This window comes from Diceros bicornis, chromosome 11, assembly GCF_020826845.1.
Source record: "Diceros bicornis minor isolate mBicDic1 chromosome 11, mDicBic1.mat.cur, whole genome shotgun sequence".
In the NCBI taxonomy this organism is placed as follows: domain Eukaryota; kingdom Metazoa; phylum Chordata; class Mammalia; order Perissodactyla; family Rhinocerotidae; genus Diceros; species Diceros bicornis.
Genome location: NC_080750.1, coordinates 66111727 through 66255905, shown reverse-complemented (window position 1 = coordinate 66255905; position 144179 = coordinate 66111727). Strand labels below are relative to the sequence as shown.

The window sequence follows — 144179 nt, the reverse complement described above, 5'->3', positions numbered from 1 at the left end:
GCACAGATGTTAGCTCAGGGCCAATCTTCCTCGCCAAAAAATAAAAATAAATAAATTAATTAATTAAAAAAAGATAATTGTAGAAAGATAAGTATTATAAAAAAATACCTGAGGCAATTCAAGAACATAAAAGCAAAGACAGAAGAAAAACTCATGGGTCCTGGACAATTGCCACCAACACATCCCTGGCTGTGTGGTTTGGGGGGATCAGCCTGATTCGCAGGCACAGGGTGGAGCACAGACCTTGAGCCCCCTCATGCAGTCATCCCCCACCCTAAGGTCCAGGCCCCCAGTTTCTCTGGCCACAGGGGTCCTCTCAAGCTCTAGCAAGGAAATAAGGGAGGGACACTCATGATAAGAACACAGCAGGTTAGGGCCGGCCCGGTGGTGTAGTGGTTAAGTTCACACACTCTGCTCTGGTGGCCCGGGGTTCGCAGGTTCGGATCCCAGATGCGGACCTATGCACCACTCATCAAACCATGCTGTGGCAGGCATCCCATATACAAAATAGAGGAAGATGGGCAGAGATGTTAGCTCAGGGCTAATCTTCCTCAACAAAAAGGGGAGGATTGGCCATAGATGTTAGCTCAGGGCTAATCTCCCTCACCAAAAAAAAAAAAAAAAAAGAACATAGCAGGTTAGATCAGAGTACAGAGACTGAAGAACAGCTGGGCCACAGGTTACTAGACCACTGACGCATCTCCCATCTCTCTGTCTCTCAGTGGCCACTGATCTCTCTTCTCTGGTCCTTTGTCTCCTTTCTCTTGACCAGCATCTTCTGTTTGCACAAGGCCCAGCATAAGAGAGCTACTGCTCACCACCAAAGGACTCAGTCCTTCCATTTCTAATGGCCAGTTCCTAGGAGAGCAATCTGATTGCTAACCCCTTGGGCCTGGGGTCTACCCCTGTGGGACAGAGGAAGAGGCGGAGGGAGAGGGGTCATGTGGTAAAATTGGAGGCACAAGAGCAAGAGTGACCAAGAGCAAAGCTGGCCATGAAATCCGTGGTTGGCAATATAGGAATAGGAGAATAACATCAACAATAATAATAATAGCAAACACCAATGGAGGAGTTATTGTGCAACAGAATACCGTCCTAAGCACTTTCCATATATTCACTTATTTATCCCCACTACAATTTATAATGTAGCTATTCTATCTATATGTCTATATCAATATATCTATATACATATATTATATCTCTATATTATATCTATATGTACTATTCTTATTCTCACTTTATGGATGAGGAAACTGAGGTTTGGAGGGATTAATTTCCCAAAGTCACCTAGATAATGAGTTTTTAGATGTGTCTCTATTGAAACTCAGCCTTGGGCAAGTTAACCTCTCTATGCTTCTGTTTCCCCCCTGTAAAATGGGGATGGTAACTGTATCTAACCCATGAGGTTGCTGAGGAGATTAAGTGAGATGATGCTCTTGGCCACTTCCCCAGTATCAGTCAACTCAGGCTACCATAACAAAATACCAGAGGCAGGGTGGCTCAAACAACAGAAGTTTATTTTCTCAGAGTTCTGGAGGCTAGAAGTCCGAGATCAGAATGCCAGTATGGTCGGGTTCTCGTGAGGACCCTCCTCCTGGCTTGTAGATGGTGCCTTCTTGCTGTGTCCTCACATTGTTGGGAGAGAGAAAGGTGTGGGGGAGGGAGAGAGGGAGAGCTCTCTTCTTATGAGGCCACAGTCCTATCAGATTAGAGCCCCGTCCTTATGACCTCATTTAACTTTAATTACCTCCTAAGACCCTATCTCCAGACACAAGTCACACTGGAGGTTAGGGCTTCAACCTACGGATTTTGTGGGGACACAGTTCAGTCCCTAGTACCTGGCAATGGCTACCATTCTATAAACACCAGCATTATCATGATGGTCCTCATACAGATCCAGAGCTTCTTGAATCGCAGTAGCACTCGCCATTGTCCTCTGCAGATGACTGGCCAGAATTCAAGCCCCTGCACACTCCCACCCCCACATTCCCTGCACTATTAGAACCAGGAACAAGCTGGAGAGTCATCAGGCTCAACTTTACTTTTTGAGTGAGAAACCAAAGGCTTAGAAAGGGTAGGGGTTTGTTGCCCATCTGGGACTAGAACTCAGGTCTCTCGGTTCCTGGGCAAAGCAATTCCTCCTGACTCTGGTTGTGCCGCCACTCCAGTTCTCAGGCAGCTTTGCTGTTGGTTAGCACCACTGGGCCGCTCTTGCTGCTCATTCCCCAGAAAGTGTCCCCTGATGTCCCTGTCTCGTGTCATCAAATAGCCCCTATACTAAAACATCCTTTCAGAGTGTCTGGACCATTTTGGGTACTGATGAAAATCCTAAGAGCTGACCATGGGGCTGGTGGGGTGGGCAGTGGGAACTATAAAGCCTGTAGCAAACACTATGAATCAATATGTTGGTCTGTGCATAAACTTTGTGAAATAGATCCAACCCACATCAGAGTAGGGTGACTGATGGGCTCCATGATGGAGTTCCTCCGTGGACATGGAACCAGGGCAGGTCGTGCTGCTGCCCTGTTGGGCCTTTCTTTCCTTGTGGGACCCTAGGCCCAGCACTGTCAGGCTCTGACCTTCAGTTTTCTCATCAGGAGACAAAGGAAGTGACCCAGACTTGACTTCATCTGGGAGTCATCCAGAATGTGCCAGATGCCTCTGTCCTGCAGTTCTAACCAAGTGCTCTTCCTCCTGCCCTGCTTGCTTGCTTTCCTGGAACTTGCCAGGGCCAAGGCAGTAAAGTCTGAACCCAGGCTGAGAGGTGATAGCCGGCAGGATTTCAGCCACTGGATTAGAATGATGGCCCTCACTGTTGGGTGGTTTAATCACCAGCAGATTTGCAAAGCCTTGAAGAAGCTCCTGGGCCTCCTTCTAAGGAGAGCAAGGGGGATCCTGGAGGGTGTAGGCCTGGGGCACATCCTTGAGCACCTCTAAAAACCCCAGGCCTGTTCACCATTCCTCCCAGCAGCCTCACTGCCCCTCCAGCTGGGGCAGGACAGGGGTGCTGGGCAGAACCTCCAGGCCGTCCTCCAGTTCCTCTTCCCAGGCCAGGGCTTAGCTGGCAACGTCTGCACCGCCAGCCCTGGACACACTTGTCAAAACAGAGCCATGGGAGAGGAGAGTGGGGAGCTGACAAACATGGTCTGACCACGCTGTACTTTCCAGCAGGGCTGGGCAGGGCTGGGCTGGCAAGTCACTGTCTGGACACACAGGCGGCCAGCATGACAGGCAGCCTCCCCGGGGATTGCCTGACCTGCAGAAGCACAGGTCACTGTCTTCCTTACCTTCACCTGTCCAGTCCTTTTGTTTTCTTGTGAACACTTCAAAGTGCAAGGCTCTGTGTGTGATGTGGTATGAGATGTGCAAAGGTGGATACAGTGCCCTCAGCAGGGACAGCCACCCAGGAGCCCATAAAAATGCAGACTGCAGGCCTCCAGCCCAGACCCATTGCTTCAGAATTGCAGAGATGGGATGAGACAGGAAGAGTGAGGAGAGAATTCCCTGGGGAATTCTGATGCGCCATATAAACACTGAGAACCACAGATGTAGGAGATAAAAATAATAAGTTGACTTTTTTTTTTTTTGCTGGGAAAGGGTCACCCTGAGCTGACATCTGTTGCCAATCTTCCTCTCTCTCTCTATTTTTTTTTCCCTCTCAAAGCTCCAGGACATAGTTGTATATTCTAGTTGTAAGTCCTTCTAGCTCTCCTATGTGAGCTGCCACCACAGCATGGCTACTAACAGACAGGTGGCGTGGTTCTGTGCCCAGGAACCAAACCCGGGCTGCTGAAGCAAAGCATGCTGAACTTGAACCACTTAGGCCATCAGGCCTGGCTTGAAAATAATTTTTTTTTGTTGTTTATGTATAGTATCTTATCTAATCCTCACAAACTAATGTAGTTTCATTTTAGGTCAGAAAACAAGGTTCAGAAAAGTAAACTAATTCACTCAAGGCCACATAGACGTTACATGAATTTGAACCCAAGATTTATGGAGGCCAGCTATACTGAGCTACTTCTTACAGAATGGTGGGATAGGGAATTCAACGGGGCCTGTGTTTTGCACCTGAGAAAGCTGAGATCCACAGAAATGGACTTGCTCAAGGTCCCAGGACAAACTAGTGACGAAGCTGTAATGAGGCCCCAAATCTCAGGGCTGCCAGGCTTCCCCCACCCTGGCTGCCTTGTCGCCAATCATGACCCGGGACCAGCGAGAGCCGCGCAGGAGACAAAGACAGGAGCACGCTTCCTACTGCGAAAGCTGCAGGCTGCGAGAAGGAAGCCAGATGCAGACTCTCAGCCAGGCTAACCTCCCCGTGGCCTTTTCCCCAAACCCAAGGTCTCCAAAATGGGTGCCCAACTAAACCCTCCAGGGTGAGGAACAAACTATTAAATATTAAAATGTCTTCTTGTGTTTCATCCATTCAAGGCCGCACTTTGTTTTCACATAATCAGATCTGACATGAGGTCAGCCAAAAAGTTTGGAATGACCATGAATACAACTTGAAAATGAATTTATATTTATTATCCTTGACAATAAACATTACCCTAAGTGCAATTATGCCTTGAGACATTAGCCAACAATAGAAATATAAAAAATAATTTATAAATAAATAAATTTACATATATTAGGAGATAAAAAAATGATCAAAATTTTTTTTACTAATGGGGGGGTGTGATCAAAATATTTGAACACCACTGCCTTAAGCCAACTCCGTTGCTTCTGACATTCTCCCTTGTGATAAAGCAGAACTCTCCCATATGGAAAGAGAGAAGGAATCTCCACATGATGATCTTACTCAGATTTGTAATCTGATGGTTCCTTCTTCTTCTGAATGCCCAGAAGCTCTAAATGCCCCAGCCAAGCCTGACTCCCAAGTTTACAATTTGGAACTTGCTTGCTCCCCATCATCCATCATTGTCCCTATTTCGGCTTCACAGAGCTCCCTTCTTCCAGACATAGAAACATTTAAAAACTTAATAGGCGGTGTGGGCATCCCACTGAGTTTGTTCACTCATTCAAGAAAGAGTTGTTGAGCTGTAACGAGCTGCCACACAGTGCACTCGGGACAGGAGAGGCGAGCTGCAGACTCACTTCAGCTTGCTGCCCAGGAACACTTTCCAAACCACCTCACAGAGAAGTGGGGCCCAAACAGACAGCAGTGGTCTCACTGGGTAGAAAGAATAGAGTTTGGGGCTAACAAGGCAGCTGGAATTGGGCGCCAGACAGGGTGCTGGGCAGGAGGGAGCTGCCCAGAGAAAAGGAGCTCCAGAATCTGCAGATTTCCCCAGAACGGCTGGCTCGAATGTGCAGGGCAAGAGTCTGTGGGGGTCTCTGAGCTGACTGTGAGCTGATTCTAGACCCACAGCAATAAAGCTTAAAAACAACATCCCTCTCTCAATAATTGATAGAATAAGTAAACAGAAAAGCAGTAAGGATACAGAAGATTTGAACAACACTATCAACCAATTTGACCTAATTATGTGAGAAGAACACAGCACCCAACGGCAGGTAAATATTCATTCTTTTCAAGGGCAGATAAAACATTTACCAAGACAGAGCATATTGTGGGCCATGAAATAAGTATCAATAAATTCAAAAGAATTCAAACCATACAGAGTATATTTTCTGACCACATGAAATTAAATTAGAAATGAACACAGAAAGATATCTGCTAAGTCTCTAAATAAATGGAAACTAAACAATACACTTCTAATTGCCCATGAGTCAAAGACGAAAATCACAAGAGAAATTAGAAAATATTTTGAACTTCATGAAAATAAAAACAAAACATGTCAAAATTTGTGTGATATAGCTAAAGGAGTGCTTGGAGGGAAATTTACAACATTAAACACTTATATTAGAAAAGAAGAAAGCTCTCAAATCAATGACCTAAACTTGACCTTAAGAAACTAGAAAGAAAAGGGCAAATTAAATGCAAAGTAAACAAAAGAAAAGATATAATAAAGATAAGAAATAAAAGAAAAAGAAAAATATAGAGAACAATTCATAAAACAAAAAACTGTTTCTTCGAGAAGATCAATAAATGAATAAGGTTCTAGACTAACTAATCAGAAATAAGAGAGAGAAGACACAAATTACCGATATCAAGAACAAGAGTGGGGCCACCCCTAAAGATCCTACAGACATGAAAAGAATAATAAGAGCATATTATGAACAACTTCAAGTCAATAAAGTCAACAACTTAGATGAAATGGACAAATCTCTTGAAAAACACAAGTTACCACAATTCACTCAAGAAGAAATAGATAATAATAAATGTGAATAGTTCCGTAACTATTAAAGAAATGACATTTTTGTGGAAAAAACTTTCCCACAAAGAAAACGCCACACCCAAATGAGCTCACTGATGAATTCTGCTACACATTTAAAGAAAAAAATAGGGCCGGCCTCGTGGCTTAGCAGTTAAGTGCGCGCGCTCTGCTACTGGCGGCCCGGGTTCAGATCCCGGGCGTGCACTGACACACCGCTTCTCCAGCCATGCTGAGGCCACATCCCACATACAGCAACTAGAAGGATTTGCAGCTATGACATACAACTATCTACTGGGGCTTTGGGGGGAAAAATTAAAATAAAAAAATAAAGAAAAAAATAATACAAATTCTACACAAACTCTTTTAGAAAACAGAAGAAGCAGGAACACTTGCCAGCTCATTCTACAAGTCCAGTATTACCTTGATAACAAAACCTGATACATATTATATGAAAAGAAAACAATCATAAGAAAAGAAAACTACGGATCAATATCCTTAAAACACAGAAGCAAAATTTCGTAACAAAATTTTAGTAAAGTGAATCCAACAATATATAAGAAGGATAATATAGCATTAATGAGTTTTATCTCAGGAATGCAAAGTTGTTTTAACATTCAAAATCAATATAACTCACCACATTAACAGAAAATAAAACAATATGATCATTTCTCTAGATGGAGAAAAAGCATTTGAAAAAATCCAAAATTCGTTTATAAAAAAATCTCACAGCACACTAGGAATAGAATAAACTTTTCTCAATCTGAAGAAGGACATGTTAAAAAAAAATTCTACGGTCAACATCAAACTTAATGGTGAAAGACTTAATGTTTCCCCTTGAAGATCAGAAAAGAGGCAAGGATGTATGCTTTTACAACTTTGAGTTAACCATGTATTGGTGATCCTAGCCAATGAAATAAAGCAAGAACAGAAAAAAGAAGTTATCCAGATTGAAAAGGAAGACATAAAATTGTCTTTATTTGAGGACAGCTTGATTGTCTATGTAAAAAATCCCAAGGATTTACAAAAAAACTACCAGTAGTAATGAGTGAGTAAACAAAGTTGTAGAACACAAAGTAAGTATACAAATATCAATTGTATTTCTACATACTAGCAAGGCACAATTAGAAATTAAAATAAGAATGAATAACACAGTAGTATCAAGAATGTGAAATAATTAATAATAAATTTGACAAAATATGTGTAAGACCTGAAATTTAGAAAACTGAAAATTACAAAGTATTGCTGTGATAAATTAAGGAAGACCTAAATAAATGTAGATATATACAATGTTCATGGATCACAAGACTCAGCATTGTTACAATATGAATTTTCTCCATATTGATATACAGATTCAATGTAATTCTAATAAAAATCCCATCAGAAATCTTTTTTATAAGTTGATAAGCTGATTCTAAAATTTGTTTGAAATGCAAAGGACCTAGAAGAGCAAAAATCATTTTTAAAAAGAACAAATTTAGAAGACTCACACAACTTGATTTCAAGACTTATAAAGCTATAATAATCAAGATAATGTGGTATTAGTATATAGATAGACTTATAGATCAATGGGTCAGAATAGAAAGTTCAGAAATAGATCTACATATGTATTGTCTATTGATTTTCAACAAGGGTGCCAAAGCAATTCAAGGGACAAAGGATAATCTTTACAACAAATTGTGCTGGAACAACAGAAGAGTGATATACAAAACAGGAACCTTGACCCTTATCTCACAACATACATAAGAATTAACTCAAAATGTACTAAAGACCTAAATGTAAAAGCTAAAACTATAAAACTTCTAGGAAAAAAAACAGAAAAAATCCTAGTGACAGTGAGTTAAGCAAAGATTTCTTAAGTATGATATTAAAAGCACACACATGGACTATAAAAGATATTTCATAGGAACAAAACTGAGCAAATTCATCACCAGTAGACCTACACACAAAAGAAGTGTTAAGGGAAGATCTTCAGGCTGAAAGAAATTATATCAGCTGGAAAATTGAGTTCCACACAACCCCTTTCCCCATGAAGGATGCCATAAATGCTAAGCTTATGGAATAAAATACTTTTTCTTTTATTTTCTTAATTTCTTTAAAAGAAAATTAATTGTTAAAGGGAAAATCATCACAATGCATTGTGAAGTTATTACATACAAAAAAGTAAAATGAGCAATAATAGTAGCACAATGGAAAGGAGGTAGATAAGTGGAATGATTCTTACATCATATGTGAGTGAAGAAAATATAAATTCAAAGTAGGCTATGATAAATTAAGATTGTATATTGTAATTCTTACAGCAACCACTGAAAAACAAAGGCAAGAGGTACAGCTGAAAAACAAATAGAGGGGATAAAATGAAATACTAAAAATACTCAATTGATCTAAAAAGAGATGGGAAAGGGGACTAAATGAACAAAAAAATAGGACAAATAAAAAACCAAAAAGAACAACATAGGCTTAAACCAATTATATAAAAATTACATTAAATGTAAGTGAATTAAACACTCCAATTAAAAGGCAAAGAATGTCAGACTAGATAAAAAAGTAAGACTTGATACACAGTTTGAAAGAAAACATGCTTTAAATATAAAAAAAGATAAGTAAATTTTTTAAAAAGTGGAATCAATATACCCAACAAATTCTAATCATAAGAAAGGTTGAATGGCTATATAAAATATCTTGGAGCAGACTCCAAGACAAAGACAATTACCAAAGATAAAGAGACACATTTTTTCATGTTTCATGAATTCCTCAAGAAGATATAAAAATACTAAATGCATAAACACCTAGTAACAGAGTTTCAAAAAATCTGAAGCAATAACTGACAGAATTAAAGGGAGAAACAGACAAATATTCAACTGTAAGTGGAGGTTTAACATTACTTTCTCAGTAAATGATAGAACAAGTAGACAAAAAGTCAATAAGGTTAGAAAAGATCTTAATTAGGTCAATCTACTTGACATAACTGACATTTACAGAATGCTAGAGTCAACAACTTCAGAACATACATTATTTTCAAGAGAAAACATGGAAGATTCACCAAAATAGACCATACACTGGGCTATAAATTTCAAAAGATTGAAATTATACAGACAACATTCTCCCTCCACAATGTAATTAAATTACAAGTCAATAACAGGGGGCCAGCCCGATGGTGCAAGCGGTTAAGTGCGCATGCTCCGCTGCAGCAGCCCAGGGTTCGCCGGTTTGGATCCCGGGCGCAAACGGATGCACTGCTTGGCAAGCCGTGCTGTGGAGGCATCCCATATAAAAGTGGAGGAAGATGGGCATGGATGTTAGCCCAGGGCCAGTCTTCCTTAGCAAAAAGAGGAGGATTGGCAGATGTTAGCACAGGGCAGATGTTAGACACAACATTGGCAGATGTTAGACACAAAAAAAGTCAATAACAGAAAGATACATATAAAATCCACAAGTTCTTAGAAATAAAAAAACCCCACACTTCTAAATAACCATGGGTCAGAGAAAAAAATCACAAGGGAAATTAGAAAATATTTTGAACTGACATTGTAAATACAATATACCAAAATTTGTTGGATACAGACAAAGCAGTGCTTAGAAGGAAATTCAGAGCTTTAAATGACAATGTAAGAAAAGAAGAAAATTTTTTATTTTTTTATTATTTATTTATTTATTTATTTTGTGTGTGTGTGTGAGGAAGATCAGCCCTGAGCTAACATCCATGCCAATCCTCCTCTTTTTGCTGAGGAACACTGGCCCTGGGCTAACATCCATGCCCATCTTCCTCCACTTTTTATATGAGACGCCACCACAACATGGCCTGATAAGCGGTGCGTTAGTGCACACCTGGGATCCGAACCTGGGCCGCCAGCAGCGGAGTGCACGCACTTAACCACTACGCCATGGGGCCGGCCCCAAGAAGAAAAATTTTTAAACCATTGATTTATATTTCTACCTTAAGAAACTAGAAAAAGAAAAGAAATTTAAAAACAGAATAAGTTGAAGGAAGAAAACCATAAAGATTAAAACCAAAATAATCTACAAAATATGAAACAAACAATAAGGAAAATCAACATGGCTAAAAGTTAGTTCTTTGAAAATATAAATAGAATTGACAAACCCCTAGGTAAATTGATGAAGGAAAACAAAGGGAGAAGCAATAAATTAACAACATTAGGAATGAAAGATGGGGTATCACTATGGATCCTACAGACAGTGAAGGATAAGAAAAGAATATTGTGAACAACGTACACCACCAAATTCAACAACCTAAATGAAATGAAAAAATTCCTTGAAAGACAAAAATTACAGAAACTAATACAAAATAATTGAAAATCTCCACAGCCCAAATATATTTTAAAAATTAGATTCATAATTAAAAACTTTTCCCTAAAGAAAACTCCAGGCCCAGAAGGTTTCCTTAGTGATTTATTTCAAGCATTGTCAGAATAAATATCAATCTTACAGAAACTCATCCAAAAGAGAAGGAGGACTAAAGTACAAGAAGATAAAATCATAGACCAATAATCTTCATGAATATAAATGCAAAAATTCTTAACAAATTGAATTAGCAGTATTAGCAAATCAAATCTAGCCATACATAAAGAAGATTAATTCATCATGACTAAGTGGGGGTTTATCACAGTAATGCTAAGTTAGTTTAACATTTTGAAAGTCAATTAATATAGTTCATCATAAATACAGAATAAAGGAGAAAAACATTTGATGATCTCAACAGATGCAAAAAAACAATTGTCAATATTCAACAACATTTTATAACTAAAACCTTCAGCATACTAGGAATCAAAAAAAATTTTAAACTTTGATAAAGCTGTCTTACGGAAACCCTTCAATTAACATCACACTTAAAGGTGAAAGACCAAATGCTTTCTCTCTAAAATCAGGAATAAATGACTCATCACTTGCCTTCAACATTGTACTAGAGGTCCTTGCCAGTGGAATAAGGCAAGCAAAGGAAATAGAAAGATTGGAAAAGAAGTAAAATTGTCTCTATTTACAAACAAAACAATTATATACATAGAAATTCCTAAGGAATCTACAAAAAAAACTTTACTTTTGCTAAAAAACAAACTTATCAAGGTCACAGGATATAAGATCAATATATAAAAATCAGCTGTATCTCTATACACTAGCTACAAAAAATTGAAAAATGAAATTCAAGAAATATCACGTAAAATAGCATCAAAGAACATAAAATACTTGGGAATAACTTTAACAAAATTTGTGCAAAATCTCTACTTATAAAAATATAAAACGTTATATATGGTGACTAATAAATTATAATGTACACCTGAAATTTCACAATGTTATAAACTATTGTGACCTCAATAAAATAATATATAAAATGTTGCTGAGAGAAATTTTTAAAAACCACAATAAATGGAGAGATACACATATTCACATATTGGAAGACTCAATGTTGTACAATCTCCCCAAATTGATCTACAGTCAATGCAATCCCAAACAAAGTTCCTGCACAGTTTTTTTGTAGAAATTGAGAAGGTGATGCTAAAATGTATATGGAAATATAAATGACATAGAATAGCAAAAAAGAAAAGAAAAAAATTCTTGGAAAATAAGAACCAATTTGGAGGACTTACATTGCCTGATTTCAGTGGTTACTGTAAAGATATAGTAATCAAGATAGTATGGTATTGGCACAAAGATAGACAGATAGACAAATGGAACAGAAAAGAGTCAGAAATGAGCTCAATATTAAATGGTCAATTGATTCTTTACAAAGCCATCAAAAGAAATCAATGAGAAAAAGAAAGATTCTTCAAAATTGGTGCTGGAACAATTGGGTATCCATATGGGAAAAATTTATCTTGACCCTTACTTCATACTATACATTGAAAGTAATCTGAGATGGATCAAGACCTACATATAAAAGCTAAAATTATAGAGCTTCTAGAATAAAACACAGGAAAATACCTTCATGATCTTGGGGTGGCAAAGATTTCTCAGCTAAAACAAGAAAATCATTAACTATAAAAGAAAAAATTATAAACTAAATTTCACAAAATTAAAATCTTCACATTAAGAGATTCAGCTAAGTAAATGATAAGGCATGTTACACATTGGGAGAAAATATTTGACAAATAATTTATAAATAGAATATGTAAATATCTCTTGTAACTCAGTAGTAAGACGATAAACAACCCATAAAAGTGGGTGGTGAAATGCTTGAACAGACACTTCACAAAAGACATCAGTACATGAAAAGACGGTCAACATCATTAGTGATCAGGGAAATACAAATGAAAACCACAACGAGATACACTACACGCCTATTAGAATAGCTAAAATTAAAAAGACTGACCGTGCTGAGTGTTGGCTGAGTGATCTCGAGTGAGGATCTGAAGCAACTGAAACTCTCATACACTGCTGGTAGGAATGTAAAATGATACAACCACTTGAGAAAACAGTTTGGTAGTTTCTTAAAAAGTTAAACACATCTATCATATGGTTCACCCATCCCACTCCTAGGAATTTATCCAAGAGAAATAAAAACATATATCCAAAAAACACTTGTACAAGGAATATTCATAGAATATTTATTCACAATAGTCAAAAGTAAAAGCAAACCAAATGTCCATCATCAGGACAATGAATAAACAAGTTGTGGTACATCCACACAATGAAATACCACTCAGCAATAACAAGGAAAATGTTAATGTTAGACACAAAAATACGGATGAATCTTAAAATAATTATGCTGAGTGAAAAAAGTCATGAAAAAAAGAGTACATAGTGTGTGATTCCATTTATGCAAAATTCTAGACCAGGCAAAACAAATCAGAAGTGGTAGAAATAAGACTAGTGGTTACCTGGGGCAGAAGTGGGGTGTAACTGACTGTAAGGGGGCATGAGGGAATTTTCTGAGGTGATGGAAATGTTCTATATCTTGATTAGGGATTGTGGTAATACAGGTGTATACATTTGTCAAAACTCACCAAATTATATACTTAAAATGTGTACATTTTATTGTACGTAAATTATACATCAATGAAATTGATTTATAAAAACAACTAGGATACCACATTTTAGTCACAAGAATAACTAAAGTTTAAAGACTTAAAATGTCCAGTGTTAGTGAGGATGCTCCTGTGGGAGTGTAAAACGGTAGAACCTCTTTGGAAAACTGTTAGGCAGTTTCTTATAAAGGTAAACACGCATCTACCCTATGACTCAGCACTTCCATTCCTAGGTATTTACCCAAGAGAAATAAAAACATATTCCACAAAAAGACGTACAAAACATTCATAGCAGCTTTCATCCTAATTGCCAAAAACTGAAAACAGCCCAAATATCCATCAACAGGGGAATGGATAAATAAATTGTGGTATGTTCATGTAATGCAATATGAACCGCTCAAAAGAAGAATGAGTTGGGGGGAGGGACGAAGAAGAAGAGGAAGAGAGAGAACAACAACAAAAAATATAACCAACATCATAGAAAACACTAAAAAACACCATATTGAAGAAAAGCTAGCCACAAAAGAGCACATACAGTATGATTCCCTTTATATCAAATTTTAGAAGAGGCGAAGCTACACTAGGACGCTGAAGACAGAACAGTCGCTACCTCAGGCTGTGCAGGGGCAGAGCAGGGACTGACGGAAAGAGCATAAGGCAAGTTTCTGTTGTCGTGCAAACGGTCTATATATTGCTCGATGTGTGATTTATACAGAGGCATGCATTTGGTAAAACTCATCAAACTATACACATGACTTGTGCATTTCACTCAATGTAAATTACCACTCAATTTTTTAAAAATCATTAAAAAATAGAAATTCACTTCTAAAAACTCGTGAGTCAAAAAAGAAACTATAATAAAAACTAGTTTGAAATAGATATAAAAAATATTTTTAAGGTATTTTATAATGAAAAGATTATAAATCTCAGAGTTGAGGAATGTAGCCAAGGCAGTACTTGGAGAGAAAATTAATAGCCTTAAATATTTATATTAGATAAAGAAGAAAAGCTAAAATTAACGAGCTAAGTGTCCAACTTAAAAAGTTTGAAGTGCACCAGAACTCAGATATAGAGAGGATCAACAAAGCCAAAAGTTGGTTCTTCTAAAAGACTAATAAAATTGATAAAACCTAGGAAATACTGATCAAGAAAAATGAAAGAAGGTATAAATAAAGAGTATTAGGAATGAAAAAGATGACATTAAGAGGAAATACTATGAATATCTGATGTCAATAAATTTGGAAACTTAGATGGAACAAATAAATTCATAGGAAAATGCAACTCACCAAAACTGACTCAGGAAGTAGAAAACTTGACTATTCTGAAACCATTAAGGAAACTGAATTGGTTGTTTAAAATATTCCCACCAAGAAAACGCCAGGTCCCTGCGAAAGACTTACAGGCAAATTCTGCCAAAGCATTCAAAGAAGACACAATTCCAATCCAACACAAATTCTGCCAGAGAATAGAGAAAACAGAGAGCATTCCCAACTTATTTTATGAGGATAGAAAATCTGTTACCAAAACCAGAAAAGAAAATAGATAAATACATGCAGAGAAAGCATTTAGTAAATTAAGCATCCATTCATGACTTTAAAGAAATCTTATCAAACTAGGAATAAAAGGGAACTTTTAAACCTAAAATATAATAACTACCAAAAAAGTCCACAGCAAATATCTTCCATAAAAGTGAAAAATTGAAATTATTCCCTTTAAGAGAACCAGACATTACATACCTCATGATATGATGCAACAGAAAGTACACAGCACCACCTAGTAAGTAGACTTGCCAAAAAAAAGAAAGAGAAGAAAAGAAAATTGACTCTAGTTGTAACCAAGCCTCTAGATCTATCTTCTAGTTTACACACAGCAGCTCCAAAGAGAGAAAGAAGTTCACATCATCTTCATGATCGTGAATTGTTGGCCAAACTCAGAATGACTCAGTTTCTTCAACAAATGAACGGCATGGGAAAAGTAAAGAGAAGAGGGAATGTTATGGATTAAAAGAGAGTTAAAATTAATCTTCAAGTAAATGTTTACTGAAGAGAGAGACTTAAGAGACATATCAACCAAGTGTGATTGTGAACTTTGGATTTTAATTCAAACAAACCAACTTATAAAGACATTTTTGAGAAAATCCTAGAAATTTTAACACAGATTTGTTATTAGACCATATTAAGAAATTATTGTGTGATAATGTATTGTGATTATGTTTTTTTAAGACACGTACCTAAAACATTTAGGGGTTAAATGATTTGATGTCTGGATTTTCCTTTAAAATACTCCACGGGATCAGATAAATAGAACAAGATTGGCAAAACATTGATAATCATAAAACTGGGTGATGGGTATGTGAGGGTTTGTTATCTAGTCTCTTTATCTTTGTATATGTTGGAAATCTTCTATAATAAAAACTTAAAAGACAAATAATAATGTTGATGATGATAATAACAACGAATATTTAAAAATGAGCAAACAAAGAGGGCAAGAGGCCCTTCTCCTTCACCAGCATGGGGTCTCCCAGGGAGACTTGGCTGCTAGTCACACTGTCTCCAGCCCACCTCTTTGGCTTATGCTTGGCCCATTTCTTTCTCCCAGAATTCTCTTCCTGCTTGTCTCTGCAGCTGAAGTCCTGCCTATCCTGAAACCCAGCTCACACGCTCCCTCCAGCAGATAGCTGTCGTGTTAGTTTACTGAGCATCCACTCCCTCTTCTTCAGGTAGCAACACCCCTATTTTCCTTCGGATAAACACCTTTAATCACATCATGTGGTTCAGATGGGGTTGACTTCACCATCCACATCCCCCAAGAGTGGACCAATGACTCAGGTCTGACCAGTGAGAACACCACATTGCCTGGCCACACTGATTACAGGAATGGGCATGTTACACAGGTGGGACCATTAGGCAAAGAGCATCAGCCCCCAGACTTTTCCTGCAAATATTAGAAAAGAGACACTTTCTCGTTATGGTGTAGCTAGGTCAGAAGACTGAAAGCCTGGAGTGGCTGTGGCCATTTGCCTAAAAATGAGAGAATACGCTGCCTAAGAAAGAAGCCACCATAAGAAAGCAGAGACTCAGAGCCTGCTGACAATATTACAGTCCCTGAATATCGCCACACTTCCTCCCCTCCAACCAGTCTCCTCTCTCAATCTCCCGGGACATTAATTAATAAAATACCCTTGAGAGAGAGAGAGAATATGCATTCTCTTTAGGATCAAGAACAAGACAAGGGTGTTTGCTGTTATCATCAGTTATATTCAACATTGAACTGGAGATCCTATGAATTTCAATAAAGTAAGAAAAACAAACAAATGGTAAAAGGCATAAGGGGCTGACATATGGTAATAAATGGTGTCTGAGATATTTTTTGCTTCTTATTTCCTACAATGATGTGCTAATTTAGTCAACGTCCTTCATTTTGCCATTCACCTTTTACCATGAACTTAACAACCTGGCTTCTGCATGATTACATGCCCACCAATCAGAGGATTCTTACCCTCCTCCCATGGCCCACCTCCTCCACAATAACTCTGAGCAGACTTTCTTTGGCACCTTCTCTTCCCTACTGAACAGGAAGCAGAAGAACAAGGCTGCAGCCTGGCGGGGTCATGGAAAAAGCACGTGCCTAAGCGTCTGGATTTGAATCTCAGCTCCAACAAGCTGTGCGACTTTACGAGCCTCACTTTCCTCACCTATAAAGTAAGGATAATAATAGCCCTCCACAGGGTTGTTGAGAGATTTAAATGAGATACTACATGTGAAGGGCCACAGCACACTTCCTGGCACACTCTGGTCTTTCTGTTTCCATTCTTCTTGTTGTTCTCCTTAGAGCAACCAGAGTTTTTCATTTTGTTTCAGCATAAATCAGATCTCATCTATTCCATGCTTAAAACCCTTCCAATAGTTTCCCATCATACTTAGAAAAAATCCAAACTCTTTTAACAAGGCTCATGAGGCTCTGCCTGCTCTGCACCCTGCTGATTTCTCTAGCCTGTCCCTCTGCCCCTCACTCACTCGCCAGACATAGTGACCTTAATCTTCCTCAAACAGGCCAGGCAGGATCCAGTCTCAGAATATGAACACTTGTGGATTTCACTGCCTGGAACTCTCTTCCCCATGACCTTCATACAGCTGACTCCTTCTCATCCTTCAGAACTCTACTCAAAAGTCATCTCCTCAGGGGGCCTTCCCTGATCATCCCTTTGAAAGTAAGGGAAGAAATTAGTAGTACGGGGCTGGGTGAGTTACAGATAGGGAGCATTTCACACTCACTGTTCTCACTATAATAATAAGTATACATATGTGCTCTCCCACTAGAATGTAAGTCGTTCACGGCAGGCACTGTGTTTCATATGTTCCTCTCTGCTCCTCCAGAATTGAGTGCTCAATCCATGTGAGCTGAAGTGGACTAAATACAGCCCTAGGCTAGTGGTTCTCAGGGGAGCCAGTCCTGGGTTTCCTGTCTGACTGGATTAGTTATTAAGCTACTGTCTCTTAGTCCCAAACTCTGCACTCTGCTCTATACTTGCTTTATGATGCCAGGACTCCACCAGCCTCATTTCTCTTACCCACCTGGCTCTCTATTACACTCTGCCCAGAGCGGGCACCAGATGGAGGTTGTAAGGCTGGAGGAGAAGAGGGAACCACTCCTTCCTGTCTGCTTCTTATGGGCTTTTGGTTCTTGTGAGCATCACCCCAACCTCTCTTCTTCATCTGTTAACAGCAACTGAATCCAGTTCAAAGTTTGTCCAACAAAGAAGCAGCCTTATTGCTTCACTCCCTCCCCTATTAAAGACGCCAGCACCAGTTGGCTGGTGCCCCCTTCTCAGAGGGCTGGATCGCCTTCTCCGAGTTCAGAGACACCAGCAGCAGCTGAGCTGAGCCCCCTCCTCAGATGTCTGAGTTTCAGCTTCATGGGCCCTTCCTCCAAGTTTCTGAATCTTAATAATTCAATCTCGTCCCTTTGTTCCACCAGCCCTGGGGGTGGTCACTGTTTCCCGTAGTTGCTACCTCCATGATAACTCAGCGTTCCCTCCTTGCCTTTTCTCTAATGGACAACTTCATACCAGTCAACACCTTCTCTATGTTTGAATAACTGGTGTGGATTCTACTTCCTGAGTGGACCCAGGAAGCAAAGAGTGAGAAATCAGACCATTCTGCCAAGTCTGGGGTCAAGAGGACCGGTGGATACTCAACTTAGACAGCAAAGAGAAGCCAGGAACAACGAGGAATCTGGTGGGCTTCTTGAGGAACAAGGTAGAACAAAACTCTGAGCCAGGACAGGGCTGGACAATAGTAACTGGTCCAAGAAATTTTCATTCATTCAAAAATATTTATTGGATGCCTCCTGTGCTTTAGGTATTCTAACTAAAATTGATGGACAGAACTGGACTCTGGGAGCAGTTATTACTGTGTTTGTAATTGGTACCATGTATGGTTCGTACTCTGAAATTATTTCCATCTACAGGAGGGAATGTTTTGTTGTACTCATGACTGACTATCAGTGACGACTTATGATGGGGAAAAAGGGAAGGAGGGATAGAATGGACACAAGATAAAGGGAAAGAACCGCCAAAGTCCTTCATAGTGGCCAAAAAACAACAACAACAACAAACAAACCCAAAAAGACTTTCAAAAAAAAGAAAAGGCAAAGGGAAGATTTACCATAAAAAACTACTTCTCCCTGACCTATACATTTTATTTGTTAAGTTTTTCACCCATTAATGCTTCTTCCTAACCCAGCTGGGTGGTGGGGTGGGAGGCAGGGGTTGGGAGAGAGCAAAGTTTCAGAGCTTCATAGACCTGGGGAGAAGAGAGCAACAGGTATGAGCAGATGCTGTGAAAATGGCTAGGGGGCATTCAGGAAGGACATTAACTCAGTGTTTTTCAGGCTTGCTTAGGAGGAGAAATCTTGCCTGAATTTCAACATCTAAAATAGATTAGAGAGGGCCACAAAGGGGGCTTCTAGAGTGCTGGCAATATTCTATTTCTTGAACTGGTGTAGGTGACATGGGTATTGGCTTTATGATTGTGTGTGTGTGTGTGAGGAAGATTATCCCTGAGCTAACATCTGTTACCAATCCTCCTCCTTTTGCTGAGTAAGATTGGCTCTGGGCTAACATCTGTGCCCATCTTCCTCCACTTTATATGGGATGCCGCCACAGCATGGCTTGACAAGTGGTGCTTTGGTCTGCGCCGGGATCTGAAACTATGAACCCCAGGCCCACGAAGCAGAGCACGTGAACTTAACCACTACACTACCAGTCTGGCCCTGCATTATGATTATTTTTAAACTGTACCTATATGTTTTTGTACTTTTCTGAATGTAGGATATCGTTTACAATTTTTTCAAGGAGGGGAGGGTGGGGAACTCTGTGGTTAAAGAGGATCTCTTCCCTTAGCTGCCCCCAAAGCACCTCCTCAGAACCTGGAATTTCATAGGAAACACTCCGAAAACATTAGTGACCGAACCAGTCAATCAGAAAAGGCCTGAAAATCAGAAGCAGGGCCTAAAAGGACTGTGTCCAGGCAGCCCAAAAGGGTCCTGAGGGAGAAATTTGATAAGCCAGTTCTGGAAGTGTCCAGAGGAGTCACTCTCTGGGTTCAGGGGTCTACAGAACCCCCAGTTCCAACCAAGGGGTTGACTTGGGGGGACAGTGGGAACAGCTTTTGTTTCCTCAGAATCTGGAAAGCTAAGAGTTTGAAAGGGCTTTAAGCCAGGCTGAGGATGCAACGGATGGAACGAGGAACAAGGAAGTGAAACAGCAGCCGCTGATCAAAAGTGTGATTATTCTGTGGCGGTTCCAAACCAAACCAAGGGACCCAGTGTGATGCTAATAAAGAGCACACATAATGGTATCTCTGATCGGTTTCCTCCCATCAGTCAGAGAGTTTACAGGCCAGCTCCACCAATTCACAAATGAGCAGCCAGCATGCATTTAAAGAAGGAAGACCCGCACTCTCCATATCTTAAAATGCACATCTCCTTTGACTCTGCAACTCCACTTCTGTGTTCTCTCTTTCTGTCTCCTTCTCTGTCTCACACACACACACAAAATGATATATGTTCAAGGAGGTTTAGTGCCCAGTACGTAACAGCAAAAGATAGGAAATTAACCTGAATTCCTATTAATAGGCTAGTTAAATTATGATACATCTGTAAGAGGGAAAATTATATGGCTGTTAAGTAATAAGGCAGTTTTCTATGTATTGATAAGGAATAATTCTAAAATATGTTTAAAAGGTTGAAATTTACAAAAAGCAAAGTGCAAAAGAGCATTACAGTATGCTATCATTTGTGTGAAAAATATAAACATATACATAGCTGTTTTTATTTTTTATTTGTTTTTTTGGTGAGGAAGATTAGCCCTGTGCTAACATCTGTTGTCAATCCTTCTCTTTCTGCTGAGGAAGACTGGCCCTGGGCTAACATCTGTGCCCATCTTCCTCTACTTTATACGGGACGCCGCCACAGCATGGCTTGACAAGTAGTACGTCAGTCCTCGCCCAGGATCCAAACCCGCGAACCCCGGGCCGCCAAAGCAGAGCACACGAACTTAACTGCTACGCCACCGGGCCAGCCCTACACAGCTGTTTTTAAATGCTGCAAATATCTTTGGAAGGATCCGTGACAGCCTGATAATAGGAGTTGCCTCTGGAAAGGAGAACTGGGGAAGTGGTGACAGTGGAGGGAGAACTACGTTTCCCTGTACGTTCTATTGTACCTTTTGAATTTTGTGAATGCGTTAAGCAATTGCTTTTATTTTAAAATATAAAAAAGTAAAGAAGTCAGGCAGCTTCTCCAAAGCAAGGAGTGTTTACATTTAATCCAGACTGGGGATAGATTAGCACATCATCAGTACTCTTCAGAGAGTACAGCTTTCTGGGGACCACGGTTTTGAATTCCCCAGCTCAGTCTCTCTCCCTTGACCAGAGAGAGAATCTCTGAGAGAGTCTTACTTCTCTTTACTTTTTTCTTTTTCAAACTCTCTGACTCCTTCCTTTCTTCTTGCACTTGTTATGACAGCATGCTTCATTTCACTATACTTTCATAACATGCTAACATTTCCAACTAGACCACTGGTTTCAACCTTATTATAAATGATGTTGTCACCTCCCTGCTGAGACTAGGGAAGGCTGATTGCACTCACCCAGTTCCTGTCTCTCCTCATGTGACTAGCTTCTGGGAAGCCTGTTGGTCGCTTCATTAATCCTGCACCCTGTGGATTCCTGTAAGTTTCAGTGCCGAATGACCCTTTGTCACTTGAGGTTTCTATTCCTCCTCCTGTCCTCATCCTCAATCCCTTCTCCTCCTAAATCTTGGGCCCATTTCCTTATGAGTCCTGGGATTCCCTTTCTGAGATTTCAATTACTTAAATCTCTGATCCCCTTGGCGTTCTCCCACCCTTCTCATTCTTCTGTGCCTGATTACAAACCCTCCCAGATCACTCAGATTCCAGGTGGGAGAGGACCCCTAAGTTTGACAATTTCTATCAAGGCAATGCTGGATCATGGGTCTACTTCCCCAGATATCTTTTTCCCTTCATTCCAACCTCACGAGTCAAGGAACTACATGACTTCTGATTACATTTCTTAACAGATGTCTTTCTCAGAAGAGAATATTGTGTGTAGTGGAAAGAGTCCAGAATTGAGCCAGAGAGATGGTGGTTTGAGTCCTTGCTCTGTTGTTAACCAGCTGTGTCTTGGGCAAGTTGCTTTACCTCATTGATCCCTAGATTCCCTTCTGAAAAATAAGTGTAAGAATCCTTACTTCACAGAGTAGTAATGAGGATTAAATGATATTTGTATGTAAAGGGTGTATTTTTGTGCCTTGACTCAGACATAATGCTTAGTAAATATAGTTCTCTCTCACTGGATGGTCTCCAACCTCACTTTGCCAACTTTGTTCCACAGAAACTATGCTACACACACTCTCACTAACATATGCAGGAACATTCCGCATCAGGTGTGTGTATATATATATGTAAATCATATATATGTAAATCAACTTATATGTGTATATATACATATAAATCGATTTACTGAAAGATATATACATATTCATATGACCCAAAAGACAAGAACTTTTTAAAAAATAGGAAAAAAAATAGAGAGAGGAGGCCTTGCAGCCGGAGCCAAGGTGAGCAGAGATGGTGGCGCGGAACCTCGAATAGGAGTTGCTGCCGAGGCCGGGGCCTGTCTTTGACGATAGACGGGGGCAAACAGGCATTTCATCATGGGTAGCTTTTTCTCAAGTACTTTTTCCAGGCTGTTTGGAACCCAGGAAATGAGGATTTTAATTTTGGGATTAGATGGAGCAGGGAAAACAATTTTGTACAGATTACAGGTTGGAGAAGTCGTTACTACTATTCCTACCATTGGATTTAATGTTGAGATAGTAACATATAAGAAATTTAAATTCAAAGTCTGGGATTTAGGAGGACAGACAAGACTGGAGATGTTATTATTCAAACACAGATGCAGTCATTTATGTAGTAGACAGGTGTGACCAAGACCGAACTGACATTTCCAAATCAGAGTTAGTTGCCGTGTTGGAGGAAGAGGAGCTGAGAAAAGCCATTTTAGTGGTGTTTTCAAATAAGCAGGACATGGAATAGGCCATGACTCCTTCAGAGATGGCAAATTCACTTGGGTTACCTGCCTTGAAGGACCGAAAATGGCAGACATTCAAAACTTCAGCAACCAAAGGCACTGGCCTTGATGAGGCAATGGAATGGTTAGTTGAAACATTAAAGAGAAGACAGTAATTCAATCACCTCTGCTCCTCTGAAACAAAGACCACATCACATATCCCTTTGGAAACAGTGAAGTGTGCTTCACACTACTAAATGTTAAAACTGTATGATTGTTGGCATGTACTGAACTGACTGCAACATTTATAATAAATATAAAAAATAAGTATTTGCTTGGAAGGGTAACCCATCATGATTGAACCAACTGAATGTCCTGTGTAACATAAAAAATTCCTTTCTTGCTTTCTTGTGTTAAGGTACATATTCTCTTTGTATGGAATTCTTATTCACATATAGTCCTATTAAAGAATGTACTCTCATTAAGGAAAAAAACCCTCCTAAAAAAATAGAGAGAAGAAAAGCATGTATAGAAGATGAAAGGAATGAGCAGGTAGTTGAGGAAACGAACAGCTCAGGAGAAGGTGAGGGAATGTGTGGGAATAAAAAGTAAATGGAGCTCTGATCAATAATGAGCTTACCTCCATGATAGTTTGGTAAGTATAGATTACTCACGATCTAATTTGTGAACTTGACCGATCCAGGATAATAGAAGACATGAAGGAAGAATGGAAGCTAGCCATAAAAGAGCGAGATTTGTACCTATCTAGGAACTGCAAGGAGGGAACTCTGAGCCAAAGGAGTTAAACACATCTGTTTGTCATCCCCAGTCCCAGCAGGATCAAATCACCAGAGGGCAGGACTATAACTGGAAAAAAGGATACAGAAAAAGGAAGGAATGTAAAAGGAGTGGAAAATGTGGTAGAGTTGGGTAAAATAACCCATCCTCCTCAGAGTAGGTCAAGGGTCTTCTAAGTGGTCTCCCTCGATACCTTACCATAGGATACAGACTGAAGGGATTTTGAGACTTCCCTATTCCAGATCCACTGGGTGACTTCCACTTCTGGATATAACAGAGTAACTGGTCCCAGATCAGCCCTCCCACCATAGACAACCATAAAACTGGACAAAATAAATGACACAACTGTTTTCAGACAGTGGATAATAGTCAATGCAAGACTACAATCCCCGAGAGAAAGAAAACCCACAAGGTGAACACCATGATCATCCCGGGGACAATTCTGTAACTGAGGCCAGAGGATTAAAGTCTAATCTAAGAATAACAGTCTTGCTGAGCTGAAGAGTCAGGGTTCAGAGTTTGGAGCAGCTGGAACAACTGGAATCTGCAGAACAGTGCAATGAATAAGAGAGACGTGCATATAAGGGGCCCAAAAATTGTCTTTGGGTCACCCATGAGGGCTTGGATGAGGGCTGTATATGCACAGGTCAAGACTACACAAGATTATCCCTGAGACTGATATAGGCCTGAGAATGGAACAGAGATATAAGAGGTCAAGAAGTCCTGAAGATATTGGAAATCCATACCAGCCAGAGTGGAGAGGGTCATTAACGCCTTGTTAACATCTTAGGCATCAGGCTGAGACATCAGAAAAGCTGTGCTTTAGGAGCAAGGACTACATCCTAGAGTAAGGCCTATCATAGACCCATCTGAAAAAACTAAAGTCAAGCTCTGAAAAAATGTCTAAGAGACAGAGTTTGAAGGTTGAGTCCCATGAAGTCAGAGCACTTGGAAAATAACTTGGGCTTTTTATAGATTTGCCATAACACAGCATAAAATTAAGTCAAGACAAATTCAAGAGGATCAACCAGTGATTGAACTGTTTGCTAGAACAAAAATCAACTCTCTCAACACTCTTCTGAGGAAAACAAGAGATTCCATAGTCTCTAAAATGTGTCACTGACAATGTCCAATAAAGAATAAAAAATTACTAAATGTGCCTCCCCCCGAAAAACAGAACAAAACCAGAAAAATGTGACCATTGCCAAGAAAAAAATAGGCAATAGAAACTGACACAGAGGTTACCCAAATGTTAGCAGACAAACACTAAAAATACGATAACTATGTTCAAAGAACTAAAGGAAAATATGTTCATAATGAGTGACAAAATAGGCAATCTCAACAGAGAAGTAGAAGCTATTTAAAAAAATGAAAATTTTAGGGCCGACCCGGTGGCTTAGCGGTTAAGTGCATGCACTCCGCTACTGGTGGCCCGGGTTCGGATCCCAGGTGTGCACCGACGCACCGCTTCTCCGGACATGCTGAGGCCGAGTCCCACATACAGCAACCAGAAGGATGTGCAACTATGACATACAGCTATCTACTGGGGCTTTGGGGAAGAAAAAAAGGAGGAGGATTGGCAATAGATGTTAGCTCAGAGCCAGTCTTCCTCAGAAAAAAGAGGAGGATTAGCACAGATGTTAGCTCAGGGCTGCTCTCCCTGACAAAAAAAAAAAGAAAAAGAAAAAAAAATGAAAATTTTAAAACTAAAAATTACAATAACTGAAATAAAATATTCATTGAGAGGAACTGAAAGCACACTGACAATGGAAAAAGAAAAAGTCAGTAAACTGGAAAACAAATCAATAGAAATTATCCAAACTGAAGAATAAAGAGAAGAAAAATACTGCAGAACAATGGACAGAACCTTAGGGGCATATGGGAAAATATCAAATAGTTCAACATACATGAAATTGGAAAGCCATAAGAAAAATTGAGGATAAATACAAAGCAAACTACACCTATGCACTTACTAGTCAAACTGCTAAAAACCAAAGGTAAACAGAAAATCTTGAAAAGAGCCAGAGAATAAAAGACACATTACATACAGAGGAACAATAATATGAAATATCACTGACTTCTAATCAGAAGCAATAGAGACAAGAAACAATGGAATGAAATCTTTAAAGTTCTAAAAGAAAATATTGTCAACATAGAATTTTATATCCATTGAAAATATACTTCAAAAACTAGAGAAAAACAAAGATATTTTCAGAAAAATGAAAGCTCACAGAATCACAGTCAACATATCTGCATTATAAGAATTGCTAAAGGATATATTTTATGCTAAGAGGAAATATAAGATAGAAACCTAGATCTATAGGAAGGAATGAAGAGCAGCAGAAATGGTAAATGAATGGCCAAAAATATTAAAATTTATAGGACTTTTATCTTTTCTGAATTTTCTTAAAAGACAACTGACTAGAGAAAATAATAAGATTGTAAGGCATTTATAATGTATTAAGAAAATATAACAATAGCAGGTTGGACAAAGGGAAGTGTGTAAACGAAATTGTGTTGTTGCAAGGTCATTACATTAGTGAAGTAGGATATGTGAAGTGGGAGTGTCAGGTGTGAAGAGCGAAATAGGAAATGTGAAGTGGAAACTGTGAATTATAAAGTGTTAAGGGGTACGATATTGACTCTAAATAGACTTTTGTAAGTTAAAGTGCATATTATTAACCCTAGAGCAAGCACTAAAATATAAGATAAATAGCTAAGCAGCCAATAGAAAAAAATAAAATGGAACGTTAAAAATTATTTATTTAACCATGAGAAGGTGGGTAAGTAATAAGAGAAGAACAGAAAACAGAAGGAACAAATGGAAAACAAATATGAGGTAGATTTATACCCTACCATGTCAATACTTACATTAAATGTTGAAGGACTAAACACTCTAATTAAAATGTAGAGATTGTCAGGCTAGGTTTTTTTGGGTTTTTTTGCAGGGTAAGATTCACTCTGAGCTAACATCTGTTGCCAATCTTCCTCTTTTTTTTCCCCTTTCCAAAGATCCAGTACATGGATCTTTGGAAACAACTTACAACTAGTAAGTTGTTCTAGTTCTTCTATGTGAGCCATCACCACAGCATGGCAACTGACAGACGGGTGGTGTGGTTCTGCAACCAGGAAGCGAACCGGGCCACTAAAGTAGTGAGCACTGAACTTTAATCACTAGGCCATCAGGGCTAGCTCCAGGCTAGATTTTTTAAAAAGACCCAACTAGATGCTGTCTACATAAGATATACTTTAAATATAAAGATCGATTGAAAGTAATAGGATGGCAAAAGCTGTACCATGCCAACAGTATGCATGAGAAAGCTGGCACGGCTATATTAATAACAGACAAAGCAGACTTCAAGACATTATAAGAGATAAAGAGGGATGTGTCAGAATGATAAAAGAGATAATTCACCAGGAAGACATAACAATGTTACATATGTATAAACTTAATAACAGAGCTTCAAAATTCATGAAGCAAAAATAACAGAACCAAAGAAAGAAATAGGGAAACTCACAATCATAGTTGAGTATTTTGACACATTCCTCTTTCAGTAATTGATAAAATAAGTAGACCAAAAAAATAAATCAGTAAGTACACAACTTGAACTTGAAACAACTTGAACTAATTGGTAACTATAGAACACTATGCCAAATAACAGCATAGTAAACCTTCCTTTCAAGGAAATATCGGCCAACAAAATAGAACATATCTTGGGTCATAAATTAAGCTTCATTAAATTTTTCTTTTTTTTAGTGAGAAAGATTGGCCCTGAGCTAACATCTATTGCTAATTTTCCTCTTTTGCTTGAGGAAGATTGTCCCTGAGCTAACATTTGTGTCAATCTTCCTCTATTGTTTTTGTATGTGGGATGCCACCACAGTATGGCTTGATGAGCAGTGTGGAGGTCCATGTCCAGGATCTGAACCCGCAAACCCTGAGCTTCTGAAGCAGAGTGCGTGAACCTAACCTTTATGCCACTGAGCCAGCCCTTCATTAGATTTTAATAGATGGAAATCTTATGTAATATGTTCTCTGAATACAATGAAATTAAATTAGAAATCAATGAAAATAAGATATCTAGAAAATTCCCAAATATTTATAAATTAAATTTCATGCTACTAAATAACACCTGGGTCAAAAGGACATCATAAGGGATAATAGGAAATATTTAGAATAAATGATAATAAAAATGCAACATATATAAATGTGTAGGATTCAGCTAAAGCAGTATTTAGAGGGAGATTTATAGCCTTAAATGTCTATTTTAGGTAAGAAAAAAGGTTAAACTCATCCTTAAGAAACTAGACATAGAAGAGCAAATTAAACCCAAAGTAAGTAGAAGAAAAAAAAAATAATAAAAGTAAGAACAGAAATCAAGGAAACAGAAGCCATATAAACAATAGAGAAAGTTAACAAAGCCAAAAATTGATTATTTTGAAAAATTAATAAAATTGATAAGCCCCTAGAAAGATTAAAAATAAACACAAAAAAATATAAATTCCAATATCATGAATGAAAAAGGGCTATCACCATAGATCATACAGACATTAAAAGCATAATAAGGGAATATTATGAACAATTTTATGCCAATGCAATTTGATTACTTAGATGAAATGCATATACTCCTTGACTAGCACAACTTACAATAACTAACTCAAGAAGAAATTTTAAAAAATCTGTATATTCCTATATGTGTTACAGAAATTGAATTTTTAAAGAAAAGTGAAGTTCACAAAGTCAACACTAGTCTCTGATGGTTGCATAGGTAAATTCTATGAAATATTTAAGGAAGATATCATTCTTATGCAAACTTTTTCAGAAAATAGAGGAGGAAGGGAATCTTCTCAACTCATTTTATGGGGCCAGTGTTATGAGCTGAATAATTCTGTCTCCCCAAAATTTATATGTTGAAATCCTAAACTCCAAGGTAATGGTATTAGGAGGCGGGGCTATTGGGAAGTGACTAGGTCATGAGAGAAGAGCCCTCACGAATGGGATTAGTGACCTTACAAAAGAGACCCCAGAGAGATCCCTTGCCCCTTCCACTGAGTGAGGACACAGTGAAAAGAAGACTGTCTATGAAACAGAAAGCAGGCCTCACCAGACACTGAATCTGCTGGTGCCTTGGTCTTGGACTCCCTAGACTCCAGAACTGGGAGAAATAAGTTTCTGTTGTTTCTAAGTTTCTGTTGTTTCTAAACCACTCAGTCTCTAGTATCTTGTTACAGCAACCCAAATGGACTAAGACAGCCAGAGTAAATCTAGATAGCAAACCAGACAAGGGCATTACAATAAAGAAAATTACAGACAAATAACTCTCAAGAAATTCTTAACAAGTACAATTAATAATATTAATAAATTATTAACAAGTACAATGAACAATATTAACAAATTAAATCCAACAACAGATAAAAAAAGATGATGCACCATGACCAAGTGGAGTTTATCCCAGGAATAAAATTGTTTTAACATTTAAAAACCAATCAATGTAATTTATCACATTAACAGAACAAAGGAGGAAAATTATATAACCATTTCAATAGATGCAGAGAAATAATTTGACAAAATTCAACACCCTTTCATGATTTTAAAAAGTAACTCCCAGCAAATTATAAACGGAAAGGAACTTCCTCAACTTGGTAAAGGGTATCTATTAAAGAAACCTACAGCTAATAGTATATTTAGTGGTGAAAGACTAAACGCTTTCTCTGAAATTAGGAACTAGGCAAGGACCTCATCTGTCACTCTTCTATTCAATATTTTACAGGAGGTCCTCCCCAGTGAAATAGGCAAATAAAGAAATAAATATTGGGGAAAAAAATGTAAAGCTGTCTTTATTTGTAGACAGCATGGGTGTTTATGTAGAATATCCTTAGGAACCTACAAGAAAACAATTATTATTAATAAGTGAGTTTATCAATGTCAATATAGAAGGCCAATATACTAAAACCCACTGCATTTCTATATACTAGGAGCAAAATAATTGGACAATTAATTTAAAAAATCATCTAGCAATAACATAAAAACATAAAATACCTAGAAACAAATTTATGAACGATGTACATGACCTCTATATTGAAAACTACAAAACACTGCTAAGAGAAATTTTTAAATAGCTTTACAAATGGAAATATATATCATGTTCATTTATAAGAAGACTCGCTATTAAGATGTCCATTCTCCCTGTATTCATCTATAGAGTCTACACATTCCCAACACAATCCCAGATTTTTTTTTTTGAAAATTGACAAACTGATCCTAAAAATGTATATGAAAATGCAAAGGACCTAGAAAAAGCCAACAGAATTTTGAAGAAGAGTTAAGTTGGAAGGCTTATAATACTTGATTTCAAGACTGACTCCAAAGTAACAGTAATCAAGACAATGTGATAATGGTGTAAAGATAAACACATAGATCAATTGAGCCAAACAGAGAATGCAGAAATAGACCCATACATGTACTACCAATTGATTTTCCTCAAAGGCACCAAAGAATTTCAATAAGGAAAGAAATGTCTTTTCAACAAAAAAACAAAATTTGTTTTTTTGTTTCAAAAAAACCAAATTTGTTTTCCATATGGAAAAAAAATTAACCTGACATTACTTCACACCATACACAAAAGTTTATCTGATATGGACCACAGACCTAAATGTAAGAACTAAATATATATAACTTCTAGAAGGAAACATAAGAGATCATTTCCATGACCTTATCATAGGTAAAGATTTCTTAGTATACAAAAGTCACAAGCTATAAAAGAAAAGTCTTGATAAATTGAACTTTATCAAAATTAAAACCTTCTGGGGGCTGGCCCCGTGGCTTAGCAGTTAAGTGCGCGTGCTCTGCTGCTGGCGGCCCAGGTTCAGATCCCGGGAACGCACCCATGCACCACTTCTCCGGCCATGCTGAGGCCGCGTCCCACATACAGTAACTAGAAGGATGTGCAACTATGACATACAACTATCTACTGGGGCTTTGGGGGAAAAAAAATAAATAAAATTAAAAAAATTAAAACCTTCTGTTCTTCAAAATACACCTTTAAGAAAATAAAAAGGCAAACCACAGACTGGGAGAAAATATTTGCAATACATATATTAGACAAAGAACTTGCATTCAGGACATATAAAGAACTCTTACAATTCAATTAAAAAAAGACATACAGCCCAATTTAAAAATGGGTAAAGGACTTCAACAGACATTTTGCAAAAGAAGATATATGAATGACACGTAAGTACATGAAAAGTGTTCAACTTCATTAATCACCAGGGAAATGCAAATTAAACTACAATGAGATATCACTAGAATGGTTAAAATTTTAAAAACTGACAATTACCAAGTGTTGGTGAGGATGTGGAGCAACTGGAACTCTCATACACTGATAGCGTGATTGTAAAATGGTATAACTACTTTGGAAAAGTTAAGCAATTTCCTATAAATTTGAACATACACTTAACAAATGATCCAACAATTTCACTTCTAGGTATTTACCCAAGAGGCACAAAGACTTGTATTAATATTCATAACAGCATTATTCATAATAGCAAAAAAAAAAAAAAACTGGAAACAACTCAAATGTTCATCAACAGATAAACGGATAAACAAATTGTGGTATAGCCATACTCTGGAGAAAAAAAAAGGAACAAACTACTGATACACACAACATCTTTGGTGAATCTCAAAAACATTAGGCTGAGCAAAGGAAGTCAGACATTAAAGAACACAGACTGTATGATTCCATTTATATGAAGTTCTAGAACAGGTGAAACTAATCTATAGCTACAGAAATCAGGTAAGTGGTTACCTGGGATGGGATGGTTTGGATGGGATTGACCACAGAGGAGCACTAGGGAAGTTTCTGGGGTGATGTAAATTCTGATTGGTGTCACAGTCACATGGATATATATGCTTGTGAAAATTCATCAAAGTGCACACTGAAGTGTGTACATTGTATTGTATATAAATTATACCTCAATACAGTTGATTTAAAAAAAAAATCCACCCATAGGTCCCCACAGGTGTCACCATGGTGAAACTTCCCAGCTCCCCTACCAAGAGCTAGTCTCTGCCTCCACTGAGTCCCATGTCTTTGTACACCCTCTATTAGACCACTCATCACATGCTACTACATGTCTGTCATTGTTTCCAGATCATGAGCTGCATGAGGTCTGGGGCTGGCGTGACCAACCGTCCAGGTTTTCAGTATTAGGGAGAGTCCCTAGTAAACTGGGGCTACGGGTCACTTATCTGGGACCTTGGTTTAGCATGATATCAGGCGCATGGTGTGTGCTCAGTAAGTGTTTGCTGAAGGCCTAGAATATACGGGTTAGGAAGGATCTCAAGGTTCTTATACTTTGGTGCCCTCATACAAACTGAGGCCCAGAGAGAGGTAAAGCCAGCAGCAGTGGCAGATCCAGGCTCAGATGCCAAGTTTACTGTGTCCTGTCCATGACTCTGGCCTCTCTACCACGCTGTTGGGTGTTCTGGAAGGCAGATAAACAAGCCCTATTTAAGTTTTATGGAGCCGTGAACCTCTTCCAGAGCCCCATCTCCAGGAAGTTCCCCTCCCCACTGCCGGCCTGCCATTTCCCCACTCCAGTGAAGTCATCTGACCCCGAGTGGCCCCCGGTTTCCTTTCTCCCCACTCCTCCCAAACGGGCTCTGCAGTCCCAGCGCTGCCTGCCTTTCAGAGAGCAGCTTGCTCAGAAAGTGCCCTTTTGTAAACAAAAACAGGCTTCAGGCTTTCCAGAGGCTAGCTTGTTTTCCTCTTGAGGTCCTGGGTAGAAAAATAACCAGCGGGAGGGAGGAGAGAGTGACAGAGGGAGTGGCCCTGCCTCCCCAGACCTTGGGCCTCTGTCCTCTCAGGCCCATCCCTCAGGGCCTCTTTGTCAGAACTCGGTTCTCAGTGGGGAGAGGCTATGGGGGAGGCTGGGGATTTAAACAATGCCACTGTGTCTGGCAGTGAGGGAGCGGGAGCCGGATGCCTGACCTGATTAGGCTCAGTGAGCCTGGGGAGAGGCAGGGAGCAAAGGCAGGCTGGAGAAACTCTGTTTTTCATCCCCACCCAACAGGCTTTTCTTCCTTGGGTCTCTGCCAAGGCCTCTTCTTGGGTGGAAAAGGCTGTACTGTCTCATTTCCATAGGGCCATGATGGTCCCTCTTCTCAGCCTGGACAAACAATTTGACCTGCCCGTCCTCCCTCCCTCTTGTCTTTCCTTCTCCCCAACCAGCTCCCAAACAGACAGTGTTTTTCACCCTTGCAGCTCTCCCTCCTCAGGCCCTGCCAGGGCCGGAGCGGGGCCCAGGAGTCCAGCTGGCACCCACATGAAAGCCCTTCCTGTTGAGAACCCACACGGAACCAAAAGCTGCCCACACCCACAGCCCTGGCCCAGAGTCCCTCAACGCAGGGCCACAAAAACTTGGCCATGATGCTCCAGGGGAAAAAACAGCCCTGAGCCACACAGGAGAGGAGCCTCCAGTGCGCACCGCCAGGCCTGGTACCTCGGTGGAGAAAGGAGCCAGGCCCAGGAACCCTCCACACGCTGTCGTCAGCACCTGTGCCTGGCAGAGGACGTTGAGGATGTGGGAAATAGTGCTGGGGGCAGCACTCTGTGTTTGTTAGTGCAGGTGGAGGGAAAACAGGAGCACGTTGCAGTTTCCAGTGCGTTGGCAGAAAAAGTGAAAGCTGAGCAGTCAGGGAGAGGCCCAAGGGGATCTGAGAGGGTGTGTGGCTGGGCAGAGAATCCAGGTCTGATTCTCGAAATGGTGGCAAAAGGCAACAGGCTGGGGCTTCCTTGAGAGAAAAATCTGGTCTCTCACCCTGGGGGTGGTTACCACGGTCACGGCCAGGCCTGTTCCTGCCATGCAGGTGCAGCCTGGGGAAACTGAACTCCAGACAGGACGGGGAGGGGCTGCGATTTGCTCAAGGTGGAGCCTCAACTACCAATCCAGGACGCCTGACTGCTAAAGAATCTCCTAGTAGATTCTGAAGGGTTTATTCTTACAAAGAAATCTGGGAGAGGGCCGGCCCTGTGGCTTAGCGGTTAAGTGCGTGCGCTCCGCTACTGGGGCCCGGGTTCGGATCCTGGGCGCACACCAACGCACCGCTTCTCCAGCCATGCTGAGGCCGCGTCCCACATACAGCAACTAAAAGGATGTGCAACTATGACATACAACTATCTACTGGGGCTTTGGGGAAAAAAAAAGGAGGAGGATTGGCAATGGATGTTAGCTCAGAGCCAGTCTTCCTCAGCAAAAAAGAGGAGGCTTAGCATGGATGTTACCTCAGGGCTGATCTTCCTCACAAAAAAAAAAAAAAGAGAAATCTGGGAGAACATACACCAAAATGTCAACCATGTGATTATTTAATTTGTTGTTGTTGTGGTTTTTTGTTTGGTTTTTGCTCACCTGGACTTTCTAATGTTTTTTTTACAATGAGCAAGGATTACTTGTGTAAAGCATTTAAAGGAAAAAAAGAAATTTTATTAAATGAGACATTACACATAAGGTGTTTAGCAAAATGAGAGGCTGGCATCTAATAATGGACAAATAAAAGTCAGATACTATTAGCTTAAGGTGTGAAGGAGAGGAGAAGCAGAAGGAAAAAGGAGAAAGAGGAACAGCTGAAACGAGGAAGGAATCGAAGCAAGAAGAAAAGGAGCGAAGGAGGGAACGGAGAAAGAGCAGCGTGGACACGGAGGTAACGGCAGTGTTCTCCTCACAGAGTCCTGGGGCCCCGGGTCGGCCTCGCAGTGTACGGTGTTAGGGACAGCAGAAGAAATGCCAGTCAGCACCCCCTCCGCTTTCCTTAGGGTCAATGTTAAAGACCCTGGACGGGGCTGGACTAGAGGGAAACTTCCCGGACTAGCTGTGGTTTCAGCTGCAGAGACAGTTAATAAGAGCATTTACAGAGCCCCCCCATGGGGTTTGTTTCATATCTCAGGTTTCTGGGACTCGCTTTTCTCTCTCCCTCTTCACACACACACACACACACACACACACACACACACACACACACCCAGAAGACACTGAGACAACTCCCTTCAGAAGCATCATTCCTGCTTTTAAATGAGGGCTCTTCTTTCTCTCCTGAGGGAGGATGAGCTGGGGATGGGAGAGGGGTGTCTTTGCTGCCAGCAGCCCACAGGGTAATCAAACTATCCTTGGTGACGTCACATTTTCTGAGTGGATGTTTGCTTCAAAAGCTGCAAAATAATCTGCACTTTCAGCCCCAACTTCTCCCCAGAGGACAGCATCCTCTGAATTTGGCCAAAACAGAACTCACACCTCATTAAGGGAGCCATTAGTGAGGGCACCAACAAGCTGCCTTCCTCACACTTCCCACCCTGCATCCCCCATAAAATTCCTCACAGTCTGAGTTTCTCTTGGTGCCAGGGGCAGGGAAAATGAGTGCTGAGGAGGGTGAGGAGGGGAGGGGGAGAAGAGGGGCAGGCTCACGGAGCCTGGTATGGAACGGGGGATGACCCCCATTGCCTCCCTCTGGGGCCAGTGTCATTTATTACAGACACTTGGCTGGCACGACCCTGCTGCAGGACCTTGGCAGACCCAGGCAGGAGCAGCTGGAGATCAATGCTGACGGTAAAGCCACCCCAGAGGGCCCTAAAAATTCAGTCACCGCTGGGCCAAGGTCAACATCTATAAGCCAGAAGCCAAGGCCTAGGAAAGCAAGTATAGCTCGAAAGATGAAGCACGCATCATCAAACAGCGGCTTCTATCTAGACTTTGGAGCCACAGGGACCTTGGTACAGATCCCATCTGGGTGACCTTGAAAAATTTGCTAGGCCTCTCCAAACCTCACTTTCTGCATCTGAACATGGAAATCCAATCATTTATTCAACAAGTATTTATTGAGTGTCTACTATGTGCTAGGCACTCGGATGCAATAGTAATCAAACTATTGTTCCTGCTCTAGAGGGGCTTGTAGCTTAGTGAGGACAAGCAGTGCTACCCTAGGGATGTATATGGAGCATATTCTATTCTTGGGGCCAGTAAAATCTTTCCCGACGAGATGACATCTAAGCTGAGGCTCACAGGACAGGTAGGAGTGCTTCACAAGAAAAAGGAAAGCAAAAAGCAACATGTGCATAGGCTTGGTGGTAAGAGAGAGCATGGCTGGAGATGAAGCATGTGTGGTGGGAAGGAGATCAGGGAGAGGAGAGGCTGAAGAGGGCAGTGGAGGCTGACCATCCATGCTCAAGTTTAGATTTTATCCTAAGTCTACACTTTAATGGAGGGTTTCAGCAGGGAAAGAGATGATCAGATTTGTATTCGCTACAGGGTGCAGAATTGACCCAGGAAGAGAAATACACAAGAGGGTGAAGAGACTGTTAGAAGGAAGTTGGAGTGAACCAGGCAAGAGACAACAGGGGTCTGACTGTGAAGTGAAGTGAAGGCAGAGAAGGGGAAAGCAGGTAAATGTGAGACATGATTGAAAGGAAGAATCAATGGACTTGGAGACTGAATGGATGTTGCAGGAGAAGGGGAGGCTTCGGTGATGGGAGTAGTAGTAACTATTTTAGCACTGAGGAGGAGAAATGTGCTAGTTAACAATGGTATCTATGAGAAAAGAGCCAATCCATGCCATAGACCCCTGGAGAGGCTCAGAACATGAAGACACCAGGTAGGGAGATAGGTGGGGTGGGGCATGGGAGGAAAATGAGGACAGAGGTTGGAAACCTATCTACCTTCAGAATGCTAGCAGCCAGCTACTTACTCCTGAGGCAGGAAACAGGGTTTATTCTTAGGAGAAAGAGAACAGAAATGGTTATGGACTTGGGGGCTCCAGGCAGCAAATAGTGAGGGTGAGATTCAGGGTTGAAAAAGAGGTATCAATTGAAAGTCTGACTACAGAGCAGGCAGGCCTCTAACCCCTTCCTCTTGTTCTACCTGCTGATGGGCATCTTTTCCCCAGGTAGGAAAACAGGATTCTTAAGAAAAACTGAATAGTTCCCAAGGAAAAAACTTCCAGATACTAATATTCAGGGGGAGGAGAGTCTTCCAAAGAAATGGCAAAGTCTCATTCCAGTCACTCTAAAGTGAAAAGCAACACAGAGCTTCCAACCAACTTTTGTAGTTTCTCATTCTTAAACATGAACAGTCAATCAACCTCCTATGTTCATAGAAATATGAGGCCATGAAACAAGAACAAGGTGCGATGAAAAAGGAAGAATCATTTAACAAGAAAGTGTTCTTGGAAATTAATAAATAAAATAAAACATTCAATAGAAGGCTTAGAAGATAAGATTGAAGACATTTATCAGAAACTAGAACAGAGAAATAAGAAGAGAGAGAGAAAAGATAAGAAAATTAGGGGATCAATCCAAGAGGTTCAACAACTGACTAACAGAAATTACAGAGAGAGAGAGAGAGAAAACGGTAAAGAAAAATTTATCAAATAAATAATATAGGAAATCTCCTCAGAACTAAAGAGTACACGTCGCTGGATTAAAAGAACCTGCCAAAGGCCCAGAATTTTAAAAGAATTTTTAAAAACCTAAACCTAATTAGAGTTTGATCCTAAAATTCCAGGACGCCAAGCCTAAAGCAAAGAACTTAAAAGCTTCCAGAGACAGAACAAAGACAAAACTTACACACAAAGGAATAAGAATGGTATTAGACTTCTCCTGAGCAAATTTATCTTAAAATTATGACAGAAAATTATTTTCAGTCTACATTTCTGTACCCAGTTAATCTATCAGCAACATATGAGAGCAAAAGAGAAATATTTTCCAAACATGCAAAGATTCAACAAATTTAGTTCCCATCAACGCTGTCTTAGGAAACTGTGGGAGAATGGGTTCCAGCAAAACTAAAAAGTAAACTCAGAAAAAGTCATAGATTCCAGGAAATAGGGTTGCAACTTAGTGGAATGGTGAAGAGAATTCTCAGAGGACACTCTAGCATAGACCTAGGGAGTGACCTGTCCAGACTGGAGAAAAATGGAGGGCTCTGAAAAAGAGCTCTCCAGAAAAAACATAGACTTGATAACATAAATGATATGGTAGATTATATGATGGAGCTTCTGAAAAGAAGTATGGGAAATTATGCAAGTAAAAAGAAGAGCAATTAATAACTTCAGGTAAAACAAAAAACTATACAGGAAAGAGTGCAATCATACGGTGCTGCTTGACTCTGCCACAAACAATATTTATAAAGTCTTAATGACGCATACCCTGATTACTAATAGAAAATAAAAGATAGTGATTCAACTATATTGAGAGGATGGGAAGACAACAGGTGGGAGAGGTAATAAGAGAGCTAATACCTCATATACTATCATACCAGACAAGTCAATAAATATACAATGTCTAAAAATGACATATCAAAAAAAAGGCAGTATAAGCATATTATTTTTATATTATAGAGATAACTACCAAAAGAAGTGGGTGAAAGTGGTTGTCTGGGTGATGACTGCGGGGACAGTTTTGGAATATGGAGAGAAGTAAAACAGATGATTGCTATTTTTCATTACAGACTTTAAAAAACACATGTGGAGATTCCTTTTATACAATTTTTTAGTTTAAAAGATTAAATGTAAATAAAATAGCAAAAAAGAAACATGAGTTCCCATTCCCGTTTTCCCCCCTTAGAGCGTGAGGAGATCCCCAGCAGGGTAGCACTTGCATTTCAGAGTCAGGAAAAGGGAAAAAGGCAAGTTGCTGAAAGTACATCCAGTCTATGACTGTCCTCTGGGCAGGGGGCAAAGAGATGAAGCTAGTCAAGTACACAGCACAGAATGTCTCCTGAAGAACTGTCGGTTTTCCTTCCTTCCCTCCTTGAATGAGTACTTCCCATGTATTTGTTTATTTAAGTGAACACAATTCAGAGAAAGGCAAAGGATTAGGCAGGAACAGACTCCAAAAACCAGTCAGAAGATTTAGTGATCATCTGGTTGAATGCATGGTTTCTAACCTGTGTGATCATTAGAATCACCTGAGGAGATTTTACAAGAAAAGGTTTCTGGGCGGTACTCAAGACCTGGGGTAACTCGGACCCAGGGAGGAGGAGTAAGTGACCAGGCTAGGAAGAGGCAGGACTGGATAAGGCCCCAGCCTCCTGCCCACAGTGCTGTGGCTTCTGCACCTCCCTGGGCTTCCATGCTACCCTGGTTTTCTCTTTGATGTACCCTACTGGGTCCAGGAAGCCTCCACCATGCATCTCTTTGGCTAGTGTTGAGATTCAGTGCTGGGGCCGGGGGATGGGTTTGGGGGGTGCTTCAGGTCCCATGGAAGCCAGCTCAGACTCACCTGCCCACCCTTGGACTCCCCCAGACCCAGATGAGCAGTGGAGCTCCTTTGCCAGGCGGCCAGCTGCTTGGCTTCCCAAAATGCCCTCCTGTGCCCAAAGGCGTGGGATGGTGGCCCAGGCCTGGAGCCAGAAAATCTAGCTATGTCATTTGCATTGGCCAACCTAGCGCTGATGTCTGGTTCCTGCCAACTCTGATTCATATACTTCATTACTTGGCAAGATCCCATCCCCTGTCCCTCCTTCTTTCCCTCCCTCCAGATCTCCCTCCCTGCAGGTGGCTGATGGGCTGGCCCACGCAGCTCTGCCCTGGGACATAGATGTCAGGATCTCCTGGTTAGCAAATTAAGTGGCATGTGATTGCAGAAAATCAAAGAGAGACTTCTCTTAGGCTTGAATATTTCCCCTATACTCCTTTTTCCTATATTCTTACAGCTTGGGGCCAAGAAAAATCCTCTTCAGGAGAAGGAAGTGAAAATAAAAACAATCTCGCCTTACATTTGCATATCATTTTCTATATACAGGCTCTTTCATGTATATTATCTCAGATATTTGAGCCTCACAAGCACGTCTGTTATTAGAGGCTCTAACTCCAAAACCCTACACTACCTGCCCCATCCACCTCTTCTCTTACTCCTGATCCTTTATCATTGGGTGGAGGGAGAAGGGTTTTCTGTGGAAGGCAACACTATTAACATGACAGAGGATCTCCCGCTCCCCTTGGAAGTGGTGAGAGGCAGGTTAAGGGAGGAACCAGAATCAGAACCACCTAGGCAGAAATCAATAGGCACATCGCATTTAGTGACACTTAGTAGTATTAATTATGGAAAATTTAAAGCATAACAAAAGTAGAGGGTAATGAACTCCCATGTACTGATTACCCAAATTAAAAAAAAAAAAAATCAACTAAGGGCCACACTTCTTTCACTTGTTATCATTGCCCATTCCACTCCCCATCTCCACAAATGGATTGTTTTGAGGCAAATCCATACTATCATCAAATATTCAGTCAGTGTTCAAATTTCCCCCAAATGTTCATATAGCATTTGGTTGATACATCTCTTAAGTCTCTTTAAATCTATAGGATCCCGCTCCCTCTTTTTCCTTTTTCCTTGTAAACTTCATTTGTTGAAGAAACAGGTCATTTTTCCTATAGAGTTTCCCATATTCTGGATTATGCTGGTCACATTTTAAAAATATGTTTCTCTGTCCCAGATATTTCCTGTAAATTGATAGTTAGATGTATAGATGTGAGGTGTGATTTTGAGCAAGAATACTTCACAGGTGATGTTGTACCATTAGGAGGTACATAATGTCTAGTGGTCTCTCTCGTTTTTTTTTGCTGAGGAAGATTCGCCCTGAGCTAACATCTGTTGCCAATCTTCCTTTTTTTGCTTGAGGATTTGCCCTAAGCTAACATCTGTGCCCATCTTTGTATGAGCTTTGTATCTACTTTATATGTGGGTCACCACCACAGCATGGCCGCCGACGAGTGGTGTAGGTTCGCGCCCTGGAACTGAACCCGGGCTGCAGAAGCAGAGAGCACTGAACTTAACCACTAGGTCACAGGGAGGCCCCCCGGTCTCTCTTTTTGTGATGTTAATAGACATGGATGATCATTATCTAGGTCTATTAGCTCATAAGGACTTGGCAGAATGGTGATTCTAGTACTGCATCTTCACTTACCAGCTGGAATTTTTACAGAAACATTTTCTCCTCAAATAATGATTACCTTGAAGTACAGTTCCTATAGGAAAGGCAGACTGAATTCTTGATTCCCTTCCTTTTTTGCTTCCCAGTGTTCAGAATAAGCTGGCTCCTCCACTATATCATCTAAAGATGACCTATGAGTTCTTTTTATTATTTTTTTATTATTATGAACTCATGGGTTTTAACAATTTTGATGTGTTTCAACCTATTGTATTTATTATTCTTATTTGCGCTCAAAGTAGTCCCATCTTTGGCCTCCTCAAGTTAGTCTTGAATTATTCTGACCCAACCTCGGTAGTCTTGGATAGTTTCCTTGCTGTCAGGAACGATAAAATGTTCTTAGCTTATCTTGTATATGCCCTGTCTTAGCCCTATAATCCAACACTCTTTAAGGAACTCTCCTTTTGGCGGAAAATGGTATTTAGAGTTCACAATCTGGACAGCAGGCATTCGTTGCTACTGGCTGATCACTGTTTCTGAGTCTCTTTAATGGATAGAGCTAGGAAATTTTTGATGCTATCTTTTTTTCAGTTTTGAAAAAAAATTTCCAACTTATGAAAAAGTTGCAAGTAAAGTATAAACAACTTTCCCCCCAAACCATTTGAGAGTAAATTGCTGGCAGGAATGTCCCATAAGCCCCGAATACTTTAGTTGTGTTTCCAATAAACAAAACCATTTTCCTCCATAAGCACAGTACAACCATCAAAATCAGGTTGTTTTGTCCTGGTCTCAATGTCCTTTATAACAAAAGATCCAGTTCATAATGACGTATTGCATTTAGCTGTCACGTTTCTTTAGTCCTTCAGTCTGGAACTGTTCTCTCTCTTTTGTAGAAATTCATGCCCTTGATATTTTTGAAGGGTATAGGGCAGGCCATTTTGTGGAGTGTCCAAGAGTTTGTGTTTGTCTGATGTTTCTTCAGGATTAGATTCAGGTTGTGCATCTAGGGCAAAATATCACACAAGTGATATCATTGCATCTTATTAGGTAACACATGATTCAATTTGATGGATTACAAATGATGTTCATTTTGATCACTTGATTAAGGTGGTGTCTGCCAGTCTTCTTCACTATAAAGTAATTCTTTTCCCCTTTGTAATTAATAAGTATTTTGTGGAGAGGTACTCTAAATATTCTATTCTTTGTCAAACTTTCAGTTTATTCATTTATATATTTATATCAGTATGGACTCAAGGTTTCCTGTTTTATTCAATGGATTATAATCCATTGCAATTATTATTTACTTTGATGCTCAAATTGTGGCAGATATGGCCAGTAGATGCCCCTTCAGACTAATTTTGTGTCTCTCTGACTTGTGCCCATTATGTTCTAGGCTCCTCTTGTACTCTGCCCATCACAGCTGTGGAATAAGCCATGTCTCCAAAGAACTCCAGTTCCTTTTAGTGTAAAATGGTATTTAGAAACCAAGATCAGGACACTACATGGGCTTATTGCTTTATGGGGTATCTGCATTCTCAGGACTTCTCTCAATGGACACAGCTAGGAGAGATAATATGTATACACACACACACACACACACACACACACACACAATCTATATTTGTTCCTATTTCCATATCTATTTACAGGAGACCATGAGTTCAATTCCAATCCCACGCCAGAGCCTCCATTCTGCTTTCTCCCTTTCTGTATTTGTGGTACCTTTTTCCAACAGTTAGCCAATCACTCCCATTATCCATAATATATTTACTCCTTTGGCCAATCCCACCACAATCTCCCACAGCTGCTGCCACTTCCATTCCTGTGAGGATCTCTTTGCCCACGCTACTGGGGCACTGATACCTACTCCAGGCTGCTGCCACTGACTGTTCACACGGACACCCTCCTTACCCCACCCATGCCCCAACACCCAGCGTCAGGCTGCTCCTACAGAGGCACTCCCCTGGTGCCACTTGGCTCTGACCCCCACACTGGCAGCCCACCCTTCCGCGGGGACACCCTCTGCACCCACTGGGCTCCCCTGTCCAAACCCCCAGCACGGACATCTACTTTACCCCTCAGCTGCACCTAGTGGCTTTAGCACTGACTTGTTCAAGAAAAGAAAGGAAAGTGGAAGAGGATGAGGAAGAGGAAGCATAGCTACATTTTTTTTTAACAAAGAGAAAATACTTTTGAGTATCTATAATATTTCCAATTCAAATTTAGGAGGAGTACACAATTTTACTTAATTTCTTTCATTTCATATTTTTATCTTTTTCCTCTTAAGCTAAAAATCTTGATTCCTAACAACATCAAGAGTATTCTTTATTTACTTTACCTTACTATATATTTAATAGTTTCAGAATAACAAAACCAATACTATTGTAAACAATATAATTGGTGAAAAAAGTTTAAGATCTTTTAGAGTTCTTTTTATCCTTAAGGTATTTCCTGCTAACAGTGCACAGTCAAATTACTGTGTTTTTAGGTAATTTAAAATAATTACTCTCAGTGTGGTTAAGCCTCCAACTCAAAACGCAGTTATGTTTGTTAGTTTCATTTTGCTTTTATATTTTAGGGATAATTAGAAAGGGAAAAGAGATTTGAGTGTGGTAAGAAATTATGGCAAAAAGACCACTCTGAAGGAGACTAGTTCAGGATGCATGGAGGATAGAGTGAAGAGGTCCAAAAAGTTAGGAGAGGGTCATAGAAAAGGAATGAAAAGCCACAAAAACCATATAACCTCTTTGAAGAGGAACTTGGCAATATCTACCAACATATATTTGATACTTGACTACCATGTAATAGTCTATTACTTACTATGGACTTACCATTAATTCTATATGTAAGTCTATTTACATTTAGACGTACCCTTTGACCTGGCAACCCCACTTCTAGGAATCTATCCCAAAGACACAAGGCATAAGTATTGAAAGACATATATCAAGGCTATTCAATGCAGCACTACTTGTAACAGTAAAAGATTAGGATAACATAAATGTCCATCAAGATGTTGAGAGAATCATGAGGACACAGGGCCATGAGGGGTCATGATAAACCAAAGTTTGAGGAAGCAGCCATTATGGAGAAACAGCATTTATGAGGGAGAAACACAGAGAGAAGAGAGAATTGCTGAGACCGGAAGCTCCTTGAGGCCAGGCAGGAATCTTCCTCAGTCTTAGTCACTAAAGAATCTCAGACACATAAAATGGTGCTTGGCATACAGTGGGTGCTCAACAAATATTTATTGATAAATGAATAAGTTAGCAAGGTAGGAGAGAAAAAATGGAGCTGACAGAGAGACACAGTGACCAAAAACCCTGCAGGCCACAAAAAGGAGACAGAGAGAGAGCAGGTTCCTGTCTTCGTTCACCACGTTCCTAGGATCCTTGATTCCAAGTCTCCTGGGATCCAGAGATCTAACTCAAAGGCCAAGACAAGATCTGCCTTTTTGTAAATTCTACCCCCTGTCTTCTGGAATTATCAGAATCAAAATACGTGGTCAAATTTCTAGCTTTTTTCTGTCAGATAGATGAGAAATGATACCTCTGTGTAGTTTAAATTTGCATTTCTTTTATTATAAGTAAAGTTGATCCTCTTTTTATATGTTTAGTGGCTATTTGCATTTTTCTTTTTTTGTATTTTTCTTTTTCCCCTTAATGTCCTTCTTGACTTCCTGATTTGGGGGAGCTCTACATTGCCTTTGGGAACAAGATAAGCCTGTCTTATTTACTTTATGACATAATCTGGTTTTTAATGGTACAAAAGTTCATAGTGGCCAGATCCGATAAGGTGAATGGTAAGTAAAACAGCTTTCCAATAAATTCCATTCTAGGGTTCTGCTCCACTCCCAACACCTACTCCCCAAATCAGCCCAAACTTCTGGAAACGATAGGAAACCTTATTACATTCTTAGCAACACCATCTGGCCAGAAACCTCATTTACTCTCATCTCTTCCCTTGGCCCATCATCTATCCCAACACGTGACCAAGTTGGTGGCAAATATACTCTTCTCTCTATCCCCAGTGGAGCAATTGTAACAACATCCTAACTGGTTTCTCTGCCTCCCAGTCTGGCCCTGCTCTGATCCATTCTCCAGTCTCTTCCAATGAGGAAAGCTTTCTAATGATGACTCAAAATCCAGAAGCCATAAAAGAAAAAAATTAATAAATTATATAAAAGTGAAAATTTTCTGCATGGAAAATATACTTTATGCAAAGTCCAAAGGCAAATAGAAAACTGGGAGAAAATATTTGCAACTTACATCACAGACAAAAAGCTAATCTCCCTGGTACCAGAAGTCCTACCACCCTAGAAGTCAAGAAGGATGTGAACAAAGAGACAGAAAATGAAATACAAATGGCCTATAAAATGACGATCAACTTAACTCTTAATAAAAGAAATGTTCTCAAAAGGGGCAATTTGGCTGGGGCCGGCCCTGTGGCTTGGTGGTTAAGTGCGCGCGCTGCGATGCTGGTGGCCCGGGTTCGGATCCCGGGTGCGCATCGAGGCACCACTTCTCCGTTCATCCTGAGGCCGAGTCCCACATACAGCAACTGGAAGGATGTGCAGCTGTGACATACAACTGTCCACTGGGGCTTTGGGGGGAAAAAATAAAAAATAAATAAAATCTTTAAAAAAAAAAAAAAAAAGGGGCAATTTGGCAAATTTATCCAAATTACAATGCACTTCCCTCTTTAAGCCAGCAATCCCTCTCCTGAGAATTTATCTTACAGATTTATCTGCACATGTACAGAATAACTCTAAACAGGTTCTTCATTTCAACATTCCAACAGACTGCAATCAATCCAAGTGCTTCTCTAAATGGGACTGATTAAATAAACTGTGGTGCCTCTACAAAATAGAATACTTTGCAGATGTTTTTTAAAAAAGGAAGGAGGAAGCTTTTTATGTACTAATAAGAAAGGTCTTCAGGAGATATTAGTGAAAAAAATCAAAGTGCAGACTCGTGTATACATATGTGTCAGTCACTGGCTAGTCGTTTTCCAAATGGTGTCCTGTTTTCTGCCTGAGTTTCCAGCTTTCTGACTCAAAATTGCAACGTCAACTCTTGCCTGGATTTCTCGTCTGCTAACTTGCCAGCCAACCCTCACAATTGCATGAGTCAATTCCTTAAAAAATACATGTGTGTGTGGGTGTGTGTGTACTGGCTGAGATGGCCAGTAATGGTGAGCCACAGAAAAGGGCATTAGAGCAGGTGGCAGGGGAGCCCAGTGGTTGACGACATGCATGAGATTGAGCAAGTAAGTAAATAAATTGAAGATAATGGGAGTCAGGTCTCTCACTGACAGAGAAAGTAGGTGTAAATATGAAAAGGGGGAAAGCAAGAATGGATCCTGTAGTATGAACTGGAATTGGAAGTATCAGTGTGAATTCATGGTTTAACAGATAGAGAGACAGAAGGTAGGTAGGTAGGTATGTAGGTAGGTACGTAGGTAGGTAGGTAGGTATAAAAATAAACAGAGATGCAAAGGGATACATGGGTGTATCTCCACTGAGAGGCCTGATAGCAGCACATCCCAGTAGAAATGAGCACACCTGGCCCTGCCATCTTGGCATTTAAATACCACTCTTTACTAACAGGAACCTGGAGTTGATGGAGAAATGACTGATTCCAGGGCTGCAGCAGGGAAAGTACAAGATGAGCCTACAACTTTTTTTTTTTGGTACCAGAAAGTAAGGAAATGCTCAAGAATGATGGGGAGATGTCAAAAGGACATAGACGCTAGCTTGAAGGGACTCCTGCTTGTCAAATCTGAAATACTTTAAGCATCAAAATAAATGATATTAATAGATTTTAATCCATTAGATAAAATAGGAAATCCACACTGATATAAGTAAACAAACAGATAAATACAAGGAAGAAAAGAAAGCTCTTCCTTATAATAAAATCCAACTAATAAATATAGAAGGAATGATGAAATTAGAAAAACCACTTTACGGCCACCATTGTAATAATTAGTTCAGGTAAAAAAAATCAATGGATGCTAAAACTAGTAGGTGAAAGTGGGATACAAAATAGAAAAAATTACATAGTTTCAAGGATCACCATGCCAAGTACTTTTATGGTACAAAGTGGGAAGTGTGTAAATTTACAGTGGAGAAACCTGGCAGACACCATCTTAATTAAGTGATTAAAACTAACACCAGCAGGAATGGAACAAATCAACATCATGTGAAACCTAACAAGGTGCAATAAGAAGAACACAGCACCACTTCTATGACATTCCTGCCAAAAATATGCATAATCTGGGTCTAATCACAAGGAAATACTGCACGAATCCAAATTGCAGGAACTTCTACAAAGACTGGCCTATAATCCTTAAAAAAAAGTATCCAGGGCCTGAAATTCACGGAAACCCTGAGGACCTGTTCCAGATTGAAGAAGACCAGAGAGATGTGATGGCAGGTGTGACATGTAACCCTGGACTGGATTGCATCCTTTGCTAGAATCATTAGGGGAACAGGTGAAACGTAAATGGGGGCTCTGGGTGAAGTTCTTTGTAGTATTCTTGCAACTTTTCTGTAAGGTTGAAATTGCTCCAAAATAAAACTACACAGCTACATAGGGATGTTGATGTAGATACAGATACAGGTATAGATATAGATATAGATAAACATTAGAATGACACCAAAAAAAAAAACAACTAATAAAAATGGTAACCTAGGGCAGCAGGGTGTGGGAGAATAAATGGATGAAGTCAGGCATGAGGACAAGACTTTTCAATGTATATCTCTTAATATAATTTTTATTTCAAACCATGTAATAGTATTAACTACTCAGGAAATAAACCAATTTTAAGAAGTATAGAACATAACTATGACCATGCCCCTCCTCTGCCTAAACCTTATCATGGCATTTAGTTCTGTCTGTCTGTCTCAAGCCTTCCTTGCTATTCTCATCTCCAGTCACATCCCCTCAATCCTGCCTTCTCAGACCCTCCTTTAGGTTCTTTTACTAACCACAAGAATTTACGGGCACTCACTGAGTACTCAAGGTTGTGCCAAGCACTCGACATGTGCATTATTTAACTGCATGTCCTTCCACCCCTATGGCCTTGGTTCTATGGCAGACCCTTGCCAGAATGCTCCTCCACAACCTGGTAAGTTCTGACTGATCCTTTGAAACCCAGATTATATGTTGCCTTCTCTGTGGAAACTTCCCTGGTCCAAGCCAGTTAACTGCCCCCTCTTCTGGGCTCTCAGGGCACTTTGTCATGTGGTCACTCGTCAGCTGCGGATGTGTCTACCTCCAGCAACTTCAGGAGTGTCTTCGGGAAAAGTTATCTGCTTCCCCAAATCCTTAGGCAAAGTCTGAAAGGGCTAGATGTCTAGTGAACATTTGCCTAATCCATTTGGATTGAGAATAATGTTCCCCAAAATGTTAGACCTGCCGTGAAAACATTTCCTGGGCAAAGAATGGATTTCAAATGAATTTGGGAGTCTGTGACTCATAACTTAACAGACCCTAGAGCTCAGAAGTTTGAAGATCTCTCACTCTAGCTCAATTGTTTTCAAAATTTAAGCTGTACCAATATCATTAACTCTAGGCCCCTTGGGGAATGGGGGTATATTTCTTGGGAAAAGTAGACACAACAGTGGAATAATTCACTTAGGCCACAGAAGATGCAATACAGATATCTAAGCGTAGCTTTTCACCAGCTGAAGATAGAAGGACTCACGGCGGGTGGGAGTGAATGCTCCAGCTCTCCCCACCCTCCATCAGGTCAAGATTTCAAAAAGCCCGATGACCGTATAAAAGCAAAAATGTTATACCTCTATCTTCTCTCCCCTTCCTTGAAGGAAGATGTCTGGAGTCCTATAACTAACTTCAGAAACACAGAAAATAATTCCCATGTTCTTCTTTTGAAAGTGAAAGAATAATCACTTTTCCTCCCTCTAAATCAGTAACCTCAGACACCCAACAGTCTCAAGACACAAAGGATCCTCATGTCTGGAATGTCATATCTTATAAAGTATTTTAATGCGGAGAACTTCACCTGCAAGAAATGCAGGTTGTTCCACTCTGGGAGATTTTGAGGATGTAGAGGTTTTGATGACAAAGTTTTGCTGACAAAGAAACAAGCAAGCTCGATCCTATCCTCATAGGGAGGGAGAAAGGGAGGGATAATGATGATCATTTCTCAGAATGGAGATAAGGCCTACGCTGTGTGACGCTGAACAAGCCACTTCACTTCTCAGGGTCTTGGTTTTCTCATCTGTTTAATGTACATAACAGCAAAGGAGTCTTAAGAAGTAAACAACACTATATCTGGGACATAGGAGGTGCTTAGTAAATTCCTGCTGTTTATCTCCCTGTGCTTTTTATGTTTGTGCAGTTGGAAAAGGAAATGTAGTCATTGGCAAACTAATCGTCTCCATTCCCAACTGCCTTTAAATAGCCAACCGTCCTCACTTACTTAGGACCTCTGCCACCAAAATGTCATGGGAGTTAAGAGATAAACGACACAAGTTCTCCAAGTTTGGGGCCTGGTGGCTCTGGGAGGCAGATCAGCCATGTAGGGATGTGTGTATGGTGTCGGAGTAGAGGGTGAGGGTACGCCATTCTGTCTGTGCCCAAGACTGCGTGGATCCCAATTGTGGGGAGCCTGAAGCTGATACAATTTGGCAGGAGGCCCTCTTTAAGAAGAGGAACATAACCTAACAGATGCAAAATTAGATATAGATCTTGGAAGGGGTCTGTGCAAGTGAAGTGACTCTACAACTTATGCATCATTGGTTTCATGGTAAGCCTGTCTCTGCTAAGATGCTCACCACCCACATCTTCCACCCACTGTGTGTGGGGGTGCTGCAGAAAGAGTAGTGGCCTAGGAGTCAGGACCTTGGTTTCTGGTCCCACCTCTGCCACTCCCTGGATGATCAAATCAGGGCACATCTCTCTTCTGGCTGATCTCTAAGGTCCTTTGTAGCTTCATTCATTCATTTATTCATTATTTCATGAGCAAGGCCATTTAAAAATCATCCAAGGGGCTGGCCCCACGGCATAGTGGTTAAGTTTGGCGTGCTCCGCTTCAGCAGTCCGAATTTGGTTCCCGGGAGCGGACCTATACCATTCATCAGCGGCCATGCTGTGGCAGTGACCCACATACAAAACAGAGGAAGACTGGCACAGATGTTAGCTCAGGGCAAATCTTCCTCAAGCAAAAAGAGGAAAATTGGGGGGCCGGCCCAGTGGCATAGCAGTTAAGTTTGCACGCTCCGCTTCAGCAACCTGGGGTTCACGAGTTTGGATCCCAGGCATGGACTGATGCACCACTTGTCAAGCCAAGCTGTGGCGGTGTCCCATATAAAGTAGAGGAAGATGGGCACAGATGTTAGCCCAGGGCCAATCTTCCTCAACAGAAAGAGAAGGATTGGCAACAGATGTTAGCTCAAGGCGACTCTTCCTCAGCAAAAAAAAAAAAAAAAAAAAAACCCAAACTCATTACATTTTTTGGAAGCCCCATCCCACTCCAGATTAAATGCAATAAAATGCATTCATATCACCCACTCAATATATATTTGTATTTGCTATAAAATTTTGAAGTTTTTCTAAATTTTGCTTTTGAAAATTTCATTCATTCAACAAATATTTATTGAGTGTCTACTATGAGCCAGGCACTGTTCTAGGTATTAGGGTATAGAGTTAACAAAATCTCTGTTCTTATGGAACCTATGTGGGATTGAGTTCAACAAATAGAGACAAAAAGTACATAGATGGGCAGATGGTGATAAATGCTATGGAGAAAAATAAAGCAAGAAATAAATTTAAAAAATAAAGAAAGCAAAAAATAAATTAAAAATAAAGCAAGAATAGGGACAGGGTCGGTTTGTTGCCCATAAAGGCCTCGGGGTTTTAGCAGTTAGTCCTGGCCTTTGGCAATGATTGATAAAGGACAACTGAGATTAGCCCCAGTCGCCTCCGGTGAGATTAAGTCAGTGAGACTGGGAGTCTTGCCAGGAACACTCAGGACTCTGGGCTCAACCTTAATTCAGGGATGATTCATATGTTGTTTGGCTTTGATGAACTCAACAGTTTACAGATGATTACAATTTCGCAGCAGTCAATGCACATTGCTAATTTACGTGTTTAAAATGGAATGAAATATTTATGAATGCTAAATCTAAAAATAAGGATGGCATACTAGTATTATATTTGTAGACATTAGTTAAATATGTATTAGGTCGTGCTGGTTTCTATTTGAATTTGAAAGTCACTACATGTTTTTAAAGGTCTCACACTTTTTTGCATGCCCTGGAAAAGTGTGCAGATATTGTGCTGGATGAACTGTCCTCTTCAGGAACTCCTTCTGAGGGGCAGCTCCTTCTGTGGACATGAAGATGAGTAAGGACCCAGGCAGGCCTTGCTTGCAGAGTGCTCACTGTTTATGTTCATATAGACTCTAGGCTTCTGCATATATAAAAGGGAGATCATACTCATTTCATAGGGCAGTTTGAGGCTTCAACAAGACCACTCCTGGCCTTCACACAGACCTCTCAACTCTTTGTGCCCTCATTCATATTACCCACAGATCTCTCCTTGAAAAGCCATCCACCAGCTCCCCTGCCACGTCCTGCCACTCTCCAATCGGCCTCAGCCCCATTCCTGAAAGCCTGACTCCATTTCACTGTCACAAGCCCCAGTGTTCCAGCTTTATCATTGCGAATTTCCATTCGCTCTCAACCCCTTTCTCTCCCTTGCCCTTCTCCTTAGTCAAAGTGGCTTTCCCTGTCCTATGGGGACATCTCCCACCGCCACCACATTCTATGACCATGCAGGAAACTCTGCCTGATTCCCTGCTGCAGCCTCCAAACCACGAACCTATCGCTGTCCTCCTGCTCTGCCTTTGAAGTGCACACCCTCCGGTTCTGGTACTTTCTCCTTCAACTCTAGTGACTCTGGCACCTAACGTGTGGGCCTGGTGCTCTGACCAGCACTGGAGCTCACCCGTGTGGGGATGCCCCACCTGAGCCTGCTCCCGCCCTCCTGACGTCACTCTCTGCTCTGTCTTCAGCAGCATGCAGCACCACTTCCCCAGGCAGCACTGTCACCGTACTCCGTGCGTCCATTCACCAAGGCTCATACTTGGTACCTTCCCTTTCCTACCATAACCACTCACCTCTCATCAGACCGCCAGTCACATACCCTATCCCATTTTTCCCGGTCCATACCTCCTTTTGTTCCATCTGATTTCCTTTCCCTGGGGCCTGGAGCCCCTCAGCCCCTTTGACGCTGCCCTCACAAATGGCCTAAACTCATCTAAATTTACCACTGAGCTGGTACGCTCTCAGTCCTGGACTACCCCGTCTTCTATCTTCTTTCCTGTTCCTTGGCTGGGAGTGAGTCGGCTGGTGGAGAAAGTTATCGTTCCATCTAAATGGATCACCTACAAAATCATCCTTACTCCACCATTTCCTTTTGGCAATCTGATTCACCTCTCGTAATAGCATGCTTTTCATTACTCCAGTGACTATTTCAACCTCGCCCCCTCACCCTCAAATTCTTAATCCCACTCCTACTGCCAATTTCTTAAAATTACTTCATCCACCACTTTCTGGAAGCCAATCATTACGAGCTTTGTCCTCTTCTCTTCTTTTCACTGAAAATGCCTTCCTTGTCTCAGGGGATTAGCCACCTCTTGTCCTCTCCAAGTCAAACTTCCTGGCCCAGATGAAAAATTGGGTTTTGAAAACTTGTAAAGAGAGGTCACTGAGGCGTTACTTGTGAACTTTGAGAAATCGTGGAAAGCAATAGTCAGAAAGTGTACTTCTGATATTTCAGATGTGGAAGTCAATTTCCCACAACTATAGGCTTGGTGAGCTTGCCGCCAATCTCAGATAAAATCAGAGAAACCAAAGGGCTGCTTTATATTATTTAGAAAATGCTACAGCAATTACTAGGAGCCAGTGCATGTTCTCTAAGGCTCATTTTGACAAGGTTGCTGGACTGGTAGATCAGGACAATGCCATCAATATATTTTATCCAGATTTCAAGCAAGTTTTTTGATAACCATGTGAGCAAGTAGGAAAATATAGGCTGGATCAAAGTAAAATTAGGAGGATTTATTTACTAGGTGAGTGTGCCCAAAGAGTGCTGAATAATTGATTAATCTCAGTCCGAAAGAAAATCTCAGCTTCTAGAAGTTTGCTGAAGGTACTACCCTGAGACCTACCTCATTCAATGTTTCTCCAAATTTTCTGGATGACAATATAGAAGGAAGGTTTAAAAATATGTAGATAATGTTTGTAAAGGGGATTGTGTTTGAGGAAATCATTAAAGCCAGAATTAACTCAATAGACTCTAACAAGATATCTTTAATAGGGGAAATTCATTAAACACATAATATTGAGTGAAAGAAGCAAGTCATAGAAAAAAATTACAGTAAGATTCCATTTATATAAAGTTCAAAACAGGCAGAACCAAACAGTGTATCGTTCTGGGAAATGCATGTAGGGGATAGAAGCCATGAAGAAAAGCAAGGGAATGATCACCATCAAGTCAGGACAGTTGGGAGGGAAGGAAGGGATGGGATTAGGAATAAGCACAAAGGGGGCTTGGAGAGGGGAGCTGTTCTATTTCTTAGCTTGGGCAATAGAACACAGGTATTTATATTATTATTATCTTTGAAAATAATATATCTTTCCATGCACTCTTTTGGGTGTTTGTTACATTTTACAGTAAAAAAAAAAAAAAAAAAAAAAAAAATTAAAAGAAATAAATCTAAAATGCTCTGGTCCAAAAAATCCCCCAAAATCCCAATGGTCTAATCAACATGATGTGTGGAAACGATTTAGGGGAAGTCTTGTCAACTTACTTAGTTAACAGTGTAGGTCAAAGAGTCAGTTGATCTAGGCGACATGTGAAGAAGAATGGTCTCTACTGTGCTCTGTGCAAGCTGCTGGCATCACGGCCAGGGTCCGGCACACACAGCCGGGGGGCTGCCCTTTTCCTGGGAGTTAGGGGGACTTGACCCACGTGATGTGAGGAGCCACCTTCTGTCCTCAGAGGCCTGCTTTTCCTGCTAATGGCGTGTTGAGGAGCAGTCACAGGTGGCAATTGATGGCTATCTTCAAACCTTTCAAGGCTGTTACTTTGCCCCGAGTGGCTCCAGAAGACAAAATGATGGGTAGAAATCACTGTGAGGCTGACTTTGGCTCAATAAAATAACTTTCTAATAGCCAAATGGCTTTAGAAAGTAATGAGCTTCCCGTCTCTGGATGCATTCACGCTGAGGCTGGAGGAGTTCTGTTTCGGGATATTGTAAAACGTCCAGAGAGAACAATCAGTTGAGATTGTTGATCTCAGCTATGATCCTATGAAAGAATTATGTGCATTATGCCTGCGAAGGAAAGCTAGAAGTTGATTCTGAAACAAAAGAGGTTTGTTTTTTAATATAAGCATTGTGTTTTGACAGCCATTTTCTTTTTAAATCAATACACGGTGTTGGTTTAGAAGGTTCAGGCACCTTCTACCGCACATTTCTAAGATTTCAATGGCAAAGAGCTCTGAGACCCCTGCAGAAGCACAGCTTTTCCAGATGTGCTTTAAGATTCTTGGTGCCAGAAGGGTACATGAGGTCCTGTGTCAATCTCCCCTCCAACTGCAAGAACACGATATGGACTCACAAGGACAGCTGGAACCACACCTGGACAGAAGCTGAGACCCACGCTATTCTCTCCTGCCACCTGCTGGCCCTTCCCTTCATCTGGACACTGGTTGTGTCCACTCAGGACAATACATTTCCAGGAGGCCTCTGCTACACAAAACTCCTAGCAGGGAGGGACCCTGCCTACACGGGGAAAAGCTTGGATGACTTCCAGTGGTTCTTACTAAATCTAGAAAAATCGTGAATTCCCAGACAGTGAGGACTGGAAGAGACCTTAGAACTCATTCTAACCTAGAGCCCTCAAACTGACAGCCAGCCCATGGGCGGTGACAGCCCACAGACAGACTTGGTTTGGCCCAGCAGTTTTTAGTTAACATATACAAATTTAGAAATTTGACTTAAAAAGCAGATTCGTAATGTAATTTGCTATTGGATATTCATGAAGTCTTAAAGCTGAGAGCAGTAAGTAGTTGAGTACCAACAACCAGATTACAATAGTGCCAGTCACAAAAGAGTCCTACCCCTGGGCCCTGTTGAGGAGGAATAAGCAATATCCCTCCTTAAATCTACCTTTCTAGCCTATGCCCCACTTCTAGAGGAGCCAGCTGCAGGGGAAGAGGGGAGCATCGGGGAGAGCTGGAAGGGGCGGAGTGAAGAATCAGACCTGAACTAGAAGGTGGGCTGAAGTTTTGAAGTGTATTTGTGATTCAAGTTTTGATTTAAACGAGGCAGGAATTTTTATTATCTAAAAGGAAGTTGTAATTTTAAAATGAAACTGTTCCTGTTCCATTGGGAAATGATCAGAAAATCACAGAATCGGACCTATTCAACCAAGATGTCAGGAAAGGGTGGGGAAGAGAAAGGGTGTTGAAGAAAGCCACTGCAAGAAAAAAACCATTTCTCTTTTTCTGTCCTATCAAGTTCAGTCCCTTCAACGAGTCAGTTATTCACTGGCTCCTCTTATAAAACTTTATTTCCCCACGGCAATTCTTCTGGGAGCTGCCCCTTTAGCAGAGCTAGGAGTTCACAAGTGGTGCATGTATACAGTGCCCACCTCGCCTCACCAGCCTCCATTTCCATTACCTTCCTGACCCCTTGTCTCGACACAAGGACAGCCATGTTTGGCCGCTCCATTGACCTACAGCCACTAGCACACAAAGAAATATAAAGCTGCTTCCCGTGTGGTGGGAACTGGCCTTTCTCCCACGGAGATAGCTGCAATTTGTAAAAATTTCAAGGTCCTTTGGGCATCGCAGCCTGGGGCAGACTGGCCATCTGTGCCGGGCTGGGACGATAACCAGGGAAAACAATGCACGTACACAACTACCGGGCTGGGACGATAGCCAGGAGGCTCAGTGCACGTACGCCACTGACAACCATTTGTGCATGGAAACACTGAATGCTTGCTCTGTAAACTCTGTAACTGTTTACTCTGGAAAGTACTGATGCTATAAAAACTGCTGGAGATTAAGGCCTGGTGAGAGTCTCACCTGTGGAGGGGACACCCGGCCCAGGACCTCTGATGATTGGATTCCTGCCCAGCCGTGTCAATTGAAGGGACTCTCCCTGGCAGTGGGGCGTGGATGTTGTGAGTAACCAATCTGATATGTTATCTTTTTGGTCAACCTGGTGTTTCTCTTTCTGGTTGATTTGTGTCATCTCCCTTCAGTCGATGTGGATGTTTTCCTTTTCCAGTCGAGCTGATGCTTTTCCCTCTTAATATTTGACCTACTCGGATCTGTTTGCGAACTATCACCTTTACTATCCTCTATATGATAAAATATACCTTCAGTCCATTTGTTTGGAGTGAAAAGTTTCTTTTAGGTCTCCGATCGAATCCCCCAAACCTCTCATAACACCCCGATAGCACTGGATTTATAATCCTTGCTCTAGTCCTAGTCTCTTTTTCCAGTGGGCAAAAGGAGGCTTAGAGGGGACAAGTGGGGGCCAGCTCAGTGGGGCAAGCGGTTAAGTGTGCGCGCTCTGCTGCGGCGGCCCAGAGTGTGCCGGTTCGGATTCCAGGCGCGCACCAATGCACCGCTTGTTAAGCCATGCTGTGGCGGCATCCCATATAAAGCAAAGGAAGATGGGCACGGATGTTAGCCCAGGGCCAGTCTTCCTCAGCAAAAAAGAGGAGGATTGGCATCGGATGTTAGCTCAGGGCTGGTCTTCCTCACAAAAAAAAAAAAAAGAGAGGACAAGTGACTTGTAAGTCACATAGAAAAGCAGCAGTTATATTCTAAAATCCATACTCCTAACGTGGGGGGAACTCTAGGGTTAGAAATGGTACATGGCTCCCTTTCCTTCATTATACTGTGCATACCCTCACCAAACTGTATCTTTTCTCCCATCCTTTCCGCCGCGGTATGAAGAGGCACCAGGACCCTGGGTAACTAAGGTAGCAGGTTGGCAGTGGGAGAGAGAATCAAAGGGGAGGTGGGGCGCTGCCATCTCTAGTTGCCTGAGGCCAGTCCTGTTCCCACCACCTCCCTTCCCAAATTGAGCACAAACTGAGATGAAAGTAAGCGGCTTTCCTCCTTTTCTTGGTTCATTCTCCACTGAGCTCAGGTTTTCACTGGAACATAGGTGCTTCCTGAGAGACAAACTGTACTGTAACTCGTGTCTAAGCAGAGGTGGTTTCGTGGGTGGGGACACCAAGGCACTCCTAATCCATTGTTCCTCTCCAGTTCTGAACTCCTGACCTTCCCCTACAGGCTCAGCCACCAGGTGTGACGTCTGGGAAGCAGCTGGGCATTTCCTCTTGGATTAAAGGCCCCAGGAGGCAAAGGCATAGCCAAGTCAAGCCGCTCACCTCGCCCTCCTTAGCTGAGCCAGGTACACCCCGGCCAAGAAGCAAGCAGAACCCCCAAGCCCAGCTGAGTCCAGATCTAGAATTTCTGCCTTTAATAAAAGCTGGTAATACTAGTTGCCTCCAAGAAGGGTGTCAACACAGAAAAAAGAGGCAACAGGGGAACAAAAGGAGAGCATTTATTTGGGGTCTTAGAAATGCAATTCAGGGAACACAGGTTCCCACAGCAGCCAGAAAAGTGCCCCACTGAGGAATGAAAGTCAGGAGTTTTTATTAGCAACAAGGAGAGCCCAGAACAATTACCTCAGTTGTTTGTCAAGATTTACGATTGGAGGGTAAATTTATGTTACAGTTCATTGGCTTACTCAAGGACACCTTGTTGCTACCAGAAAAAGTATATTTTTGCACAGTCTTTCAGAAAGTCCCTTCTCAGTAAATACCTCTTTTTGGCAAGTCAGCAAGGTCAGCACAATTTCATTTTTAACAAGATGGAGTCCAGGATACAAAATGGAGTCACTGCTGTCAACTCATTTCACAAGGGGAACTGGGAACACATATCGCCCTATACCCTTTTTTTCTTTTAAGTAGACTATTTTTTAAAGCAGTTTTAGGTTCCAAGCAAAATCAAGCAGAAGGTACAGAGATTTCCCATTTACTCCCTACCCTCACACATACACACGGCCTCCCCCACTATCAACATCCGCACCAGAGTGGTGTTATTAGTTACAATTGGTGAATGTACACTGACACACCATAATCACCCAGAGTCCACAGTTTACATTAGGGTTCACTCTTGGTGTTGCACATTCTATGGGTTTGGACAAATGCATAATGACATGTATTCAGAGTGATGTATCATACAGAATAGTTTCACGGCCCTAAAAATCTGTGCCCTATGCCCTTTTACATCTTTTGAATTTTGAACCACGTGTACCTATTTTTATAAATGAAAACATTTTAAACATTCTTCCCAACTTGGATTCCCAGAAGATCCTGGGGAGGCCACTCCTCCAGTGGAGTTCACAGCCACTTGGAAGGAGGAGTTGGCATGCTCAAGTGAGGGAAGGTTTGTGTGTTTCCTTTACCCTCTTTAATCCCTGATACATGAGCAGTTGTCTGGATAGAGTGAGAGAGAAAAAAGTCCAGGTAATCAACGTACTGCTCTGTTCACTAAGGTTTTACTATATTACAAAGCCCTGATCAACAACTGGTTTCAAAGATGGCAGCATTAGCCTTTCCACCATGGCAGAAGAAGAACCAGGCAGGGAGGGGCTTCACTTTGTGGGTTGGGGGCAGGAACAAGGCCTTCTCCCTTCTTGTTGAAAAAGGAAATGTTTTCTAACCATAGGTACCAGTAAAGCTTTTTGTGTGACCAAATTTAAGCTCTATTTCAGATCTTCTAGCCCTTTCCAAAGACTCTTAAAGCAATTCTAGTTTTAAAATACATTATGTAAGCCTCATTGATGCTGAGTACATTAACCATAAAATAAAGATTTCAGAGTTTTGAAGAGATGTAATTTAATGAAGCTAAGGGCTTCACAACTGAAGATAATTCTGGCAAGGCTGAGCTGGATAAAATGGCATTGCCTCTAATATTTTTCTCTTTACCTTTTTCAATCTGTAATTTTGACCTGTTAACCTTGGATTTGACCAAAGAGCTAAAAAGGTTCAAGACCAACAGACCAGCCTTTAACACCTGAAAATCCTGTTCCCATAAGCATACCCCAGAAATCACAAGCAAATGTTAGCCTCCTCTTTGTAAGGCAAACTGCTGAGGCAGAAACCAAAATACCACAAGAGTGCGGGCAGCTAAGGCCTCATCGAGGCAGGATGTGAAATGTCAGGCCATTAGTCTTATATTTTACTGCAGCAGTTACAAGATGGGGTTGATGTGGGAATGAAAACCAATACTGACTTTGGAGAATTCCTTTTTTTTTTTCAGCCTTAAATATTGACACCCACTCACCAGGTTTGGGAACTAGCAAAAGCTGCATGGGATTTCTAGGGTGAGCATTCATTTCCCCTGGCCTCCATTCCTTGGCTGTTGACAAAGGCAGAAAATGACAAGGCAGTGCCAACTGGCACATGCCAGTGGCAGAGACCTGTTTCTTATTTCATCTGACTACGGTGCAAAACTATAATCACAACCACCGAGGTGGAAAGCTCTGAGTTCCTCCGATAAGCAATACAACCACGAAATCAGGAAGACAGAAAAACGTAGGTACGTATATTCTAATGTGAGACAGAAAACAGAGGTACGTACATATGTTCTAATGATAAACATGGTTAAAATATAGCATTAGATAGATATTTGTATTTTCAGTGTACTTCTGAGTCCAAGCATACAAATGGGTCTCTACATTTTTCTATATGAAAATTCTGGTTTCAACCCATATTCTTCATATAGGTTAATTTACTCAAAAACTTACACCCCTGAATTCTACTAGCTAAGGCAGTTAAAGTCAAAAGGATGAAGGTATTGCCCTAATAAGAAATTTAACCCAAATATCCTCTAATAAACATTTAAGAACTCAAATATGCTTTTACAGCTGCGAGAGACACTTGAAAGTTTCTGTGGCTCCCTCTATCCCAATTCCTCCCCACAAACAAACTGAGTAACATTAGAATAAGCACTACCACAGAAGGGGTGGATCTATAAACAGAACGCTGGCCCAGAGCCACTACATTCATCAATGATACCATTCCAGCAAGTCTTCACATTTGCAGCCTCATTCTAGTCAAAACCTCAGGCAGACTCCTAGGAACTGTGGGAGGCAGGGAATCAAGTTGCAAACTTCAAATACAATTGCTCCAAGATCACGACCCTTGAGCTCCAGGTTCTGTTCTCTTCCTGGAATTCTTGGGCAATCTTCCTTTTACTCTAATTTACTCTTTTCCTCCTGCTAAGGAGCAAAACTGACTGTTGGAAGGGCATCATCTCAGGTAGCCGAGAACCTCCTCCTTCTTACTTGCCTAACATAAGTATGCACATCCCACCAGTGAGACTGAGTCTTGGAGGAGAAAAGTGAAATCACATACACACTTGGTTATACTCAAACTATAAGTTTTTATTATATTTTACATATCATTCATCCAGGACATAATGAATCTCATTTGTGAAATAATAAATGCACATAAAGGTCCCCTGCCCCATGCTGGGCCCACGTGCATCTGGCAGAGAGGAGCTCTAAGTGAACCTGACGTGAGCCTGCTCAGGCCCAGCAGTGCCGTCCTCATTGCTGAGCTGCCACACACTGGCTGGAGGCAGATGGGTCGAGACTGACATTTAGCTTGGAATTTAAGATTCTAATTTTATACTTCTGATTATAGTTTGATTGTTTTACAATCTACTTTAAAATCAAAAGGTGGCCTACTCACTCTACTATGATCATTTTGAGTGTGGGATTTGTTATTCACAATGCTGTACTTCAAATCAAACAGAAAAAAGCAGGCTTCAAAATCACAGCTCAGGAAAAACTGGAAAAGTGCTCCATTTCTCCATCCTGCTCAGTGTTCCCCATAACTGGTTCCAGCCCAGAAAACAAGAGCTTCCCCTCTCAGACAGGTGCAAAGGCAGAAGAAAGAGCTTTGGTCTTAAACTGGAGGCTAGGGCTGAACTCTCCCTCTTTGATCTTGCTGTATGTGTGGCTCACACCTTCCTTCCTGAGTGGGGGACACCACTGGCACTGAACAGTTAAAAGGCTCACCAAAATCTATGCTTCAAGAAAGAGTTAAAAACAATACAACAAAACAAACAAAAGATATTGAAGGGATTCAACTAAAGCCTACTGCCTACTCTGCTAATGTCAAAACCTTCCATACTTTGGTAAACTTCCCAACATCTGTTCCAGCACAAACACTGTGACAAACCTCCCTTGCCCAGAAATCATGACCCTAGATTAACAAAGGTGGATAAGAAACAAATTCTAAAGCTACAGGAATATAACAGAGTTTGTGAAGCAAATTAAATGATAATGTGAACCTCACCTGCATGCAGATCAAACAGAGTGGGGAAAACTGGAGGCAGAGTTGGAAAGAGAAATCCTCAGGACGCATGAATTTGATCAAGGGCACAGCTCATAAAAATATCAACAATTTGGAATTCTCCTACAGGAAGTTTGGGAAACATGCCAACAGCAAGAAATGAGATGACTTCATGACTCACGACAATGAGTTTGACCTGTTGGCACTGAACCAATGTCCTCAAAAGAAAAGGTCCTTGCTTTCTCTGGGACCACGGGAGCTGGGGGAAGATATTACCCAACACACAGGCAGAGGTAAGGTGGAAATCAGCACAGAGCAGCTGAAAAGATTCAAGAGCTAGGAATTCAGCTCAGAGAATTCAGAAGAGGGGTCTTGACATTTTAAACCAGCCTAAGCTGAGTTATGAAAGGTTTAAAATTTGGACCCCAGGATCTCTCACACTACAGCAAAACCAGATGTATTCTTCAAAAGCTCTATCCACACATATGCTGTAATGTGGGGTACAGAGGAGTCCTTCAGAAGCAGCAGAGAGCAGAGAGGTGACGCAGGTGATGCCAGAGGCAAATTTTAGATGTTTGCAGCAGAGTGTTAAGTGCCTATGGTAACCAGCCAGGAGGGTCACCTTACTGAAGATACACAGCTATTGACTTAGACTCAACCAAGGGTGTGTCTGGAAAAGGTCGTTCACTTTTACCCAGTGGGCATCTCGGGGAGAGACGCATTTATCTGTGAGCGAGGAAGATGATAACCCTGTAGAACCTGCCAGATTGAGCCTATGATACACAAGGTTTTCTACAGCCAGATCACCCTCAAAACGAACTTGGGGAAGCGGATAACGAGCAAATTCTAAGAATTCATATATCGATGTTCTTCCAAATAAAAAATGATTATTATTCTATTTTTAAATCACAAAACTCCAGGCTGAATATCATTAGACATACACACACACAAAATTACTAATTTCTGGAGTCGTCTCTCATACTCTGTCTCAAAACTTGGCCAAGTTCTGCCTCAGGGAATTTTCCAGTTCAACCCCATGCACCAACTTGGGATAAATAGAAACACTGAAGTCTTGGTTTTATCCACAGTCCCAAAGTGCTATTATAGATAGAATCTTTGAGGAGATAATTTTTGCTGGGTTAGAATAGATTTAAGAATAAGAATGCTGCATGTACGGCTCTGGGTGTGGTTAAAATGTGAATCTGTATGCCTCCTGCCCTGCAGGCTTTGTTCTCTTTCCCTTTCATTGTTTTGTTTTGTCTCTTTCTACAGGGATTGCCTTACACACTGCAATAAAAATATATCTTCTATTCAGAATCACACTGGAGAGCAGGTGGTTTGAATGAGCAGTACTGTTACATATTAAGTTTCTGAGTCTACAATTGATAAATCCGAACTCTGGGTTCACAATTCAAAATAAATATTATTTCAAAGTAAACAAACAAATTACTTGGCTGGCTAGTAAAATGCTTCTTTCTCTCTAAAGTCATACTTACAACACGGACTTTTGCTTTCTGCTGTATTCCAAGACAAAAATTGGGTAAGCTACATCTTCAAAATGATTCACAGAGCATCCTTTCCTATTTGTCCCCTCAGTGCTGAGAAAGGACTCCAGAGCCTGGCAGTTGTAATTTATGTGGCCTGGGTTACTTGGTGCTCAGTTAAAAACTGCCACAAGGCCCAACCCTGATTAACACCAACTATTTCTTCAAGCTTGATGGTACCTAGGTGGAGGCCCTCACTCAGAGAAAGGATGAATGTAGACGCTAGGAAAAGCTGTGAGTTGAGGGCAACTCCACTAACAGACTCAGATGACACAATGGAACGTGAATACTGAAGCCAGCAATCTTCTGAAAATATCACTATATCTTCAAAACCCATATATATTTTTTTCTAATCAGGAAATCGGGAGTGTGGGGAACATTCACATATATTGCTCACCAATACAGTCTTCTTAACAGAAGTGAGGCTATTTTAAGAATATGAAAAGCTTTTCAAGGCATCTATTTTCAGGGACAGACCACAGCAACAGAAATACTTTTCAGAGGTGGCTTGTTCTAAAGTCTATCCCAAGAACAAGGGCAGCCAACTTTCATGAGGTACAAAGACATGTTCAGGCAAAAATATTTTCACTTTCCTAAAGTCATATGCTGTCTTCAAGTCCAACTATATTATATATAACTGATCCTTTTCTGTCAGCAAACAGAAGAACAATTTTCTTTAAAACTCCAAAGTTGGTAATTGTGTAGAACTGAATGTAGAATTTTGGTTGGTTGTTTTTTATAACTCAGAACATAGATGAAACCAAAACATCTGCTACTGTCCCTAAATTCATATCCTTAAAAGGTCCTTTTCTCCATTCACATGAATTCATCTGAATCATTGCCGTCCTGTGGGAAACAAAAAAGTGAAACCATAAAACCCTTCAAAACAATTAACTCAATTTTAAAAATTTACAATTAGTCTTAAGTAACAAGCCTCCTTATGCTTGTAGAGTTCAGAAAGTAAAAAGTAAAATAATTAAATTCACTCATCACTTCTCTATCTTAAACTGTAAGTTGTTTAGAATAGCTGGATTAGTAGTCATAATCTCCAAGGTGTCATGACATGGCCTGGATTACACAGCTATGAGTGACCAGTGCTTTCCAAATTATGAAATAAGGCCCAATTGACCTAGTATAGAATGTAACAAGTGTAACTACAAGAAAATGTGCTTGCTCCTTCAACAAATATATCATAATATAAAACCAAACAAATATACTGCCTCAGTATCCTTATGCCAACAATGCTACCAATATACAAAAATATTTTTGGCCTAAATTCTATTATTTTGAGCCTCAAGGTTGTTACATAGTTGTGACATCACAAGATGGCTCTGATTTTTTTTTTCTAACTAGGAAAAGTCCTTAGGAAGCCATAGGCTAGTTACCGAGTTAGCTGGCTTGCCAAATTTTTGATTAAAAAACCTTACATAATGGTATACAGTATAAAGGGACTGATTTTATGGTGTGGCTTATAAACAAGTCCTGAAGACCAAGTACCAAAGTAGAGTCCCAGGCTCCTTTTTGAGCTACTGCACACCCTAAGAAAACTGCTCTGACTACCAACATTCACTAATAGCGTAAGTTCTGGTACATTTGCTTGAAAATGTCACAACTTGAACATGTTACTTGTTTCAGCTTCTATCTCTTTCCCATTGCTTGATACCCAAGTGGTTAGAGAATGGGAGAGGACTTGGGCTGAGAGGTATATATGCTTTTCTCCTTCTTAATAGCTCTTTATGGGTAGGGAAATATGAGATAAGGTAGAAAACAATGGTTTCTGCGAAGTTTGGTTTTATCTCCTTTCATTCAGTAGTTTTCTCTGTGCTTCTCTTCAGTTAGCACAATGAACTGAGGCCACAGTAAAATTGCCTTAGATAATTGTACAAAGAGCAAACCAATGTTTGTATTCTATGCGAGCACCAGAACTGTCACTGCCTTAGAGTCCTAAACTGAAATACTAGCATTAGAGATGTTGAAGGAGTCACCATATATCCTTGAAGGTCAGCTTTAGGTTCCAGACACTGAGGATGAAACACTCACTAAGATAATTTGGGCTGATGACAATGAAAGTGCATTACTCCCTATAAAAGCTGTGAGGTAGATCTGCAAAGAATTCTGTGTGTCTGGGGATCTGTATTTTGGGATTACAGGAACTTTTAAATATATATCTGAGATTCAAGATTTTATTTGGACAATTTTTATATTTTACATACCCTTTAAGAGTCAACATGTTTTTCAACATAGCAAAATAGGTTTCTTGTCACCCACTTAAAAAGTGATAAGCAAATAAAATGTTAAAAGTAATTGTTTATAATTCCTGATACCAAATTTAGTAAGATTAGAAATTATAGATTGAAGAGAATTATTCCAAATAGGGGGGCAAAAACTCAAAATTAAACCAACTTCAGAGTGGAAGATTAATATTTTTCCTGATGAACCTGCATAAGCTAAATTAAAAATCAAGTCCTATCTTATATAAACACCAGCCTTTAACTGAAAATCAACTGATCACGCTGTCTAGTTGGATCATAAAAGGTCTGTATCCCCTTAAGAGAAGATGGTTATAAGAATTAAAGCCTATTCCTTTGAAGTACAGGGAAAAGCTGTTAAGAGTCCTTCCACTGCAAGAGAGAAGAAAAACACCCAGCGCAAAACTTCCTTGGAAACCTGAACCTGATTCAAACCTGGAGCTCAGGAATAGGGGTAGCAAGCAATAGATGGAGAGGAAAAGCAGAGGGTTAGTAATCCTTTGGTCTACAAATCTGATTTCTTAACCCTGGAACTTCTAACATCTGTCACTAATCAGCTGGTGTTTGTATATTCATTATATGTGTGTAAGTATGCACTTATTTCTTAATTCCAGAACATCCAAACTTTAAAAATCCACAGTGATGGGAATGAAAATGCCTAAGGTCATAACATAATATAGGTGCCAGATTTCTGCCGGTAAGTAGCCTCTAAATAACAGAAAACTTCAATAAGCAACAACAAAGACGTTAGATTTGGGGTACGTTAAACCCTTCTGTTTAACTGTTCAACTGTTTTAAGAGTTTCAAGAAATCTAAGAATAATTTCCAGAAGGTATTAAATACATCTCCTCTTTTAATACTGATCCTTTGTGGGAAAATAGCAACTAAGGATTATATGGATAAGAAATAATAATGACCATTTATATTCATAGAGTGACTAAGTCGAGGAAGAACTTTTACATATATGATCTTGTTTAAATTTTAGAACAGCCCCATGAAGTAATATGTCTCCCTTTTACTGCTAATGCATACTCACTCAGAGAAGTTAAATAACTTTATTAGACTTATTCAATTAGTACCTGATAGTTTAAGTCTCTCAACTTCAAATTCAAGGCTCTATTTAATTACATAATGCTGTTCTGGAGTTTTCCAGGAATAAATTATAAAGATACATCTCTGACTCATAAAGAAGCCTCATGAATTTAGTTCTTCAGAGAGACAGGAATAAGGATATTGTTCTTATTCATTTTTAGAAGTAAATATAGATATGAACGAGATGTGAAATCCTACTAACAATTCCAATTCATGCACTAAATACGGGGTTTAACTAGATGACCTTAAGGGACCTTAAACTCTTTAATTATTTCCAAGCATCTAAAGCAATGCTGTTTAACAGTATTTTCTGTGATGATGGAAGTGCTCTATTTCTGCACTAATATCGTAGCCACTAGCCACATGTGGCTAGTAGGACTGAAGAACTGAATTTTTAAATGTTAGTTAATTTAAACTTAAATAGCCACATACACTGAGTGCCTAGTGCACTGGACAACACAGAACTCAAGCATATATTTGTAAACCATACTATAAAACATGTAATACAGCAAATATGTCCACCTAGTTTCAATTTTCTGCAAAGACTGTTTAACAGTTTAATATTAGTTAAATTGTACTATCTCCAGACAATTAAAAATAAATTTTGCGAAAGACAGTACTCACAGACAGCAAGTCCCTGACATAGTTTCAATAAAATAATTAGGTGCTGATGCTAAGAAGACCCTTTCAGTACTATAAGATGAATCACCACTGAGGAACACGAAAACAACCAATGTTGTCACTTAGTCAATTACTTTTTAATTGAAGGTGATAATTTTATTCTCACTCAATTACAATATAGAATCTACAGTCACATTAATGTAGAACATTAATAAATAAAGGCACTTTTGCACGCCTGCAACTAGAAAAAAGGAAAGTGAGGAATGGGGAAGTCCTGTAAGTACTAAGAGACCTGCACTTCAACAACAGACAAGGTACGACAATCTCTCTCCACGAAGTGACCTACTTGAAAACATACACATGAGGAAGTCCACAGGGAAGGAGAGGCAATGTCTAATAGCATCTACCTGAGCGCACAGAGTAGCCAAATCATGGCAAGCCACCTGTAATGTGAATCAACATTGGCCAGTAACTCAATTATTAAAAACTCTTAGTGAATTATTTCAAGGCACAACATTAGAGCAAATAACTTGAACATACCTGATTTGAAGACATATTCTCAACTTTCATTAGTGATGAATAGCTCCTAGAGAAAAAAACACATTCAAAATAAGGTTATCCAGCTGGCAAGTATTTCATCTGCCTATCTAGCACTGCTGAGGGTCTCTCAAAGAAAATATAATGCTTGCCCTCCTCTTGGAAATTGCAACATAAAAGGGATAAATATCTATGAACAATAAATAAGACGTGCACAGTACTTTATAATTTACAAAGTGCTTGCTCATACTCATTTCATGTCACCTCCACAACTGTGAGGTAGGTGCATTATTCAGATGAGGAAATTCATCTATAGCCAAGAGCAGATGATGCATCTACTGCCCAGACTGTAGGTGCTACAGGAATTCAAAAGAGGAAACACATCAGTGCTGGCAGGGTTGGAGCACTCTTCTCAGACGAGGTGGAACCCAAACCCAGCCTAACAAGTGGGGAGGATGAGTGAGGGGGTCAGATCCAGAGAATGGTATGAGCAAAGGCAAAGAGATGGCATTTATAATGACATTTCAAACCAACTCAATCAAACTGACTCAAGTGCAGTCTTCTGAAAGCAAAGGAGTGGGAAATCAGGTTGGATGTATGGGGCCTAATTATGTTGTCCTAATTGCATGAGTTAACATGATGTGATCAGCAAGAAGCCACAATATAAGATGGAGATGAGATATATGAGATTTGACAAGTATGTATTAAATATCCACAATGTATAAGACCCTGTGCTAAGTCTGGATGGAGGATGGGATGTGAAGAAAACAGAAAATGATGAATAAGACAGTCTACCTCCCCAAAGAGCTTACCAGCAGGGAAAATAAGACCTATTCAGCAATAGCTACAAGAAAAGTTCTATTAAAAATACACAAAGAGACAAAGGGAAATGAGAGCATATAATACCAGTGTTTTAAAGAGCACTCTGTAGCAGACAGAAGAAAGAGAGAAGGAAAATCAAGGGAAGGAGATCAGTTAATAACAGTAATTACCATGTAGCAAGTATTCTTTATTTGCTAGGACCTGTGTTATGTGCTTCATAAACTACTGCTAATCCCCACAACCACCTTGTAAGGCAGGGGACAGTATTATGCCCACTGTACCCACAGGAGGCAGAGTCCGGGAAGTTAAGGAAGCTGTCTATGGTCTTACAGCTAATAAGTGAAGAAGCCAAGTCTGCCTCCTAACTCACACTCTTGCCATCATGCTCCAGTCTACTACCATATCCCAACCCGAGGGCATGAATCCACTATGTTAACAGCTGTGCTGGTAGTGAGAAGGGATAAATCTGAGCGGAATCAACGATGACATCCAGGTTTCCACCCTGGGTGATCTGAAGAAAATAATGCTACAACTGAGAGAAATGGGAAAGTGTTGCACAGATGTGCTTGGTTTGGGACATGCTGCTTTTGAAGTAATGGCGGGACATCCAAGTAAATACGAACCGAAGAAACTGAAAATTAGGGACCAGAGGGAAGAATTGTCACAGTGCAGACAACACGGTGGGAAACATCCACAGAGAGATATCAGTTGAAGCTTGTACGAGTAAGTGGTATCTATAACAAATAAACAGATAAGATCAATAAGCTGCATGAGCAGAAAGACATGTTGATTAAAAAGTGGTTAGAGGAGGAATGATGTCAGCATCATGGTGGAGTGAGCTCTCCCCTTAGACTCTTCCCCCTAAGAAACAACAAAAAGGACATTCATATGCCAACAGAGGACATTCATACAACACAAAAGACATCTGAGAGACCCACGTAGCCATACGTCTGAAAGTGGAGGTGCTGAACACCCCAGGGGAACTGGAAGGAGGAAAGGAGATCTCCTCTCCCTCCCCAATGGCAGTGACTCTGGGTTCTGAGAGAAGTGGGGGGAGGGGTGGCCCTCAGCAGGAACACCTTCACTCTCCAAGTTCCCTCACAGCCCATGGCAAAGCCCCACACAGAAGTGACTGAGCTATTGTGCGGGTGTCTTCATCAAGCCAGCACCCCAGGAGAGCAGATAGTGAGGGCAGAGCGAGAACATCCCCAGGATCGCGCAGGAGAAAGCAAGGGCCCCTTACCCCGCCTGGCACTCCAGCTCAACCTGTTGGTCAGAGTGCCCGGGCAGATGATAGAAAAGCAGCAGCTGTGGGCCCGAAAGCCAGAGATTGCCATGGCTCAGAATACACAGCTCTTGAGCCCCACCCAGTGGCGGCAGGTGGAAGCTGCGACCAGATACTATCACTATGCAGAGGCACAAATCCATGCTGTCAAACAGTATGAAAAAACATATTAAATCTCCAGACCAGAAGGAAAATGACAAGCATTCAGAAATCAATCCTGAAGGCACAGAAATCTTTTAATCTAAATGACAGAGAATTCAAAATAGCTATCATAAAAAAATTCAATGAGTTTCAAAAAAATACAGATAGACAGTTTAATGAAATCAGGAACTTCTTCACAAAAGAGATTGAAACTATAAAGAAAAACAATCAGAAATGTTGGAGATGAAAAACACAATGGATGAGATAAAGAAAAATCTGGACTCCCTGAAGAACAGAGCTGATATTATGGAGGAGAAATCAGCAGTCTGGAGGACAGAAATATAGAAATGCCTCAGATGGAGGAGGAGAGAGAACTAAGGCTAAAAAGAAATTCTCCAAGGAATATCTGACTCAATTAGGAAATGCAACATAAGGATTATAGGTATTCCATAGGGAGAAGAGAAGGAGAATGGAGCAGAAAGCTTGTTCAAAGAAAAAAATAGTTGAGAACTTCCCAAACCTGGGGAAGGAGCTGGAAATACAAGTCAAAGAAGCCAACAGAACTCCTAACTATATCAATGTAAAAAGACCTTCTCCAAGGCATACAGTAGTAAAGCTGGCAAAAGTCAATGACAAAGAAAAAATATTAAAGGCTGCAAGGTAGAAGAAAATAACTTACAAAGGAACCCTTATCAGGCTTTCAGTGGATTTCTCAACAGAAACCTTACAGGCTAGGAGAGAGTGGAATCATATATTCAAAATCATGAAAGACAAAAACTTTCAGCCGAGAATACTCTATCCAGTGAAAATATCCTTCAGATATGATGGAGAAATAAAAACTTCCCCAGATAAACAAAAGCTAAGGGAGTTCATCACCACAAGATCCCCCCTACAAGAAATGCTCTAGAAGGCCCTCATACCTGAAAAAAAAAGAAAGGGGTTGCAAAGACTTCAGCAAGGAAATAAACAAGTAGAAAAAAATCAGAAAATTGCAGCTCTCTATCAGAACAAGTTAGCAAACACTTAATTATAACATTATAGATAAAGGGAAGGAAAACACCAAAAATAAATACAGTCTCATCATTTTAACCGCAAACTCATAACACAAACTGGAATAAGTTGTGACAATAATAACTTAGAAGAGGAAGAGGAAAGGGATGGGATTGGCTTAGTCTAAGGAAATAAGAGGCCATCAGAAAATGGACTATCTCATCTATAAGATTTTTTATACAAACCTCATGGTAACCACTAAACAAATAATCAGAACAGAGACACAAATGATAAATGAAGAGAAAACTAAGAAAACCATCATAGAGAACTACCAAACTGAATAGGTAGTCTGAAATACATGGGACGAGAAATAAAGGAAATGCAGAAGAACCAGAAAATGAGGGATAAAATGGCAGCATTAAGCCCTCATATATCAATAATCACTCTAAATGTAAATGGACTGAATTCTCTAATCAAAAGACACAGATTGGCAGGATGGATTAAAAAACAAGACCCAACAATATGCTACCTTCAGGAAACACATCTCAGGTGTAAAGACAAACACAGGCTCAGAATGAAGGGATGGAAGATGATACTCCAAGCTAATGGCAAATAAAAGAAAGCAGGTGTTGCCACACTTAGACAAAGTAGACTTCAAGATAAAACTGGTAATGAGAGACAAAGAGGGGCAATATATAATGATAAAAGGGACACTCTGCAAAGAAGACATAACACTTGTAAATATATATGCACCCAACACAGGAGCACCAAAGTACATAAAGCAACTATTAACAAACCTAAAAGGAGATATTAACAACCACACAATAACAGTAGGGGACCTTAACACCCCACTTACATCAATGGATAGATCATCCAGACAGAAAGTCAACAAGGAAATAGCGGATTTAAATGAAAAACTAGACCAAAGGGACTTAATAGATACATAGAGAACGCCTCATCCAAAGACAGCAGAATACACATTCTTCTTAAGCGCACATGGAACATTCTCAAGGATAGACCATGTGTTGGGAAACAAGGCAAGCCTCAACAAATTTAAGACGACTGAAATCATATCAAGCATCTCTTCCGACCATAATGCTATGAAACTACAAATAAACTACAAGGAAAAAGTGAGGAAAGTGACAAAGATGTGGAGACTAAAAAACATGCTATTGAACAACCAATGGATCACTGAAGAAATTAAAGGAGAAATCAAAAAATATCTGGAGACAAATGAAAATGAAAATACACGATACCAACTCATATGGGATGCAGCAAAAGTGGTCCTGAGAGGGAAATTCATGGCAATACAAGCCCACCTTAAAAAACAAGAAAAATCTCAAATAAGTAATCTTAAACTATACCTAACAGAATTAGAAAAGAACAACAAACAGAGCCCCAAGTCAGCAGGAGGAGGGAAATAATAAAAATTAGAGCATAAATAAATGAAATTGACACACACAAAAAAACAGTAGAAAGGATCAATGAAACTAAGAGCTGTTTCTTTGAGAAGATAAACAAAATTGACAAACCCTTAGCCAGACTCACTAAGAAAAAAAGAGAGATGGCTCAAATAAATAAAATTACAAATGAAAGAGGAGAAATTACAACAGAGACCACAGAAATACAAAGGATTAGAAGAGAATACTATGAAAAACTATATGCCAACAAACTGGACAATCTAGAAGAAATGGATAAATTCTTAGACTCATACAACCTCCCAAAACTGAATCAAGAAGAAATAGAGAATCAGAATAGACCAATCACAAGTAAAGAGATTGAATCAGTAATCAAAAACCTCCCAAAAAATAAAAGTCCAGGACCACATGGCTTCTCTATAGAGAATTCTACCAAACATTCAAAGAAGACTTAATAGGAGACGAGTCAAGATGGCGGCATAGGCAGACTCTGAACTCACCTCCTCCCATGGACACAGCCAATATACAATTACTCGTGGAAAAATTACCCCTGAGAGAGAACTGAAAATGGGATAAGAGGAACTCCTGCAACAAATGACAATCCTAATTGAGGTGGAAGAGGCAGAAATTCCCTTCTGGAAAGAAAAAACAACACCTTCACAAGCAGCAGCGCACCACGGCCACCTGGGAGCAGCCCAAAGATACAGAGCCCTCCCTGGAGGAGTGGGGGCCTGAGCAGGGGAGTGCTCCCGTTGTAGGCATTTTTTGGACCCAGCACAATAGAGACAAGTAGCATAATATTTGACTTTGCTTGTTACTAAAACATTGCAGAGTACCTCCAGAAAAGCTGGTTCACAAAGAAATTAAAACCGGCTCTTAGGGCCGGCCCAGTGGCGCAAGTGGTTAAGTGCGCGTGCTCGGCTGTGGTGGCCCAGAGTTCGCCGGTTCAGATCCCAGGCGTGCACCGATGCACCACTTGTCAAGCCATGCTGTGGCAGCATCCCATATAAAATGGAGGAAGATGGGCATGGATGTTAACCCAGTCTTCTTCAGCAAAAAGAGGACTGGCAGATGTTAGCTCAGGGCCGATCTTCCTCACACACAAAAAAAAGAAATAAGGATTCTTTCATGGCAATTACAGAAGCTGTCTAGTTTTGGGCCGGCCCTGTGGCTTAGCGGTTAAGTGTGTGCGCTCCGCTACTGGCGGGCCGGGTTTGGATCCCGGGCACGCACCGACGCACCGCTTCTCCAGCCATGCTGAGGCCCTGTCCCACATACAGCAACTAGAAGGATGTGCAACTATGACATACAACTATCTAGTGGGGCTTTGGGGAAAAAAAAAAAAAAACTCGGCTCTTAAAGGGCCCAGGCACAAATTCACCCGTTTCAGAAAGCAACCTAAAATGACCAGCAAGACAGGTGCACAGTGCTTTGGTGAAAAGGGACTCACCTGATAGGCTCTGAGTGCATCTCAGTGAGAGGTGAGACCTCTCCAGGGACTGGGATATTGGCGGCGGCCATTGTTGTGGCCTGGTGTGGGTGTGCTGACACAGACACTGGCAGACGCCATTGGAGCTCTCCCTGGGGCCTCCTAGCCCAGGGCCTGCCCCACCCACTAGAGCACTGATTTAATCCAGCTCAGCCAGGGCAGACAGCCCACACTAGGGACCGGCCCCACCCAACAACAACTTGTGGGCCTGCTAAGTGAGCTGCCTGGATTCTCTGCAGCCTGGCGAGTGGCTCCACCTCTGTGGGGTAGGAGTGGGTGGAGAGTGTGGGTGGTGGTGGAGTGTGTGGGGCTCCCGCCTTGGAGAGACGGGGACCACTTCAGGAGGTCGGGGTGCGCACACGGGGCAAGACTGTGCTGACTGTGTGTGTGGACCTGTGGGCGGCAGGGCTAGTCAGCTGCAGAAGACGTGTGCTTCTCAAAGACCCACATAGGGGGTTTGCCCCATCTTCCAAAGCCTGAAACAACTGGGTGCTCCCATGCCTGAGGCCAGCCCCACCCAGTTGCAATCCTCAGAGAGCTGACAAGAGACCTAAAGGCTGGAGGATTATAGCAATTGTAAGCCCCTGAGCCTCACAACTTGCCACGCTGGGAGCTTACTCACTTAAAAGAAATACTGCAACACAAACGTGCTACTAGAACTTGTAGCCAACTGTGCTGGGGCTCCCCACACCTGATAAAGAGACTGAAGGGCCCACAACAACTACAAGCAGCTGAGCATTACAACAGCTGGCCAGAGGCATAGCTCAGCCTCCCTGGGCACCTACAGGGAGAGCAACCACACCAAAACAGGACACATGTAGCCCACATAGGGGTCACTCCTGGAACATTCACAACTGAGGGAAGCGCACTGCAAGGCCTCATAAGGCATCATTTATATAAGGTCATCTCTCCAAGAGCAGGAAACGTAGCAAACCTACCTAATACATAAACACAAACACAAGGAAAGAGGCAAAATGAGGAGGCAAAGGAATACGTTTCAAGTAAGAGAACAGGACAAAACCCCAGAAAAGGAACTAAGTGAAACAGAAATGAGCAACCTACCTGACAGAGAGTTCAAACAAAGAGTGTTAAGGATGCTCACTCATCTTGGGAGAAGAATGGATGAACTCAGTAAGAATGTCAACAAAGAAATGGAAGATATAAAAAAGAACCAATCAGAAATGAAGAATACAATACTGGAAATGAAAAATTCACTAGAGGGACTCAAAAGCAGAGTAGAGGACACAGAAGAATGGATCTACAAGCTGGACAAAAGACTAGAAGAAATCATCCAAGCTGAATAGGTAAAAGAAAAAAGAATTCAAAAGAGTGAGGACAGTCGAAGGGACCTCTGGGACAACATCAAGCGCAGTAACATCCGTGTTATAGGTGTCCCAGAAGGAGAAGGGTGAGACAAAGGAGCAGAGAATCTATTTGAAGAAATAATAGATGAAAACTTCCCTAACCTAAGGAAGGAAACAGACATCCAGGTACAGGAAGCACAGAGAGCACCAAACAAGATAAACCCAAAGAGGCCCACACCAAGACATATCATAATTAAAATGTCCAGAATGAAAGATAAAGAGAGAATCCTAAACGCTGCAAGAGAAAGACAAGTTACAGACAAAGGAAACCCCATAAGGCTATAAGCTGACTTCTCAGCAGAAACCTTACAGGCTAGAAGAGAGTGGCATGATATATTTAAAGTGCTAAAAGGAAAAAACCTACAGCCAAGAATACTCTACCTGGCAAGGTTATCATTCAAAATGGAAGGAGAGACAAAAATTTTCCCAGACAAGCTAAAATTAAAGGAGTTTGTCACCAAGAAACCAGTACTACAAGAAATGCTAAAGGGACTTATTTAAGGGCAAAAGAGAAGACCAAAATAGGAAAAAATTATCTATTTCCACAATAAGAGGGTAATGGATACAAATGCACAAAAAAGAGGTTAGATATGATATCAAAAACGTAAAATGTGAGAGGAGGGGAGTTTAAAGAGTAGAGCTTTCAGACAGAGATCAAACTAAAGAGACCATCAACTTAATATAGATTCCTATATACGTAGGTTAGTGTATATGGACCCCCGTGGTAATCACAAACCAGAAACCTATAATGAATACACAAAAAACTAAGAGAAAGGAACCCAAACATAATACTAAAGAAAGCCATCAAACCACAAGGAAAGCGAGCAAGAGAAGAAGAAAGGAACAGAGAAGGACTACTAAAACAGAGAAAAAAACGTTAAAAAATGGCAGTTAGTACATACTTATCAACAGCTACTTTTAAACGTGAATGGACTAAATGCTCCAATTAAAAGGCATAGGGTGGGGGCTGGCCTGGTGGCGCAAGCAGTTAAGTGCGTGCGCTCCGCTGCGGCGGCCCGGGGTTCGCCGGTTCAGATCCAGGCGCGCACCGACGCATTGCTTGTCAAGCCATGCTGTGGCGGTGTGTCCCAGGTAAAGTAGAGGAAGATGGGCACGGATGTTAACCCAGAGCCAGTATTCCTCAGCAAAAAAAGAGGAGGATTGGCAGATGTTAGCTCAGGGCCAATCTTCCTCACACACACACAAAAAAGGCATAGGGCTGGCTGATTGGATAAAAAAACAAGACCCACATACAGGCTGCATGCAAGAGACACGCTTCAGACCTAAAGACACTCACGAACTGAAAGTGAAGGGATGGAAAAAGATACTCCATGCAAATGGCAATGAAAAGAAAGCTAGGGTAGCAATACTCATATCAGACAAAATAGACTTTAAAACAAAAACAAGAGACAAAGAAGGGCATTACATAATAATCAAGGGAACACTCCAACAAGAGGATACGACTCTTGTAAATATCTATGCATCCAATGTAGAAGCACCTAAATATATTAAAGCGATTATTAACAGACATAAAAAGAGAAATAGACAGTAACACAATAATAGTAGGGGACTTTAACACTCCACTTACACCAACGGATAGATCATTCAAACAGATCAATAAGGAAACACTGGCCTTAAATGACACACTAGAACAGATGGACCTAGTAGATATATACAGAACATTCCATCCAAAAACCAAAGAATACACAATCTTTTCAAATTCACATGGAACAGTCTCCAGGACTGATCACATATTAGGCCACAAAACAAGTCTCCCATAAATTTAAGAAGACTGAAAACAATACCAAGCATCTTTTCTGACCACGGTGGTATGAAACTAGAAATCAACTATATGAAGAAAATCAGAAAAGCCACCCATATGTGGAGATTAAACAACATGCTACTGAACAACAACGGGTCAATGAAGATATCAAAGGAGACATCAAAAAATACCTGGAGACAAGTGAAAATGAAAATACGACGTGCCAGAAGTTATGGGATACAGCAAAAGCGGTTCTAAGAGGGAAGTTAATAAGCAATGCAGGGCAATCTCAACAAACAAGAAAAATCTCAAATAACTAACAATACACCTAAAGGGACTGGAAAAAGAGGAACAAACAAAGCCCAAAATCAGTAGAAGAAGGGAATAATAAAAATCAGAGCAGAAATAAATGAAATAGACACTAAAGAAACAACAGAAAAAATTAACAAAACCAAGAGCTGGTTCTTTGAAAGATAAACAAAATTGACAACCTTTAGCTAGACTCACCAAGAAAAAAAGAGAGAATGCTCAAATAAATAAACTCAGAAATTAAAAAGGAGAAATTACAACAGACACCACAGAAATACAAAAGATCTTAAGAGAATACTATGAAAAGCTACATGCCAACAAATTGGACAATCTGGAAGAAACAGATAAATTCCTAGAATCATAAAACCTTCCAAAACTAGATCAAGAAGAAATAGAGAATTTGGAATGGACCAATCACCAGTAAGGAGATCAAAACAGTAATCAAAAACCTCCCCAAAAATAAAAGTCCAGAACTAGATGGCTTCCCTGGTGAATTCTACCAAACATCAAAGGAAGACTTAATACCTATCCTTCTCAACTCTTCCAAAAAATTGAGGGAGTGGGGGGAAGCTCCCTAACTCATTCTCGAAGCCGACATTACCCTGATACCAAAACCAGACAAGGACAACACAAAAAAAAAGAAAATTACAGGCCAATATCACTGATGAACATTGATGCAAAAACCCTTAACAAAATACTAGCAAATCGCATACAACAATACATTAAAAAGATTATATACCATGAGCAGGTGGGATTTATTCCACGTATGCAGGTATGGTTCAACATCTGCAAATCAATCAACGTGATACACCATATTAATAAAATGAAGAATAAAAATCACATGATCATCTCAATAGATTGCAGAGAAAGCATTTGACAAGATACAGCATCCATTTATGATAAAAACTCTGAATAAAATGGGTATAGAAGGAGAAAGTACCTCAACATAATAAAGGCCATATATGACAAACCCACAGCCAGTATCATCCTCAATGGTGAAAAACTGAAAGCTATCCCTCTAAGAACAGGAACCAGACAAGGATACCACCTCTCACCACTCCTATTTAACATAGTATTGGAAGTCCTAATGAGAGCAATGAGGCAAGAAAAAGAAATAAAAGGGATCTTGCAGATGACATGATTTTATATATAGAAAACCCTAAAGAATCCACCAAAAAACTTTTAGAAGTAATAAATGAATACAGTAAAGTTGCAGGAGACAAATCAACATACAAAAATCAGTTGCATTTCTATACACTAACAACAAAGTAGCAGAAGGAGAATTAAGAATACAATCCCATTTACAACTGCAAACAAAAAGAATAAAATACCTAGGAATAAACTTAACCAAAGAGGTGAAAGATCTGTACACAGAAAACTATAAAACATTGTGAATGAAACTGAAGACACAAAGAAATGGAAAGATATTCTGTGCTCTTTAGTTAAGATGTCCATGCTTCCTAAAGCAATCTATAGATTCAATGCAATCCCTATCAAAGTTCCAACAACATTTTTCACAGAAATAGAACAAAGAACCCTAAAATTTATATGGAACAATGAAAGACCCTGAATAGCTAAAGGAATCCTAAGAAAAAAGAACAAAGCTGGAGGTATCACACTCCCTGATTTCAAAATATACTACAAAGCTATAGTAACCAAAACAGCACGGTACTGCACAAAAACAGACACACAGATCAATGGAATAGAATCGAAAGCCCAGAAATAAACCCACATATCTATGGACAGCTAATCTTCCACAAAGGAGACAAAAACATACAATGGAAAAAGGAAAGTCTCTTCAACAATTGGCTGTTGGGAAAACTGGATAGCCACATGCAAAAAAAATGAAAGTAGACCATTACCTTAGACCATACACAAAAATTAACACAAAATGGATTAAAGACTTGAATGTAAGACCTGAAACTATGAAACTTCTAGCAGAAAAACATAGGCAGTATGCTCTTCGACGTTGGTCTAGAGCAACATCTTTTCAAGCACCATGTCTGAACGGCCAAGAGAAACAATAGACAAAATGAACAAATGGGACTACATCAAACTAAAAAGCTTCTGCACAGCAAAGGAAACCATCAACAAAACGAAAAGACAACCTAACAATTGGATGAAGATATTTGCAAACCATACATCTGATAAGGGGTTAATCTCCAAAATATATAAAGAACTCACGCATCTCAACAACAAAAAAACTAACAAGCCAATTAAAAAACGGGCAAAAGACCTGAACAGACATTTCTCCAAAGAAGATATACAGATGGCCAACAGGCACATGAAAAGATGTTCAACATCATTAACTATTAGGGAAATTCAAATAAAAACTACAATGAGATATCACCTCATGCCCGTCAGAATGGCTATAATTAACAAGACAGGAAACAACAAGTGTTGGGAGAGGATGTGGAGAGAAGGAAACTCTCATACACTGCTGGTGGGAGTGCAAACTGGTGCCGTCAGGATGGAAAACAGTATGGAGATTCCTCAAAAAATTAAGGATAGAACTACCATACGATCCAGCTATTGCACTGCTGGGTATTTAACCAAAGAAGGTGGAAAACACTAATGCATAAAGATACATGCACCCCTGTGTTCACTGCAGCGCTATTCACAATAGCCAAGACTTGGAAGCAACCTAAGTGCCCATCAAGGGACGAACGGATAAAGAAGATGTGGTATATATACACAATGGAATACTACTCAGCCATAAGAAACGATGAAATCCAGCCCATTTGTGACCAACATGGATGGACACTGAGGGTATTATGCAAAGTGAAATAAGTCAGAGGGAGAAGGTCAAATACCGTATGAATCTCACTCATTAAGTAGTAGATAATAACAACAACAAACACATAGAGACCAGAGATTGGATTGGTGGTTACCAGAGGGGAAGGGGGGTGGGAGGAGGGCGAAAGGGATGATTCAGCACATGTGTGTGGTGATGGGTTGTAATTAGTATTTGGGTGGTGAACATGAGAACATGATGTAATCCATGCAGAAATAGAAGTATCACGATGTACACCTGAAATTTACACAATGTTATAAACCAATGTTTACCACAATAAACAAACAAAAAACTGAGAAAACAAAAAAAGATTTAATACCTATCCTTCTCAAACTATTCCAAAAAATTGAGGAAGACGGAATACTTCTAACATATTCTATGACACCAACATCACCCTAATACCAAAGCCAGATAAGGACAACACAAAGAAGGAAAATGATAGCTCAATATCGCTGATGAACATAGATGCAAAAATCCTCAACAAAATATTGGCAAATCGAATACAGCAATACGTTAAAAGATCTTACACCATGATCAAGTGGGATTTACACCAGGGACACAGGGATGGTTCAACATCTGCAAATCAATGTCATACACCACATTAACAAAATGAGGAATAAAAACCCACATGGTCATCTCAATAGATGCAGAGAAAGCATTTGACAAGATCCAACATCCATTTATGATAAAAACTCTCAATAAAATGGGTTTAGAAGGAAAACATCTCAACATAATAAAGTACATACATGACAAACCCACAGCCAACATCATACTCAATGGGGAAAAACTGAAAGCCATCCCTCTGAGAACAGGAACAAGACAAGGGTGCCCACTCTCGCCACTCTTACTCAACATAGTACTGGAGGTTTTGGCCAGATCAATTAGGCAAGAAAAAGAAATAAAAGGAATCCAAATAGGCAATGAAGATGTGAAACTCTCGCTGTTTGCAGACATCATTTTATATATAGAAAACCCTAAGGAATCTATCAGAAAACTATCAGAAATAATCAACAACTACAGCAAAGTTGCAGAGTACAAAATAAACTTACAAAAATCAGTTGCATTTCTACACTCTAATAATGAAGTAACAGAGTGAGAACTCAAGAATACAATCCCATTTACATTTGCAACAAAAAGAATAAAATATCTAGGAATAAATTTAACCAAGGAGGTGAAAAACCTATACAATGAAAACTATAAGACATTATTGAAAGAAATCAATGATGACATAAAGAAGTGGAAAGATATTCCATGCACATGGATTAGAAGAATAAACAGTTAAAATGTCCATATTACCTAAAGCAATCTACAGACTCAATGCAATCCCAATGACATTCTTCACAGAAACAGAACAAAGAATCCTAAAATTTATATGTGGCAACAAAAGACCCTGAATAGCTAAAGCAATCCTGAGAAAAAAGAAGAAAGCTGGAGGCATCACAATCCCTGACCTCAAAATATACTACAAAGTTATGGTAATCAAAACAGCCTGGTACTGGTATAAAAACAGGCACACAGATCAATGGAACAGAATTGAAAGCCCAGAAATAAAACCACACATCTGAGGACAGCTAATATTTGACAAAGGAGCTAAGAACATACAATGGAGAAAGGAAAATTTCTTCAATAAATGGTGCTGGGAAAACTGGACAGCCACATGCAAAAGAACAAAAGTAGACCATTATTTTTCGCCATACACAAAAATTAACTCAAAATGGATCAAAGACTTGAAGGTAAGACCTGAAACCATAAAACTCCTGGAAGAAAATATAGGCAGTACACTCTGACACTGGTCTTAGAAGGATCTTTTCAAATACCATGTCTACTCGGACAAAGGAAACAAAAGAAAAAAATAAACAGGTGGGACTTCATCAGACTAAAGAGCTTCTACAAGGCAAAGAAAACCAGGAACAAAACAAAAAGAGAACCCACCAACTGGGAGAAAATATTTGCAAATCATATATCCCACAGGAGTTAATCTCCATAATATACAAAGAACCCACAAAACTGAACAACAAAAAAATCCGAACAAAAGATGGGCAGAGGACATGAACAGGCATTTTTCCAAAGATACACAGATGGCCAATAGGCACATGAAAAGACGTTCAACATCACTAATAATCAGGGAAATGCAAATCAAAACTACACTAAGATATCACCTTACGCCCGTGAGAATGGCTATAATCACCAAGTCAAAATATAACAAATGTTGGAGAGGTTGTGGAGAAAACGGAACCCTCATTCACTGCTGGTGGGAATGCAAACTGGTGCAGCCACTATGGAAAACAGCATGGAGATTTCTCAAAAAATTAAAAATAGAAATACCATACGACCCAGCTATCCCACTACTGGGTATTTATCCAAAGAACTTGAAATCAACAACTCAAACAGACTTATGCACCCCTATGTTCATTGCAGCATTATTCACTATAGCCAAGAAGTGGAAGCAACCCAAGTGCCCATCAACTGATGAATGGATAAAGAAAATGCGGTATACAATGGAATGCTACTCAGGTATCAAAAAGGACAAAATCGTCCCATTCGCAACATCATGTATGGACCTGAGGCTACTATGTTAAGCGAAATAAGCCAAAGACAAAGGCAAACACTGTGTGATTTCACTCATATGTGGAAGATAAACTAACACACAGAGAAAACAGTTAGGTGTTACCAGGAAGAAGGGGGTTGGGAGGTGGGCACAAGGGGGTGAAGGGGTGCATTTATACGGTGAATGAATAATGTACAACTGAAATTTCACAGTGTTATAAACTATTATGACCTCAATAAAAAAAATAAAAGTGGTTAGAGCAGAGAACCTCAATTCTGGCTGCATTTTAAAATCACCTGTGAAGATTAAAATATATTCAGATACCCAGTTACGGGCATCTACACCCCAGGTTCAAAACCCACGGGGTCTGAATTCCTACTCCTATGAAGGCAACACACACATTTACCCTTCTTTAGGCCATTTGTTTCCTCTGAGCTCCATCTCATTAATCATATTTGCCTTAATCCTATTAAGCCTACTTGACACTTTTTTGGATGCCTCAAAGGTATTTTCAGATCCATATGTCCATACTCAGCTCATGGTCTTCCCCCTACCAAAATCAGTTTGGTTCTTTTCCAGCATTCCTTAGCTCAAAGAATCACATCGCTATCCACTCCATTGCACAAACTGGAATCCTAGGAGTCATTCTTTTCCCCTGCCCCTCCCCTCAATCCAATCTATCTCCATATCCTGTAATTTCATCTATGAAATTACTTCTCATTGGTCCACTTCTCTCCACCTCCACATCACCCCCACAGTACAAGCTAGCGCCATCTGTCATGTGGATAACTGCAATAGCTTCTTAACTGTCCTAGCCACACCCACCTGCTTTCCTTCCCAAAACACAAACCTTATCATACTACCCCTTGCTTAAAACTCTTAGATGACCTCACAAAACTCTTAGGATGAAGACAAACACAGCCAATGAGGCCCTGCAGAGACTGGCACCTTGATTCATGCGTTCCCTCACTCCTGCTCCAGACATTTGGGCCTACTTTCAGTCCTGTGTTTTGCCTTGCTCCCTCCTATACAGGGTCTTTGCACACACAGTTCTCTCTGTTTAGAGCACTCTTTCCACTTCTTTTTAACTAGCAAACATAGTTTTGATCTTAGCTCAAGGATCACTGTATCAGGGAAGCTAATTTCAGTTACTTATTCATCCATAATATATTGACTAATCACTCACTGCATATGCAAAGCAATGGGTCACATATAAGGGGATATAAGGATGCACATAAGTGCATCTTTGAAGGAGCTTATTAAAACGAAGAGCTATGGCACATACAGCATTATTTATGGAAGGCAGCAGTAGTAGAGTATGAGAGAAACAAAAGGAGGGCACAATTACAGCCGTCATTTCTACATCAGACTATATCATCCTTTTAATCAATGGTCTCATCATTACCTCTTCTACATGTTGCCACTAAACTCATCCTACAAGTCTACTTCTTCCTAATATCCCAAGAAACCCATCATGGCTCCTTATCACTTAAAAGATGAAATTTTGGACTAAACAAAACCTTTTAAGTCACTCTCCACAGTACCTAATTTTTCATTCTTTTATTTGCCTGTGGATAGCCTTGACTCTGGCCTTGCCAACCTGTTCATTCCTTGCTTTATAGGCAGCATGGTATAGCAGAAGTATGGACTTCAGAATTAGACTTGAATTTGAATCCCTGCTTTGCCACTTATCTGCTATAACCTTTCACACATCAACCTCCTTGCTGAGGTAATCTTTGCCCCCAAATCAAGTTCACATCAATGTTCAAAGTGATGATACATTTACCTGTGACTTGCCATTTTACCTTGGTCTTATACTTCTCTGACTTTAATCACCTGAACCTTGGGTTCCAATTCCAATTTTCCAGACTCCCAATTTTTAAATATCTCTACCTCAGGCAGCCATAGTCCACACCCTTTGTCTTTTCTGATCTGTTACTCACTTATCCTCTGTTAACCACTTTTCCCTGACTATTGCTTATTTCTTCTGGTTTCAATATCCATATGGCGAGCTTGATTTTGATGTTAATAAATGTGCGTTATGGTACCACAGAAACCAAATAAGTGAAGACAAGGTTAAAATAGAGCAGGTGAGCTTTCATTTGGATGTAATCACAAATTCAACTCCTGAGATGAAACAACATTACTATGACACACTGAAGGGAGCCACAAGTACTCTTCCCTAGCATATGTCAATAAACGGTAGCGTCTACTGGGAGACTCACAGGTACCTGCCCAAAGGACTTCTCCAAATGCTTGCTCTCTAAAACCAAACGCAGACTGACTAGAAGCTGTTCTGCTTCTCTAACTCTCCAGGAAAGTCACTTCTAAGACTCCGACTACTTTCAAAACCTATGTTGAGTCTCTTCCCCTACTTCTTCTTACTTTATGCATGGCTTACAGCATAGCAGGTATGGAAAGGAATCAACACGTAAGGCTTCCTCCCTACACAAAGATTCTCTAAACTAAAGTCCCATTAGATCCTAGGCTGACAGGACAAGTGTGAGCTACAAAAGCTATATAAAGAGCTAGCAAACAAGATGGATAAGTGAGTATTAATATGTGAAGTCAAAGGAAAGGAAAATTTTCATTATTGTTTAAATAATGAAGGTGTTAATACACTGCTGTTATCTAGCCTTCACACTTTGGTGTCCTCCCAACAACTCAAATATTTCTAAAAACTACCTGAAAGGATGATCTTTATGTAGACCTATTCACATTATCACATCATTACTACTTCTGCACACTGACGACAAGGACTAAAGTGCTCATTTGCAAGAACAAGGAGTTCCATCTCCAGGGGCTACTGCTCTTTTCATCAGAGAAGGAAGTCAGAAGTCACTTGTGAGCAGAGGGCTGATGGATATGATCCTGACTAGAGCTCAAAGAACTTGGACTATACAATAGCAATTCCAACCATTTTCTTCTCCTGGTAGAAATTAGAAACGAAAAGCTTATTGCCATTCTTGTTCAAAAAGTTGACGATAGAAAGGAGTCTAGAGTCTAAATAATGGTTTTAGAATTGGAAAGAAGCTGGAAAGTAGCTCTTCTGGTTATGGGGCTGGTATGTATTTCTTCACTTAAATCATCTGGAAACACTGGGGATACTGTCTGGATAAGAATGTCTTAACAAATACCTGTAGAATCCCCCCCTCAAGATCCAAAAGTCAATTTTTAAAGCAATCATAGCAACTAAGGTGGACATTCCTTACCAGATGGTCCAAATAAAAGAATCAACTTATGGTGAAATTTAATGGTATTTTCATTGTCAGAAAGCCAAGTGAAAGACTTTAGAATGAGAAGATTTTACGTGCACAGCATTCAATCTCTTGGGTGAAGAGGCAAAGAGAGAAATTAAAGTGATGCTAGCGCTACAAATGAATAAAAACAGATTATGAAACAAGTGAGAAGCTTAGAACTTCCTGTTGGGATTTCACAAGAGCTGCAGAACACAGCATGCAAACAGCAGCTCTGGACATGCTGAGCAAATCCCCGACAAGTCACCGGATCACCTCCTCACACCACAGCCCTGCTTCATGTTCTGCCACCTTCTGCGGCGCGGGAAAGAAAGACGTTTTTGTGGCATATGTTTCACAGAAATAAACACATCAACTGTTTCTGGTTTTCTGAGGCCCATGATAATTTACTAAAAATAAAGCAGTACGGATAAAATTGTATAGAAAAACACGGACTAGAAAAGCGATTTTTAATTTATTTCACTTACATTTTCCTTTTTATGTATATGTACCAGAGTGATATATGATAAAAAGTTATGTCTGAAAAGCAAACGTAAAAAATACAAGTGACTAGTGACAGCTCAGAAAACCAGACTGATTAGATCAACTTTTGAAGCAAACAGTTTGTTCAATAACAATGAGAATTTTTTCCCCCTCAGTTTATATGAATATTTTATATACTATTGACACTATGAAGAAAGTCCAGAAGATATGAAAACTGTGTTTCAGTAGATGGTTTCTTTTGTTTAAATGCTCGCAACTTTTTAAACTAGTAAAATCAAACACACAAAATCCCCTAAATTTTAGTAGTATTCAGCTTAATAGGAAAAAAACGTAATGTATTTTAAGGTAAATTATGACGCCTATATATTACTTGGTTGACTTATATGGAATAAATACCACTTTAGCATTAAATAGACTGAAGAGAGGGCCGAGAGTGGGGTAACACTGTGTGTGAGCCTGAGAATCAGACTGAGACTAGCTATGTGACTTTGAGCAAGTTACTTAACTGCTTCTCAGTCTGTTTCCTCTTCTACAAAATGCAGATGATAAAAATATCTGCCTCATATGGCTATTGTTAGGATTAAATGAGTTAATGCAGTAAAGCACAGTGTAGTATTTGGCAGATAACAGAAGTCCAAAAATGTTAGCTATTCTTTCTCACTAAATTTTATAAGTAAATTAAATGACATTATATTTCTAACACATAACATTATGTTTCTAAACAAAATTATGTTAGGTTTATAAAGGGCAGAAAAAGGCATGTTTTCAATTTTTTCCCTACTCCACACTAAAAACAAAAAAAGAATAAAGTACTCTAAATCTCGCATCACTCAAAATTCCACACATTTTACCACCGTGATGGAGTTGATAATTTTTCTTTCACTCGGAACACAGAGCAGACTCACAATTCTAGGTCAAATCAAATGTTTAGATCTGTGCATTAGTCTGTCTCTTGTTAGCAGATTATAGCTCAGGATAACGCTTCTGGAGTTCTCCACTTGTATGTTATATTTAAATGAAGCTACTCATCCTGTGTTAGCAGAATCCCCAACAGGAACAGTACCACTACTTGATCATAATACCAACATTCTGACCGAACAATCTTTCTAATACTCCAGGGTATTCCAAGGAAACTAGGTCAGGATATGACAAGACAGCTCATTTTGATACTACACCATTCCCAAAGGCAATAACACATCAATACCTTTTTTTTTTTTGGTATACTTATCACAAATGACACCTATGGACAACTGCCAAAAAAATCTAGGAATTCTGTGACTAGAAGTCACAGGATTAACTTCTTTCACAAGGAAAAACTAGAGGCCTCTTCAGGGATAGTACTATGCATCTGTTATAGATTCAGTGTGGTAGGCAGACTAATGATCCTACCCAAAAATGTCTACAAACTAATCTCTGGAATCTGCGAATATGTTACCTCACATAGCAAAAGTGACTTTGCAGATGTGATTAAGTTAAGGATCTTAGATGGGGAGATTATCATGGATTATCTCCATGTAGGTGGGTCCATGTCTTCACACTGGTCCTTAAAAGCAGAGAAGGCTGTGACTATGGAAGAAGGGTCAGAGAGATGCTATGCTGCTGGCTTTGAAGATGGAGGAAGGAGTCATAAGCCAAGGAATGTGAGTGGCCTTTAGGAGCTGGAAAAGGAAACAGATTCTCCCCTAAAGCTCCAGAAAGGAACACAGCCCTGCCAACACCTTGATTTTAGCCCAGTGAGAATCACGTCAGACTTCTAATGTACAGGACTGTAAGATAATAAATCTATGTTGTTTTAAGCCACTAAATTTGTGGTAATTTGTCACAGCAACAATAGAAAACTAATATAGTCAGTATTCCCATGAACTTATACACTGAAATTTCAGGATCCAAATTATATTTTAACTACCATTTACTGTTTAAAAATACAGTGTTTTGGAGTAGGTCTCACTAAATTAATTAAACTTTCAAAATGTAGAAAAGAGGTTTTATTTACTTTTTTGTGAGGAAGATCAGCCCTGAGCTAACATCCATGCCAATCCTCCTCTTTTTGCTGAGGAAGACTGGCCCTGGGCTAACATCTGTGCCCATCTTCCTCCACTTTTTATATGGGATGCCGCCACAGCATGGCCTGACAAGTGGTGCACCGGTGCGTGCCCGGGATCCGAACCCAGGCTGCCTGCAGTGGAGCGCGCGCACTTAACTGCTACACCACCAGGCCGGTCCCAAAAAGAGGTTTTAAAACCAGCTTTTAAGAGTTACTAGCACTGGCCTTTAGAGCTAAGATTACTTCATTCAAATACCATAGCTAGTGAATGTTAAACACTTAAGATAGCATCTTTTTTTTCCCTGAAGACAATTACAAACCAAACTCTAAAGATCACCTACAATGGTTTATCTAAGAAGAAAATTAGATACTTTATTTCATACACTCTCATATCCTGCCTCTATAAAAGGGCAATTCATTTCACCAACACATTAGTATAAATGCCTTTTTCTAACTTGTTTAAAGCTCTGAGCTTGTTATATGTCCGCCCTCCACCAGTATATCATTCTTAAAGATTAATTCCTGATTAAAATCAGCAGTGAAGAATTTTTGAGGTCAATACCAAAACCGCAGCTCCCACATACCTAAGTTCATCCATTTCCCTCTTCTTCTTCATCTCTTCCTTTTCTCTCCTTTTCATTTCCTGAATTTGGGCTTTTTTCTCATTCCTCTCTTCACGGTCTCTGCATTCTTTCTCAGCTGCTAGGTCTGGGAACCGCTCCATTTTGGTCTTTTCTAATCGGTTCAGGATCTCATTCACTTTCTTCTCCACTGTCACAATTTTCACCTTTGAGGGAGATAGGGGAAGAAATATTGAATCTTTATTATATGTTTTTTCCCCCAGAACAGGGTAGAGGCTTTCCAGGGGCTTAGCAACCCAGCTTAATTCCCTTTAGAAAACATACGTCATGCTGAGCCCTCAACAACAAAGGTGTTAGACAGAAAAGTCCGATATTCCACTCAGCGTCAGAACTCCGCCTCCTCCAGTGGTGCAGAACACTTACATCCTTTTGCCTGTGAAAGCCTATCTGTCCCACATCCATGTCAGCTGTTTTCTTCAGGTTAGACCACGGTGTATATACCACATTAACGTTGTTCATCTTGCAGCCTGCCAAGAGAGACTGTCTTCAACATGCAGGCAGGATGACACTGAGCAAGGCGTTCCCTTACCCACTGGCAAATTAGCACAATCCAACAAAGGAAAAGGCTTAGAATGAACAAGCCATCAGGTGTTTCAGACCACAAAATACTTTTTTAAAAAACCACCCACAAAAGGCAATGGTAAAGCTGACAACACAATCCAAGCAAAAGTATTACGATGGAAAGCAGGGGTCCATGGATTAGCTTCAGGGACTTCTGAGACTTCCTAAAATTGAGCACAAAATTTACTAGACGTGCTTTTTAAAAAGAAAAGGACCAAACAGGTTTCCTCAGATTCTCAAAGGAGTACTTGATCCAAAAAAGGTTAAGCAGCAAGACAAAGCAAAAAGCACTGGCCTGGGATGCAAGAGACGCGCACTCTACCCTGGCACTATCACAAACCAGCTGTGTCACTTTGGGAACATCCCCATGGCTCTTGGAATCTCATCTGAAACACGAGGAAATTGGACTCGTTTAGTAGCGTTTTTGTTTTTTGTTTCTTTTAGCAGTGGAACCCCTTTTACCAAAGAAGACATATCAAAGTAATCAAAGCAGAGAAGCCCTGGATGAATGGGGTTCCAGGTACCCTGTTCATTTCTCCTCCTATCCCCTCGTTCCCCTCTACCCCTGACAGCCTCCCAGGCAGCTCCAAGAATCACAGTTAAATCATTGGTCCAACACTCTTTAAGCCCCTTTCAAATCAGATGGCAATATATTTCGATGTTTATTAAATCACCATGTACACTGGAGAAATCTGGTGAACACCACCTTACCTAAGTGATCAAAATTAACATCACCAAAAATGAGGCAAAACAGCACCACGTGCCTCTGGACTGTAATGCACAAGACTTCACTTATGTGGTACTCCTGCCTGAAAACACATAATGTGATCCTACTCAAGAGGAAGCATCATACCAACCCAAATTGTAGGATTTTCTACAACTGGTCTCCACTCTAAAAGTGTCAATGTCTAAAAGACAAAGAAGTATCTCCAGATTAAAGGAGACTAGAGAGACATGACAAGTAAATATAACACACGATCCTGGATCAGAAAAAATTCTATAAAGGAACAGTAGTGGAACAACTGGCAAAACTTATATACCAACTGTATATCAGATAACAGTATCCTATCCATGTTAAATTTCCTGCATTTGATCATTGTAACGCAGTTACCTACAACAATGTCCTTTTTCTTAGGACATGCTGAAGGGTCGTGATGTCTAGGATTTTCTTTCAAATGGTTCAGCTAATAAAGTTATCATGAGCATGTTAAAGAGAGAAAGCAAATAAATATGGAAAAATTATTGAATCTAAATGAAGGGCATATGAGAGCTGTATTTTTCTTGCAACTTTTCTGTAGGTTTGCCTTTTTTTTTCAAAATTAAGTTTTTAAAAAACCTCCACGTACAAGGCACTGTGGGAGATACTAACATGGATCAGACAAGGGATCCTGCCTACCAGGACTAAAGGATGGCAGATAAGTACATACATAACTTCAACTAAAAGGAGAACTCATCAAATGACACTGGAAAGGTACAGGGAAAGTGCTAATGTGGTTCAGAGACGGCAGGGGTCACTCAAAGCTGGAGGAAGGGAAAGGCTCTATGGGAGAGGTTAACATAGCTTAGTGGTTAAGACAGAAGACTTTAAAGTCAGACTGTCTGACTTCAAATGCAGCCTCTACCACACTTCAAACCTCTGCAACCTTGAGCAAGTTCCTTAATTCTCTTCAAGCTCAGCTTCCTCATCTAAAAAATGAAAATAATATCCAACTCAGTAGGGCTGATAAGTGAAATAATTCGTAAAGATTTTCGCACAGTGTCAGGCATGTAATTAACATGCAATGTCAGCTATTACTACTATTACTACAACTACTATGTGGACCTTGAAACTTAGCTTGGATCTGGACATGTGATGAGTGAGGAGGACAAAACTGAGGGCAGAGGCAACAATATAAGCAAAGGCACAAGGCAGGAAAACAGCAAATATCTGCTTTGGCTGGAGTGTGAAATATGAGAAGGGAAAAGAAGTCTGTAGTCAGATCAGAGATGCATAAATGCCATCTTAAGAAGTTTGGACTCAACTGTATAGACAAGGTGGGGCATGTCACAGAAAGGTCTAAGCTCTTAGAAAGTTTTATCTTGCAAGAGATTATAAGATGAAGATAGAACAGGTTGACCAGATTCTATTACGACAAGCGAGTTTAACCACAACTCCCTTGATTTTGAGCACTGAAGGTGGTCAACCAGGGAGGAAAATACTTGAACTCCACAGTGACGCCAATGGAGCGTACTCAGCAAATCTCACAGCAAAGATAATCTTCTTCACTCCTCAGCATCCTCTGCTATCGACTCACGAGTGAGACTCTTAGCTCCATATTCTGCTAAGTGAGCTATCACTGTGGAAGGCTGAAAAGGAGAGAAGACTAATTCGGTGTCATGACTCTTCCCTCCTCTTTCCTGTTTCCCCTAGAACTAGTAAACTACAAAGAGATTAAGAAGAAAGAGGCGGGGCCAAGAATAGAGTCCAAAGCTCTTTTAATAAAGTCACATCTGCTAGCCAGGGGCATGGGAAGTGGACAAGAATGTATGAAAGAGGTTGCAACACACAAATAAAGAGCATAATGATTGTTTTAATTTTTATTATTTTTATTTCAATAACTGAAGATCTTAAGAGGAAATCTTAAAAACTCTGTTCTACTCATAAAAATGGAACTTCCTAAAACTAACTGCAATTTAATGATTTATGGAGTTGAAAATCAGTGGCTTTACAAGACACTTTCTTTGGCTAGGTATCTGACTCATTAAAGCTGCCAGAGTTAGATTCAGGAAATGCAGTCTAAGTGATGGGGAAGGGGGTACACTGGCTAGCTCCTGTCCTGTAATCACCAATCTCTGGTATCTGCTTTCGGCTATGTGTCTGCCCCATGCTTTTTTTTTTTTTTTTTAATAAATTTTTTTTTTTTGAATTTTATTTATTTATTTTTTCCCCCCAAAGCCCCAGTAGATAGTTGTATGTTATAGCTGCACATCCTTCTAGTTGCTGTATGTGGCACGCGGCCTCAGTATGGCCGAAGAAGCAGTGCGTCGGTGCGCGCTCGGGATCCGAACCCAGGCCAACAGCAGCAGAGCGCGCACACTTAACCGCTAAGCCACGGGGCCGGCCCTACCCCGTGCTTATCGTCTACCCAAACCACGTTTCTTTCCAACCTTCTGGATCATCTCTCAACTTCATATCGAACCAGAGAAGGAAAGAAAGAAAAAGTAGGAAAGAGTGGTTTGGAGACTTGAGTTCTAAAATCTAATGACAAGGGAAATAAAGACATTGAACAACACTTAAAATAAGGCCATGAGACACATCTCTTGCTTAGCTATTAACAATTTCCAAAAAAGTCTTTCTACAAATAACCTTAAGGGTAGGCAGGTCTAGACAACCTTCTATTCAAGGTAAGGAAAACAGGGTAAAAAGAGTTGATATACGGCCATGAACATTAGAAGGGTAGGGAGACTAGTTTTTAGTTCTTTTATAGGTAGCAGAACTGCCATCTTAAAGAACAAAACAGGGAAAGGCATATTACATGTTATCCCTTTGACTCAAGCCAAAGGCAATTAACATGTTCTTTAAAATGTAATCCATTTCAGACACAGAGAAATTGGTGCTAATTCTGAGAACACCTCTAGGAAAACTGACCTTGAATGCTATTGGCCTTCACAAGATGGGCACAGTCCATCAGTACTTCCTTTGGAATGCCTTCTATCTTCTCCCCCTGAAACAAAAAAATAAACCAAATGGTCCACTACCTTGTTACTGACTGATACTGGAGCACAGATAAGGCTTTGCTGCCTTACTAAGCACAATTTTATTAAAAGCAAGGGCTCTTCAATTGTATTTCAAAACATTGAAAAATGAAGTCCATTATGGGAATGTTTATTTAAACTAAGAGGATGCAGTAACATGGAAAATACCGATACTTAATAAGTGAAAAAAAACCCAAAAACAACAGTATGAAGGAAAACCACCAAAATATTAACTGTAATTATGTCTGAGTAATTTTTCCCTCTTTCTTCTCATTCTTATTTTCAGAACCTTGTGGAGAAATGGTGCCTAATTTTGACAATCAGAACTCTTCTTAGCTGAGGTCCCCATGACCTTCCTCTCAAAGAGACATCTTATAGCTTTGGGTCTCAAACATCTGGTAGGTCATCTGTCCTTAGCTTTAATCAGGAAGCAAGCTCTTGGTGTGTTAGATATAATTATCCACCATAAGGAAGAAATAATATTGATTTATTTTCTCTACAGATACTGTATCAAAGTCAAAGCTGAATAAGCAAAGCCATTCCAAAAGAATAAAAATACCTCAGAGGCAAAGGCGAGTGGAAATCATCTCAGCACTGGCTCTTTCTACGCATGGGATTACAGAAGCACCTCTGTCTGGGAATGAAATGTTCTGCCTACCTAAATATTTGAGATAAACTAAGTTTATTCTATAAGGTTTCTGAATTTTTTCCTTATTTTAAATGTTTTAAATGGGAATCTCTCAAATATATAAATTTTAACCAAAAAATAAGTGATTTAAGTTGTCACTACTTAACAACTCATCCCGTGCAATTCCCTGACCACTTAAATAGAGGATTCTGAATTTAACATCTTGATAACACAATGTTATCATTATGAGTATCAGCCATTACACTAGGCTATAATATAGTGATAGAGATGCCTTCGGAGGCTTCTAAAATACACTGAAGCTGATTGACCCTATACTAAATAAATCAAAACAAGTAAGCAAAAAACAAAAAAACAGCTATCACTTTTTGAGTACCCACCATGTGCCAGGTAGTACGTAAATAGTCATAACGAAATGGAAAGTATTATCCTCACTCTGCCAATGAAGAAAATGAAGCTTAGTGAGGTTAAGTAACCGGACCAAGGGCACCCCAATCTAGTAAATGATAGAACTGAGAGACAAACCCAGGACTAAATCTGTGCTCTAACAGCTGGCCCCAGAGTATGGCACTTATGGAGATCTTGTAGAAACGTAGTTTCCTGGTCCTTGATATCAGGCTATGTCCCAATATCCCTTCTTACCTGTGGCTGTCACTATTCCTGAAGTAATCTCCTTTTTCTATTTTGCTACTTCTAATATAATATGAACAGACCGCCCCCCGCCCCAAATCATTCAGTTTAGCATTATGCATGGTCAGAGTAAATAACTCTGAGTGGAGAGTCTAAGGTACTCTCATAAAGGTCAGATTTTGATTGTGGGCTTTGTGCCATCTATGTTAATGAGATAAGAAAACTCTAGATAAGTGAGATTTTTCTATGGGTTTTCAAAAATCAAAGAAGCATAGGAAAGAACACTGCTGAAAATCTATGATCTCCAAGGTTTGGGCTGAATTCAACCAAATTCAACAAAAAAGAATGAACACATATAGTGCTTAGCACATGCCAGGCATTATTCTAAGTGCTTCAGTTACGCTAGCTCAGTTAATCCCCACAATGACCCAAGAAGACAGGTACTCTTAGGTCCCTTTACAGATGAGGGACTGGGTACAGTTAAGTTACTCGCTCAAAGTCACACAGCTAGCAAGCAGCAGTCTGGCTCCAGAGTCTGGGTTCTGAACCACTTAGTCTTACTGCATCTCTAACACTTACTTGGTACCTACTAAGTACAGAGGGCTATGCTGTTTACTGCAGGAGATCGATCAGGTAAAAGTTACTTAAGGAGCACATATTTTTATTGAGCACATTATGTGCTTCAAAAAGAAAATGAAATTAAACCTCTATTCAAACAAGTAGTAACTGGTGGTAATGTGAACTTGGGACTACCACCACTATTTCCATTTCTGACAGAGAAGAATCCAAAGGAAAAAGTTTAATCTGAACCAAAAGGAAACTTGGTAACACCACACTCTATTTTCTCTAAACTTAAAATAGTTCCAAAATGGCAAGAAGTTGCCTAGGAGAAATCAGAAGTTTGTTCCAGCACAGAGTTCACCATCTTCTTCTCCTTTACAATATAGTTTTCAAAAGCATAAATAGTATAAGTAAAGATGGAGCATGATGTTTAACCTTGCTAGTAAATCAAGAAGTGAATATTATAACGATAATGAAGTAGCATCTTGTATTTACTGACATGTCAAAAGGTTGCTTTTTTTTTTAAGTTATAAAATCCCAGTAAGTGTTTGGAAAACCTATATATAGCAGATAGCATTTTAAACTAGCACAATACTTTCAGAGGGTAATCTGGCATAAAAGGAGTTACCAAACTGTTTATATCTTCTGACTCAGTAATCCCATTTCTGAGAATTACTCTAAAAAAATAATTCAAAAGAAATATCCTAGTTCATAAAAAGATATTTCTTGTTGGGGATTCATAATGCCTAAAACTATAAACAACCTAAATTCTGATAAGAGAGCTTTCATATTAATTGTGGCATATTATCAACTCAAAGCAGCCAGCCAAAATAATAAATATGAAAATAATAGTTACATAAAAAAATTTATAAATTGTCACTTTAGAAAGTAATACAGGGGCCGACATGGTGGTGTTGTGGTTAAGTTCACATGCTCCACTTCGGTGGCTCCAGGTTTGCAGGTTCAGATCCCGGGCACAGATCTATGCACCTGCTCATCAAGCCATGCTGTGGCGGCGCCCCACATACAAAAATAGAGGAAGATGGGCACAGATGTTAGCTCAGTGACAATCTTCCTCAAGCAAAAAGAGAAAGACTGGCAACAGATGTTAGCTCAGGGCCAATCTTCCTCACCAAAAAAAAAAGTAATACAATCAACCAGGGTATGACAGGATGGAATGTAGACTGAGACAAAAGAATCTAACTGTATTATAAGTATATGACATAACATCACCAAAAAGCATGGGGGGGATAAAGCAGCTTACAAGTAACTTTGGAAAATAGTGTTTTGACTGGAAACTATATGGCAAAAAGACATAAATACTGTACTTTAGTTGATAAAGTTGTTTCTTATGGGGATACAGGTTAACAAATCTGAAACCACTTACAAATATACTGGAGTCAAATAAATAAGCAAATGGATGGTGAATGGTGGGAGCCAGGCCTCTCACTGTCTGAGAAGAAAGTTATAGATAAGCAAGGAGGAAAGGCTAAAATGACCCCTGTAGTAATGGATTAGTCAGAGACATCAGTATGAGTTTGTATTTAGCTAATGTAGATACAGATGGGGAGACACAGAAACAATCATTCATGTGAGTGCATACACGGGTTAGTATACATACATATATTTCCTAGCTTTGCCAGGTAAGAGGGCCTAGAAGCAATGACCACACACAGAGTCCAGATCGTGGTTTCTAAATACCATTCCCCAACAAAAGAAACCAGGGTTCCTTGGAGAAATGGCTGATTGCAGGGCCCGGGCAGGGAAAATACAAGATGAACCTAGAGCATCTTGTAGTACTAGAAAGGAAGTACTCAAAAAACAAAAGGACAGAGCATGTCAAAGGAACACAGGAGACATGTTGACAAGAGCTCCAGCCAAAGCTAGAATAATTTCAGCAACAAAATAACATAGTACAAAATCAATACATGAATCTATACCGATGCAAATAAATAACTGAATAAATAAATGTAGAAGAGACGAATCTTCCTCACAGAAGAATTCCAAACAATATATGCAGATATTCCCCACTCCAGGAAGTGGAGCTTAATTCCATCCCCTCTCTCTGAGTATGGGCTGGACTTAGTGGCTTCCTTCCAAATTAACAGAGGATGGAATGGAGGAGAAAGCAACCCTACAGTGGAGAAACCTGGCAGACATTACTCTGGCCCAGAGATCAAGGTTACCATCATCAGTGATAAATCCTGTTAATACATGTACCCCTGATGTGATGTGATGAGAACGGCACTTCACCTTTGTGCTACTCTTCCCCCAAAACCCATAACTCCAGTCTCGTCATGAGAAAAACAGATAAACCCAAGTTGAGTGACATTCTATAAAATATGTGACCAGTACTTCTCAAATTGTCAAGGTCATGAAAAACAAGAGAAAGAGTGAGAAACCGCCACAGACCAGACACTAGGCAGACACGATAAGTAAATGCAATGTGGGACCCTGGACTGGATCTGGAACAGAAAGAGGACATTAATGGAAAAGCTGGTGAACTCCAAACAGAGTCTGGAGTTTAGTCAACAGTAATGGACCAGTGTTGGTTTCTTAGTCCTGACAAATCTACCAGGGTAACATAAGATGTTAACAATAAGAGGAACTGGGTGTGAGGTATATGAGAACTCTGTACTCTCTTTGCAACTTTTCTGTAAATCTAAAATCACTCCAAAATAAAACATTAAAAATAAAAGCAATACACATAACAAGTATATATACTCTATGACTTAACTATACAAAATATAACATATGGATGTAAAGACAGATTGGAAAAACAGTGGTTTATGTTATGAGGGAACATTAAATTTTTTTCCTTTACTACTATATTGCTGTTTTAACCTTCCCAAAGCCCCTGATAACTGGGAACATCTGCCCTTGGCGAAGGAGGAGAATCACATGAGTCTGAGAAAAAGGAACCACAACATGATCTCCACTGGAGAAGACAGAATCCAGTAGTATCAACTGAAAGGAAGGGGAGAGAAAGCAGAGGTGACATACAACACACCTGAACTGGCAGGACAAGGCAGTGTTTCTAGCTGGGAAATATGCACTGCATCCCCTTCCAAATCTCGATTTCCCTAAGTGATTTTCTGGGTCAGGAGGGAGACATCTCTTCATCTGCGAATTTTTAGACTTCTGTACATATTTATCACCTTAAGCAATTTAATTGCAAAAAGAGGACAGAGTACAAGAAATGATGTTCATGACTAAAGAAAAAGTCACAAATCCATGTTTAAATCTAGTTACCTTATGTAATCGAAGGTATACATGAGCCGAAGAGAGTTTGTCCACATGAAACCTACAAAGAAGGAAAACCACTTTTAGCAAGAGGTACAAGACAACCATTTCCTCAGGCCACTTGCATTTAAAGCATTCCAATCCAAAAAGTATTAACTCAGTGCCTACCACATGCTAAGCACCATGGGGAGTATAAAACACATTCACCACCTCCAAAGGGCTCACTATTAACTGGGAGAGGCAAGATAAACACGGCAAGTTCTGCAGCTGTGTGAGACTAAGTGCCAAGAGGAGTACTAAAGACATTAAATGTTAAATGCCCTGGGAAGGGTGATTTCCCAAGTGAAACAAAGCTATCAGTGACCAAAGGCTTCATTGACAAACTGAGATTTGGTGGGTCCCTGACTGAAGCACAGGACTTAGAGAAAACACAGAGAAAGGAATTTCAGGTGAGAAGAGAAGGGAATGAAAGAAGTCATCAAGACTCTAGTATTGCAAGCTTGGGAGACTTGCAGGACCACTGACAGAAATATCTCACAGTTGGAGAGGACACCAGTTTGGAGAAAAAGATGAGGGGCTTGATTTGAGACATCCTGAGTTTCAAGTGATGGCAAAACAACCCAAAGAGAATGTCAAGCACAGAGTTGGAAGACTCAGGTGAGGACTGAAGACAGTAAACCCCAACCACATCATAAAATGCGTCAAGCCAATAATTCATCCAGCCTTGCATCTGACAATGGCACTAATACATGTCTCCTGGGAGAGAATGGTGATTGCCCTTTATGACACTGACCTAAAAACATTCAGAATACCCTCCCACTTCAATGCCCTAAATTTACCTATCATCCACCAATTTAATCTCTTTAAACTTACTTCCTTTTTCGCCTAGTCCAAACATCTTGGGATATTGAGTTTTTCATATTTACAATTCAGTTGAATATGAAATTGACTTTCTCTCTTTCCAACAGCCAGAGATGCCCTCAGAATCCTAGCATCAAACAACGGTAACCCATGATTGTCACTTTGTGATTCTGTTAACTTTAGTCATCTTTTCCTTAGTTCTTACCTTTCCAGACTGAAGAGTGTTCAGTAAAACCCTAAGGAGGCACCATTACATCCCATTATATATTTCTCTAGACATTTTCTTAGCATTAATGTATTTTTTAGAAGTGAAAATGTTCACACATTCACATCCAGTACAAGATGTAGACAGTGTGATTCTATATAAAGGTTAAGATTATGCTGTTTCTAATGCCCTCTTTAAAGAGGTTAAGCATCTTGCTAGTCACTTTGGATAAAGAAAAAATATTTTTGGCAGTCTATGATGACTCTAGGTTTTATTCTTAAGCATAATTGATAGCCAGAAATGGACACAACATGTTAGTCTGATTTACTTTTCTCCAACTGATTCATTACTCATTTGCATTCTCATGCAAGAGATTCCTACCATTATCTTCAGCTTGTCATTTTCCACTCAGAAAATATGTTTTTTTTGCAAATCTAGAAATTATATATCTTATTACCCTCTTTTAGGAAAATACCCCACTAGTAAGCAAGCTCAACTGAGAGGTAACTCGTCCCATTCCAACTTGTGTCAAGCCAGTTTTCTACTTACAACTCTTTCTTACACAAACCCATAGTAGCTCGATTGTATTCTGGTTTTTCTTAAAGGTCTACGATGTAGAATTTTGTCAAAAGAAATACACAAATAATTAAATATATATCCAACGGATTCATACATAAAGTAGTCAAAGTACTGAAACACACATGGGAATATCATTGCTGATAAGCACCAAATTCAGGCTCGCCAGGTAGGAGGTAAACCTCTACAAAGGGCAGAGGGAATGCACGCAAGTATGGGGCTTTGGTTGAAATGTAAAACAAACAAACAAACAAACAAGCCAGCTCTGTAAACTATCTTGAACAAGTTTCCTTAGAAAACCTTTCCAGGGCCGGCCCCGTGGCTTAGCGGTTAAGTGCTCGCGCTCCGCTGCTGGCAGCCTGGGTTCGGATCCCAGGTGCATACCGACGCACCGCTTCTCTGACCATACTGAGGCCGCATCCCACATACAGCAACTAGAAGGATGTGCAGCTATGACATACAACTATCTACTGGGGCTTTGGGGGAAAAAAATAAATAAATAAAATTATTAAAAAAAAAAAAAGAAAAGAAAACCTTTCCAAACCTCCCAAAGCGCTTCCTCAAAGTTTAAACTATGCCCACTAGTTCCCTACTTCCCTCTCGTCCTTGTTACCTTCCTCTCCCTGCTTAATCGCCATTACCCTTTACTGAATGCAGAGACCAGAGACTTCAATAAACAAGCATTGATGACCTGACGATGCAGAAATGCAGGGCCCCAGATGCTGGGTCATTTAACTCCTCAAAGTCGGGTCTGTGGAATACTACTCACTAGGGAGTTTGGAGGCAGTAAATGCACACTATTTCTATTTTCCTTTGTTTAAAGACGAATTTAGTTCCAGTCTCATTTAATCTTGGAAAAATTCTTTGCTTAAAGGAACCTCAGGAGGTTTCCCGGTATAAACTCAGATGCTGACATTCAGAGGTAAAGTTCCAAAGTCTGTGTCAGAGTGAACCAGGCTGAAAATCTGCCCTGGTATGTACATCAACTGACTCATTCTTAGCACAGTGAGCAATACTTCCAGGATTGACAGTTGATGAACCAGAACAGGTCTTGAAATTTAGGGCTATTCCAGTTCACATTAGACCTCGAATAGCTTCTGAAAGTAAAAGTCGATCACTTCTGACAGCAGTCGTGAATCTCAAGACTATTAAAGAGTGTCAAAATGGGTGTCTAGGTACCTGTAGACACCAATTTGGTAAGTAGCATTCCATGAGATAGTCAACCTTAATGAAATGAAAAACCCAAGTCACAACACATGGGGTATAGGTTGTAAATTGGAAATTTCTCTTCCACTTACTCTTTTAAAATGTCAGGTAAAAGGCTGTAGTAAACTGACTTTCACGGTGCATCTGAATACATGACCTTTGCTATGCAGGTATTTATGCCTCACAACTGACATGTGAAAAACTTACAGCAGGCAACTATATACCAGCGCAGTCCTTCTTATCTCCCTTGACAGCATCTGGGGATCTTTGGGCTTTAAGGACAACCAAAGTAATCCAGCTGGGAGTTACAGGTGCTCAAAATAGAGATAACCAGAATGCACTTATTATGAAGAAATGTCCAGTGGAGATCATTTCTAGACAGGCAGCGAGCTAGTCAATTAGGAAGTCAACAAATATTCACTGAACATCCACTCTGTGCCAGGTCCTACGCTGGGTACTGGGGATATACTAGTAAACAAAACAAGGGGATCACTGTCCTCAGCGGGCTCACAGTCTAGAGTCCTGGGAAGGTAGGCAGCACCCAATCAAGAAGCCCTCAGCAGTGCAAGTTGCCCATCTGAGGTAAGGGGGTACCAAGCAGTGTCTACCTTGATGACTATTTGAGTTCAGAAGACAGGCCACTGTGCTGGGACAGGGGACAGATAAAAAAGACTTTAAAATTCCTCAGGTTTCTACTGCCTCTTGGTTCCCGGAGTGTGGACTTCAGAGACAGCAGCCAGACAGGAAAGCATCTGCACTGGGGTCATGAATTAGCCCCTTCATAATGGGGTGGGCTGGAGCGAAAGAGGAAGCGCCCTTCAGCAGGTGCCTGCAGATAGGCCTGGGGGTTCTGAGAATGGCCACATCCAGGGGTAGCTTAAGTCTCTGTGTATATTTTTCTTACTAAATGTCCAATGCTGTATACCCTACTGAAAATGAATCAACTCTTCTGAAAAGTGGCAGCCTCAACTCTGTCACTATAGGGAATTAAGTGAAGTGTCTGGGGCCACACTTGGGAGAAACGAGGTCCAGAGAGAGCCACAGCCTCAGCCTGAGGGAAGAAAGAAGTGTCCTGCAGCCCAAAGAGTAGCGGCCTAGGGGAAGAGAGAAGCGGTGATGTAGAAGTAGAGCCAGCTGGGGGCCAGCAACAACCAGAGCAGATCCGTTCAGTTTCTCTTAGCCTTAGTTTCCTCATCTGAAAAATGGGCATAATACCAGTAACTATTTCACAGGGTGCTGTGAAATTAAATGTATTAATGGAGGTAACCACTTAACAGAATTTGGTATATAGTTAAATGCTCAATAAATGTTCATTATTACTATCATTAAAGCAACAGGATCCGTGTGCTTATCTTCAGGGACAGCATTTGGGAGGGGGTGTGAGGAGTTGTGGAGACTACATCCTGTTCTATAGGTGGAATTAGGCTCCAGGAGAGAGACAGCAAGGGTCAGAGGGAGTGGTGGAAGCTGAAGAAAGACAATGAGAGCAAACTGAGTTTGAGAGTGTTACAGGAAAGAAAACCAAAGCACCAGGAATCCACATGCTCCTAAAAGGTCCTGGGTCTGAGTGGTAGAAAAGTCCACATGGCATTCTAAGGCAGTTAGAAAAAGAAAAGAATTCAACTAAAAGAAGGGGGGGGGGGTTTGTTCATTTGTTTGGTTGCTTTTGGACTGGGTTTAGTGAGAAGCAAAATAAATTATCTTAGAAGAAAGCTAAGAAAATATATATTATTATTTTTTAAATTTCTATAAATTATTTTAGAAAGGGGAGCAGGGGCTGGATCAAGACAGGGCTAACTCATGAGGGAGCTGAGAAGACAAAGGGAACACAGTCTGTGTTCTCTTTAAAGCTGGATCTGGTCAGATGCTCTACTGCATCTACATGGAAGCTTATGTCCATTTTCTTCACCGCTTCTGTGAAGCCCTCATCCACCCACTCAAGAGGAGTGGTCTGAACGTGTGAGAGTGGTGGTCACAGTAACTTACTGTGAGGGGACACACCAGAGGTAAAAGAAAGCCTACGTTCCGGAGGCCTTTGCGGTCAGTCCCAGTTTCCATGGTAATTATAAAGGAAGGGAGCTGGCTGCCAGCTCCTTACCACTGAAGGTTCATAAAACAAAGCATGAGTGCTAGTTTTAATCATAGGAGTCAGGAGGTTGGCCAAGTCTAAGAAAGTAAATGATGACCCATAGAAAAATGAACCAAATTGTTACTTACCAAATATCTTCAGGCCAGCCATACTTTATTAGATCTTCATCTACAGTGAGATACAAGAGAACAAAGAAAAGGTGAAAAAACTGTCAAATGAAGGTAGGCCAGAGTTTATAGTAAGTTGGGAAGGGGAGAAATACTAGTCCTTTCCACAACTTGTTTTCTCCCTTAAAGAAGAGTAAGTCAGAGGCTTTGATGCTTGAAAATACAGAAAAAAACCTGTAAGAATAGTTTTTACAATAGGACAATTATAATCGTTATAATTTTCATAATAATACTTATAATTTAGAGTTCAAAGATATTTCTATTTGAAGATAAAACACTGACAAATCAGAGCAGCTGAGAAGTTAGATGATATCTTAGAAAACTGGTTTCACTGTAGTAATACTTAAAGGTTAAAATGGTTTTGCTAAAACTTTAAAACTAATTGACTGCATTTTACTTCTTTAAAAAAACCTCTCAATTATACAATTGTAGAAAATTAGGAAAAATAACACAGGACGTATAATAAAGAAAATAAAAATCACTTAAAATTCTGTCACATATGAAAACAAAAATAAAATAGAAGAAATAGCTAAAAGTTAAAAGTAATTGTCTCTGGGAGGTTTCATACTATACACATTCATATAACTAAATGATGTACACATTCACATGACTAAAAAAATTTACAAAAAATACCCTTACTATTTGCTGTGCCCTTTATTTTCTGTTTTATTTCATTTTCAAAAAGCTAGTCTCAACCTGATAAATTAATTTTTTGACCCACTAATGAATTTAAACTAAAGTTTAAAAGAAAAGCACTGGTTTAGGGGATAGCTTTTTTGACTGGATGAGTGAGGAAGGAGACAAAAGTGAAGTTTAGCTTTCTTGACCGAGAGAGTAGTAAGTTAACAGCACTGGCCCTCACGGTGTGGAACACTGAGGGTAGGGAGAAAAGAACTGCAATGCTGTAGTCAGCTGTGAAGTCAGGCCAATCTGGATTAAAATCCCAGCTCTTTAGCAAGCTAGCTGTAGTTACTTAACCTCTTTTTATTATGAGCATTCTGTTACTATTTGAATTTTTAAACTATGTATTTGTTAGATAAAAAATAAAACTTTTAAAAGTTCTTTGGAAACAATGACTATTTAATTCTATCATATGACTAAACTTTTCTATTGTTAACATTTAGGTTATTTCTAATTACAAATGCTTCAATAAATACTTTTTAAATAAATACGTCTATATTTCTAATTATTTCCTCCAAGTGTATATCTAAGAGGTGGAGTATTAGTTGAAAATGTATACACAATTTTAATGCTAACAATATATATCGCTACAGAAAGGTTATATCAATATATATTTCTAATAGCTGTATTAATAATTAGTAACTAATTGTGTTTAATACAGAAGCATTATTTAAAGTATAAGATATCAAGTTAAAAACCGTAAGGTAAACAAAATGATGCAAATACGATGATTTAAATACTCAAGAAAGTATAATCTATCTAACTTGAATGGGGTATTTATTTTCCAGAAAAGCAAAGGGATAATAAACTTGGATGAGGGTACTCTTAGCAACTGCAGAACTATGAGTTTTCTGAAGGGCTTTCTACTAGCTTAAGTGGGAAGCTGAGCAAATAGCCAAAAGCTAATAAGAAAAAGTAAAGGGAAATAGAAAAACCTCTTTTCCTCAGTCTGGCAATGTTTGGCTCCCTGGTGACACCTGCTGGCTAATAAAAAGAACACACCTGAAAGCTTTTTGGTGAAAAGTAAATCATTCAATTTAAAATTCATTTATGTCCCATCCAGTCCTTAGTCTGAAGTCATCAAGGCTATTAGAAATAAGTGTGATGTGCAAGGAGCACTAGAGAACAGGGTGCTTTAAAACTGTAATACCTTTCTTACAAGGCAGACTAGGCAAGTTGACGCCTCCAATGACTCCAAGAGCTCCAGGGGAAAAAGTGTTCTATACATAGACTTTTTCTACATACATTTTAATGACAGCAAAACACCTCTCCAGCGGGCTCTAGATAGAATATAAATTGACATCTGTAGACATAAATTCTATATCTACATTTAGATCTGCAGATATAAATTCCTACAATGGACATTTAAAGGATTTCTCAATCTAGCCCATCCTAACCCACTCCTCCACAAAACCTTCTCGGCTCTCCTTAATTACATTTGCTCTCTCTGCCCCCTCTACTTCTACAGCATTAACTATTAATTCATTTCGCCCATACTTTTTTTTATAGACTTTATTTTTTAGAGCAGTTTTACGTTCAAGCAAAACTGCCCCATACTTGTTTTTGTGTGGGCAACTGCCTGAACACTGTGCAAGCACAGACTAAATCTTCCTCTTTGGACACTCACAGAGGCTGGCATATGGTCCCACACAGATAGGCCCCAGCAAATAGTAAACTAAAATAGAAGGAAGAAAAGACATGTGAGAATGTCACTGGCACAGGTGCCTTAGGTCAGCTCCACTGCTAATCCATCAGGGTGCACCAGAATCAGCACAGCCCTTCACTGTAAGAAACATACAGAGTCCCCTCCCCAGAGCTGCACAGTGCAAAACCTGCACAACCATACGTAGCAGCTCTGCTTTAGGTGCTTCTCAGAAACCTAAGCCTCGGGTTCGCACCTTTGATGTGGTAGAAAAAAAAGTAGATTTGGTCAGGTTTGGATCCATATCTACTGTAAACAACCATGACTCTTGTAACTGCCTTACTGTTCAACCTAACATAGGGAGATAGCATCCCCTCTCAGCTACATTCATCAGGAGAATGCTATGAGAAAAACACAAATCACCTATGACAATTTATGGGTTACTAGGAGAAATTTAAGACTCAAGTATTAACATACTGCAGACTGCTTCTCCATTAAGTCACACCCAGAGCCAATGTCATAAAGTCATTATAAGAAAAAACTGTTTAAAAATGAGAGTTATTCTGTTGTTTTTGTTTTTCTCTCTTGGCTAGGATGTGATAGTCTTGCTTATACTGATTCTGCTTTATGGCAACTCATGTTACAGCAAGGTTCTAAACTGTTCATATGGATCTGATTTATAACTACATATATTTATGTAACTATTATATATATCACATTATATGTGTATAGTTATCTATAACTTATCACTGCTCTTTGACATCTTTTAATTTTTGGCCTTATTTCACTAATGTCAAATGTCTCATATTGAAGAATTTTACACTTGCCTCTTTTAAAGGCATACAAAGGATCAAGTCTAAACTGTTGTCAGTTTCAAACTGCACCTAGAACAGACACTCATGGTTTCAGAAAAGAAACAAAGAAACAAACACAAAAGCAACATGTGGGGGTTAAAGAAAGGTAACTATTGTGAATTGCCAGCTCTCAGACTACCACAGGCAGTCATCCAGCCTGGAGGGTTCCCAGGGGAGGGAGGAGGCGGCTCTGCAGAGCTGAAGAGGCTCCAGTGAGAGTGACTACTATTTACTGAGAGCCCACTATGGGCCAGGCCCTTCACCCAGGCTCTTTCATCTTACCTTCACAACCCTGCAAGGTAGATATCGTCCCATGATCCTCTTCTTACATCTAAGAAATCTGAGCTTCAAAGAGGTTAAGTAACTACAGCTAGCTTGCTAAAGAGCTGGGATTTTAATCCAGATTGGCCTGACTTCACAGCTGACTACAGCATTGCAGTTCTTTTCTCCCTACCCTCAGTGTTCCACACCGTGAGGGCCAGTGCTGTTAACTTACTACTCTCTCGGTCAAGAAAGCTAAACTTCACTTTTGTCTCCTTCCTCACTCATCCAGTCAAAAAAGCTATCCCCTAAACCAGTGCTTTTCTTTTAAACTTTAGTTTAAATTCATTAGTGGGTCAAAAAATTAATTTATCAGGTTGAGACTAGCTTTTTGAAAATGAAATAAAACAGAAAATGAAGGGCACAGCAAATAGTAAGGGTATTTTTTGTAAATTTTTTTAGTCATGTGAATGTGTACATCATTTAGTTATATGAATGTGTATAGTATGAAACAACGTATTTCATTCTGAGGATAGCGGTCAACAACAAAACCTGTTAACATTTCATGACTCAAAAAGAGCCTTCTTCAGGGGGCCATCCCGTTGGTGTAGTGGTTTGAGTCCATGCGCTCCACTTCAGCATCCTGGGGTTCACGGGTTCAGATTCTGTGTGCGGATCTACACCACTCATCAAGCCATGCTGTGGCGGCATCCCACATACAAAAGAGAGGAAAACCTGGCACAGATATTAGCTTAGGGCTAATCTTCCTGAAGCAAAAAGAGGAAGATTGGCAACAAATGTTAGCTCAAGGCCACTCTTCCTCACCAAAAAAAAAAAAAAAAAAAGAGCCATCTTCAGCCTCAAAATAGCCAACAGATATGTTTCTGCTAATCTTAAATGTGGTAAAAATGTACAGAAAATGATCTTTTCAAAGTCCAAGTCACAGATTATTTTTATTTGATCTAAACTAGCACAGGTTAACCTCTGATTCATATCACCCTAGATCAAATGACACCACAAAACTCTTTGTAAAGTAAGTGTCTAATCAGCACCAGGTGGTCCAATTAGTTCAAATATTATTTGGTATAACTAAATTCTAGGAAAGCTAATCCTTTGGAGTTCCTTATAATGGGTTAGTTAGTAGTAGTTAGTTAAAAATTCATATCCAACAAACCATGGGGGGAAAAGTCGATTAACACTTACCTGCCGGAAATTTCAAAATCAAATGCTTTTGAAAACTTACTTTCATATTTATCCTTGCCCATGTAAATAGTGTAAGCAGATGAGTTAACTAAGACAAAATAAAAACAAAAGACAGTTAGATAACTTCATCACTAACACAACCGTTTAACGGGAAAAATAAGTGACAGATGCTTGGGGTGAGGGGGTGGCAAGGCCTGGAAGCCAAATCCAGCCCCTCACCTGTTTTTGGACAGCCCCGGTGCTAGAATGATTTTTACATTTTTAAAGGGTTGGAAAAAAGGAAAACAAAGAAGAGTAAGCTATAGAGACAGTACGTGGCTCACAAAGTCTAAAATATTGACTATCTGGCCCAAACAGAAAAAGTTTGCTGACCCTTATAAATGGCTACTTTCCTACTTTCTCAGGGATATAGTTCAATGCAATTCCAATTCAGTCCTATACTTCTGCCTTCTTCTAAGAGTTAAACAAACAACCTTCACCTCCACCGTTTAAACATAGGTTCCTGTACTTGTCAAGCATTTTTCATAATTTTATTTAGCCAATACTAGTTATATTCCAGGTGTGCTGCAAATTATAATGGGCTCTCTATCCCAATCAGGGGAAACATAACTCTGAAACTTCTTCTAAATCAGTGACTCTGATCCTGATTACACACTAGAATCACTTATGCGCCAGCTCTACCTCAGACTAACCAAATTCAAATCTCTGGAGGGTAGGCATTTGTGTTTTTTAAAACCTCTCCAAGTGATTCCAATGTGAAGTCAGCATTCGGAACCACTATCCTAAATCAAAAGGAATATTCTGGGTATGGCTTACCTTAGGAATGACATTTGCTTTACTGAGGTAGTGTTTTAAAATGTGGGCATCCTCCATCTGGAGTCAAACAAAAAGTCAAGTTTCTTATTGAAATTATAACTGGGTACTGGGTTTCCAAGCCAGTCTACCAAAACTTGTTTGACCCCATTTGGATCTAAACTCCTGAATTAACAGTCTACCAAGCCTGACAGATAGGTGCAAGGTTGGGCTGGGCAGTCTGCAGGCTGTCACTCCAGATCACAGAACTACCACATATGAGTGGAGCTCTGAAGGCCAGCAAGCAGCACTCTTTCATACACAAATTCTTAAATTCAGGATTCCCTATACTTTCAGTAATGAGGACCTCCTTAAATTATCAATCGTAGTTACCTCTCTTCGCGGAGTTGTTGACAGAAATAACTTGACAGGATAGGATGTTTGTACTGACTAGTTGACAGAAATACCTGTCTATAATTGAGCATTTTATTAGCTTGATAAGGCCTTAACATAGCATGTAACAAATGCCAGAAGTGCAGAAATTAAAAAGTGTTTCAGATTCTCTCTACACAACCTGGCACTATTACATGTATATACCCTTTTGATCATATAATGTCACCACTACGAGTATATCCTACTAATTTAATACTCCATCAAGCAATGATGTTCTTTTTACAACCTAAACACTCATTAGTTAAGACTGGTTAAATACATTATAGAACATCCAAAACAAAATACCATGTACCCATTAAAAAGGGTAGGTGAAGAAATTAAACAGCACAACAGTATTTCATATTGTATATTATATATAGTAAGATTTAATTTGTAAAAAATAAATGAATATATAATTGTGTATACATATACAAATGTTTACACATATTTTTAATATACACACCCATTTTTTTTATATGTATGGAAGGATATACACCTAACTGTTAATAGTAGTTACTTTGGGTAGCTGGCTTACAAAACATATAGATGGCTTTTGTAATCAGAACAAAAGTAATCTGAAAAATTATTCAAATAAAGTTGTCTCTGTGTAGGCCAAGCTATCTAAGTTACAGCCAGGAGAATGAGAGGAGTGTTTGGTCTACCTATAAATGAGGTGGTTAAGAACATAACTGCTAGAAACAAACTGAAGGGCAGTCTACAAAGTAATCCTTCAACTAACAGTGTCATGAAAGACAAACACTGATCAACTGCTCCAGATTAGAGGCTAAATAGTAAGGACAACTGAATGCAACAATGATTTGCAATTTTCCTTTGTTATAAATACATTTTTGAGGGCACTGATGAAAACAATAAAACCTGCTGATTAGATAAGAGTATTGTTGCAATGTTAATTTCCTAATTTTGATAATGAAGAATGTCTTTTGATAAGAGAATATCCTTGATTTTAGGAAAAAAATACTAAAGTATTTAGTGGTAAATTGCAACTTACTACCAGATGGTTCAGGAAAAAATCCCTGTGTGTGTGTGGAGAGAGAAAGAGAAAGAAAAGGGGAAAGAGATAGGGCAAATGTGGCAAAATGTTAGAATTTGGGGAATCTGAGAGGATATAAAGCATATCTTTTACTATTCTTGCACCTTTTCTGAAAGACTGAAAATGCCAAAATTAAAAATTAAAAATTAAACGGAACATGATTGCTGAGCAAGAAGTCTGAATTAAGCTCCTGCCCATGTTAAAGAAATAAAGGAAAAGAAAACTGAATTATTCTAGTACTTCTGTTTTTCTCACCCAAATAATATGGCAGATTAGTATGGGAAGTAGTTATCTTGAAGACAGCTTGATTCAGGTGTAGCAACCAACCCAATTTTAGAGGTGCTATGATAATTTCATAATTTACAGAACAATCTATCTTGAGATTGATGCTACCAAAAGCTACTAAAATTACAAATGGACTTAATGAGCCAAGTGTAGGTATTTTGTGACTGCATAAACCAGATGGTTTTAAATTTGACACTGGAAATATAGTGAGGCCAATGTTTCATTATTCCATTATTAGACAGCACGAAAAAAAGAAAACTGAACAGATTTTAGTCAGATACTAATCTTAACACAAAAGGAAAGACAAACTTTCTACAGGGATCTTCTTCCCATTTTTTAAAAAAAGTTTTTATGTAGTAAATCATTAGCTGGCTGAAAAACTTGGCTATCTATAGGAAGTCATTTCCTGAAGATTCTATGCTCAAATTGTTTTTTGTGGCGCAAAATGTAAAGTTTTACTACTATTTCACCAGAAAAGCTATAATTTTTCCATCAGCTTTGCAATTTTAAAAGATTTGCTGCACAAGTGCAGTTTTACTAGACTTAGAGGCCAAATATTTTTCCAACAGGAAGCAGTTCTGATGTTATAATAGAAGACAATGGAAAAAACAGGATCCACAAATCTGCTGAAGCCTTCTGTTCTATTAAGGGCACCTGTGTATGCATGACTAGCATTCAAAGAATTAAGAATAGCTTTAAGGAGAATAAAGCAGCTAGCATAAAATACATTTAGTACCTTTACACTCTGTCTGTATTTTTTATTTTATTGTTGGGCTTGTATGGATATCTATGTTGCTGGAGACTCTCATGAATGGAGAAGCTACAAAGAGATGCTCGAGTTATGACGGGGAGCAGAACAAGGATGAAAATGCTGTTAGGGGCCTATAACAATTTTTCAGGCTAGTTTGAATTTTGTTTCTAGTAATTTGAATAATACTGAATAACCGCTCCCTGACGCGGAGCGGTTAAGTGCATGCGCTCCGCTGCTGGCGGCCCAGGTTCAGATCCCGGGCGCACACCTACGCACTGCTTGTCAGGCCATGCTGTGGTGGCGTCCCACGTAAAGTGGAGGAAGATCCCCATGGATGTTAGCTCAGGGCCCGTCTTCCTCAGCAAAAAGAGGAGGATTGGCATGGATGTTAGCTAAGGGCTGATCTTCCTCACAAAAAAAAAAAAAAGAAAGAAAAACCAAATCTACAGAAGCAGAGAATTAGCTTATGGCTCACTGTGGAAGTCAAAACTGCTGAGAAAAATAATGAGATGTGACAGTGTAGAAGAATAGAAAGAACTGGGCCTGTGAGTTACAACTTCCCTGGGCCTCAATTTTCTCATCTCTAAAGAGAAAGTACTAACCTATTCAAACCCACACAAAGCAGAGCTAGTTTCACTTAAATCTCACCTTTAACAAGCAAGCAGAGAGAATAGTAATAGAATAGAGTATGCCATGAGTAAGTAAAAAAATATCATTCATTTATTCAATAAACATTTATTGACTAACTATTATGAGCCAGCCACTACGCTAGGGAAACAAGACAAAGGAGATCCTGTTCCTGCCCTCAAAGGGCTTACACTCTAACTTAGGCAGACAGCCTTTAGCACCATATGATAAGCGCAATGCGAAAAGTAAAGAGGGGATTTTAAAGGGGTCTGGAAGAGGTATATCTAAGCAATCTCTGGGCGGGAGCTGGGTCGAGAAAGGTATTTGGAGAAGAGAGGTCAGAGCCGTCTTACCAGAGCAGAAGTTAACTGGGGGGTTGATTCTAAGAAAAAGGAACCACATAAGCAGAGAAACGAAGTTGAGACATAGCATTACCTGGGAACTAAAAGCCCCCTTTCCTTTCCTGCCAAAGACAAATCAAAAACATTATCACACGTCACTTTTCAAGATCTGAACATCAACTCTGCTCAGGGAGTGGCTGGATCGCCATTCCAGGGTCTTTTTATCGCTTTCTGTTGCATCCCAGGCCCTCCAACCCTTTCCTAGAAGGGTAAGGCGCACTTCCTATGAGGCAGAGTAGTTGGCAAGCGTCTCCTTTCTTTCTCAAAGTGGATAATTACCCGGGCGCAGCCAGACTAAAGCCCGGGGGAGGGGGGAATGGGGGAACGGAGGTGTGAAGAAGCCCACTGACTCGGCCCAATCCCAGGTAGTGACGAGAGGTCTTTCCAATCGAGGGAAGAGAACAACTCCCGGACGCAAAGACCACAGGGGGGAATGGTCCCTCCACGCCCCCCAGGCCCTGACGAGGGGGCACTCGGGGACGGCGGAGGGGGACCGAGAGGACGCGGGAAGAGGCACCCCCTGCCGACGAGGCGCCTTACGACGAGGTCCAGGCTCAGCGGCGGCCTGGAGGTCCCGGCTTCGGGGCCCCGGCTGTTGAGCGGGGACCCGGGAGGTCGGGGCGCCCACTCACCACTGCTGCTGGTGAAGTAGAACACCATGATCCCGGCGGCGGCGCAACGAATCCACCGCGCAGCAACAGCACCCAACTCGGGAAGCCTAAGATACCATAAGCGCCGAGGCCACCGGTTCCCGGGAACTCCTCCGCGCACTTCCGGCGGACGTCGGGCCACGTCACAACGTGGGCCGGCGACGCCATATTTAATCCTGGCGAACAGGAGGGTGTTGGCGGGCTAAAGAGCTTCAAGGTGTTGGGGGTTGAGGGAAAGAGGATGCGGAGCGAGGACGATTGGTGTTTGGAAAACATAGCGGGGAAACTCCATCATCTTAAAAGAACAATGGCATTGTCCACTTTATTTTCAGAACCTCCACCTATTGGGCGGTCATGTCTTCAGGCTTATCTATTGGTTTATCTGCCTCCCCTCACCCCCACATGGACTCCCTGAGAGCAGAAACCGTGCGCCTTCTTCACAGTTAGGCGTTCACTGCACCAGTCACAGTACTTGACACTTCGTAGGAGCTCATTAAATTTTGAATGAACCCAAATTCCTCCACTATTCTCATTCTAGCCCCACCACTTATAAGGTGCATGTCGGACACATTCCGTGCTTCACTTACTTCATCTGCAGAATAAAGACGAATAGAGCAGCTAGTTCATAGGTTATTTCGCTAGGGTTAAATAACTTGATAGGCGAAAAGGGTTTAGAACGTAGCGCTCAACTAGAGTGAGTTGTTAGTGATATTCCCCAGAGGCAATCTTGGGGTTTGGATTCGGACTGTGCTGTCTTTAAATCTAAGATCTGCCATCTATTACCTATGAAATTGGGCGAATTCCAATTTTCCAATTTGAAAAATTTCCAGATTTCCAGTTTGAATCTCAGAGACCTTCCAGCTGTAAAGTGGGAATAATCTTACCCACGTAAAGCTCCCGCAGCACTGAGCTTTCACTTGTTCTGACCGACTTCGTTCCATGAAGTGAAGTGCATCACTTAACTAAATTTATTTAGAACTAAAAATATGCCAGAGACTGTACCAGGCGCCGGTGACACAAAGATCATAACAATAGGTAACAATGAATGCTTCAGGAACCTTCCGGTTTCCTAAAGCAAGAACCTAGACGAGTCCTGTAAATAGTCATCGTTTTCAGGCCCTCAGTTTTATTTTCTGTAAAATGAGAGTGATGATACATATCTCATAGATTGTGGGGAGGAGCAAATGAAATAAAACACGTAAAGAGCGCAAGAATGCCTGGCACATAGCAGATGTTAATGCCATCATTTAATTTTTAAACTTTAACTTAAAAAATAAAAAATGAGCTAGAAACCTAAAGTATTACTAACAAAAAAGTTTAATTATAAAGCTTCAAATGTGAAAAATAACTGCCTCGAGAATCTTGGAGAAACCACTTTACAAAAACTTCCTACACCCAGCAACCCCAGAATACCTCGAGTTCAAGAGGATGCCTTTGGGCCGGCCTGCGGCTTAGCGGTTAAGTGCTCCAGCTCCTCTACTGGCAGCCGGGGTTGGGATCCGGACCCACACCCACGCACTCATTCTCCAGCCTGTGTCCCACATATAGCAACTAGAAAGCTGTGCGACTATGACATACAACTATCTACTGGGGCTTTGGGGGGAAAAAAAAAAGGAAGAGGATTGGTGATAGATGTTAGCTCAGAGCCCGTCTTCCTCAGCAAAAAGAGGAGGATTAGCGTGGATGTTAGCTCAGGGCTGATCTTCCTCACACACACACAAAAAAGATGCCTTTATTGGGCTGAAAACTACAATTCCCAGAATGCACCTAAACAAGGCCTTAGGAACGCAGCCTGCGCTGCCCCAAGGGCTTGTGGAAGGCGTGGTTTCCCTGAGAAGAGAGGATTTTTTGCCTCCCAAAGGCGGGAGAATCTTGGAGACCGCCTCCCCAGAGGGTGGGGCAATGACTAGCGCGTGACCAATCAGCGAGCCAGCCCCTGGAAGCGCTGAGAAGTGGCGAATCAGAACGCAGCAGCTTCAGACTTGACTGGCGCGCAATAATTTGAATACAGTGGAGGAGCAACTGGCTCGGCTGAGAGGTTGCGGGTTCTGAGGCGCGGGTAATGCTACGGGGGGCCGGGGGTGGGAGACCGAGGAGAACGGGGTGTTCTGTGAAACGTAGGGGTGCGTGTCAAGGAAAAGGAGCCTTTGCTCTAGCTTTGGCGCTCTGGCGGCTCGAGAGCGAAGCCACCGGTAGGTTCTCGGCACTTCCAGGTCTCAGGTTTCCCTCTTTCTGCCGCGGGAGCTTCCTTGAATTTTTGCCCTGACAGGGTTCCGGGCCAGCGGCGCTTTTCTCGCAGACCTTTCCTCATTCCGCCCCAGAAGGGGCTTCCCTGAAGCCGCAGCTCGGCGTTAATTCCCAGAAACCCAGGTCTTTCTAACTTTGAAATTACGCTTACGTAATTTTTTTTTTCATATACCTGATCCGAAGGAAGGGGAAGGGAAAGCTTTTATTGAGCAGCGTGCCACCTGCTCGAGGGTTACCGCGCGTGATCGTGTTTATTTCCAGCAGCCGTAGGAGGCTTTTATTTCCTATTTTTAATTGCCACTGTGATGTAGTGTTTTTCTTTTTTTTTACCTTCTTGGTTTAAATCTTTATTAAAGTGATTTGCTTTTTAAAAAACCCTTTTCTTGGATCTTTGTGGACCATCACGCATCTGAAAACTTGTTCAGACTTTTAAAGTACAATTTTGATATGGTGATTTTAATACACATTAAATGAATTTAATACACATTGGATGAATTTGGTTATTATAATTGTCCTGTTGCTTTTAGGAGTTCAGTTGAGATGTCAGCTTTTACTCCAAGGAAGAGGAAGCAGCATTCTTTGAACTGTGACAAGTGAGTCTCATGCTATTGGTAAACTCTTAAAAAAGAAAAATCCACCTTCTTGTCTTTCTTAGCTTCACTCTTAAAATTTCCATTCTGTCACTTGCCTACCCCTTGTGGCTATAGCAATATTTCATATTCTAATTATGGTCTAGAAATACTGTAAGCTTTCATAATTAATTATTTAGTGCCTTTGGAGGGGATCAAAGAGCTGTCTGTTTTCTGTGGCTTGAAAACGTATCTATAAAATCTTTTATTACTTTGCTCCTTTCCTCTCTCTTATATAATATTTAACATAGTATTTTGTATACCCTAAGCACTCATCTGTAAGCAATCCTAGAAAGTCTGTGTACTCAGTACTTACTACATGTAATACCAGAGATATAAATTACTCCCCACAGAACAGGCCTTAGTGGGTCAGAATTAATCATTTTAGGGGATTTGTAGCCAATGTATATGGGCTATAATTTGTATATGGCCAAGATGTAGAAATAAGTTTTAAAACACACACACAGACACATATACGTATGCATGTGTATCAGAGCTTCTTTGTAAACAGTGTTTGTTTTCACAAACATTGGCATCTTAACTTTTGAAAATTATTTGAATGCTTTGTTTGGTAAAGACAATTTGAGAATCCTACTGTTAAACTCATAGATAATGTATATGAATGGACGTTTGGTGGGAAAGATGTTTTTAATATGACCTACAGGTAGAGTTGTTAATTAGTTAGCATCAGATTGATATAAAAATTGAAGCAAAAACTTATCAATGGACTTTGTTTCTTTTCATAGGCTATTATCAGATATTCCCTCGAAGAAATTAATTTTGGACTTGACTGAAAATATATTTCCATCACCTAATAAAAAGCACATTTGCCAAAGCAGTGATAAAAACGAAGAAAAGATGCATTGCTCTCAACAAGACCATTTCATTTCAAGTCCATTCAAAACAACTAAAAAAAGTAGATTGCCATCTGCAAATCAAGGTTCACCATTTAAATCTGCTGTGTCTACTGTATCTTTTTATAACAAAGATAAGTGGTACCTCAATCCATTGGAGAGAAAGCTGATAAAAGAGAGGAGACCCATTGCTAAAAATGAAGATAAGTCTTCTCCCAGTGTGACAGAAAAAATGCAGGGAAAACCAGTCTGCTCCAAGAAAATGAACAAAAAAACACAGAAGAGTTTAACTGCTAAGTATCAACCAAGTTATAAGTGCATCAAGCCTGTATCAAAGAATTCTAAAAATTCCAAGCAAAATCGAGTGGCCTATAAGCCAATTGTGGAGAAAGAGAATAATTGTTATTCAGCTGAAAATGATCTGAATGCTCCTCGGGTTCTAAGCCAAAAAGTCAAACCACAAGTTACACTCCAGGGTGGAGCCGCATTTTTTGTTAGTAGAAAAAAATCCTCTCTTAGAAAACTGACTCTAGAAAATAAGCCATTACTGGGACTCACCCAAAAGAATAAATCAGAAGTGATTGAAGATTCTGATGAAGAGACTGTCAGTGAAAGAAAAGGTTTTGAGACAAGGCAAGTGCCAAAGTATTTGTTACTAGAAAAGGGACTGAACGTTGAGCTGCTGGGTGCAAGAAGTAAAAACGAAGAGAAATTAATAAAGGTAAAGAAAACCAAATATATCACTTTAAACACTAAGTTGGCTATATAACAATAGTTCAGTATACATTATACATATAACATAGTTGAGCAAAATTTAATTTTCTTTGCAATCTGGAGGACTGCTTTTATGAAGCCAAATAGTATAGTTTTAATCACTGTAAAGAATTTAGAGGCAGGGTGGAAAGGTGGGGCTTTTCTCTCTTTTTTGGCTTAAAGAAGCCTACCAGCATTTTCTTGGCATTAAGGTATACATTTCATTAAATTCCCTCATGGCAAAACTAAAGTCTAGAGAAGCTTAACATAACAAAATTCAGGTAGTAGATTTCCAGAGTATGAGCATATTTTTTGTGTTTGTTTCAGCTCATTATCTAAGTACTAGATTATTCTTGAAAATTTAGAGAAGACAGAAAGTATAATAAAACCTACCTTCTGTAATCCCACTACTTGGAGATGATCACTGTTAACATATAGTTGGGTTTTTGTTTATATAGTATGTTTTCATAGTTGCATTCTATGCTCTTGCTCATATTTAACACACCTAGCGTAGACTAGTATTGTCTGATAGAAATAGAACACCAACCACATGTAATTCAAAATTTTCTAGTGACCACATGAAAAAACGTACAGGGAAAAAAGGTAAAAAACAAAATGTTTCAGCCAGTATATTTTAAATGTTACCATTTCAATGTAGTCAATATAAAAAGCTATTAATGAGGTATTTTACCTTTTTTTTGTACTAAGTCCTTGAAGTCTGTTTATTTTCACTTGCAGCATGTCTCCATTGGGACAAACCACGTTGCAAATTATCGTTAGCTACTTGTGGCTGGTGGCTACCATAATAGACAATGCAGGTCTATACCTTGTATCGATCACTTCCTATCAGTAATCTCATCAGAGAAAGGTTGTTTTTATCAGGTAGCTAGAGGCAGAAAGCAGTTGAGGCAACAGACCTTAAGAAAGGCTGTCTGGGGGCCAGCCCCGTGGCTTAGCAGTTAAGTGCGCGCAGTCCGCTACTGGCAGCTCGGGTTTGGATCCTGGGCGCGCACCCACACACCGCTTGTCTGGCCATGCTGTGGCGGTGTCCCATATACAGCAACTAGAAGGATGTGCAACTATGACGTACAACTATCTACTGGGGCTTTGGGGAGAAAAAGGGGGAAAAAAAAAAAAGGAGGAGGATTGGCAGTAGATGTTAGCTCAGGGCCGGTCTTCCTCCGCAAAAAAGGGAGAGGAGGATTGGCATGGATGTTAGCTCAGGGCTGATCTTCCTCACAAAAAAAAAAAAAGAAAGAAAGGTTGTCTGGGGCTTCCATGTCTGTGGTGACTTGTTTCTTCTCATCACAACCTTGCAGCTGGAAATGGTAGACTTTCAACGCAGTGCTCAGTACACTCTGAGACTTATGTATTGAGCAATTCAGACTCCCTCTATAGTCATTTCTCTCCTCACCCACCTTCTCTCATTATTGTGCTCCTCGTCGCTCCTCTCAAATTCAACCGCAGTTCATACCTCTTGTAGTCATCTAAATTTCAAATCCCAGTGGCAAAGATTATTAAATTGGTGGCCAGTGGACCACATCCAGCCCATGGGTGTTTTGCTTGGCCTACATAATGTTAAAAAAAATTTGAGCCAGCATTTTTTAAAAATATAAAGTAACAGATTTCTGGTGTTTCATGAAAAATTGAGATCTGGCAGAGCTAAGCCCTCATTCCTGCATAGCATTAATTTCTCAGAACAGAGTATCAGGATGCCATTTGACAGGTAGGGGCTTCTCATTTCCCTCCACTAAATCAGTGTATGTATACGTATTTAGATCAGGGCAGTTTTGCTTTTAATTTTGCTTACCTGATGCTCTTGTAGTCATTTAAGTTTGCAGTCCCCATTGTAAATGCTTTTTGCTGTTTATCAGGTATTGCCAAGTATATTGTTAAATGGAACATGTTCTTGCTGACTAAGCCACGGTAGTCCAATTCTACTAATTCTTCATGTTGTCTCTGCTGCAAAAAAACACCCCTAAAAAGCATTTAGAAACAGATCTGTTGAGATTCACTCACTAAATAAAAGACGATTAAGAATTATAATTGGTTTCCTTTATTTTTACCTATTCATTATATTCAGGATTCATCAGGTGGAGTAGTTTCTTCAAGGGAATGTAAAACTCATGAAAATAAGTGTTTTCCTTCAGAGAATTCTCTCAGTGAGAACAAGGCAGGTAAGTAAGAGAAGACTTCTCTTCTAAATAATGAGTTTATTTACTTGTAATAATGCCTCATTACATGTGTCAATATGAAATTATATGTAATAATATTTTGGTTTTTTTTTTATATTCAATATTTGTGCCTGTGTTTGTATCTCTGTGTTTGTCTTGGTGACACTGTTTTCTCTGGTAAGTGGTGTAGTGCATTTTGAAAAGGAGGAGACATGGAGACCTTAGGCTGGAACTTAAGACAAAAGACTATTGCTTAATTGGTCTATGGGATGTGGCCAAGTTACTTAAGCTCCTTAGAGCTGGGTGTTCTCATCATACCTGACCTATCTACCTTTTACCCAAAATAATATGAAGGAGTAAAAACAATTTATGTTATATGTTTGTCATCAAAGCCCGGTTGTAATCAGAATTTACTAAGCTATAGAAAGGACACTGAATTGGCCATCAGGAACCTTGGGATTTTGTCTAGGTCTGCTACTAATTAGCTATATGATCTAGGGAAGAGATCTCTAAGGGGTTAGTCTTAATTTTTAAATTCCTTTTGGTTCTGAAATCCTATTACTAACTTATAGTGCCATTGTTCAATTAAACAGTATTTACTAAACTATGAATATATAAAGATGTTAATTAACATTCTACTTACCAACCAGATTCTTGGAACTTTACTTTGTTGGTTATATCTATAAATTTGGAAATAAATTATAATTCTAGGAGTAGACATGCTGACTATTAAGAAACTATAGCTCATAGGAAGAAAACAAAAAAAGATAAAACTAAAAGCATAATGTGAAACAATAGCCCTTAAGAAGATCTCATAATATATATATAGAATGATTATTCATAATGATAATTCTGAGATACACTGTTAGTACTGTTAATAACTAGTATTTACTGGGTGCTGTACCAGGCAGTGCTAGGTATTTAGTATGGTTTATGTTTCCCATGGGTTGTACTATCACTGATATAATAGAACATGTAACAGAAACATAATAGCTTTCTATTTACAGTAGTTATAAAATTTTCTTTTGAAATAAATTTATTTCAGTACATTGTCTAAGTCCACTTACATAAAAATATTTAGTGCATAAAAAATAATACAGATCGTACAAGGATATGGCAAAATTCGTGAATATAGTATACAAATGATAAAAGTTTATTACTTAATAGCTGTGGTTTATCATTTAATTCTCACAACAATCCTAGGAAATAGGTTTGTATGCCAATTTTATAGATGAGGAAACAGGCTTGCATTAAGGAACTTACCCATAGCAGATCAGACTCGCACCTGTCTTGGCCTTGTATCTAGAGAAAGAGCTCTAATTATTTTTCCATGCAAAGTTACAAGTTTGCTTTTTACTAAATAGCCCACTTTCATCGTATTTTTCTCTAATCAGCTATTATTTTAACTTTGGTATTTTTTTTAATAAGGTTTTTGTTTTGCAATAATTTCAGATTTACAGAAAAGTTGTAAAGATAGTACAGAGAGTTCCTATATATCATTCAGCCTATTTCCCCCATTGTTACCATCTTATAATCACATGGTACCTTTGTCAAAACTAAGAAACTGATATTAGTACATTACTATTAACTGAGCTCTAGACTATTTGGAGTTCACCGGTTTTTCATTAATGTCCTCTTTCTGTTCTAGGATCTATTCATAGTACCACTGCATTTAGTTGTCATGTCTCCTCAGCCTCCTCTGGTCTGTGACATTTTCTCGGTCTTCCTTGTTTCCATGTTTTTCATGACCTTGACATTCTTTTTTTTTTGTGAGCAAGATCAGCCCTGAGCTAACATCCATGCTAATCCTCCTCTTTTTGCTGAGGAAGACTGGCTCTGAGCTAACATCTATTGCCAATCCTCCTTTTTTTTTTTTCCCCAAAGCCCCCCAGTAGATAGTTGTACATCATAGTTGCACATCCTTCTAGTTGCTGTATGTGGGACATGGCCTCAGCATGGCCGGACAAGCGGTGTGTCGGTGTGCGCCCAGGATCCGAACCCCGGCCGCCAGTAGCGGAGCGTGCGCACTTAACTGCCAAGCCACGGGTCCGGCCCGACCTTAACATTCTTGAGGAGTACTGGCCAGATATCTTATAGAATGTCCCGGAATCTGGGTTTGTCTGATGTTTTTCTCATCATTAGACTGGAGTTATGGGTTTGGGGGAAGAATGCCACTGAAGTGAAGGGTCCTTCTAAGCACATCGTATCAGGGGTGCCAATGTCCACGTGACGTTACAGATGATGATAACTTTTATCACTTGGTTAAGATTGGTTTGCCAGGTTTCTCCACTATAAAGTTACTCTTTTCCTTTTCCATACTCTATTTGGAAGCAAGTCACTAAGTCTAGCCTACCCTTTCAGGGAGAGTTGGGGATTAAGTTCCATCTCCTGGAGGGGGAAATATTTACATGTATTATTTGGAATTCTTCTGTAAGGAAGAGTTGTCTCTTCTCTCCCATTTATTTATTCAATCTTTAAATAAATAAATGGACTCATGGATACTTATCAGTATGGACTCATGAATATTTAGTTTGTATCTTGGGTTATAATCTAATACTACATTATTTATTCTATTGCTCAAATTGTTCCAGCTTTGACCATTGGGAGATCTTTTCAGGTCACTTCTCTTTGACATGTCCCATCCTTTTATTTTTTTGAGCACTTCTTTATTTTCTGGCATTACAAGATGCTCCAGGCTCGTCTTGTATTTTCCCTGCCCTAGTCCTAGAATCAGCCATTTCTCCGAGGAACCCTGGATCCTTCTATTGAAGAATAGTATTTAGAAACCACAATCTGGACGTGGTGTGCTCATTGCTACTGAAGTGTTTTTGCTTCTAGGTCCTCTCAGCAGACAGAGCTAGGAAATATATGTATGTATACTAACCCATGTATACACACATATCTGTGATTGTTTCTGTATCGCTCCATCTGTACATATACTAAATAAACATAAGTTCAGACTTGATGTCTCTGACTCTAATCCAGTACCACAGGGTTTATCCCTTCCTTTCTTGTTTCTCTGTAACTTCCCTCAGACAGTGAGAAACCTGATCCCACCATTCACTTCCCACCTATTTAATTGTTCAATCCCAGTATACCTGCAAAACAGTTTCAGAATTGTTAATTCATACTCCTGTGAGAAACAAATTTAGCAATTAGAGTATAATATTTAAGTACAGGTCTTTTTTCCGTAGCCTTATAATTTCCAGTCAAAACACCATTTTGTAAAGTCACTCAGGTCAGCTTCCCTTTCTTCTACCTCCTTCAGTGTAGTTCTGCCATACAGTTCTAATATAGTCAGAGTCAAGAGTCATTTGTCACAGTCAGCATTCCATCTTGGGATCCCTCAACATCATGATTGATTTTTGTTTGTTTGTTTTTACATACATTAAATTTAACTCTTTGTTATATACATGTGTATGGGTTTTGTCCAATGCATAGAGCCACGTATCGACGACTCCAGTACCCTACAGAACAGTTCTCTCATCCTAAAATTTCCCTTGGGTGTACCCTTATAGTCAGCTACTCCTCCCTCCCCCATCCCCCTGGCAACCCCATTCTGCCCCTATGGTCTTTACCTTTTCTGATAAAAGTGTCACACAAGGGGAATCATGCAATATGTAGCCTTTTGGATCTGACTTCTTTCACTTAGTAAAATGCATTTAAGATTCATCCATGTTGTTGCATGTATCAAGAGTTCATTCCCCTTTTTTGCTGAACTATGGATGTTCCATACATAGTCTGTTTATTCATTTCCCCATTGAAGGACGTCTTGGTTGCTTCTCGTTTTTAGCGATTATGGATAGAGCTGCTATCTGACCACACACTCAGTTGCATGAGCAGTGTGGGATAGGTTGAGGAGAGACCAAAGAAAAGACCCGGAAACGGCGAGCAAGATGTATGAGTTTATTGGGACTTAAGTACAGGGAGTCTGGTGGCGACCGACTGGACGAAGTTGTGCATCTACATCTACTACTGTGAACAGAGAGGGGGTTGCTTATATAGGCAGGGGAACAAAGGCTACGTGCTTGCCATGAGGGACTGTCCTTGCATGACCAGCGTTCCAAGGAGCAGTAGCTCATGTGGAAGGGCTCTGTGTTCCTTCAAGACGTGATGCTCTTTGAGATAAACAGTACGATACCAGATGGTTGGCGTCCTGCCCAGAAGGGGACCAGAAGGACACATGGTTATGATAGGGCATGTAGACTAGTGCCCCTACAGCTGCTATAAACATTTGTGTACATGTTTTTGTGTGGACATAAGATTTCAAAACACTTGGGTGAACACCTGGAAGTGTGATTACTGGGTTGTATGGTAAATCTATGTTTAACTTTGTTAAAAAACTGCCAAACTGTCCCACAGAAACTGCCATTTTGCATTCCCGCCTGCAATGAATGGGAGTTCCTATTATCCTGCATTCTCACCAGCATTTGTTATTGTCAGTTTTTTGATATTAGCCATTCTGACAGGTGTGTAGTGATATCTCATTGTGCTTTTAATTTACATTTCCCTAATGAAAAATGACGCTGAGCATCTTTTCATGTGTTTATTTGCCATCTGTATGTCTTTGGTGAAGTGTCTAATCACATCTTTTGCCCATTTTTAATTGAATTGTTTGTTTTCTTATTGTTGAGTTTTAAAAGCTTTTTTATATTCTGGATACAAGTCCTTGATCAGAAATATGATTGCAAATATTTACTCCCAGTCTGTGGCTTGTCCTCTCATTCTCTTAACAGTATTTTTTTACACATCGAAAGTTTAAATTTGATAAAGTCCAACTTAATTAATTTTTTCTTTCATATATGATGCTTTTGGTGATATATGTAAAAATTTATCACCAAACAAAATTTCATGCAGATTTTTCTCATATTTTCTTGTAGAAGTTTTGTGGTTTACATTTAGATCTATGATCCATTTTGAGTTAATTTTTATATGTGAGCGTTGTCATTTTTTTGCGTATGGTTGTCCAGTTGTTCCAGAACCATTTGTTGACTCTCCTTTCTCCATTGAATTACCTTTGCCTCTTTGTGAAAAATCAGTTGACCGTATTTGCATGGGTTTGTTTCTGGGATCTCTATTTTTTTTTTTTTTTTTGTGAGGAAGATCAGCCCTGAGCTAACATCCAATGCCAATCTTCTTCTTCTTCTTTTTTTTTTTCCTGAGGAAGATTGGCCCTCGGCTAACATCCATGCCCATCTTCCTCTGCTTTATATGGGATGCTGCCACAGCATGGCTTGACAAGCGATGCCTCGGCGTGCCCGGGATCCTAACCTGTGAGTCCTGGGCCGCCGAAGCAGAGCACGCGCACTTAACCACCGCGCCACTGGGTGGCCCCTCTGGGCTCTCTATTTTGTTCCATTGATCTATTTGTCTGTCCTTTTGCCAATGCCATACTGTCTTGATTACTCTTAAGCCTTGAAATCAAGTAATGTGGGTATTTTGGTTTTATTAACCTTTAAAATCTTTTGAGTTTATTTTGTAATACAAATTATTGTCATTTTTTCCCCCTACCAGTTTCTCCTGAGTCCGTTGTCTATCCCATCTTCAGTGTTTCTTCAGTCAATACAAAAAGGTAGGGATTGCTCTTATTTTAATGTTCAAAGTTTATTTAATTATGAGTCTTCTGGGTCTTTTTTTCTTTTTTATACTATTTAATTTGGAGAACATTTTTTTCTTCCTCACTAAGGGGATATTGATAATAGGAGATGAAATCAGACTCTCTTATAGAAACTTCATAAGAACCTAAGAGTTGAGAGAAGGAAAAGATCTTTATGGGCTTGAGTAATAATAATTGCTAACATTTTTATACAGTACTTGGCCCATAATAAGTAGTTTATATCCATTATCTTACTTAATCCTCACAGCAACCTAGAAGGTAGATACTATTATTAATTCTATTTTCAGCTGAGGAAACTGTTAAGTAATTCAGCCACAGTTGCACAGCTATTAGGTGGCAGAGCCAGGACTAGAATCCATATCTGAATCAAAGCCCATTAGGCTATATTGCCTTCCCTGGGTGATAATATTAATAATAGTTAATGTTTAATGAGCATTTACAACCTCATGATGTAGGTACCATTATTACCCCATTTTATAGATGAGGATACTCTGGCCAGAGGAGTAAGTAACTTGCAGCAGCTTAATGCTTTTATAAATCCCGGCTGAAGCTACCACTATCCTGGTCAAAGCTGAGACTAGGATCAGGGAGGCAGGGGTGAGTGTGAGCATGATAGGTGGAAAAGCTACGAAAAAGAAGTTTCTTATAGTCTCAACATCTTCCTAAGCAGCTTTGATTCTTCTCTCCCCGTTTGATGATAAATAACTAGAGGTATTGAGCAAGGAACTTCCTAACTAAGTTCTCTTACTCTTGGGGCACCTCATCTTAAATCACCTTAGAGATTGGGTTGGGTGGACAACTTTTCCCCTTCGAAGGCCATATTGCTGTTTTTTTTCACCTTTCCCTTTTCTTATCTATGTCTTCTTTCATGACTTTATTGAGGATTGAAACCTACCACAATTAGCTGATAAAAGTGTGTAAACTAATTTAATCTAGCATAGGGAGATATTAGGATACTATTGGTTGAATCATTTGAAATTGCTGTCTGTGTAGGACCCAAAAGGTCAGATATCATCAATGTCTTCTGGTTTAATCTATTACTTGTATGTTAGGTAGATTACAGATTATCCAGGTTCATGGTCTCACATTCATTTTTTGTTTATTCAATCATTTGGCAAACATTTATAGAGTACTATGTGGTGTTGAACTATACTGAGTTTTAGAGATATGAAGAGAAATAGCACATGATCCTGCTATCAAGGAAGTTATGGTTAGAAGAGGACAGGCGCTTAAACAAATATGTATAATAAAGTGTTAAAATTGCAAAGATAGAAGTAAAGAGATTGTGGTCATGCACACAAGGATGGGAAGAGCTGAGTTACTTAGCAAAGGTTGCATAAAGAGAAGGGGATCAGCAACCTAGATGACTGTTTTTTATATTACAGGTATGTACGTACCATTAGTAGTTTGTCAAATCAGTTTAAGGGCGTCATATCCAGCATTTTTTTGTGTGTGTGTGAGGAAGATCAGCCCTGAGCTGACATCCATGCCAATCCTCCTCTTTTTGCTGAGGAAGACTGGCCCTGGGCTAACATCTGTGCCTAGCTTCCTCCACTTTATGTGGGATGCCGCCACAGCATGGCCTGACAAGCGGTGTGTCAGTGCGCGCCCGGCATCTAAGCCCGGGCCGCCAGCAGCGGAGCACGTGCACTTAACTGCTATGCCATGGGGCCGGCCCCCCAGCATTTTTTCAATGGAATAATGCATCTCACATAGTAAGTGTAGTTAAATATATGTGTCTGTATTGATCATGATGTAAAATATATCTCTTACCATAGGTTTGTCAAGTCAGTTTGAAAGCCATTCTTCTAGTCAAATGATAATAAGACAGCTTGGCTCAGCTTAAAGAATTAGACAGTTTTTTCCTACTGTTTTCTTGTCAGGTTTTTTTCTGTTTGAACCTCTTGCTTTGGGCACTTAGTTTTTCTCCTTGCCTCTATTCTGTAGAGATTTCTATTCCTTTGGTCCTTTGAAAACCGAGGTCTTTTCATCATAAGACAAGGGTTACACATTCATTGCCTGCAGAGCCAGCCAGCCTGGGCGGAGCCTTGGAGCCAGCTGGAGAATGCATGCCCCATCTGAAAGAGCATGTGCTGTTGAGCTCCAACTAGTAGATTCTTTGAAGAAATAGAGGTTTAGTGATCTTATAGTGTCTCTTGCACTGTTGGAAATACACATTTTTAAGTGAAATCTCTAGATTTTAAAATATCGATAGCTAATCCAAAGTTTTAAACACTATGTGAGCCTGTCAAAACATATCTGCTAGCTGTGTTTGGCCTGAGGGGCTCCAGTTTGCAACCTCTGTAAGCCAATCCCAGCATTCTTTCTTATTGGGAAAAAGTTGCCTTAACAATATCTATCTAGGCAAAAAAAAATTTTTTTCCTAAGAATTTGAGAATAGTAGGGTGCTGCTTTAGGTATGAGAACTCACTGCTCAAGTAAAAAGTTGTTGGATCATAATATGCTGGTGACTGGCTTCCTGTGCATCTGTGAAATTCAATATTAGAGTCTAGTTAATATTATTTGCTGTGGTATTCCAGGAATTTCTTTATACTTGTGTAGGTAAATATTGTCCTAAGATTTAATAAAGTAACAAAGATCATTTTTTAAGGGTATAGTCAACTTACAAAGAGATCCTGCACATGTGCATCTGATACTGTAGATGAAAGTCCCTTGGACTTGGAGTTAGAAGATGAGGATTTGAGTCTTACTGCCATTCTTTACTAGTTACTTTACCTTGGGTAAATTACTGATCCTCTCTGAGTGGACCTCAGGTTTCTCATTGTTCCTGGCCCTATTACTTCATGAAGTTTTTTGTTTAATTTAATTTTATTTATTTATTTATTTCCCCCCCCAAAGCCCCAGTACATAGTTGTATATTCTAGTTGTTAGTCCTTCTAGTTCTTCCATGTGAGCTGCCACCATAGCATAGCTACTGACAGGCGAACCTGGGCCACTGAAGTGGTGAGAGTGTAGAACTTTAACCACTAGGCCATCAGGGCTGGCTCAACTTCATGAAGTTATTGTCATTAGAAGACACTAAAAATTGCAAGGTGCTCTGCAAATGTTATATACATATGTTTTCTTTTCATTGTAATTTCTCAAAAAATTTTAAATTATTAAATAATGTTTATCAACTTTCTATTTCAAGATCTCTAGTTGAAGAACAGTCTTCTCTGGGATCCGTCATATCTACTAACTTTTTGAAACAGATCAACACACAGAAAAGTACTAATACCAGAGATACAAATAAAGAAACAAAAGACCAGCTCATCATTGTGAGTAAATTTAAAACAAAGCTCCTCGTGTATTTGGCTCTCACATATAGAACATGAAATCAGACATGTTGTCTTAGCATAGTTGACATGGGTTATATATTCTGAGTTTTGTAAATACCAGCTTTGTTGTAGTGGCAGCATTTAAAGCTAGTCAAGTACATTTTCAAACTGATGCTGTTGGGCAATGCTAGTAATTTTGTGAATGCTGATGAATGAGTTGTTTCCAGATAAGGTAAATTCTCATTGATCAACAAAAGATTTAATGAGAATAGCTACATTGTATTAGACTTGGGTTTGGCAAACTATGGCTGTGGGCCAAATCTAGACCATGGCCTGTTAGCTAAAAATGGCTTTTACATTTTTAAAGGGTTGGAACAAAAAGAATATGTGACAAACCATGAGTGGTCTGCAAAGCGTAAAATATTTACTTTCTGGACCTTTGCAGAAAAAATTTGCCAACCCCTATATCAGATAATTCAGAACCTGGTATTTTCAGTAGCGTTGAGCAATGCCTTATGAGACAGAACAGGAGTTTAAAAACCATGACATTGAATATCCCTGACTTCCCTATATTCATGAATTTGTCTGTGCTTTTCCTAAACTTTTACCATGTATTATTTTATATATATATATGTATACACATTTTTTTTTTTAAGCTTCAGTGCATGGTTGTGTATCCTAGTTGTTAGTTTTAATTCTCTATGTGAGCCACCACCACAGTATGACAACTGACAGATGGGAGGTGTGGTTCCACCACCAGGAAATGAACCTGGGCTGTGGCCGTGAGAATAGCAAATCTCAACCACTAGACCATCAGGGCTGGCTCTATATTTATTTTTTATCAACTTGAGGGGCAAAGGATTTTAGTATTCCTAACCACTTAAGGAAAAAATACTATATAATGAATATAGAACTCCTCAAATTTTTGCCCTGCCTTGAAATAAATAATAAAAAGCCTTGAAATAAGGCTTTTTTAGGTCTCATTTAAGAGCTTATTAAAGAAGTTTCATTATTCATCTTAGCTGTAATTTGTATGATTTAATCATATTCCTTCTTAGAACTATGCATGTAGCTAAAGAATCTTGATTTTTTGTGTGTGTGTGTGAGGAAGATTGGCCTGAGCTAACATCTGCCAATCCTCCTCTTTTTTTGCTGAGGAAGACTGGCCCTGGGCTAACATCCATGCCCATCTTCCTCCACTTTATATGGGATGCCGCCACAGCATGGCTTGACAAGCAGTGCGTCGGTCGGTGCGCGCCCAGGATCCCAACCGGTGAACCCCAGGCTGCTGCAGCGGAGCGCGCGCACTTAACCACTTGTGCCACCAGGCCGGCCCCTGAATCTTGATTTTTGACACCATCCATTCAAGGAGACAATTCCATTTGTTTCATTAATCTGTTGCATCTTTAGGTCTCTTCTCATTCCATTTTGTTTGGGCGGGAGGGAGAGGAGGATATAGTCACCACATTTTCATTTAGTATTTCAGTTATGCCAGCATAAAAGAAAAATAAGGAGAAATTTGAATGAATGGTTACATGAACTAAATACAGAGCTATTCGTGATGTGTTTAGATGGGCTTTGTTTTTTTCTTTTTCCAATTACAGGATGCAGGTCAGAAACATTTTGGAGCCACCATGTGTAAATCTTGTGGCATGATCTATACTGCTTCCAACCCTGAAGATGAAATGCAGCATGTTCAGCATCACCACAGATTTTTGGAGGGAATCAAATATGCAGTTAAGTCAGAAAATAGTCTTTCAATTTGTTCTAAAAATAAAACTTCTTTAAAAGAAACATTTCTTTTACTTTATTGAAAGATCTACATATCCATAAATATTTCATCATCTGCAATTTTATCCTTAATATTTGAAGCAGACAGTATTTAAATGTCATCTTTTAATACAAGTGCCGTTTCAAACTTTCTATCCTAATACAAAAGAACCACAGTCATGCACTGCATAACAACATGTCGATCAATGATGGACCGCATGTACAGTGGTGGTCCCATAAGATTAGTACCATATAGCCTAGGTGTGTAGTAGGCTATACCGTCTAGATTTGTGTAAGTACTACACTCGGTGATGTTTGCACAGTGACAAAATCGCCTAATAACACATTTCTCAGAATGTATCCCCGTTGTTAAGCAACACAACTGTATTGTTCTAGGTTGAATGAACATCCTGCATTCTTAGCTCTAGTTTTCTGAGCAGAGCTGAACAGTCAAGATACAAAACTCAAAGACTTGAGGAGACCCTGCTCTTCTCACTTTAGTTTCTTTATAGATAGCCTTAGAAAAACAGCTTTGCTATGACTTCTCCAGGCTTTTTCTTTTCTGAGGGAAGGGGTCCTACCTCCTTATCAAACAGCTGTCTTGTCCAAATACATCCTATTGTTGGCCTTATCTTTATGATTGTACCTGTTACTCAAATGCATCCCTTGTTTTTCCTGTTTTTATTGTGGTAGTTCATGCCTTCACGTATTTTTAGCCTGGTTTATTAAAACTGCTTATCCTACCCCTCCTCCACTTTCCCACTTCTAATAATTCATCTTTTTCTCTTTATATTCCTATGAAGGGCTCTTATTTGACTTTGCCTTCATTTATAATAGATTATGTATATGGCTCCCAATAGGGTGTCAGCCCCTTGAGGACAGGTACTTTGTTTTAGTCATCATTTATTTCCCTTCCCACATTCCTGTAGTGGGATTTTGTCCTCTTTTTTATGTCACTCATTGTTCATCTTCTTGTCCTCTCCAGACCAAATTACTTACATTTTTCTTGTCTTCAGATTAAACTGTGGCTTTCTTTTCCTTTGGCAGGGCTGGAAAAAAGAACGTGTAGTAGCAGAGTTTTGGGATGGGAAAATTGTGCTGGTCCTGCCACATGATCCAAGTTATGCTATCAGAAAGGTATGGAATGTTAGCTTTTTTAATTCCTATTCTTCTCCTACTCCCTCCCCCTCCCACACCAAAAAATCAACCTATGTTGAAGAATGAAACACCTTTGCTGATAGGTAATCCGCTTTGGTGCACATGTAAGGATGACTTTTATAGTAGTTCGTACAAAACTAAATTTATAATTACAGGACAAAGCAAGAAGTGTCGGTTGGAGATTAAAGAAAACAGTTAAGGCTCTATGGCTTATCTTTTACCTTCGTCTTCCACTTGTGAAAGATAAACCAAATGTTTCGATGTTGAGAGATTAATGGCCCTAGAGTGTATTTCTTATGTTGGTGTTGCTTATGTTTCTTGGGCTGGATGTTTAGCCCCAGTGAACAGTGAATAAAGCTGAAACAAAATTGGCACTTTCTATTCCTTGTCCCTCCCAAGAGTGAATTTCTTTCTCCTGAAAGTGATCTTTAAAATAGGGTCTTAAAACTATTTCCAAAGTGGCAGATACATGCATCAGTAAGGGAATAATCTTGGGGGTGTGCAAATTTAAGAAATAGAGATAAAAGAGGCTAAAATGATAGTAACCATAAAGTTTGTGTATATAAATATATATAGTTTCTGTTGTACTTTTTAAAACAAATTCACCTCCTTTGGTTTTTAACATCGTTAGGTAGAAGATGTCCAAGAACTTGTTGATAATGAATTGGGCTTCCAGCAAGTTGTTCCCAGATGTCCAAATAAAACCAAAACTTTTCTCTTTATATCTGATGAAAAGAGAGTAGTTGGGTGTTTAATTGCAGAGCCCATCAAACAGGTATGGTATATGTCTTTTAAATTATTGGCATAATTTGTAAGCAAAATTAAGTAGTTGGGAGAAATCTCAATAAGCATTTAAGAATGCTATTATTAATAACTTTTTTCCTACTGAAATATCTTTGACTCCATGGATAGCTGAAGTCATTTATTTCTATTATATTTGATATTTTGCCTTATATAGGTAGGATAAGTAAGTCAGTCTTATGTTCTTGTAGTCATTTCCATACCTGGACTATAAAGTATGTGATTTTAAATAAGCAAATCTAAAGAGCCCACTTATTAAACATGTGGCTTAGTGCAGGTTAATATATTTGGCAAAATAGTCAATACTTGTCCCTTAGTTAGAATCTACTTTAAATACTAATTAGCAATGTTCTAGAAGAGGAGTTGGCAAACTGCAGCCCGTGGCCCACCACCTGTTTTTGTGAATAAAGTTTTATTGGAACACAGCTATGCTCATTCATTTCCATGTTACCTGTGGTTGCTTCTGTGCTGCAATGGCAGTGGAGTAGGTGCAGCAGAGACCACATGGCCCAAAGAGCCTAAATTATTTACAATTTGGCCCCTTACAAAAAAAGGTTGCCAATCCTTATTCTAGAATGGAGAGATGTAGTTTTGCCTTCAAGGAGGTTACAGGGTAATCTTTAGCTGTAGAAAATTATAGTTCAACGTGTTCTTTTTTAACTGACTCTATATATCCCACACTTACATCTCCTTTTAAAAATATTTATCTGGGGGCTGGCCCGGTGGCATAGCAGTTAAGTTCCCGCATTCCGCTTCTGGCGGCCCGGGGTTTGCAGGTTCAGATCCCGGGCGCGGACCTACGCACGGTTACCAGGCCGTGCTGTGGCAGCGTCCCACGTAGAGTAGAGGAGGATGGGCATGAATGTTAGCCCAAGACCAATCTTGCTCAGCAATAGAGGAGGTTTGGCAACAGGTGTTAGCTCAGGGCTAATCTTCCTCACACACACACACAAAATATATTTATCTGTCTCGATATGTCTTGAAATGATGCTGGCGTGAATTTATCTAATACCTTTTTGTAAGTGCCTTCCTTTTTTCCCCTAATTTCTACCATCTTTTTTTCTCTTTCTTATTTTCCTTTTATTTCCTGCATTTTCATCATATATATATATATATACACATATATATTCTCCCGTGTGTGTTTATCAGAAGTTGGAGAGAAAAACAGCTGGTTTGTATAATTGGCGGTAAAAGTGATCAATTTGGCCTTTCTTTGATCTTAAAAGAGCAGACTATTTATATAGTGACAATAGGCAAAAATAGCCAACTAATTCATACATATTCTCTTCCTCTAATTTTCATTTCAAAAGCACAGTTTTCTTAATGGTAATTAAAACTTAAGTACACAGCTATCAGAACAGCTACAATAAAAAGTAGTGACGATACCAAATGCTGGCATGGATGCAGGGAAATGAGATCTCTCATACATTGTTGGAGGGACTGTAAAATGTTACAGCCACTCAGGGAAAAGTTTGGCAGTTTCTTGGGAAACTGATCATGCACCTACCATATCACCCAGCAGTCATACTGCTGAGCATTTATCCCAGAGAAATGAAAACTTATGTCTATACAAAAACCCATACCTGAATGTTTATAGCACCTTTATGCATAACGGCCAAAACCTGGAAACAATGAAAGTGTCCTTCAGTAGGTGAATGATTGAAAAAACTAGTATATCCATACGGTGGAATATTACTTAGCAATATAAAGGAACAAACTGTTGATATATACAACAACTTGGACAGATGTCAAGGGCATTGTGCTGAGTGAAAAAGCCAAAAAGTCACATGCTGTATGATTCCATTTATATGACACCCTCAAAATAACAGTTACAGAGATAGAGAACAGATTGTGGTTGCCAGGGCTTAGGCATGGTGGAGGGGAAAAGGTTGGATGTGTTTATAAAGAAGTAGCAAGAGGAAGATCTTTGTGATGATGCAACAGCTCTGTATTTTGATTGTGGCAGTGGTTAAATGAATATACAAGTATGATAAATTTTCGTGGAACTATACATACACGTTGTACCCATGTTAATTTCTTGGCTTTAGTATTATACTGTAGTTATGGAAGATGTAACCATTGGGAGAGACCCCAGGAAGGATCCACGGATTCTCTCTCTACTATTTTTTTAATAGTAAATTAAAATTTAATTTAATAGTAAATTAAAAAAATTAATTTTTTAATTCCTGTGAATCTAATTATTTCAAAATAAAAAGTTTTAAAAACAACTTAAATTCAAACCAAATTTCATAGTTAATATGCAAAAATCTTCTTTAGTGCTTTCTGTTTTTTAGGATGTCATATATACACATTTTAGGCTGTAGAGAATGGGAGAAGTTTATGTACTTTATTAAAGGTAACAGTCTGAATTTTACAATTTTTTTTAATCAACAAAAGAAGGATGTTTCATAGTGGTATATAATACACTGGAATGTGGGAATATCTCAACACCACTAGTACTTTTTACGCATTGTGTTACTATAAATGGACAAGAATTCAAGAAATATCAAAGAATTTTGACATTTTTGGTGAAGGTATTAAAATATTAATTTCAGATACTTAAGTTTTATTTAAGGAATGGTTTTTTTTTTTTTTTCCCCCCAAAGCCCCAGTAGATAGTTGTATGTCATAGTTGCAGAGCCTTCTAGTTGCTGTATGTGGGACGTGGCCTCAGCATGGCCGGAGAAGCGGTGCGTCAGTGCATGCTCGGGATCCGAACCCCGGCCGCCAGCAGCAGAGTGCACGCACTTAACCGCTAAGCCATGGGGCCGGCCCTTTAAGGAATGGTTTTTAAAAAGCAATGTGAACTCATCTGTATTGTTAGCTCTAGATGCTTCTGTATATTATTGCAGGCCTTCCGTGTCCTGTCCGAACCAACTGGTCCAGAATCTCCAAGCTCTAAAGAATGTCATAGGGCTTGGCAATGTTCAAATGTACCAGAACCTGCAGTCTGTGGGATAAGTAGAATATGGGTCTTCAGACTGAAGAGAAGAAAGCGCATTGCAAGACGACTGGTAGATACTCTCAGGTAAGAAATACAATAAAATGGGGCTGACCCGGTGGCATAGCAGTTAAGTTCATGCACTCTGCTTTGGAGGCTGGGGGTTCGCCAGTTTGGATCCTAGGCACACGCCTACGCATCACTCATCAAGCCATGCTGAGGTGGCGTCCCACATAGGGCAACTAGAGGGACAACTATGACATACAACTATCTACTGGGGCTTTGGGGAGAAAAAAGGAGGAAGATTGGCAGCAGATGTTAGCTCAGGGCCAATCTTCCTCAAAAAAGAAAAAGAAATACAATAAAATGGATCTAGATCTAGATTAGCTTTCCCAGAACCTTTCCTGGCTCATGAGCCAAAGGGAATGATGTTGGTAAGACACTTCTGTATAAATACTATCAAAGTCAGGCTAAGGCAAGTGTTGGCGCTGAAAAAAAATACTAGATGTACTCAGTTTAGGGCACAACATTCCAGGTGTGAAACATTCTAGCCCAGTGCTTTTCATGCTACCTGTGGTGAAAGACTAGTTTAATTTGTTACAGACAAACACTTTAATAAAGTAAAATACAGATGAATTGCTAGAAAATGAAATAGGAAAACAAAGCAAAAAAAAAAAAAGGAAAATACAAGCACAGATTTTTATTAGATTCTACAGATGTAAAATTAACATTTCAATAAATATAATCTATACAAAGGTTTAAAAAAAGAATTACAGAAATTGTACATGGTCATTGACAGTGTGCAACTAGGTAGTTAATAAAGACTATAACTCGTAAGTGTAACTAAATGTAAAAGTGAAATTAGCAAGACAACCCACAGAATGGGAGAAAATATTTGCAAATCGTTTATCTAATAAGAGTCTAGTACATCTAGCATATATAAAAGAACTCTTACAACATAAAAATAAAAAGACAACCGAATTTAAAGATGGGCAAATGATTTCAATAGACATTTCTCCAAAGAAGAAATACAGATGGCTAAAAAGCACATGAAAATATGCTCAACATCATTAGCTATCAGGGAAATTACAAACCAAAACCATGATGATGTGCTACTTCACACCCACTAGGATGCCTATAATCAAAAAAAAAGGGAAATAATGCATGTTGGTTAGGATGTGGAGGAAATTGGAATCCTTGTATGTTGCTGGTAGGAATTGTAAAGTGGTGTGTAGCTGCTGTGGAATACGGTTTGGCAGTTTCTCAAAAAAATTAAATCATCATATGACCCAGCAATTCTGCTCCTAGGTGTATACTCAAAAGAAATGAAAGCATATGTCCACACAAAAACTGGTACATGAAGGTTTATAACAGCATTATTCATAATCAAGGAAGTGTAAACCAAATGCACAATTAATGGATAAATATAATGTGGTATATCCATACTTTAATACAGTGGGATGTTGTTCAGCCACAAAAAGGAATGAAGTATTGACACATGCTACAACATGGATGAACCTTGAAAACATGCTAATTGAAATAAGCCAGTCACAAAAGACCCATTTTGTGTGATTCCATTTATAGAAAATACCCAGAATAGGCAAATCCATAGATAGAAAGTAGTTTCCCAGTGACTGAGGGAAGGGTGAATGGAGAGTGACTATTGCGTCCAGGGTTTCTTTTGGGGATGATGAAAATGTTCTGGAATTAGATATTGGTGATGGTTACACAAATTTGTGAATGTACTGAAAACCACTGACTTCTACACTTTTAAAGGGTGAGTCTTATGGTATATGAGTTATATCTCAGTAAAAAATAAATTGGCAATTCTCCGTTTTAAACTCCTATGCTCACACTTTGAACTGACACTGTATATTGATACTTAAAGTTTCTAGTGTGACAAATTAGCTTACTTGCTTGTTAATTTACCTAATCAAGGTTGGATGGATGAATTTCACAACACTTATTCTCTCAATTTCTGTACTTAAAATAACGGATTATAAACCAGTGACCACACTTTGACCAAACCAGTGACCACACTTTGAGTAGCACTATTCTAGCCTTTTGAGTTCTATATACTTTTTAAGAAAGAAAACCAAAGACCACTGTGGGGATCCAGTCTTGAGCCATAATCCTAGTCACCCACACATACCTTATAAAAGGAAGCAATGAGAAAAATTGGTGTCTGTAAAGATTTTTTTTTTTGGTAGTTAATCATGAAATACTTCTATTTTCTATATTTTATACTAAGAAATACATAAATTTGGTATGGGGAATACTAGTATCTAACCTAGTTCTACCAGTTAGTAGTCCCGTGCTACTCAAACGTGAGAGTGTATATGAATCACCTGGGGATCTTGTTGAAATGTGGGTGTGATTCAGTAGGTCAGGGTGGGGCCTGAGATTCGATAGTCCTAATAAGCTCTCAGGTGATGCTGAATGTTGCTAGTCTGTAGATCATACTTTGAGTACTAAGGCAATAGGTTATCTATAAGCAATAATGAATTAAAAATAAGTTGCCCCAAAAGGAGAAATATAAAACACATTCATTTGAGAACATATTTATCTTTCCTCACACATTTGAATTGAAGATACAGGTAACATAATTGACAGCTGTCCTGTATATGAGGAGCCTTAGGCTGAATTCTCTCTTTTTTAAACAGGCAATATATATTTAAATCCTCACACAAGGAGAATATTATTGCTAGTTGTTTTACCTAAGGAGCTGCTGAGGCTCAGATGGAATTATTAGCACAAATTTACACTGATGAGCTAGTAGAAGGACAGTTAGGACTCCAGTCTACAGATCTAGTCTTCTAGATATCACTTATAATAAGAACTAATCAGACCAATATTTTGCTTTGGATTCTAGTAAATTTAGCAATAAAGTTGCATTCAATTATATAGTAAGTGTACTAGAAGCTTATATCTTAACTTCTAATTGAATCCAATTCTTTAATTTTTTTTTATTTTGAAGTAATTTCAAACTTATAAAAGATTAGCAAGAATGGTAAAAAGAACCCCCTAAATGCCTTTGCCCAGATCCATCAAGTTTAACATGTACTTTCTTCCTGAATTATTGAGAGGTAAGTTACATACATTCTGCCCCTTTGCCCCTTCATACTTCAGTATGTATTTCTTAAGAACAAGGGTATTCTGTTTCATAAGCACAGTTCAGTTATCAAATTCAGGATATTTAATATTGACATAATGCTTTTATTTCATGTATAGTCCATATTTCAGTTTTGTCATTTGCCTCAAATCTCCTGCATAGCATTTTTTTTCCTGTCCAGGACCACATATTGCATTTAGTCATCATATCTCTTTAGTCTTTGTCTTCCTTAACCTGGAACATTTTCTTCGCCTTTTTTTGTCTTTTATGACATTGATGAATACAGGCCAGTTATTTTATAGAATGTCCCTCAATTTTGTTGAATTCTTTCAACCGTTTCATTTTATTACTTTTTAATCCTAGTCGAGCTGGATCAAGGAGAGTTGTGGTCAAAATGCAGATTAGTGTTTGCATTCTAAGAGCTCTGAGTGTGTGGTGTAGTTGAGAAGAGTATAAGTTATTGGTTAAAATTGGTGATGCTTATTTCTTGGTTTTAATTATCTGTGGCTTTTAATTAGCAATCTTATCTTCTATTAGTTGCTCATGACCGTGGATCACCTAGAGGCAGCTGGGTGGTTTATGTGGTTCCCTTTGCCTCTCAGCAGAATTTTTTCTGGATCTCAGTTTTCTCATCTGTGAGATGATATCATTAGACTTCCATCTCTTAAATCTAAGGCATTAAGTCATTTTATGACTTAATAAAATAATTTTTATTTTATTTTATTCAGGAGACTGAAATTTTATGTTGGGTTTGCTTTAAAATCAATTGTGCTAGTGTTTAATCAGAATTTTAAGTTTGTTCCATTGTTAAATTGTCTTTTCTCCTTTTTTAGGAATTGCTTCATGTTTGGCTGTTTTCTCAGCACTGATGAAATAGCGTTTTCTGACCCAACACCAGATGGCAAGTTATTTGCAGCCAAGTACTGCAACACTCCTAATTTCCTTGTGTACAATTTTAATAGTTAAAGCTAATTTCAACTCTAGAACAGTTACTGTGTAGACGAGTTCAGACAGCCTCTTATCATATAATATGAACTACTTAACAAATATCAAAATAAAAATACTAAGACACAAACACACATACACACAAACTTGCCTCAGTTTTTTCCCTTATGAATTGAAAAGTCAGGGATAAATTTGTTAAAAATTATCTGGGGATTCAAAGAAAGGAAAAATCTTTGGATGATATATACTGACTAGCACTCTGAATCCTTAATTATGAAACTTTGCAGCTATAACTGGAAAATTACTTGCCTCCTACATAAGAACATTGACAAAGCAAGATGGTTTTCCACAGAAATGTGACCACTTATCTTTTATAAAGCACACTTTGGGACCAGGATTATCGCATGCCTGATCAGAAGCAAACGGAAAAATTTAAAGACAGGCAAATAATTTCTGTGCCCAATATTTAAAGATAATTCCTGAATTCTGTACACAAAATTCTCGCTTTATAGGTACTTGGCTGTAGCGACTCAGTTTTGAATATATTTAGAAAGTGTTTTGAATTTCTAATTTGTAACAGGGAAAGATGGTAAAGAATGAATAAAATGTCCATATCCTTTTATGTAGAACAGAATTCTATAGTTTAATGTTTCAATCTTTTTAAAAATCATGTTAATCAAAAGCACAACTGTCATCAGATTTAATTAAAATTAAACCTAGTAATTGCACTATTGTCATTTTATTAATTTTTGGTGTATGAAAATGTTAATTGTGCTACTTTAGTGAACTTATTACTGGGATTGATGTCATTAATAAAATGGACATCTAGTTGGATTAGATGATTCATATGGTTACATTTTAAGATTTTTTGCATGTGTAAAATACATCTTGTTCCGAGATATCTGGCAAAAGTGCTGACAAAATATATAGTAACAGAACTAAGGTTAGTAAATAAATATATCTAGGCTGATTGCCAGAGAATATGATAACATTATGTAAATATGCCTAAATATGCACACATTTTCCTAGTATAATTCTTGGATACTTACTTGGAAAAACAAAGAATTATTCAGATTGTTTTGATTCTAAAAAAATAATTTAACTGCTATCTGGCAATAAGACCCTAGGAAAGTAGTTTTCCAGGTTGTAACTCTATGTGCAATCTGTTCATCTGCATTCTTTTATTTGCCTGTAAACATGGTTCCAAAATTTAAAAGCCTGGGTTCCAAAAAGAATGTAGAAGTGTTAAAATGTGTGTAATTATGCAAACATTTTAATGCTATTTTCTGCGCTGCTGGTTTTTTTAATTGTGTTAAATATTTTATTTAAAAATTTTTATTAACATTTTGTTTGCTCAATGCTTTTGTGATGAATCAATTAAAATTCTTTTCAATATTCTCTTTGTCTAGTCTCATGATTGAATATACTAATTTTCTTTTTAAATTATTTTTTGTGATTATAAAAATAGTACATGTTCTTTGTTAAAAACAATAATTGAAAACATATCCACACAAAAACCTGCACATATAATTATAACAGCTTTATTCATAATTGCCAAATTTGCAATTATGAATAAAGCAACCAAGATGTCCTTCAGTAGATGAATGAATAAACTGGTACATCCAGAAAATGGAATATTATTCAGCACTAAAAAGAAATGAACTATCAAGCCACAAAAAGGCACAGAGGAAACTTAAATGAATATTACTAAGTGAAAGAAGCCAATCTGAGGCTACATACTGTATGATTCCAACTATATGACATTCTGGAAAAGGCAAACTTGTGGAGACAGTGAAAAAATCAGTGGTTGCCAAGGGTTAGAGGTGAGGGAAGACTGAGTAGGCGGAGCACAGAAGATTTTTAGGGGAGTGAAAATACTCTGTATGATACTATAATGGTAGATATGTATCATATATTGGTCCAAACCCATAGAATGGACACCACCACGAGCGAACCCTAATTGTCAATGTAGGTTCATCAGTGGTAACAAATGTACCACTCTGGTGAGGGATAGTGATCTGGTGGGATGCTCTGCATATGTGGGGGCAGGGAGTGTATGGGAAATCTCTACCTTCCTCTTAATTTTGCTGTGTACCTAAAACTGCTCTAATAAAATAAAGTGTTTAAAAAAAAACAAGGGAAGTCTGAGAAACTATTATAGCCAACGAGACATGACACCTGAATGTAATGTGGTGTCCTGGATGGGATCCTGGAACAGAAAAAGGACATTAGGTAAAAGCTAAATAAATCTGAATAAAGTATGGACTCGAGTTAATAGTAATGTATCAATATTGGTTCATTGGTTTGTTAATTGTGACAAATATATTCATGTAAGATGTTGATAATAGGGGAAGCTAGGTGTAGGGTATATGGAAATTCTCTGTCTTGGCAGCTTTTCTGTAAATCTAAAACTTATTTAAAAGTTTATTTTTAAAAATGTACAACTCTGAATTATCACAAACACCTACTACCCAGGTTAAAAAAACAAAACATTGCCAGCTCCCCAAAAGTCTTCATGTCCTCTTCTATCATATCACATCATCTCAAATGTAACAACTACCTTTTGATGTCTAAGATTTTAGTCTGTTTTTGAACTTTATAGGAATTGAATCTTTGTTGTCAAGATACAACCATGTTATTGCATCTAGCTGTATAACATTCTATCGTGAGAATATATGGTAATTTATACTACTGTTGATGAGCATTTTAGGTTGTGACTATTCAAGTCTCTTGCCCTTGTATTCATTTTATGTTTTTTATTATTAATTTACTACCTTTGTCATAAATTGTGCCCATGGTGTAGCTCTATTTCTGCCTCTGTTTATTCCCACTAGTCTTATTGGTTATCCTTATGCCAATACCACATTGTGTTATCATATTCTTGATGTTTGGTATAGTAAATTCTCCCACCTTTTTTTCTACAGGAGTATTTTGTCTGTTTTTGGCCGTTTGCATTTCCATATACGTTTTAGAAACAGTTTATTAAGTTCCTCAAAAAGCCATCACTAGTTAAAAAAACCTGTTGGGATTTTATTGGAATTGCATCAAATCTGTAGATCAGTTTGGGAGGATTGATTGCAAGATATTTTATCTTTCTGCCTGTGAACATGGTGTATTTCTCCATTTATTTAGTTTCTCAGTAATTTGTGTTTTTCAGTGTAGAGGTCTTATATAATTTATTTAGATTTACTCAAATATTTGATACTTTTTTTGGAGCCACTGGAAGTAGTGTATTTTTAAAGTTTCGTTTTCTTTGCTGATATATAAAATACAACTGACTTTTCTATATTGACCTTGCATTCAGCAACATTTCTAAACTTATTTTCTATGATTCATCTGTAGATTCTTTTGGATTTTCAGTGTTTACAATTCAGTGTCGTCTGTGACTAATGACAGTTTTATTTCTTCCTTTTAGAATCTTATAGCTTTTATTTCTTGTTCTTACATTACATTGGCTAGAACCTTCAGCACTGTGTTGAATAAAGGTAATGGTAGTAGACATTTTTGTCTCATTCCAGGTTTCATAGGAAAAGCTTTCAACATTTCACTAATGTCTTAGTTAGTTGAGGCTGTTATAGCAAAAATACAGTAGACTGTGGCTTAAACAATTTCTCACAGTTCTGGAGGCTGGGAAGTGCAAGATCCAGTACCTGCTGAGGGCTCACTTCCTGGCTTGTAGCCTTCTTGCTGTATCTTCACCTGGCAGAGAGAGATCATCTCTCTTATGGGCACTAATCCAATTCATGAGGGCACCACCCTCATGACCTAATCACCTCCCAAAGGCCCCACTTCCAGATACCATTACATTGGGGATTGGGTTTCAACATATGAATTTAAGGGGGCAAACTTTCAATGCATGGCAACTGTGAATTATGATGTTTACTATAGCTTCCTTGTTAGATATGGACACCCTTATATAAGGAAGTTCCTCTCTCTTCCTAGGTTTCTATGAGGCTTTTAAACATCTTGAAGAGATACTGGATTTCATCAAGAATTTTTCTTCCATCTTTTAAGATAATTTTTATTTTTCTTCATTGTGTTAATATGGTGATTACATTGTTCTTTGAATGTTATGTCAACCTTGCCTTCTTGAAATAAACCCAACTTGGTCTTGAAATTTTTTTTACCTTACTGGCTTTGGTTTACTAATATTTTGTTTGGGATTTTTCATCTATGTTCATGAATGAGATTGGGTATCAGTAGTAGGCTCTGCAGTGATGTTTCATTTTTTCATTCATGACACATCTTTTTTACTCCTCTAGATGAGTCTAGCTAGAGACTTAGCAATTTTAAACCCAACTTTTTGGCAGTGTTGATCCTAGTACAGGTTTGTTCTGTATTTTCTGATAGGTTTTGTTTTTAAATTTCTGCTCATTTCTTTACTTCTATTGGAAGGTAATCTTATTTTGTTTTTCCTAAATTCTTAGCTCACCAATTTTTCACCCTTTCTTTTCTAATATAGCATTTAAGACTATAAGCACAACTTTAGCTGCATCCCACAAATTTTTATATATAGGAGCTTATTTAAAAATCTTTTATTTTGATCAACAAATAGATTAAGTAGGTACCAGAAGGCATGAAAGACTAGTCCCTGACCTTTCTTAAGCAGCTGCTTATTATCTCCATTTTCTAGAGATGCAAACAGGCTCCTGGAGGCCTTACACTGCGAGTAAAGGGAGATTTGCTGGAAGGTGAGAAAGGTACTCGGGGGAAGCCTGTTTTTTGATTTGCCGGTTATAATTAATTCAGCAAAAAGATTAGCCTGCTCTATCCTCAACCCAGTCACGTTAACCTTCTTTCCTGAGAATGAGGCAAATGGCCAAAAAAGAAGCTAACACCTGAGACTTAAAGAACAAGTTCTAGAACAAGAATTTAAAAAGTTTTCTTACAGTTGGTAGCAAATTGTCTGCAACCTTGTGTTGAGGCTTCAAGGCCCTATCCAGACTTGAGGGAAAAGCATGCTGGGATCATTTTGCATGTCTGCTTTAGACAAATGCTGTGAATTGGCTGGCCCAGTCCTTTGTTCCCATTTAGATATTCCAACTATAGGAATCAGAAACAAATTTCTCAAGGAAAAGTATTTGTTTATGTATTAAAAAGAAGTTGCAATTCCTGAGAAAGGGCTAAAAGACAGAAACTGCTGTTAGCTTGGCAGACCTAGTAAGAATGACACAAAATATGTCAAAGTGAGAATAACAATGTCAGAATGCAAAATTGTACATAAATAAGATTTTTCCGTAAATTAAATCAGCTTTCAACTTACTTTCTTGTCACTTTAATATTTTGATAGAAGGTATGCTCATTAATGATCTGTGTATACTTGGTACAATCTCATACTAAAAGGATCTATCCAGTGAATTCTAGAATTGTTTAAAGCCCAGAGTGCAGTGGTTCCTAATCTTTCTAAGATCCCCCAGG

At 39.5% G+C, this 144179-nt stretch overlaps 2 protein-coding genes and 1 pseudogene across 5 annotated transcripts; 2 read left to right on the top strand and 1 right to left on the bottom strand.

Moving 5' to 3' along the window:
• Positions 1–22492: 22492 nt before the first annotated feature.
• LOC131411169 (ADP-ribosylation factor-like protein 1) lies at positions 22493–23069 on the top strand (annotated as a pseudogene).
• Positions 23070–57022: 33953 nt separating this feature from the next.
• CCDC25 (coiled-coil domain containing 25) lies at positions 57023–112573 on the bottom strand. 2 transcript variants are annotated; one of them, XM_058550452.1, is made up of 10 exons: positions 112465–112537; positions 111867–111894; positions 107534–107581; positions 102814–102853; positions 97758–97809; positions 92562–92637; positions 88736–88839; positions 88316–88518; positions 67029–67074; positions 57023–63372 (listed from the first exon to the last, which is right to left on the bottom strand). In XM_058550452.1, exons 3-10 carry the CDS (start codon positions 107553–107555, stop codon positions 63343–63345), a joined length of 573 nt encoding a protein of 190 aa, XP_058406435.1. In that variant the 5' UTR covers positions 107556–107581; positions 111867–111894; positions 112465–112537; the 3' UTR covers positions 57023–63342. The 2 variants fall into 2 exon arrangements, with proteins under 2 accessions (XP_058406435.1, XP_058406434.1); XM_058550451.1 differs by lacking the exon at positions 111867–111894 and having other exon boundaries at positions 57025–63372; positions 112465–112573.
• Positions 112574–114593: 2020 nt separating this feature from the next.
• On the top strand, positions 114594–140164 carry ESCO2 (establishment of sister chromatid cohesion N-acetyltransferase 2). 3 transcript variants are annotated; one of them, XM_058550448.1, is made up of 11 exons: positions 114594–114674; positions 115257–115322; positions 116105–116933; positions 119049–119142; positions 124654–124711; positions 127908–128034; positions 129639–129770; positions 130852–130941; positions 131594–131737; positions 134616–134791; positions 138650–140164. In XM_058550448.1, the coding sequence occupies exons 2-11, from the start codon at positions 115270–115272 to the stop codon at positions 138780–138782; spliced, it is 1836 nt and encodes a 611-aa protein (XP_058406431.1). In that variant the 5' UTR covers positions 114594–114674; positions 115257–115269; the 3' UTR covers positions 138783–140164. The 3 variants fall into 3 exon arrangements, with proteins under 3 accessions (XP_058406431.1, XP_058406432.1, XP_058406433.1); XM_058550449.1 differs by lacking the exon at positions 131594–131737; XM_058550450.1 differs by lacking the exon at positions 134616–134791 and having other exon boundaries at positions 138650–138755.
• Positions 140165–144179: the final 4015 nt, after the last annotated feature.

Coding starts and splice junctions, on each gene's coding strand:
- CCDC25 (XM_058550451.1), bottom strand. CDS start 112,492: ATGGTGTTCTACTTCACCAGCAGCAGTG. Junction 102,854..107,533: donor GGGCAAGGATAAATATGAAA/GTAAGTTTTCAA, acceptor ATCTCACTGTAG/ATGAAGATCTAATAAAGTAT. Junction 63,373..67,028: donor AGAATATGTCTTCAAATCAG/GTATGTTCAAGT, acceptor TGTTTCCCACAG/GACGGCAATGATTCAGATGA.
- ESCO2 (XM_058550448.1), top strand. CDS start 115,270: ATGTCAGCTTTTACTCCAAGGAAGAGGAAGCAGCATTCTTTGAACTGT. Junction 124,712..127,907: donor TCTTCAGTCAATACAAAAAG/GTAGGGATTGCT, acceptor TTCTATTTCAAG/ATCTCTAGTTGAAGAACAGT. Junction 130,942..131,593: donor CAAGTTATGCTATCAGAAAG/GTATGGAATGTT, acceptor TAACATCGTTAG/GTAGAAGATGTCCAAGAACT.